This window comes from Panulirus ornatus, chromosome 3 (genome assembly GCF_036320965.1).
Source record: "Panulirus ornatus isolate Po-2019 chromosome 3, ASM3632096v1, whole genome shotgun sequence".
NCBI classification, from domain to species: Eukaryota; Metazoa; Arthropoda; class Malacostraca; order Decapoda; family Palinuridae; genus Panulirus; species Panulirus ornatus.
In genome coordinates, this window is record NC_092226.1 from 38,711,337 (window position 1) to 38,855,515 (window position 144,179).

At 41.7% G+C, this 144,179-nt stretch overlaps 2 protein-coding genes across 8 annotated transcripts in view; one reads left to right on the forward strand and one right to left on the reverse strand.

Annotated features, from left to right (window-relative positions):
• Positions 1–13,524: 13,524 nt before the first annotated feature.
• Positions 13,525–80,048, reverse strand: Kaz1-ORFB. Of its 7 annotated transcripts, XM_071687286.1 has the most exons (7): positions 75,805–76,428; positions 63,307–63,440; positions 55,999–56,132; positions 46,601–46,732; positions 26,982–27,235; positions 21,445–21,603; positions 13,525–16,160 (listed from the first exon to the last, which is right to left on the reverse strand). In XM_071687286.1, the coding sequence occupies exons 5-7, from the start codon at positions 27,025–27,027 to the stop codon at positions 16,099–16,101; spliced, it is 267 nt and encodes an 88-aa protein (XP_071543387.1). In that variant the 5' UTR covers positions 27,028–27,235; positions 46,601–46,732; positions 55,999–56,132; positions 63,307–63,440; positions 75,805–76,428; the 3' UTR covers positions 13,525–16,098. The 7 variants fall into 7 exon arrangements, with proteins under 7 accessions (XP_071543387.1, XP_071543396.1, XP_071543405.1 ...); XM_071687295.1 differs by lacking the exons at positions 46,601–46,732; positions 75,805–76,428 and adding an exon at positions 79,420–80,048; XM_071687304.1 differs by lacking the exons at positions 46,601–46,732; positions 75,805–76,428 and adding an exon at positions 77,643–77,900.
• A 19,806-nt stretch (positions 80,049–99,854) lies between these two features.
• LOC139762445 (extracellular serine/threonine protein CG31145) overlaps positions 99,855–144,179 on the forward strand; it is a 1,101,583-nt gene continuing 1,057,258 nt past the window's right edge. The window contains exon 1 of the mRNA XM_071687351.1: positions 99,855–100,178. The gene's annotated coding sequence lies outside the window, so the exon portion shown is untranslated. The remainder of the gene's footprint in view (positions 100,179–144,179) is intronic.

Consider the following 144,179-nt stretch of genomic DNA (forward strand, 5'->3'; position numbering starts at 1 on the left):
AGAGGCAAGTGTTTTGGGAGCAGCTGAATGAGTGTGTTAGTGGTTTTGATGCACGAGACCGGGTCATAGTGATGGGTGATTTGAATGCAAAGGTGAGTAATGTGGCAGTTGAGGGAATAATTGGTATACATGGGGTGTTCAGTGTTGTAAATGGAAATGGTGAAGAGCTTGTAGATTTATGTGCTGAAAAAGGACTGATGATTGGGAATACCTGGTTTAAAAAGCGAGATATACATAAGTATACTTATGTAAGTAGGAGAGATGGCCAGAGAGCGTTATTGGATTACGTGTTAATTGACAGGCGTGCGAAAGAGAGACTTTTGGATGTTAATGTGCTGAGAGGTGCAACTGGAGGGATGTCTGATCATTATCTTGTGGAGGCTAAGGTGAAGATTTGTATGGGTTTTCAGAAAAGAAGAGTGAATGTTGGGGTGAAGAGGGTGGTGAGAGTAAGTGAGCTTGAGAAGGAGACCTGTGTGAGGAAGTACCAGGAGAGACTGAGTACAGAATGGAAAAAGGTGAGAACAATGGAAGTAAGGGGAGTGGGGGAGGAATGGGATGTATTTAGGGAATCAGTGATGGATTGCGCAAAAGATGCTTGTGGCATGAGAAGAGTGGGAGGTGGGTTGATTAGAAAGGGTAGTGAGTGGTGGGATGAAGAAGTAAGAGTATTAGTGAAAGAGAAGAGAGAGGCATTTGGACGATTTTTGCAGGGAAAAAATGCAATTGAGTGGGAGATGTATAAAAGAAAGAGACAGGAGGTCAAGAGAAAGGTGCAAGAGGTGAAAAAAAGGGCAAATGAGAGTTGGGGTGAGAGAGTATCATTAAATTTTAGGGAGAATAAAAAGATGTTCTGGAAGGAGGTAAATAAAGTGCGTAAGACAAGGGAGCAAATGGGAACTTCAGTGAAGGGCGCAAATGGGGAGGTGATAACAAGTAGTGGTGATGTGAGAAGGAGATGGAGTGAGTATTTTGAAGGTTTGTTGAATGTGTTTGATGATAGAGTGGCAGATATAGGGTGTTTTGGTCGAGGTGGTGTGCAAAGTGAGAGGGTTAGGGAAAATGATTTGGTAAACAGAGAGGAGGTAGTGAAAGCTTTGCGGAAGATGAAAGCCGGCAAGGCAGCAGGTTTGGATGGTATTGCAGTGGAATTTATTAAAAAAGGGGGTGACTGTATTGTTGACTGGTTGGTAAGGTTATTTAATGTATGTTTGACTCATGGTGAGGTGCCTGAGGATTGGCGGAATGCGTGCATAGTGCCATTGTACAAAGGCAAAGGGGATAAGAGTGAGTGCTCAAATTACAGAGGTATAAGTTTGTTGAGTATTCCTGGTAAATTATATGGGAGGGTATTGATTGAGAGGGTGAAGGCATGTACAGAGCATCAGATTGGGGAAGAGCAGTGTGGTTTCAGAAGTGGTAGAGGATGTGTGGATCAGGTGTTTGCTTTGAAGAATGTATGTGAGAAATACTTAGAAAAGCAAATGGATTTGTATGTAGCATTTATGGATCTGGAGAAGGCATATGATAGAGTTGATAGAGATGCTCTGTGGAAGGTATTAAGAATATATGGTGTGGGAGGAAAGTTGTTAGAAGCAGTGAAAAGTTTTTATCGAGGATGTAAGGCATGTGTACGTGTAGGAAGAGAGGAAAGTGATTGGTTCTCAGTGAATGTAGGTTTGCGGCAGGGGTGTGTGATGTCTCCATGGTTGTTTGATTTGTTTATGGATGGGGTTGTTAGGGAGGTGAATGCAAGAGTTTTGGAAAGAGGGGCAAGTATGAAGTCTGTTGGGGATGAGAGAGCTTGGGAAGTGAGTCAGTTGTTGTTCGCTGATGATACAGCGCTGGTGGCTGATTCATGTGAGAAACTGCAGAAGCTGGTAACTGAGTTTGGAAAAGTGTGTGGAAGAAGAAAGTTAAGAGTAAATGTGAATAAGAGCAAGGTTATTAGGTACAGTAGGGTTGAGGGTCAAGTCAATTGGGAGGTGAGTTTGAATGGAGAAAAACTGGAGGAAGTGAAGTGTTTTAGATATCTGGGAGTGGATCTGGCAGCGGATGGAACCATGGAAGCGGAAGTGGATCATAGGGTGGGGGAGGGGGCGAAAATCCTGGGGGCCGTGAAAAATGTGTGGAAGTCGAGAACATTATCTCGGAAAGCAAAAATGGGTATGTTTGAAGGAATAGTGGTTCCAACAATGTTGTATGGTTGCGAGGCGTGGGCTATGGATAGAGTTGTGCGCAGGAGGATGGATGTGCTGGAAATGAGATGTTTGAGGACAATGTGTGGTGTGAGGTGGTTTGATCGAGTGAGTAACGTAAGGGTAAGAGAGATGTGTGGAAATAAAAAGAGCGTGGTTGAGAGAGCAGAAGAGGGTGTTTTGAAGTGGTTTGGGCACATGGAGAGGATGAGTGAGGAAAGATTGACCAAGAGGATATATGTGTCGGAGGTGGAGGGAACAAGGAGAAGAGGGAGACCAAATTGGAGGTAGAAAGATGGAGTGAAAAAGATTTTGTGTGATCGGGGCCTGAACATGCAGGAGGGTGAAAGGAGGGCAAGGAATAGAGTGAATTGGAGCGATGTGGTATACAGGGGTTGACGTGCTGTCAGTGGATTGAAGCAAGGCATGTGAAGCGTCTGGGGTAAACCATGGAAAGCTGTGTAAGTATGTATATTTGCGTGTGTGGACGTATGTATATACATGTGTATGGGGGGGGGGTTGGGCCATTTCTTTCGTCTGTTTCCTTCCGCTACCTCGCAAACGCGGGAGACAGCGACAAAGTATAATAAAATAAAATAAATATAAATAATATATATATATATATATATATATATATATATATATATACATTGGAAAGGATCACAATTTTGCGCGTGATCAAGTTTATTCCTATTAGTCCACGGGGAAAATGAAACACGATAAGTTCCCAAGTGCACTTTCGAGTAATAATCACATCATCATGGGAGACACAAGAGAGAAATATAGCAGTCGGTTGATATACAACGAAGAGACATAGCTAGGATGCCATCTGGTGAATATGTGATTGTCCAAGACAGCCAACGAGCGTATCATAAACTTATTATGTGGACAAGAATGTGAATTGTTTACAAATTTTATCAACAATAAAGTTATCCAATTCGTACAGACCTTCACTAATATTAAGATTATAATTCTTTGTGCATTTAGTAATAGAAGATTCAGTTATGTTTCTCATGGTACTGGAGTTAAAGTTTATAACTGAGATGGCATTATTCCAGTCAATACAATGATCATAGTTTAAAACGTGATTAAACAAGGCATATGATTATTGTCCTATTCTTATACTATATCTATGTTGCTGAAGTCTAATAGAAAGATCCTTACCAGTCTGCCCAACATAAAACTTATCACAATTTCTACATGGCAATTTATGGATGCACCCAGGAGAATTTTCTGGTGAGTTCCTGATTATGATATTCTCTATAGTATTATTGTTGCTGAAGGCAACATATACATTAAAGGGTTTAAGCAACATGGGAAGTAAAGTAGAAATATTATCAAAAGGGACAACTAAAAGATTCTTGGTGTCAATGGGAGGTTTGGGCTCAACTCTATAAAATCATTTCTTTGCTAACTCCTGAAAGTGCTGATTATTTTATTTTTTTTTTTTCGACTGGTGTTTACAACGACGCTGACGGTCTTAATGACCCTGGAAGTATGTTGGCCTAAAGCCAAAATATCCAACCAACCGCGAAAGTCGCCAGGAAAAAAATAGCTGATGATGTGAGACAATATGAAGAAAGAAGTATACGTTTAATTATGAAAAAAAAAAATGTTGAAAGAAAATCAGTTGTGTTTACTCTGCTTTCAGACACTGATGAAGTCTTGCAACTACGGTAAAGTTTTCCATATTCTGAGCACTCTACTTTTTTCATGGTTAAAGCAAACTTGGTTATTACGAGCCATGTATATATTTCCTAACTGAGTTTTACCACAGCTGTTCAGGCCCTAAAGACAGGTTTTTCGCTTCCTCCAAAATTCGTAAATACTTTCCCTTGTCTGTTTTTTTCTTCTTCATTAACCTCTCTACACTTCAATTAAGGCTCTGCCTTGATGTGGACATATATCCGTGACTGGAGTCTCCAACGTAAAAAAAGAAATAAAAGGACGATATGATCATCGTGAGTTCAGGAAATAAGACAAACGCATTTTGCAGATGAAAGATCGAGACAAAATACACTTCAGTTAAATTCAGAGCACCTCTAAATCCAGGCATAGGCTATTACACAACCTAGTTCATTTCTGTGATGTTTGTAATCTCTGGCCACCTGCACACTTAGTCCCTTTTAACCGAAATTATGAATGGAGCTTGATTACTTTGTTGAACTTTATTCTAACAGCCACAAACGTTAACTCTTGTGTCTCTTATTGATCTATTCCTTGCCATGAAGCATATACCTTTTCATCGAAATTTGGCCATTACAGTAGCACACACCTCTCTACCAGGTGACCAAGCTACCAATTCGCACGTATCTTTTAGAGGATTATTCCGAGCCGCCAGTGAGCATTTGTCTTTTTGCCTGGGAAGTACTGAATTTCATCCCATTTTTTCTGAATTTTCACCAACTTTGTTTAAGTGGAACTAATATAGCGTCATAGATAAATGTGCTGATTATCTTTATAAGATGTGTATTCAACTTTACAGTACTATATTACAGTGTGAATTGTTCGAAAGACAGGACTGGCACATCCTGTAAAGTTAACCCAACACGAAAGTTTACATTTTCTATCGTATATTTTTGTCTAATGAAAGCTGTAACTATTATGGGGATACTATGGTAATATTCAACTGCGCCTATCTATCGAACGCTGCTGTTAGATAGTAGTTTATCATGCAATATTTCTTTTGACTTTATACTCAGTTATATTTTCACTTTAAGTTACTTCATGAGCGCTTAGTTTTGTAAAATTAAGGAAGAAAGTCAAGATAATGATATCATCATGTATTCAAGCAAGAGCAGTATTAAGTCAGTACATACGCGAGTTATTGAAAAAGTAGAGAGAATTAATCGTGTTCAGTGAAAACAAACGCACATCTTTAAGTTGAATTGCAGACAAGAACGTAAGTAACGTTTGAAACCGTTATCATTCGTTCATGTTTGTTATCTTTCATGTCTGTTATTTTGTCATGGCATAATTTTCAGCAATAACGAGCAGCGAAATGAATTGAAATATAAGAACGGTAAAGATAATCTGAATGAAACTCAGTATCAAATGAACCACACTCTGGTCTAAAGCTTCCGATGCTGTTGATTACGAGTGTCACGATCCCAACCGCCTTCGGCTACAGTGGGTCTCGACCCCTTAACACTTTAGCCCAGGATTATCACTGAGATACCGTTTTGGTGATATACTAGGCTTTGTAGACACCGCTAACCCACGCAACCTCAGTTAAAAGTCGAGTGACATCTGTAAACACCAAACCCTAATTTGTACTCATTACATTTCAATGATAAATGTTAGGATCACTAATACACTTGAAACAATCAACAAAACGCTATCTTGCCAGAGATAAAGTTTGAATTATGATCTGAACACAAGATGGACGCCGTAGAGGACTAGCCACCGAAATTTATTCCAAATTAGATGTGGAATTTATATATGCTCATAAGTACTACTCTCTTTCCTTTCATAAATAAAGCCTATATCCTTATCCTTCGATATGACAATTAATCAAAGACAGATGACAAAAATAAGGGTAAATACAACCTGATTGCACAGAGAAACCAGAACTTACGATCAACACAGCAAGTACTGAGCAGTCTTTAGAGCGAGAGAGTTGCCAACTCAAAATTTCAGATATCGCTAGATTCACTTCCGAGAAGTGCTAAAAAAAGCGCTAAACTTATTGAAATGACAACGAAAAAATGCTCTTCGATTTATTTCTGCTGTTTGACGTGTCAATTTTTTGATAACAGGTATGAGTGACTGCCTTAAAACACTCACCTTTATTCCAGATCTGCTAATTCCCAATACGCAGTCTCTTCGTCCTCGGTGTCATGTGAAGGTCCTGGTTGCGGCGGTTGCGATGAATCGTATGCTTTCGATGACCAAATTTTTTAGTACTTCCTTAGGCACTTTATGATCATAACAGCAGTTTCCATTTCTTCTTAGTCTATACTTGATAGTATAGCATTCAAGCTTTTGATAGTCTATTTCGAAGCTTTGACTTCACGTAATTCATATGGCTAAAGATACGCTCTACATCAGCGTTGAAGTGAGGCAATGTCAGGACAGTCAAAGCCAACTCAGAGAAGTCACTGAAGGAATTTTCTCCTATTACATCCCTGTGCTTCCTCGTCATCAGTAAACATCTTCGCTAATTCCAGTATTTCCGGCTTTATGGGTTGCAGGCATTCAGTTGCACTGAGTGATGACATTGACTGTAACACTTTGACATTGTCTGGCAAACATTGACGAAGCTGTTTCACCAACTCCACTACAAACTGTATGCATCTTCTTCGAATATCCTTTTCATCAGGATACTTACATTATGCCATCTTTTCAAACTCGTACAAGTACGGATGTGGGTCTGAGAAGTTCTATACGGATCTCCTTCCTTTAATTTTCTGCCTGAGGTGAGGACCTTAGAACTTATGGAATCATTAAGTTGAATAAGGTTACTTAACAGTTTGATTGGATCCTGTACCTCAGCTTCAAATTTCTTTTACACGCTGAACTTCTCCAAGGATATGCTTCAGGAATATCAGGATGACACAAGTTTTTCTTGTCACAAAACATGTCACAGAGAATCTGAGCTGTGTAACACCTTTCAACATTTCTTGCCATTTCAAAGTGAGTCTTAAGTTCAACTCAATGCTGCAGTAATCTGACAGTTGCTGATTCAACTGACAGCCATCGAATTTGGTTTAGCTGTATCAATTTCAATGGAGCCTGACCATCAATGATAAGAGAAAAGATCTTGTACCTTGCTTGGCGAATGTGAGAGTGGGAGAACCAATAATAGGTCTCTCTGATCATAAAATCCAGGTTCCTAGGGAGACATTCTGCTGCAGCACGAGACACAGCTACGACACAGCTAGCTGTAGAGAATGACACACACACATTTGATCAGGATCAGGTGAGGAACTTCGAACGAGTTTAATATACACTCCACTGCTAACACCTGTCATCACAGAAGCACGGTCGGTGCCAATAGCAACAAGTTTTTGTAACTCCAACCCATTATTTTTCAAGGACTTCTTAATAGCATCACATATCCCATTAGTATTACAGTCAGTCAGTTCAACGAGGTCCAAGAAAATCACTACAATCCTCTTACTTTCAGTACAGAAACGAATAGGGATACCCATCAGTTAAAAGGCTAAACTTCTGATTGTCTAGACTTTTCAAGTCACTGTTAGAATGCGGGGCAATCACATTGCACACAACTGCACTACACTTCGACCTTTTAACTTGAAAATTTTGAATCCTTTACTGTCTGCAAATTGTACCTTGCATAATTTACTAAGATGATCAACAACAAGTGATAAACAGTGTTCTGCAATGAAGTGATAAATTTCCTTCAGTCTTCCGTGCGTCATCACTCACTTTTTCAAACGGAAGGGTGGTTTGTCTTTGAGTGCTGAATGGCCCTTCAGCTTTCTTGAGTTTAGCCGTTTTGCTGTGTCTTTCAGTGTCACTCAAGTTTGGAAGACAATGGTCAATGGCAGTACCACTTTTCATACTTGGGGTCTTTTCAACCGCACAAATATGTTGAGTACAATTCTTAACTCATTGTTGTATTCGTTCCATGTAATGGCCTGCACACACACAACCAGCGATGTTACTGTCCTTCATGGCTCACGGATACTTCTGTCACCACCAACAGTCCAACTGAACCTGAATGGAACGGGGTACTTGAGGAGGGGAGCCCGCGGAATACACCCGAACTGAATCTGTTCAAAAATTTTCGAACAAGTTCATTTCGATGAAAATGAATTACGTGCAATATTTGTATTGTTTTCCTTTTTATTTTAATAGGTTTCGATCAGACTTCCTAAATCAATCATATCTTAATAAATGTTAGAATTTATTCATATATTGAAATAACAAAATGCAAAAAAGGCGATAATTCGGTAACTACGGCTCGCCGAATCTGCGTTTCAACAATTTAGTTCCAGTTCCCAAAACTATCATTGTAGAATATTTGTATTCGGAAAAGTGATAATCATATTTTTCACAATACTTTAAAATAATTTCTATGACAAGATGAATGTCGCTGGCATAGTAAAAGAATGGAGGATTTCTAACATCTTTCAGGTCTATAAAAGAAAACTTAATGGTATTTAATATTAAGGGACACAGTGCAAAAAAAAAAAAAAGATTCTTTCGAGTATCAAAGAAGTTAATACACAACACCTCACCACAGTCCAACGGCCTTAGTTTATGTTAATATCAACATCGGTTGAAGAGGATTTTCAGTGTTGAGTGCATGAGGATTAACAGAATACCTTTGATAATGCCATTGTGTAAACGCAAGGAAAACAAAAATGGATGTTCAAATTTCATACGTATATGTTTGTTAATTGTACCTGGTAATTTGTACAGGAAAGTGGTGATTGAGAGAGTGATGGCATCCATGGAGCATCAGATAGGGGACGACAATGTGCTGTTAGGAGTGATAAAGATGAGTGACTCAGGTGTTTGCTTTGAAGAAAGTGAAATGAGGAATTCTTAATGGAACAGAAGGATTTGTATACAGCAGTTATAGATGTGGAGAAAGCATATGATAGGGCTAATAAGATGCCTTGTGGAAGACGTTATGGATATATGGTATGGGAGAAAAGCTATCAGAATCAATAAGTTTTCACGAAAATAGTGAGGCACATGTACGAGTAGAAAGACGGGATGACAAGTGGTACTACATGGTGGATTTGCGCTACGAGTGTGTCATGTATGTGAATGGAATGGTGAGGGAGTTGAATGTGAGTTTTGAAGAGAGGAAGGTCTGTAGTCTGTCGGTGATGACGAGTCAGTTGCTGTTTGCTGATGACACGTCACCGATGGTATTATAGAGAAAGAGACTGCAGAGGCTAATTTCTGAGTTTGGGAGAGAGTATATGAAGATAGGTGAGAGAAATACGACTAAAGCAATGGACGTGGAGTGTTTTAGATACTCTAGGGTGGAGATGGCATGGAAAACATTGAATGGAAAAAGAACTGCTGATGGGGAACAAATAGTAGAGTTTAAGGGATCTAAAGGTGAAGCCTTTGCGGACTATTTTGGTTTGTCGGCTTGCTATAAAATTGGTTAAAATTGCTATTTATCTTTTGTGACAGGATGTCAGGGAACAGGGTCAAGTGTTTTGTTGACATCTACGACCACTATTATGGTGAGAGAGAGGGGATGAGGTTAGTTGAAGGCAACCAGGATGCATTGTATGAGGTCCATGTGCAGTGTTGTGGTCTTAGGTCTAAACTTGTGCTGTGTGAGTGAGAGAGAGGTACATCCTACTTGATTCTGGTGTGAATCTGTTTTTCGAGGAGTCTGGATGCTAATGACAGTGGCGATATTAGGCGATAAGAGGGGAAATTATGTGGCTTGGAGGGTTTACGATGGGTGCTATGCCGGCAAGTTTCCAGATGTTTAGGATTTCTCATCTAACCACGAGTAATGGAAAGTCTTTCTTAATGGTTGGATTGCCTTTATACCCAAGTATTCTATATGTAAGTTTGATATGATGGGAAAAATGTGTTTTATTTGCACCTTCAATTGTCAGTTGGTGTGACGGGTGGGTGATCACACGCTTTGGGATGGAATTCTCGAAGTTTTTTAAGACCATTATCTGAGGGCGTGTGGCCGATTTTTGTGTAATGATTCATAAGTATGTTTGTGTGATGTGTGGGAGACGTGATGTTAGTCTGGGTGAGAACCAGTTGTCGAGTTGATAGTGAGTGTGGGTTAAGCAAGGGGTATCCCTCTCCCGTGAACACTGTAACAAGTAATATTGTAAGTGAACATTACCACATTATGGTGACGTTTGAGAGAAGATATGCAACAAAATGATCAGCTTACCACACCTTTTTCATCATTGTTATCTACATACTTTTTCTATGACAGCTGATCCATGATTCTTTACTTTAGAATATCATGATGAAATCCATTTCAATAACAATTCTGAGTTAAAGGGGTGGATGCCATCCCTTTATTCAGACAAGATGATGATATTTTGATTCTGAGTCAACATGGGAGTTGGAATGGAAAGATATGAGTGGATTCTCTTTATTGTCTTCAGAGCAAAGATGGTACGAATACAGGACACGATTACTCGAATGCGAATACACTTACTCCGTGTTTCTGTAACACGAATGTGAATACGAATTTAGGTAAAGACTAACCTATCCGAAAATACAGAGAAGCTCTCCTTATTTTTAAGGACGTACTGGTGCGCATTCAAATATACAGTTCACATCGACAAATTGGAAACTTGTGTGGGTTTGTTGCCATTCTTGGCTCAGAAATGGGCTACCACGAAACATGTAATACCACTGTCGTCTTAAAGGGAATATAATCAACACTGTTCAACTTTCAGAAATGAATTTATTGGGGTTGCATTGACACTAATTTCTTTTCATATCATGGTTTGTGACGCTCTATGACAAATAGCAACCTAAAATACACAGGTTAAAGATACACAAACACAGAGATGCAAATCCTTTCACAAAATTTTAAGAAAAAAAACATGGGTATTTATTTCACCTGTACAAATACAAATCGTGTTCACAAAATTGCCAGTGGGCAAGATGGATGATGCCCATGTTAACAACCATGATACTTCCGAGATCTTGAAACAAGTCCGTCATTCATTATAAACATCATCAGAGTCAAATGTTGTATCACTCGAGCTGGAGACGATCATTTCAGAGGACCTTTCCTCCAGTGCTGAACAAACATTCATTGAGAACAGAGGATGCTGGAACACTCAGGTAGCGCATGGCCAGGTCTTCGTCATGTGTCTCCCAGTATTCCATAGGTGTTGCATACTTCAGGAAAAAAGGAGCCCTACAAGTAAGTCTTGATTTCTGTATCTAATGATTTCTGGGATGGCAGCCTTGAAGCAAAGGAGCTTAGTCTTCTTGTATGGGGTTAAGGGGCAACTGATCTACTCCTGCTAGTTCCATAGTGAGAGATGTGGCAATTGGGGTAAGTGTTTCAGCTTCTTGCTGCAACAGCACATGACTGGCAACATAAGGGATAGGCTAAGCAAGACATCAGTGAATATGATTACTTTGTCATAGTATTCGAATACGAAACCTTTCGATTTTCCTACCCAAGTATTCGAATACGAATATAAATACTTCACACTCTACATTCGAAGCTTTCAAGTGCGAATACCCAATCCCTGCTCCAGTGTTGGTCGCTGCTGGTTTTGCGGTTCAGCGTCAAGGAAGGTTCGCCAGTTTTGCCGTTTGTTTGCCACTGAATACAGTTTGGGGTCAGCTTCATGGCATCTGCCAATGGCGGGTGGTTTTGTATGAGTGTTTCTTTGCTTTATGAGTTCTGTGATTTGTGGGGTTATGTTGATTTGTGTTTCCTTCGTTTATGTTTTTTTTTTTTTTTAAGGCTTGGTTGGTGGCGGTGATGAAGTGTGAGATGGCGTGATAAGAAGATGGGAACTGTTAAGGATAAAGTCTTGAAGCTTGGCTTCTACTCTCTGTGTGAATACTGGCCAAATCTACTTTGCACAAAATCTCTTTTTCATGGGGTAGGGTGGCTTAGTTCAGGTGCTGTAAAAACGGGCAGGCGGTGTGTTCCAAGTGGTCCTTGGAATTTAAAAGCAAATATTTGGTGAGGATGGTCGCTGGAGGTTGTGGGTTGGACGTTTGGTTGGTGGCGTAATTTGAGGATGTCTAAAGGAAACAGTTGCTTTATGAGCAGTTCACATGTACGATCTTGGATGTGAATTTTGAGCGAGGCAGGATGACGGGTGTCGAAATCTGCACACAGATAGATGCTGGGAGTGTAGATCATATTCTCTGGTTGAGGAGTGCATCTTAGGAAGGGACATGTGGTGAAGGGAGGTTTATAAGGTTACGAATGTGTTGTAGTAAGTGATTTACGTCTTTACCTTTAAGGGGCCGTATTCCAAGAGTGTTGTCATTTTTTGTGATTCTGTTTAATTTTTCAGTGGTGTCTATGAATGAGATGTTGTGGTGTATAAAGTTACATAAGTCCTCTCCTTGTCCTTGTTTACTGTCTTGGTTTAAGGCTGGGTTGTTACAGAAGTGAGAGAGGAAGAAAGTTATATGGATGAGAGTTATATGTGTTATATTCTTGGAGTTGGTTCAGTTCTGAACATTTAATCTTATACAACTGGTGTTCAAATGTATGATGTCTCATGTATTAGTTGTGTTCTGTGGTGTGGCAGAGTTTCTCTCCTCAGGATGGGGTTGTGTTCGTTTTGTGTTGGTGTTAGTCGCGTGCGTGTGCTGGTAATGCGTATGTTTTGGTGGATGCTTTGAGTATAAATGTCACTTTGGTTGTCGCATGTCAGAGCATTGAGTCGTCCTTTGTAGAGGGTCAGGGTGTGTACTGGAGGTGATACCCCTCAAAACAGATGCTGCATCATCTGGGGGACCGTTTTCTGATAAGGGAATCTGCCACTCCGGGTAAATGTTTTATAACGGACATTGACGGGTTTCATATATATATATATATATATATATATATATATATATATATATATATATATATATATATATATATATATATATAATTGGGAATACCTGGTTTAAAAAGCGAGATATACTTAAGTATACGTATGCAAGTAGGAGAGATGGCCAGAGAACGTTATTGGATTACATGTTAATTGATAGGCGCGCGAAAGAGACTTTTGGATGTTAATGTGCTGAGAGGTGCAACTGGAGGGATGTCTGATCATTATCTTGTGGAGGCGAAGGTGAAGATTTGTAGAGGTTTTCAGAAAAGAAGAGAGAATGTTGGGGTGAAGAGAGTGGTGAGAGTAAGTGAGCTTGGGAAGGAGACTTGTGTGAGGAAGTATCAGGAGAGACTGAGTACAGAATGGAAAAAGGTGAGAACAAAGGAGGTAAGGGAAGTGGGGGAAGAATGGGATGTATTTAGGGAAGCAGTGATGGCTTGCGCAAAGGATGCTTGTGGCATGAGAAGCGTGGGAGGTGGGTTGATTAGAAAGGGTAGTGAGTGGTGGGATGAAGAAGTAAGATTATTAGTAAAAGAGAAGAGAGAGGCATTTGGACGGTTTTTGCGGGTAAAAATGCAAATGAGTGGGAGATGTATAAAAGAAAGAGGCAGGCAGGTCAAGAGAAAGGTGCAAGAGGTGAAAAAGAGGGCAAATGAGAGTTGGGGTGAGCGAGTATCATTAAATTTTAGGGAGAATAAAAAGATGTTTTGGAAGGAGGTAAATAAAGTGCGTAAGACAAGGGAGCAAATGGGAACTTCAGTGAAGCGCGCTAATGGGGAAGTGATAACAAGTGGTGGTGATGTGAGGAGATGGAGTGAGTATTTTGAAGGTCTGTTGAATATGTTTGATGATAGAGCGGCAGATATAGTGTGTTTTGGTCGAGGTGGTGTGCAAAGTGAGAGGGTTAGGGAAAAGGATTTGGTGAACAGAGAAGAGGTAGTAAAAGCATTGCGGAAGATGAAAGCCGGCAAGGCAGCGAGTTTGGATGGTATTGCAGTGGAATTTATTAAAAAAGGGAGTGACTGTATTGTTGACTGGTTGGTAAGGTTATTTAATGTATGTATGACTCATGGTGAGGTGCCTGAGGATTGGTGGAATGCTTACATAGTGCAATTGTACAGAGGTAAAGGGGATAAGAGTGAGTGCTCAAATTACAGAGGTATAAGTTTGTTGAGTATTCCTGGGAAATTATATGGGAGGGTATTGATTGAGAAGGTGAGGGCATGCACAAAGCATCAGATTGGGGGAAGAGCAGTGTGGTTTCAGAAGTGGTAGAGGATGTGTGGTTCAGGTGTTTGCTTTGAAGAATGTATGTGAGAAATACTTAGAAAAGCAAATGGATTTGTATGTAGCATTTATGGATCTGGAGAAGGCACATGATAGAGTTGATAGAGATGCTCTGTGGAAGGTATTAAGAATATATGGTGTGGGAGGCAAGTTGTTAGAAGCAGTGAAAAGTTTTTATCGAGGATGTAAGGCATTTGTGCGTGTAGGAAGAGAGGAAAGTGATTGGTTCTCAGTGAATGTAGGTTTGCGGCAGGGGTTTGTGATGTCTCCATGGTAGTTTAATTTGTTTATGGATGGGGTTGTTCGGGAGGTGAATGCAAGAGTTTTGGAAAGAGGGGCAAGTTTGCAGTCTGTTGTGGATGAGAGAGCTTGGGAAGTGAGTCAGTTGTTGTTCGCTGATGATACAGCGCTGGTGGCTGATTCATGTGAGAAACTACAGAAGCTGGTGACTGAGATTGGTAAAGTGTGTGAAAGAAGAAAGTTGAGAGTAAATGTGAATGAGAGCAAGGTACAGTAGGGTTGAGGGTCAAGTCAATTGGGAGGTAAGTTTGAATGGAGAAAAACTGGAGGAAGTAAAGTGTTTTAGATATCTGGGAGTGGATTTGGCAGCGGATGGAACCATGGAAGCGGAAGTGAATCGTAGGGTGGGGGAAGGGGCGAAAGTTCTGGGAGCCTTGAAGAATGTTTGGAAGTCGAGAACAATATCTCGGAAAGCAAAAATGGGTATGTTTGAACAACAATGTTGTATGGTTGCGAGGCGTGAGCTATGGATAGAGTTGTGCGCAGGATGTTCTGGAAATGAGATGTCTGAGGACAATATGTGGTGTGAGGTGGTTTGATCGAGTAAGTAATGTAAGGGTAAGAGAGATGTGTGGATATAAAAAGAGTGTGATTGAGAGAGCAGAAGACGGTGTTTTGAAATGGTTTGGTCACATGGAGAGAATGAGTGAGGAAAGATTGACCAAGAGGATATATGTGTCAGAGGTAGAGGGAACGAGGAGAAGTGAAAGACCAAATTGGAGGTGGAAAGATGGAGTGAAAAAGATTTTGAGTGATCGGGGCTTGAACATGCAGGAGGGTGAAAGGCGTGCAAGGAATAGAGTGAATTGGAGCGATGTGGTATACCGGGGTCGACGTGCTGTCAATGGATTGAACTAGGGCATGTGAAGCGTCTTGGGTAAACCATGGAAAGTTCTCTGGGGCCTGAATGTCGAAAGGGAGCTGTGGTTTTGGTGCATTATTACATGACAGCTAGAGATTGAGTGTGAACGAATGGGGCCTTTGTTGTCTTTTCCTAGCGCTACCTCGCACACATGGGGGGAGGGGGTTGTTTTACATGTGTGGCGAGGTGGCGATGGGAATAAATAAAGGAAGACAGTATGAATTATGTACTTGTGTATATATGTCTGTGTGTGTATATATATGTATACATTGAGATGTATAGGTATGAATATTTGCGTGTGTGGACGTGTATGTATATACATGTGTATGTGGGTGGGTTGGGCCATTCTTTCGTCTGTTTTCTTGCGCTACCTCGCTAACGCGGGAGACAGCGACAATGCAAAATAATATATATATATATATATATATATATATATATATATATATATATATATATATATATATATATATATATCAGAACCATGAGGAGGGACCACTACCACCGGCACCACAACCACTGGGACGGAACACTACCACTGGTGCCATAACCTTGAGGACGGAACACTACCACTGGCACCACAACCAGTGGGACGGAACACTACCACTGGTGCCACAACCATGAGGACGGAACACTACCACTGGTGTCACAACCATGAGGACGGAACACTACCACTGGCACCACAACCATGAGTCTGGAATACTACTACTGGTGCCATAACCAATGAATGAGAATGAGGTGCATAACAAACCACTTGGGTATACCTTTCTCACTCTTTCTTGTGAACGTTTGACGTATGTCTGTAGGAGGAGACGCCAGATGCGGAGCCCCGGGTTGCAAGATCATGATATTGTGAACAAGTATCCAGTCAACGAGGAACAGCAACCAGTGTTGTGACGCGAGGATGTCGCTCATATTGACCCAGTCAACAGGCTCCCCCTCGTAAGGTCTTTCAGAGCTTGGGGTCCCCAATTATCCAATCAACGCAAGTGGAGAAGTGTGCCAGGCCGAGACCTGTGGAAGAGGATAACCAGAGTCAAGGAGGAGGTTTACATAACCTGGGATGGTGGCTGCTCTACCCTGGGGGTACGATGATTCCTCACGAATGTCTCTTGCCGAAAAAAGACGAAGAACAATATCATACTTCACAAATCTTATCGATAAAAAGTATTAAGATGTAATTTCTAGACGTTGTAGATAAAGACGGTTATAGAAATGGGAAGAAAGTTATGTCTAGATTCCATTATAGGAACATAACTTGATCAGGGAAATATATTTGAATGATATTGTGAAAATATTGTGAAAATGACAATCGTACCTTGTAATAAGAGAAAAATTTTAACAGAATTGACGATATATATATATATATAGGAGCGGGGGGCTGGAAATCCTTCCCTCTCATTATTTTTTTTTTTTTTTTAATTTTCCAAAAGAAGGAATAGAGAAGGGGGCCAGGTGAGGATATTCCCTTAAAGGCCCAGTTCTCTGTTCTTAACGCTACCTCGCTAACGCGGGAAATGGCGAATAGTTTGAAAGAAAGAAAGAATATATATATATATATATATATATATATATATATATTCATCATACTTTGTCGCTGTCTCCCGCGTTAGCGAGGTAGTGCAAGGAAACAGACGAAAGAATGGCCTAACTCACCCACATGCACATGCATATTAATAAACGTCCACACTTGCACATATACATACCTATACATTTCGGCGCATACATGCAAAGACATATACATATATACATAATATATATATATATATATATATATATATATATATATATATATATATATATATATATATATATATATATATATATATATATATATATGAACATATTCATACATGCTGCCTTCATCCATATCTGCCGCCACACCACCACTCATGAAATGGTACCCCCCCCTCCCCCCGCGTGCGTGCGAGGTAGCGCTAGGTAAAGACAACGAAGGTCCCATTCGTTCACACTCAGTCTCTAGCTGTCATGTGTAATGTACCGAAACCACAGCTCCCTTTCCACATCCAGGCCCCAGACGCTTCACATGCCCTGGTTCAATCCATTGACAGCACGTCGACCCCGGTATACCACATCGTTCCAATTCACTCTATTCCATGTACACCTTTCACCCTCCTGCATGTTCAGGCCCCGATCACTCAAAATCTTTTTCGCTCCATCTCTCCACCTCCAATTAGGTCTCCCACTTCTTTCCTCCACCTTTGACACGTATATCCGCTTCGTCAATCTTTCCTCACTCATTCTCTCCATGTGACCAAACCATTTCAATACACCCTCTTCTGCTCTCTCAACCACAATCTTTTCATTACCACACATCTCTCTTACCCTTACATTACTTACTCGATCAAACCACCTCACACCACATATTGTCCTCAAACATCTCATTTCCAACGTATCCACCCTCCTCCGCACAACCTTATCTATAGCCCAAGCATCACAACCATAAAACATTGTTGGAACCACTATCCTTTAAACATACCCATTTTTGATCTCCGAGATAACGTTCTCCCCTTCCACACATTCATCAACGCTCCCAAAACCTTCTCCCCCTCCCCAACCCTGTGACTCACTTCCCCTTCCATGGTTCCATCCGCTGCCAAATCCACTCCCAGATATCTAATACACTTCACTTCCTCCAGTTTTTCTCCATTCAAACTTACATCCCAATTTACTTGTCCCTCAACCCTACTGAACCTAATAACCTTGCTCATATTCACATTTACTCTCAGCTTTCTTCTTTCACACACTTTACCATACTCAGTCACGAACTTCTGCAGTTTCTCACCCGAATCAGCCACCAGTGTTGTATCATCAGCGAACATCAACTGACTCACTTCCCAAGCTCTCTCATCCAAAACAGACTGCATACTTGCCCCTCTCTCCAAAACTCTTGAATTCACCTTCCTAACAACCCCATCCATAAACAAATTAAACAACCATGTAGACATCGCGCACCCCTACTGCAAACCGACATTCGCCGGGTACCAATCATTTTTTCCTCTTCCTACTCGTACACATGCCTTGCATCCTCGATAAAAACTTATCATTGCTTGTAGCAACTTTTTTTCCATGCCATAAGCTCTTAATACCTTCCACAGAGCATCTCTATGAACTCTATCATATGCTTTCTCCAAATCCATAAATGCTACTTACATATTTCTTTTTCCAAGTGTTTCTCACATACATTTTTCAAAGTAAACATCTGATCCACACATCCTCTACTACTTCTGAAACCACACTGCTCCTCCCCAATCTCATGTTCTGTACATGCCTTTACCCTCTTAGTCAATACCCTCCCCCATAATTTCCCAGGAATACTCAACAAACTTATACCTCTGTAATTTGGATGCTCACCTTTATCCCCTTTGCCTCTGTGCAATGGCACTATGCATGCATTCCGCCAATTATCAGGCACTTCACCATGAACCATACATACATTCAACATCTTCACCAACCAGTCAACAACACAGTCACCCCCTTTTTAAATAAATTCCACAGCAATGCCAACCAAAACCGCCGCCTTGCCAGCTTTCATATTCCGCAAAGCTTTCACTACCTCTTCTCTGTTTACCCTCTCACTTCGCACTCCTTCGTGAGTTGTGCTACTCCTTCCTTTGCTCTTGTCCTCTCACCAACCCCTGACTTTACTCCCAAGACATCCCCTTAACCCTTGAGCTTCGTTTCACTCAGAGCCAAAACATCCAGGTTCCTTTCCTCAAACATACTACCTATCTCTCCTTTCTTCTCATCTTGGTTACATTCACACACATTCAGACACCCTAATCTGAGCCTTCGAAGAGGATGAGCACTCCCCATCTGACTCCCTCTTCTGTTTTTCCTTTTAGAAATTTAGATATATATTTAGTGGTTACCATGCTCCATCTGCATAAGGTTACAATGCGAGTGAAAAGTGACCTTTGGCGCGGCTGTATCTCTGGGATGACAGTTTAGAAAAAGAACATCTCACTCCAAAGGAGTCTATAATTCTATTTTTCAAGTAGCGCAGCCTTGGGCAGCAGGAGCCTTAGAAAGGTCCTGGGTAACACCAGGACTCTCACAGAAACTGATCCTGAGGTAAGTTGTAAATAAATACATATATGTACTTGCCTTACTAAATCCGTGATTAGGTATCTTTCTTTTTTTCAGATTTATTGTTTCTTGTGCGTTCTGAGGAAGAATATGGATGTGAACCAAACTATACGGCAAGGCTCATGCAGTGGGTCTGGTAGAGAGAAAAGCTGAGGAAAAAGAGGTGAAGAAGTAGGCAAGTTTTTGTCAGAGTCATGGAAGATTGATAGCTGTGCAAGGAGATGGAGGTAGTAATCAGAAAGATAAGTAACCACTGCAGTAACCACTGAGCTATTAGCGTGGGATGGAGAGGCTCAATATAATCATATATAATACAGCAAGATGTGATATATCTAAATGTTTCTGCCGACCTGTTGTCTTGGTCGGTTGCTTCTTGTTTGTACAGCTCCATACGTATACTCATCTAGACCAAAAACGTGTCCGCTAAAAATGCTTTTTACAAAGGAAATACTTTATCATGAGAAATGATTGTTCTTCATTGCCAGAGTAGATATAAAAATCGTAAGATGTAATTTCAACATAATAGATATATAAGCCAGCCGGCACGGTTCTGGTCACGTCTAGAGGGTGGGTCTACATATGGGGCCATAGAAACTAAAAGCTCCTCCACCCTCCTACCAAGTGGAAATGATCTACAGAAACATATAGCCTTCCAAAACGTAGTGCGAGAAATTGCTCCCTTAAACGGTACTGATGATCCTAACTGGCTCACACATTGTGTCGCTGGGAGAACCTGCAGGTCTATTACTGTTATTCTGTTGCCCCACTATCATCAGTTAGACTGCCGTGCATGCGTTGGTTCGCTCTGGGAATGAATAATACTCAGAGTAAGAAGAAGCGAGAGAGAGTTTTCCTACAGACCAGGCATTTCCATCGTGGGTAACTTAGAAGGGTTTATGGAAGGACATCCGCATGTCGGTGCATCAGTCTCACCAAAATCATGTTGGTTGAAAAGATATTGAAAAAAAGGGGAAAAGTGTCAGCAAGATCTACTGACACAAGAAATCCGCAAAACAGACGTTAATCAATTAATGTTCAGTCATTTTCATAATGTATAAACCACAGTATTTACTCTGTAAACGTCCCTGTATATCTGTCACTTCGGCTATCTAGACGTACCACACCCACTTGCTTATCCAAAGCTGTACAATATCCAGCGCACGCTAATCTCAGTCTCTTGTATGATCAGTTAACTAGTGACTATACTGACCTCCATGTTCGGCAATATCTGTGACACCTCAACTGTATGTTTTCAGCTGAACGGCTGTCCAAACCGAATTAACCGTTATTCATTCATTTATCTATTCATTTAACGATTTAACAGCCAGGGAAGCGCGTCATCAGAAACAGCTAAAGGCTTTAGGTATAGTTGAGTATATCAGAGGAAGCGGTGTACCAAGTGACAGCAGACTGACTTCCTTAGATCATAAGCTGTGGGAGGACAAGTAAAGGTAGCATCCAGCTTGTTGGAGAAGCTTTGAACATTCATTTGCAGCGACATGATCAGTCTAAGACGAAATGTGTGGGAGTTCTCTGACGTCCTCACATGTACCTAGCATTCATCTTTCTTTCAACCATTTACTCGTGTAATGCATGAAAATGATTCTGCCCTGATTCTGCTTCTTCATTTTTTTTCCAAAATCATTCTTAACCCCATTTTCTGAGTCGTTATATGTCGTAAACACAATTATTGCAATAATTCTAGTTGTATTCCACACGAATCTTGTACGAATCACTTCGAGCTTATTCAACTGCAGTCAATCACATTTTCATATAACTCGTTTTATCAAGAATTCCTCGCCTTCCATTGTATTAGATTGATATTTATTAAGTGCTCCAGGCCTTCCATTACGTTACTTCCAACAAGTTCAATTTCACACCCTTCACTCCACACCATAAAATGCTCCAGCACTCTTCACCTCGACCACACGTTACATTCAAGTCAATCCTTATGAAATTTTCCCGCTACACTCACTCACTCACGGTTCTGCACATGGTGAACGTGATCATAGGGAACCCGCCAAACTTCCCAGCCCATATGCAACTGTAGTGGAGATAAACATATATAACGCGAGGACCTCCAGCAACAATCCCATGGCAGGCTTTCTGCCTTCCTCTTCTCTGTAGTGTTAACAGTCTTATGAAAATCAGTAGCAACGTGAAGAACAGGAGGGCGGGCAACTCTGACCTGGGTCTCTGCACTTCTTCCAGCACAGCAGCATCGTGGGGTTAGTGTAGGTGATGTAGTCTGTGCCACACACTGGGTTGTAGCTGGTAGTGATCACACACTTGGACAGACACCCGTCACCATCGTACACCTGTAGGCCGCCTCCTATCGTCAACACACCTGCATATAACACAACTTTGAGCTACTCTGAACCTTAGATATTCCAAAACGCCAGGAAACCAGATAACATAATCCTTCATGATAAGTAGATAGGAACTAAGATATGCACATTGATACACCCATGTACATATTAGCACAAGTGCACATCAAAAGAGAAGAGGTAAGACAAGAAATGAAGAGGAGATATAATCGTGGAAGCTACACAAAATTCAGTCATTGCTGTAGCAACGTAGATTGGAAAATGGAGTTCAGAAGCCAGGAACCGAGACTCTATGGTGAGAGGTCATGTGAAAATTATAATCAAGGTGAAGAGACATGGGTACATAAAGCTCCAAATACAGAGGGAAAGGCAAGAGAGAGGAAAAAATTATTTGAAATATGTCAAAAAGCAAAGGAACTTCGAGATGTGCAGTGGCAAAGGTGTAACTGGCAATCCGGCTACCGAGCATTTGCAAGGTATAAGTCAACACAGGACTAAGTATGGCAGGATAAGAGAGAGGAACAGAGAAACTTTGAACAGAATGTTAAAGGCAAGGCAGCTTAGAAATCCAGAACTTTTCTGTAAATTCACCAGGGAACAGTTGTCAGTTAAGGAGCGGCTGATCAGACTAGGGGATTCAAGAGGGAGAAGTTGTAGAGGATGATGTAAGGATACGTGATGAATGGAAGAACAAGTTCAAAAGTGTTTTCACTATCGAAGACACTATGGTCCCAGCTGGAAAGAAAAGATTTTAACTGAATACTTAAAGGACTTGACCCATACAAGGTTCATGGTTCCGAAGAAATTTCACCATATGTGCTGAGGATGTCTGCAGATGCGTTGGATAAACCACATGAATTGCTGTTCAATATATCACTGGAGAGGGGCCATGCACCAAGAAAAAGACCGGGAAAGGGCGATGATCAACAGAGCGATCTCACTAACGAGTAGGGTGTGTAAACTTCTAGAAAAGAGTCTTATAAGAGCAAGTGGATGACTTTCTGTGGAGGATAACTACCCAAGTGAGAATAACTATGGTTTTATGGAAAGCAGGTCATGTATAACAAACCTCTAAGAATTCTAAGAGAGAATGAGCTCAGTCTTGGATTAAAGGGAAGGCTGGGAGGACTGTCTTTATCTGGAGTGCCAGAAAACATTTGACTTAGTACCGTAAGGGAGTCTGATCATGATCCTTCACAATCAGACAGGAATAAGGAAGACTCTCCATCGATGGATTAAAGATCATATCGGTGGGTAGGAACAAAGGAGGCATGTTAGAAGGGTCCTTTCCAAATGGGTTGAGGTAACCAGCGGCGGGCCTTGGTTCGTTTCTGGGACCATTACCTTTTATTGATTTATGTTATGAATGTGCTTGTTGATGATGCAAAGGTCACGGGGAGGAGAAAAGAGAGTAAATGTATGGGACAGTGAAAAATATAATTACTCCTTGGCAAAAAATAGAATTCAAAATTATGTTTATGGGAAGGACTTGTAAGTCGACATCGTCCTTAACCTGTCGCCAGAGTCCCACGTTAGGATAGCAGTTAAGGAAACAAACTGCGTGCTAGCAAATATCAAAACAGCCTTCAAGTATATGGGTAAAGAAATATATAACAAGCTGGTCGAGAATGGGCCGTGTTGATTTCCTTACACCTCGAAGCTTTGGAACTCTCTACCATCTCATTTCTTTCTCAATAACTATAACCTGGCACATTTTGAAAAACGGGGTTTTTCACTTACTTTCCTGTCTTTTCTTTTTCCCTTTCATAATTCTCTATAATTTAATTAAGGCCCGGCCTTGATGGTGACTTTTGACCGTGACTGGGGCCTACAACATCGAGAAAAAAGCCAAAACAAGAATAGCTTCTCAAGTTTGGTCACCGCACCTAAAGAAGCACAAAGAGCTCACAGAGAAAGTCTAGAGGAAGGCGACGTTGATGGTACCAGAATCAAGAGAGCTACGTTACAGGAAAAAGCTGGAGACTTTTAATTCGCCCACCTTGGAAGAGAAAAGAGTGAGGAGTGACCTGATAACAACCATTAGATTTCTAAAAGATGTCGACGATGTAAATAGCGAATGGTTCTTCGAGAGAGACTTAGCGACAGAGCAACCAGAGGACGTAACATGACGTTAAGCAAGAAACTTGTTTAAAAGCATGTAATGAAATGCATTTATAGTATAGAATTAACAGGTAAATGCAAAACAACGACTGAACACATGGTTTATGCACACACCATACATAGATGTAAGAGGCTGTTTGATGGTATAGAATGTTCAAGAGATGAAGCTCGAGAAATGTAAAACTCCCTCTCGGCAAAGTACAAACAGGTAATTACGAGTGGATAATTACATTTGCATACGTATGTACACACACACACACACACACACACACACACACACACACACACACACACACCACCATCCACCAAATAGTGGATAACAGGAATTTTTGATACAGGATCAAAAAGTTGGTAGACAATGAGGTCACAATGGTGCGCGTGATCTAGTATATGCATAAAACCACAGGAAAACGAAACACGATAAGTCCCCAAGTGCATTTTCATGTAATGATCACATCGTCAGGGGAGATACAAGAATGAGATAGAAGACGTAGAACAATCAGGTGATATACATTGAAGAGACGTAGCTAAGACGCCATTGGTAGAGAAGTTTTGCCGGATGGTGGTGCTCGAGCTGGTAGTGTTCGGGTTTGGCATCATGCCTGTCATAAAATTTTCATTATGTCGACAAGAAAAGGAACTATTTTTGCCTACGACAAAGCTATCCAGTTTTTATAGACTTTCGCTAATACTAATGTCACAATTCTTTGTGTATTTTATAGAAGATTCAATGATATTTCTCGTGGTAAAGGAGTTACAGTTAAAGACTGAATTAGCGTTATTCCAATCAATACAATGCTCATAATCTTCAGCTCGAATAAACAAAGCTTAAGTCTAACATAAACGAAAATTTACAAACATTTCTCCCTTTACGTGACCATTTAGTACCTTCTATCAAGTTTACTATGGAAGGGAAAATAATCGTATATTACCATTTTTAGATTGCATTATCCATACGGATAAAGACATGTTTAAGTTTAGCATATGGAGAAAATCCACCAATGTTTGTTCTTCTATTCATTATTACTCAGCTCAACATGACAGAGATAATCTATCATCATCCCAGTCGATGTTCCTTAGGTCATTAAGTATATGCAGTACGGAATTTACTGATGATGAGTTTGAGAAGATATATTCTATTGGATCCAAGTTAAAGCATACCAGATCTTTCATTGATAAATCTCTTAAGTTGGCAAAGAAATTACTTTATTGAGTTATTAAATCCAAACATCCCCTTGATACTTAGAAACTTTTAGTTCACCCTTTCAGTGATAATTCTACATTACTTCCCAGGTTGCTTAAATCATCTAATGTAAATGTAGCCTTCAGCAATAATAGTACTTTGAAGGATATCTTAATCAAAAACTCACCAGAAAATTCTGCGGGCTGTGTTTACAGAATTCCATGTAAAAGCTGTTATATCTTTTATGTTGGGCAGACCTGTAAGGATCTTCTGTTGTTGTGGAAGTGTAGATAGCACAAAAATAAGTCATTCCATTGAAAGGTGCTTGTTTATTGTTGGTATATGCAATGAGCGCCAGTGCATAGCGTTCACTGCTTACACCAACAGATGTGGTGATCCCAAGCTGTTACCTGTTCAAATACAAATCAGACCTAAACTTATTAATTCCTCTGATCGTGAGAGAAGCTGTGTTCCCGACGTGATATGGCAATGAGAGGGAAGATAAGGCTATAATGGAATTAGAAAGCAAGGTCAGAGGAATTTTGAAATACGTTCCTGATTTGGGGAATGAAAAACCTAAACTATTCCATAATCTTGTATGGTTAAAAAAATTAAATGAATAATTAGACTGAAGTTCTGAGAAGGCTATATAGTGAAAGAACCGGGTGTAAAGATCTAAATATGCTCATATCTAGAGAAATATAGCTTCAAAAGCTTTCTACGTTGGATGGGTGGAGACTGCAACCTTTGATCGAGATTGAAATTGACCATCAAAGAATACTAATGCATTCTAGGTGCTTAGCCCTAAAACTATTTCGTTTTTCGTACTTTGAGAAGATCGCAGAAATGCTCGACAAGTCACTTAAGGTGTTAAGTAACTTCTTAGAACAGGAAGCAGCACCAATGAAACGAGTAGATATGCCTATTTTCAGGAAAGCGGCAAGAGAAATACACCAAATTTCAGTCTAGTATGAGTGACTATTTCGGTATACAAAATGAAACTTTAAAACGCAGAGAGATGAGTGACCGTCTTGAGGAAATTACAAAAATGAGAGGCAGCATGAGCCTTGAAAAAGAAATGGGAGTGGGCAGCGTATGTTATAGTACTTGCAGAAGAAATCTGGCTGCATCCCCTGCAAGAGACTGATGAAAAAACTAATTTCCAGACGTGCATGAAATGACAGTTCCTTCGGTGGATAGAAAATGATCTAAACAGCTGAAAACAGAGAACCTACGTTACGGATGCATTTTCAAAGTTGGTGAAAGAAACCAGCGATGCCTTATTCTGGCCACTGCTCGAAGGATCTCGGTCACAACTGAATGTGCGGGCAGACGATACAAGAAAATGTCCAGGATCACGAAGGCATACAAAGAGTGGCTCACTGTTGATATGATACATTGCTGATTAAACTCGTGGCAACACACTGCAAAACAATGAAGACAGTAAAATAAGACCAAGCTCTACCTATAATTTGGTTAGGGGTACATCACAAAAATATCACTTGTAAGGAGTACTTCAGGGTAGTCATCAGACTATCACCAGAAAACAGTAAAGAAGGGTTGTAAAAGAGGAAAATTGTAAACTAGTTGCCGTCAAAATTGCCCTCAAATACACTAACAAAAAAAGAGGTTCCGAAAAAGAATATCAACAAGCATCAGGACGAAATCAGTGAGTGCATTGTCAGTTTGGTCATCCCTCTGAAAAGACTAATGTTCGAGTCGATCCAAATTTGTACATGATGCAAGTAAGCTGAGCTACAGGGATGGGGGAGAACGTTAGACGAGAGTAAGACATGGTGGGGAGACGTGACTACAACTTTGAAGTTGCTCGTTGAATACGACATTGCTAACTGGATGGAACCACTGTATCAAAGAACAAATCAATAAACTAAGTTATTGAGAAACAAACAAAAACAAAAACATAGTAATTGGCGGATGAGTGGAACGACAGTAATACAGAATTAATGAAGAAGGCATCAGAAGATCAATGAACAAAATGTACGGTATAGAAAAGAAGTTAAGAGAAGAAGCGTCAAGAGTATAAATTGTCTCCCATTATACACTGTACAGGAAGGGAACAAAAACTCAAGTTACCAATCATGATGAGCAGGTAGGTGTGCAGTGAACAGGCCGGGCACATTGTCGTGTCTGGCAATCCCAGTGGGCGCTGGCTGTCGTAACCGGCTGGGGCAGAGACCTGTCTCGCCACGGAAGGTTGAGTCACGAAAAAGAATACGTAAAAGTCTGCCCGAGGATGAGATTGGCTAGCTACACTTTCCCGGGGAAGATCCCGACTCGCCTCGCCCTACTCGGGTCGTGTCCTTTCACCTCCAGGATCGCTGCTGCACCTGTAAGTCATCAATGAGTCAGTGTTTTCCTTACCTGCAGCGATATTTAGAGACAACGTTCGTGAGGCAACGTCACATGACCTATGAAATTCCACAGTAAGCCAACTGGAGCCGTCATAAGGAATGGAACGAGTGTTGGTGTACAAATGTAAACTACGATGTAGGTAGGTAACGTGAGAACCATGGTCGCTCACCTTGAGGCTGGTGGCCACAGAGCTCAGTCATCTAGGATGTGCTGCATATATCGACTTCTTGATGATTTTAAGTGAATGCAGACGACTTAATCTGAAAACTTATTTGAAAATGACAAAATCGTGACAGCTATGATAATGACGATTTCCTGTAAGAACATATATTTTGTGTACTCATATAGATACACACACATTTACGAGCCTCCGTAATGCAGTGGTCAGCGCTGTAAGCTACCATTCCAACGGATTTGGGTTCGAACCCTGACAGGGAAGTCACCTTACAGCCAACCCACCTGTTCATTTGCCCGTTTAGGGATCGTAGAGAAATGGGTACCATGGTTTGTATTCGGGTGTAGACACTGTGTAAGTTTGGAAAAAGGGGTAACAAGAGTGTAGAACTCTCCCACTAACATTGAAAAATAATTGCATACACAGGTTCATGCCGCCCAAAAAGCCATATCCACCACAGGTACTTATAAACCGTTGACCTCCTGCTGGAGACTGTCTGAACTATCTATTGAAGATTCGCTTTCAGAGTAAATCAGCGTCGGTAGCTACGCTCTATATATTGGAGATGGCCAAATATGAAGGCAAAAATTTATGAAAAAAATTGAACTACAACACTATTTGATATACTCAGCTGTTTCTCGAAACTAAAGATTCCAAAAATATCACTAGAAACTTTAACTAAGATACCAAAACAGCAATTGCGGAAAGTACCAAAATCATCTTCCTTCCTCCCATCTTCTTCAGCCATATCTCAACAACACTGCGCTCCATGAAGCTGGTTCAGCCATAAATCAGTTTATATCAAGATGTGTCTTTTGCCGTCACTGCCACGACTCGACCCTTGTGGGTGACGTCTGAGATGGAAAATACCAGTGAGCTGCCCTCAGGCAGGGAGGCCAGCCTGTACATCGTAGGTAGTGTGATCATACAAGGTAGAATCCAGCCTTCGTGTATTACCTTAATAACTCAATTCTTTTTTTCTCTCTCTCTGTGGTGATGTATGATCTATACATGAGCAAAAACGAGAAATAGGCAATGACAAACATTCATTAACGTCTGAAACGATAGAGGGATGTGGAGAAGAGCAGGTGCCTGACCTGAGGTGTCGGAGGTCCCGGTACCCTGGAGGCTGGAGCCGTTAAATGCCCTTCAGGAACCACACACACACACACACACACACACACACACACACACACACACACACACACACGTGAACACATACCGTTGTCTGTGCTGGAAGTCGACGTCAGCTAACTGCAATGTAATGTTCTGCCAGTTTACATGCAAGGAGCAAAATAGTCTAAAGTTGCTAACCAGCTGGTAAATATAATCTCTTTCCTGGTTTACGACCGACGTAGGAGACATGTCACCTGTACACTTGTGTAGTATGGTTATTCTCATTCGTTCCCACTATCTGCAGCTTCTGGTTCATGACACACAGCTCTCCCGTGTGGTCAATCCACAGCTACACTGGCCCCTGTCGTTTGGTCTGTGGTCGCAAGTCACCTCGCTATATTATCAGACTGTAAACTACAGTTCCTAGAACCACCCCCACCCCAGAACCTGGCAGGGTGTGTAGCTACAATAGCTAACCACAGAAGACAACTCTGGCAGATTGTAATGCTCCTCGCTTCTTCGGACACACGTGGGAAGACATGTATGAAGAGATTTCACTTTCTCACGGGTCGTAATTGATGTTGGTTGGGCATTTCTTGTTGCCTCACTTCTTATATATGTAATTATCTATATATACAATTAGAGAAGTGAGTTCTATACTCACACAACCCAGGCTTTTGAACTTATCATACTTATGCTGATATCATCCTCCAGCAGGCCCAGCAATTAGCGCTTGCCAAAGGAGATTTTAGTGAAGTCATGAGACATACATGACGAGTGTTACGGAGAAGATGAGAAGACTGGATATCTGTCGGCTGAATGTCAGTAACCTACGTACGTGTACGTGAGAAAATAGAAAATATAACAACCTGAGCCAGGTAGGGAATGTTATCTGCTACTGAAGTGCTGGTTCAGTGCATCTGTGTGTGTGTGTGTGTGTGTGTGTGTGTGTGTGTGTGTGTGTGTGTGTGTTTTCCTATTCACACGGTAAGGGGAGAGAGTCCTATTAATCATGGGGCCCCACCTCTTGAATTTTCTGTCATACTTCTTAAACTTGTGTATATTGTTCTTATCACTCAGATTATTCCATCTATTCACTACTATTGTATCATAAAAGTACTATTCTTATACATATTCGCCATTTCCTGTGTCATCGAGGTAGCGTTCTAGTACAGGTGACCGAGCCTCAGAGGGAGAACTCCTCACTTGGCCCCCTTTTCTGTTCCTTCTCCCGCTTTTATCAGAAGGACTGCAAGATGGAAAAGAAAACTGATGCAGGTCCTGAGGCCGTCAGGAGTCACTCACAGTCCAGAGTCTCCAAGAGACGACGTGGGCTCTAGGAAGGGGTTGACATGCCTTCCCCAGGGAGGCATGTCAGAAAAGACAGCAACAGATGATAATCGCTACTGAAGTGATATCCATTCCGCACATTTTCTGTTATTTGTTCATCTACCGTATGAGTATTATCAAATTTCATTTCTCTTCTTCCTTCTGCCCCAAAAGGCCCAGGCTCAGGGGACTTTGTCTTGTTATCCGTCTCAGGGGACCTGCACTGCCCTCCTCCGTCACCTACTGGCACAAAGCGAGGCATCGTTTCCTCTCAAGTGGGAAGTGACACAGAAATCTCCTGAACCTTTACCTTTCAAAGCAGCGAGAGGTGGCGCAACGTGCAGTAAAACACATCACCTTATGTCCGACATACAACTAATTGTAAGGAGTTCATCAGCAAAGTTTTGATACAGTTTATGAGTTGTATATTTAATGGATGAAGCAGATATCGGACGTCGCGGCCCATTAACGGCATGACTGAAGCCTTTGCACGTATGTCTGATGCCGTTACCTGTCGTGTGTGTGCCGCGTCGCACCAACACCCTCACGCACCTCGCATTCATCTCATTTCCTCCCAACACTGTTGACAGACGTCTCAATGTTGCAATTAACAGTCATTTCATCATGCGAGTGTACAACCCCTTCCCCCTACTGTTCATAGTGACTATCTCCCTCCCATATTATACGCAGTGACTATCTTCCTTCCCATATTGTACATAGAAAGCATCTCCCTCCCCATACAGTATACAGAGAAGATTTCCCTCCCCATAATATGCATAGTATAAAACTCCCTCCCCATACAGTATACAATGAACATCTTCGCCATATATTACATAAAAAAACTCCTTCCAAATACTATATATAGTGAACACCTCCCTCGCCATATTGTACATAAGATTATAACTCCCTTCCCATACTATATTCAGTGAACATCATCTCCATCCCGTAGAACTCCTTCTCAAAACTGTACATACGGCAAAACTCCCTCCGCGTACTGTACATCGTGAACATCTCTCTTCCCATAATGTACATATTGTAAAGCTTCCTCCCAATTCTATTCACAGTGTAACATTCCCTCTTTATACTACATATAGTGTAAAGCTCCCCGCCCAAACTGTACAAATTTCATATGTGTTGTGTATGTAGGTAATTGTCCATATTTGGTGTAATTTCTCTGCATATTTTCAGACTAAGACTGCGTGTGCTTCTATGAGGTGCTGACAGTTATCATACACACACACTATATTATCAATAGTTTCACTTTCCTATCATAGCAACGCGTGTTTACTTAATTTCACACACCACAGTGTTCAGCTGTCACGGATCCACCAGGTTCACACACCCTCTACCACTCCCTAGTCTCATGCTCTGTACATGCACCATCCTCCCACTCATCGCCCTGCTATACACCTTGCCAGGTATTCACGCAATCCTCCAGTCTTCAGGGACATGACCCTGGGCCATGCAAACATCGAGCAGCCCGGCTAACCATCTACTGTCGCCAGCTTTCTTAAGACATCCAACTGTGACCCCATCCATCCTTAACTGAATATGGCATTTACCACTGACCTTGCCTCGTAACCACGCTTGTTAACGTCTTATCGCACCACACTTCATATACACTGCTCCACCTCCACGGTTGTTAACACCTATTGTCACACCTCCACACCACAGTTAACAGCTGTTACCTTACATCCATAGCACATTTAAAACTTATCTCACCTTTACACCACAGTTAACTCCTGTTATCTAGGCTCTACACTACAGTTAACACCTGTTATCTTACCTTCGCACCAGAATCAACACCTGTTATCACACCTTCACACCACACTTACCGCCTGTTATCTCACCTTCACATCACATGTTATCACCTATTATCTCACTTCCACACCATAAATAACACTTGTTAAAACATCATATCATAGTGAACTCCTGTTGTCTCGCCTCTCCGGCACAGTTAACACCCGTGATATCATTCCACACCACATTTAACACTATCAAATCAAAGCATCACAGATAACAAGTTAGTCCATCATAAGGTACGTAACATCTGTTATCTATTCCCAGTCAGCACTACAGTTATCATCTAGAGTCGTCATGTCATCTCACTACCACAACGCTGCCAGTTATGATCACGTGCTATCTTTGCTTCATACGTAATCACCCACGTTACCGCCTGTACACTCGGTCACCTCTTGTTATCTTTCCCTGTGCACTGTAGTTAACATTGGACACCGCTGGCTCTGTGCCTCCCTACTGCCCCATTCACTCGCCACCTCCTCCGTCCGCCACGCCGTCGTCAAGCGCTTGTAACTCAGAGGACACAGCAGAGGCAGCAACACCAACAGGAGCAACAGCAGCGGGGACTGCGGGACTGCTGGTGACGTTCCTGGCCTCGAGCAGCGAGGCAAGACTCGGTCGCCGCGCCGCTGCCAAGCTGTGGTCGCGGGTTGTAGGGAACAGGTGGGTAACGGTGAGGCGGGCCACACACACACACACACACACACACACACACACACACACAATGTCGGCCACTCCCTCCTCCCACCACACTAACCACTGACTCCCTTCTCCATTACTCCCTTCTGTTAGGCTAGACACTGCAAGATTTCAGGGTCACACAACTATACATCGTCAGTTCAGACACCTATACATCGTCAGTTCACACACCTATGCATCGTCAGTTCAGACACCTATACATCGTCAGTTCACACACCTATACATCGTCAGTTCAGACACCTATACATCGTCAGTTCAGACACCTATACACAGTCAGTTAAGACACCCATACACCGTCAGTTTAGTGTTCTTCAGTGAGGTCTATACATTATGGATATTGCATACGAGGCAAGATATGCAACAGTGGTGCTCAGGTTGCAATGACTGGCGCGACCTGATTGTCACCGAGTGGTACCACGTGTCATGAGAGAGAGAGAGAGAGAGAGAGAGAGAGAGAGAGAGAGAGAGAGAGAGAGAGAGAGAGAGAGAGAGAGAGTGGAGAACTCTCCTTCAGTCTTTTCTGACAGTAAGGTCTATAATGGTCATGTACAATTAAAGTATAACGATATCTTTTACAGTTAAGCACTTCCAATACTAATACTGTACGATTTCCTTGTCTCTCAATTTACAAATAAGTTTACAGAGGCAATCAATTTTCAGTAACTTTCACAGAAATTCACACACGTTTCACTAGCTGCAGGACCACATGAGTCTTACGACAACCACACTTCCTTGGTTTACTGAGCACGACCTCTACGACCCTTGAGCACGACGGGACGACCCTAAGGCATGTTGGCGTGAGTTTTCACTTGACCTTTCAGTTAAGGTTCAGGTCAAAGGTCATATTGTCATATGCTTTGCTTAACGTGTCAATATGACAGGTTTGAATGAATTGTTCTTTTTCAAATCTAACTTAAATGTAGGCCATTTTCACAGTCCCTAAATTTAGGTTGATAATGTTTCAAAACTGTGCAGAGTAGACAAAAAATGTCACAGGAAATAGACAAAAATCATGTCACTACTAACAGGTAAAGAAATAACACACACACACACACACACACACACACACACACACACACACACACACACACACACACACACACACACACACATTCATTATTTATCTATTTATTATACTTTGTCACTGTCTCCCGCGTTAGCGAAGGAGCGCAAGGAAACAGACGAAAGAATGGTCCAACCCTCCCACATACACATGTATATACATACACGTCCACACACGCACATACAAACCTATACATTTCAACGTATACATATATATATATATACATACACAGACATATACATATATACACATGTACGAAATTCATACTTGCTGCCTTTAATCATTTTCGTCGCCACCCCGCCACACATGAAATGACCCCCTCCCTCGCACGCGCGCGAGATAGCGCTAGGAAAAGATAACAAAGGCCACATTTGTTCACACTCACTCTGTGTCCGTCATGTTTAATGCACCGAAACCACTGCTCCCTTTCCACATCCAGGCCCCACAAAACTTTCCATGGTTTACCCCCGACGCTTCACATGCCTGGTTCAATCCATTGACAGCACGTCGACCCCGGTACACCACATCGTTCCAATTCTCTCTTTTCCTTGCACACCTTTCACCCTCCTGTATGTTCAGGCCCATCTCGCTCAAAATCTTTTTCACTCCATCCTCTCACCTCCAATTTGGTCTCCCACTTCTAGTTCCCTCCACCTCTGACACATGTACCCTCTTTGTCAATTTTTCCTCACTCATTCTGTCTATGTGACCAAACCATTTCAATAACCCTCTTCTGCTCTCTCAACCACACTCTTTTTATTACCACACATCTCTCGTACCCTTTCACTGATTACTCGATCAAACCATATCACACCACATATTGTCCTCAAACATTTCATTTCCAACACATCCACCCTCCTCCACAGAATCCTATCTATAGTCCACTCCTTGTAACCATATAACATTGTTGGAACCACTATTCTTTCAAACATACCGATTTCTGCTTTCCGAGATAATGTTCTCGACTTCCACACAATCTTCAGCGCTACCAGAACCTTCACCCCCTCCCCCACCCTGTGACTCACTTCCGCTTCCATGGTTCCATCCGCTGCCAGATCCACTCCCAGATATCTAAAACACCACTTCCTCCAGTTTTTCTCATTCAAACTTACCTCCCAATTGACTTGTCCCTCAACCCTACTATACCTAAAAACCTTGTTCTTATTCACATTTACTCTCAGCTTTCTTCTTTTACACACTTTACCAAACTCAGTCACCAGCTTCTGCAGTTTCTCACCCGAGTCAACCACCAGCGCTGTATCATCAGCGAACAACAACTGACTCACTTCCCAAGCTCTCTCATACACAACAGACTGCATATTTGTCCTCTCTCCAAAACTCTTGCATTCGCCTCCCTAACAACCCCATCTATTAACAAATTAAACAACCATGAAGACATCACGCACCCCTGCCGCAAACCGACATTCACTGAGAACCAATCACTTTCCTCTCTTCCTACTCGCACACATGCATTACATCCTCGATAAAAACTTTTCACTGCTTCTAACAACTTGCCTCCCAAACCATATACTCTTGATACCTTCCTCAGAGCATCTCTATCATATGCCTTCTCCAGATCCATAAATGCTACATACAAATCTGTATGCTTTTCTAAGTATTTCTCACATACATTCATCAAAGCAAACACCTGATCCACACACATTGTACTACTTCTGAAACCACACTGCTCTTCTCCAATCTAATGCTCTGTACATGCCTTCACCCTCTTAATCAATACCCTCCCATATAATTTCCCAGGAATACTCAACAAACTTATACCTCTGTAATTTGAGCACTCACCTTTATCCGCTTTACCTTTGTACAATGGCACTATGCATGAATTCCGCCAATCCTCAGGCACCTCGCCATGAGTCATACATACATTAAATATCCTTACCAACCAGTCAACAGCACAGTCACCCCCTTTTTTGATAAATTCCACTGCAATACCATCTAAACCGGCTGCCTTGCCGGCTTTCATCTTCCGCAAAGCTTTTACTACCTCTTCTCTGTTTACCAAATCATTTTCCCTAACCCTCTCACTTTGCACACCACCTCGACCAAAACACCCTATATCTGCTACTCTATCATCAAACACATTCAACAAGCCTTCAAAATACTCACTCCATCTCCTTCTCACGTCACCACTCCTTGTTATCACCTCCCCATTAGCCCCCTTCACTGATGTTCCCATTTGTTCCCTTGTCTTACGCACTTTATTTACCTCCTTCCAAAACATCTTTTTATTCTCCCTAAAATTTAAAGATACTCTCTCACCCCAACTCTCAACTCTTTTCTGAAAACCTCTACAAATCTTCACCTTTGCCTCCACAAGATAGTGATCAGACAACCCTCCAGCTGCCCCTCTCAGCACATTAATATCCGAAAGTCTCTTTCTAATACGCCTATCAATTAACACTTAATCCAGTGATGCCCTCTGGCCATCTCTCCTACTTACATACGTATACTAATGTATATCTCTCTTTTTCAACCAGGTATTCCCAATCACCAGTCTTTTTTCAGTACACAAATCTACAACCTCTTCACCATTTCCATTTACAACACTGACCACCCCATGTACACCAATTATATCCTCAGCTGCCACGTTACTTACCTTCGCATTCAAATCACCCATCACTATAACCCGGTCTCGTGCATCAAAGCTGCTAACAAACTCACTCAGTTACTCCCAGAACACTTGCCTGTCATGATCTTTCTTCTCATGCCCAGGTGCATATGCCCCCAAAATCATCCATCTCTCGCCATCAACTTTCAGTCTTGCCCAAATCAATCTAGAATATATTTTCTTACACTGTTTCACATACCCCCACAACTGCTTCGGGAGTAGTGCCACTTCTTCCTTAGGTCTTGTCCTCTTACTAACCCCTGACTGTATTCCTAAGACATTTCCAAACCACTCTTCCCAATTACCCTTGAGCTTCGTTTCAATCAGAGCCAAAACATACAGGTTTCTTTCCTCAAACATATTACCTATCTCTCCTTTCTACTCATCTTGGTTACATCCACACACATTCAGACATCCCAATCTAAGCCTTCGAGAGGGATGAGCATTCCCCGCTCGTTTCCTGTTTCTCTTTTTATAGTGATGGGTGATTTGAATGCAAAGGTGAGCAATGTGGCAGTTGAGGGAATAATTGGTGTCCATAGGGTGTTCAGTGTTGTAAATGGAAATGGTGAAGAGCTTGTAGATTTATGTGCTGAATAAGGACTGGTGATTAGGAATACCTGTTTTGAAAAGAGAGATATACATAAGTATACGTATGTAAGTAGGAGAGATGGCCAGAGAGCGTTATTGGATTACGTGTTAATTGATGGGCGTGAGAAAGAGAGACTTTTGGATGTTAATGTGCTGAGAGGTGCAACTGGAGGGATGTCTGATCATTATCTTGTGGAGGCGAAGGTGAAGATTTGTAGAGGTTTTCAGAAAAGAGTTGAGAATGTTATGGTGAAGAGAGTGGTGAGAGTAAGTGAGCTTGGAAAGGAAACTTGTGTGAGAAAGTACCATGAGAGATTGAGTGAAGAATGGCAAAAGGTGAGAGCAAATGACGTAAGGGGAGTGGGGGAGGAATAGGATGCGTTTAGGGAAGCAGTGATGGCTTGTGCAAAAGATGCTTGTGGCATGAGAAACGTGGGAGGTGGACAGATTAGAAAGGGTAGTGAGTGGTGGTATGAAGAAGTAAGATTGTTAGTGAAAGAGAAGAGAGAGGCATTTGGACGATTTTTGCAGGGAAGTAGTGCAAATGATTTGGAGATGTAAAAAGAAAGCGGCAGGTCAAGAGAAAGGTGCAAGAGGTGAAAAAGAGGGCAAATGAGAGTTGGGGTGATTGTTAGTGAGCTTGGAAAGGAGACTTGTGTCAAGAAGTACCAGGAGAGATTGAGTGAAGAATGGCAAAAGAGAGCAAATGATGTAAGAGGAGTGGGGGAGGAATGAGATGTATTTAAGGAAACAGTGATGGGTTGCACAAAAGATACATGTCGCATGAGAAAGGTGGGAGGTGGACAGATTACAAAGGGTAGTGAGTGGTGGTATGAAAATGTAAGATTGTTAGTCAAGGAGGAGAGAGATTGCAGGGAAGTGGTGCAAATGACTGGGAGATGTATAAAAGAAAGCGGCAGAAGATCAAGAGAAAGGTGCAATAGGTGAAAAAGAGGGCAAATGAGAGTTGGGGTGAGAGTAAGTGAGCATTGAAATGAGACTCGTGTGAGGAAGTACCAGGAGAGATTGAGTGAAGAATGGCAAAAGGTGAGAGCAAATGACGTAAGGGGAGTGGAGGAGGAATGGAATGTATTTTGGGAAGCAGTGATGGCTTGCGCAAAACATCCATGTGGCATGAGAAAGGTGGGAGGTGGACAAATCAGAATGGGTAGTAAGTGGTGATATGAAGAAGTAAGATTGTTGGTGAAAGAGAAGAGAGAGGCATTTGGACGATTGTTGCAGGAAAGTAGTGCAAATGACTGGGAAATGTATAAAAGAAAGCGGCAGAAGGTCAAGAGAAAGGTGCAAGAGGTGAAAAAGAGGGTAAATGAGAGTTGGGGTGAGAGAGTATCATCAAATTTTAGGGAGAATAAAAAAAAGTTTTGGAAAGAGATAAATAAAGTGCGTAAGACAAGAGAGGAAATGGGAACATCGGTGAAGGAGGCTAATGCGGAGGTAATAGCAAGTAGTGGTGAAGTGAGGAGATGGAGTATTTTGAAGGTTTGGTGAATGTGTTTGATGATAAGGTGGCAGATATAGGGTGCTTCAGTCGAGGTGGTTTGCGAAGAGAGAGGGTTAGGGAGAATGTTTTGGTAAACAGAGAAGACGTAGTGAAAACCTTGTAGAAGATGAAAGCCGGCAAAGGGGCGGGTTTGGATGCTATCGCTGTGGAATTTATCAAAAAAGGGGGTGACTGTGTTGTTGACTGGTTGGCAAGGATATTCAATGTATGTATGGTTCATGGTGAAGTGCCTGAGCATTGGAGGAATGCATACATAGTGTCAGTGTACAAAGGTAAAGGGGATAAAGGTGAATGTTCAAAATACAAAGGTATAAGTTTGTTGAGTATTCCTGGCAAATCAAATGGGAGGGTATTGATTGAGAGGGCGATGGCATGTACAGAGCATCAGATTAGGGAAGAGCAGTGTGGTTTCAGAAGCGGTAGAGGATGTGTGGATCAGGTGTTTGCTTTGAAGAATGTATGTGAGGAATACTTAGAAAAGCAAATGGATTTGTATGTAGCATTTATTGATCTGGAAAAGGCATATGATAGGGTGGATAGAGATGCTTTGTGGAAGGTTTTGAGACTATATGGTGTCGGAGCTAAGTTGCTAGAAGCAGTATTTTTTTTTTTTTTTACCAAGGATGTAAGGCATGTGTACAAGTAGGAAGAGAGGAAAGTGATTAGTACCCAGTGAATGTTGGTTTGCGGCAGGGTTGCGTGATGTCTCCATGGTTGTTTAATATGTTTATGGATGGGGTGGTTAGGGAGATGAATGCAAGAGTTTTGGAGAAAGGGGCAAGTATGCAGTCTTTTCTGGATGAGAGGGCTTGGAAAGTGAGTCAGTTGTTCGCCGATGATACAGCGCTTGTGGCTGATTCGGGTGAGATACTGCTTAACTTGGTAACTGAGTTTGGTAAAGTGTGTGAAAGAAGAAAGCTGAGAGTGAATGTGAATAAGGGCAAGGTTATTAGGCTGTAGGGTTGAGGGACAAGTTAATTGGGAGGTAAGTCTAAGAGGAGAAAAACTGGAGGAAGTGAAGTGTTTTAGATATCTGGGAGTGGACTTAGCAGCGGATGGAACCATCGAAGCGGGGAGTGCTCATCCTCCTCGAAGGCTCAGATTGGGGTGTCTAAATGTGTGTGGATGTAACCAAGATGAAAAAAAAGGAGAGACAGGTTGTATGTTTGAGGAAACGAACCTGGATGTTTTGGCTTTGAGTGAAACGAAGCTCATGAGTAAAGGGGAAGAGTGGTTTGGGAAGGTCTTGGGAGTAAAGTCAGGGGTTAGTGAGAGGATAAGAGCAAGGGAAGGAGTAGTACTACTCCTGAAACAGGAGTGGTGGGAGTATGTGATAGAGTGTAAGAAAGTAAACTCTAGATTGATATGGGTAAAACTGAAAGCGGATGGAGAGAGATGGGTGATTATTGGTGCATAAGCACCTGGGCATGAGAAGAAAGATCATGAGAGGCAAGTCTTTTGATAGCAGCTGAGTGAGTGTGTTAGTAGTTTTGATGCACGAGACCGGGTTATAGAGATGGGTGATTTGAATGCAAAGGTGAGCAATGTGGCAGTTGAGGGAATAATTGGTGTACATAGGGTGTTCAGTGTTGTAAATGGAAATGGTGAAGAGCTTGTAGATTCATGTGCTAAATAAGGACTGGTGATTGGGAATACCTGGTTTAAAAAGAGAGATATACATAAGTGTACGTATGTATGTAAGAGAGATGGCCAGATAGCGTTATTGGATTACGTGTTAATTGATGGGCGCGCGAAAGAGAGACTTTTGGATGTTAATGTGCTGAGAGGTGCAACTGGAGGGATGTCTGATCATTATCTTGTGGAGGAGAAGGTGAAGATTTGTAGAGGTTTTCAGAAAAGAAGAGAGAATGTTGTGGTGAAGAGAGTGGTGAGAATAAGTGAGCTTGGAAAGGAGACTTGTGTAAGGAAGTACCAGGAGAGACTGAGTACAGAATGGAAAGAGGTGAGAACAAAGGACGTAAGGGGAGTGGGGGAGGAATAGGATGTATTTCGGGAAGCAGTGATGGCTTGCGCAAATGATGCTTGTGGCATGAGAAGCGTGGGAGGTAGGGAGATTAGAACGGGAAGTGAATGGTGAAATGAAGAAGTAAGATTGCTAGTGAAAGAGAAGAGAGAGGCATTTGGACGATTTTCGCAAGAAAATAGTGCAAATGACTGGGAGATGTATAAAAGAAAGAGGCAGGAGGTCAAGAGAAAGGTGCAAGAGGTGAAAAAGAGGGCAAATGAGAGTTGGGGTGAGAGGGTATCATTAAATTTTAGGGAGAATAAAAAGATGTTTTGGAAGGAGGTAAATAAAGTGCGTAAGACAATGGAACAAATAGGAACATCATTGAAGGGTGCTAATGGGGAGATGATGATAAATAGTGGTGATGTGAGGAGGAGATGGAGTGAGTATTTTGAAGGTCTGTTGAATGTGTTTGATGATAGAGTGGCAGATATAGGGTGTTCTGGTCGAGGTGGTGTGCAAAGTGAGAGGGTTAGGAAGAATGATTTGGTAAACAGAGAAGAAGTAGTAAAAGCTTTGCGGAAGATGAAAGCCGGCAAGGCACCGGGTTTGGATGGTATTGCAGTGGAATTTATTAAAAAAGGGGGTGACTGTACTGTTGACTGGTTGGTAAGGTTATTTAATGTATGTATGACTCATGGTGAGGTGCCTGAGGATTGGCGGAATGCTTGCATAGTGCCATTGTACAAAGGCAAAGGGGATAAAAGTGAGTGCTCAAATTACAGAAGTATAAGTTTGTTGAGTATTCCTGGAAAATCATGTGGGAGGGTACTGATTGAGAGGGTGAAGGCATGTACAGAGCATCAGATAGGTGAAGAGCAGTGTGGTTTCAGAAGTGGTGGAGGATGTGTGGATCAGGTGCTTTGAAAAATGTTTGTGAGAAATACTTAGAAAAGTGAATGGATTTGTATGTAGCATTTATGGATCTGGAGAAGGCATATGATAGAGCTGATAGAGATGCTCTGTGGAAGGTATTAAAAATATATGGTGTGGGAGGCAAGTTGCTAGAAGCAGTGAAAAGTTTTTATCGAGGATGTAAGGCATGTGTACTTGTAGGAAGAGAGGAAAGTAACTGGTTTTCAGTGAATGTTGGTTTGCGGCAGGAGTGCGTGATGTCTCCATGGTTGTTTAATTTGTTTATGGATGGGGTTGTTAGGGAGGTGAATGCAAGAGTTTTGGAAAGAGGGGCAAGTATGCAGTCTGTTGTGGATGAGAGAACTTGGGAAGTGAGTCGGTTGTTGTTCGCTGATGATACTGCGCTGGTGGCTGTTTCGGGTGAGAAACTGCAGAAGCTGGTGACTGAGTTTGGTAAAGTGTGTGAAAGAAGAAAGCTGAGAGCTAATGTGAATAAGAGCAAGGTTATTAGGTACAGTAGGGTTGAGGGTCAAGTCTATTGGGAGGTAAGTTTGAATGGAGAAAAACTGGAGAAAGTGAAGTGTTTTAGATATCTGGGATTGGATCTGGCAGCGGATGGAACCATGGAAGCGGAAGTGAATCATAGGGTGGGGGAGGGGGCGAAACTTCTGGGACTGTTGAAGAATGCTTGGAAGTCGAGAACGTTATCTTAGAAAGCAAAAATGGGTATGTTTGAAGGAATAGTGGTTCCAACAATGTTGTATGGTTGCGAGGCGTGGGCTATAGATAGAGTTGTGCGGAGGAGGGTGGATGTGCTGGAAATGAGATGTTTGAGGACAATATGTGGTGTGAGGTGGTTTGATCGAGTAAGTAATGAAAGGGTAAGAGACATCTGTGGTACTAAAACGAGTTTGGTTGAGAGAGCAGAAGAGGGTGTTTTGAAATGGTTTGGTCACATCGAGAGAATGAGTGAGGAAAGATTGACAAAGAGGATATATGTGTCAGAGGTGGAGGGAACGAGGAGAAGTGGGAGACCAAATTGGAGGTGGAAAGATGGAGTGAAAAAGATTTTGAGTGATCGGGGCCTGAACATGCAGAAGAGTGAAAGGCGTGCAAGGAATAGAGTGAATTGGAACGACGTGGTATACCGGGGTCGACGTCCTGTCAATGGATTGAACCAGGACATATGAAGCGTCTGGGGTAAACAATGGATGTAGAAAAGCTGTAGTTTCGGTGCATTATACATGACGGGTAGAGACTGAGTGTGAACGAATGTGGCCTTTGTTGTCTTTTCTTAGCGCTACCTCGCGCACATGCGGGGGAGGGGGTTGTTATTTCATATGTGGCGTGGTGGCGACGGGAATGAATAAGGCCAGACAGCATGAATCATGTACCTCTGTATATATGTATATGTATGTGTGTGTAAATATATATATATGTAAACGTTGAGATGTATAGGTATGTATATGTACGTGTGTGGACGTGTATGCATATAAATGTGTATGTGGGTGGGTTGGGCCATTCTTTCGTCTGTTTCCTTGCGCTACCTCGCTAACGCGGGACAGCGACAAAGTATAATGAAATATAGATATATGTATATACTTGGACGACCTATATGCCCCCACAAAAGCTATATAGAATTTTCTAGCTTTAACCTGAATATAAGTGTCAATGTGACTCTACTTTGACGACTCGTAGGTTATGCAAGTTCAATATAATCGTCTGGTATTAGCTAGAATAAATGTCCAAAAGGGACGCTTTAGTTTGGCGTCGTTGGTTAGTTCCTCGACAGCCTACTTCGACTAATTTGTTGACACATTTTGGCCTCCTGCTTTACACACTGCTAAGTGAAGAAATACACGTAACTCACTATCGACAGCCGTCGGTGGTTCAGTCTCTGATACACGTTGGAAGCCTGCTTCACCATACATTACTTTGACGAACCCAAAAAGAAAACTCTGCTTACTCTCCAACTTCTTCGATGGCATCTGGTCTTACACACGTTGGAGCTTAAACCACGACGCACTACTTCGTCTGATTCCTTTACACCGACGTGTGTCATGGAGCGAACAACCTTTTCTGGCCAACAGGCTGGAAACCTTCATTGCATGTCATCCTATGTCTCGGAGAAACATAAAAGAATGCCGTTTCGATTAGGCTAGGCATTATCCATATCACGTATTAACATTAGGTTCAATACAACTCTGGATAAGGTACCTCTGATAGATTTTCTTTGGAACAAATTCATAGAAATAATATTCCTGTATATAATCGCGTCATAGAGAAAGTATATCTTTTAACACTCATACGTAAAACCATGCATAACTTCTACATAAACTATAGAAAATAAAACTAGTTAGATTGTCTATAAAGCATCACGAAAATTAAAGTACAATAAAGATATGGTGATAGATAATGTGGAAACAATCACTTGGGTACTGGGTCACCAGGTTTTCGTTCAGTGATTCAACACGAGCGTCAAAACATGTATGTCTGTAATTTCAACGAAAAATCCGTCACGATTCATCCGCCAACCTCAGTGTGGCGTCTGTGAATTTTCGCTTCCACTAGCTGCCTTTTGTGACGAACGACTCATCTCCACGGCACCAAGAAATGAATGTTTACAGTTGTCTGCTGTCTGCCCAATGGAGATGATTTAGAGATGTCAGCTAATGTTTTCATACCGTTATGTAAACAAATTTCACAACATTACACTCAGGTAAAGCTGGGTAGCAATGCTTTTGTAAAACTAATCTTAACTTCTTAAGTTTGAAGATAATGTATTTGGGAAGCGTAACACTACCAGATTATCAGTGATGACATATAGTTATCAAAAACGGCCACTAGCGACGTCTTTTACCGATAAGCTAGTAACTTGGAAACGAAAACCTGTATGGAGACGGTTAGGGTAAACTTAATTACTTGCATGTCATACATCATACAAAATGTGCTTGATGAATGTTTAGAGTAAACCTAAATAACTTGCAGGTGATAATTCGTAGAAAACGTGCTTCATGAAATTGTTACAAGTAGAATCCGTGTCCAAATGCGGAGACCAGTGGACTCCGTCTCCGGACGCGGAGGCCAGTGGACCCCGTACCGGACGCAGAGACCGCTAGACTCCGTTTCATGAAGGTGGAGGCTAGCGGACCCCGTCTTCAGATGTGGAGGCCAGTAGACTCCGTCTTTAGACATGGAGGCCAGTAGGCGACTTCTCAAGACATGGATGCCAGTAGACCCTGTCTCAAGACTTGGAAGTCAGTGGACCTCGTCTCTACACATGGAGGCCAGTGAACCAAGTCTCCAGACGTGGAGGCCACCGTATCCCCATCTCTAGACGTGGAGGCCGGTACCCCACCTCCAGATATTGAGGCCAGAGGACCCAAACTTCCGACGTGGAGGCCATTGAACCCCAACTCCAGACGTAAAGGCCAGTCGACCCCAACTCCGGACGTGGAAGCTAATTCACTTCATCTCCAGGCGTGCAGGCCAGTTTTAGAGGACAGTGGAGTCCATCTCCAGACATCGTGTCTAGTTGACTCCGTCTACAAATGGAAGAGGCAGTGGACTCTGTTTCCAGACGTGAAGGCCAGTGGAATCCTTCTCCAGACGTGGAGGCTAGTGCATTCCGTCTAAAGACATGAAGGCCAGTGGATTCCGTTTCAAGACATGGAGGCCAGTAGATCCTATCTCAAGACATGGAGGCCAATGAACTACGTTTCAAGAGATGGAGGCCATTAAACTCAATCTCAAGACATGGATGCCAGTGCACTCCGTCTCAAGACATGGAGGCCAGTTGATCCCGTCTTCAGACATAGAAGCCAGTGGACCCCATCTCCGAACATGGAAGCCGGTGGACCCCGTCTTCAGGCAAAGAGGCTATTGGATCCCGTCTCCAGACATGGAGACCAGTGGATCCCGTCTCCACCAATGAAGGCTAGTGCGCTCTGTTTCCAGACGTGGAGGTTAGTGCACTATGTCTCCATCCATGTAGGCGAATGCACTCTGTCGCCAGACGTGGAGGCGAGTGCACTACTTCACCAGACGTCTCTAGACGTGGAGGCCAGTGCACTCCGTCTCCAGATGTGGAGGTCAGCCATAAGATAAGTGCCAAAGTGAAGCTTCACCTTGAAGCCCCTTTGGCAGCGCCAAACGCCATTACGATCGCCTGGCGCAAGTCATAATAAAAGTACCATACGGAAGCTTTACTGTGAAACCCTTTTGGCCACGCCAAACGCCATTAGAATCATCTGGAGCAAGCTAGAAAGAAAGTCCTCAAGTGCAACTTTACTCTGAAACCTTTCTGGACGCGCTAGACTCCATTAAAATCGTCTGGCACCAGCCAGAATAAAAGTCCAAAGTGAACCATATTTTCAAACGCCTTTGGCAACGCCAAACGCCAATGAATCGGCTAGCACCAGCCAGAATAAAAGTCCCAGAGTGAAAGATTTCTTTGAAGCCCCTTTGGCCGCGCCAAACGCCATTACAACGGTCTGGCGTCAGCTGGAATTAAAGTCCCAAAGTGAAACTTTACTTTGAAGCCTTTTTGGCAACGCCAAACATCTTCAGAGTGGTGTGGCGCCAGCCAAAAGAAAAGTCCCAGAGTGAAGCTTTACTTTGAATTCCCTTTGGCCACGCTAAAACACCATTGGAATGGTCTGCCGGCAGCAAGAAGAAAAATCACAAAGTAAAGCTTTAGTTTGAAGCCCCTTTGGCTGCAATAAACGCCATTTGCATGGTCTGGCCCTAGCAAGAAAAAAGTGACAAGTAATTCTTTAATTTAAATCTTCTTTGGCAACAACAAACGCCATTAGAATGGTCTGGCGCCATCCAGAAGAAAAGTCCTAAAGTGAAGCTTTACCTTGAAGCCCCTTTATCCGCACCAATCTCCATTAGAATGGTCTGGCCCTAGGAAGAAGAAAAGTCCCAAGGTGAGACTTTAACTTGAAGCCCCTTCCCCCCTACCAAAAGCCATTAGCATGGTCTAGAGCTAGGTGAAGATTTACTTTGAAGCACCTTTGGCCGCGCCAATCGCCATTACAATCGTAATCGGCATGCATAATCAAAGCTCCAAACTGAAGCTCTGTTATGTAGCTTTTTTTCGTCGCGCCAAAGGCCATTTGAATTGTCTGGTGGCATCCAGAATTAATGTCCCAAATTTGAGCTTTACTTTGAGGCTCCTCGCCCGTGCCAAAGGCCATCAAAATGGTCTGGCGGTATCCAGAATGAGTCCCAAATTGAAGCCAACTTATCAGACCAGTTCAGTGACGGTTCTCTCTTCCTCCGGCAGCAGGAAGGAGTAAGCCAGTACAAAAGTGTCAGAGAGGAGCTTTAAGTTTGACGACCACTGGGTTCCGTAAAATCTGATTAAAATTGTGTGTCGTTAGCAATAAGAAAAATCCAAGACTGACGCATTAAGTTTGATGAATCGTGGCTCCAATTCAAAGGCATCTACCCCATGTTTACCTCTACCTACTCCATTAGGGTACTCCTACCCAGGACCCCATATAGAAAACACAGAATGGAGATATCACTTACGTTAACGAAATGATTATAGAGCTCCAGTGGAAGTATTAGTCAACGATGGGCAACTTCCTAATGAAGAACTGGAGATGACTATGGCTGTTCGATGAATCGAGTTTTGCTAATTTCTTCAGTTGTCGGGTCAGGCTGGGAAGGATAATAATTTTATTACTTTCCCTCCGTCACTAGATAAGTATGATATAATCTCTTGCCAAATTTATTTTAATTAATTTCATGGTACGGAATCTCCTTGTGAGTTCACCCCGCAATGAGATATGATTACCTCGCAAACGAGTGAGGACATAATGGTTTAAGTGTCGTCAACCTTAAACCACTCGAACAAGGGCACACACAAAATTGTTGCGACATTTGCAGATATCACCTAGAAAAAAAAAATGATAATAGAATTCAAGATCATGAAGCAACGAGAATTTGCCTCTACTGAAGCAATTTCTATCTTTTATAATTTTTTCCTAACGAAATCTATTATTTATCCATTGACACCTGAAGTTCAAGTATTGCACTACACCATTACGAGGAGAGATATTCCCGACACCAATCTTGAAAGATATTGACCATTAGATTATGAAAACTGGAAGAGAGACCTTTACACTCACTAAGCTATTTGGCGCCACTAATACTAAGCAAATCAAAGTCAACAGAAATGTGCGCATGCGTCACTTCAGGCCGAGCATGCGCAAGCGGTAAAAGTTTCTCTGAGCATGTGCAAGAGGTAAATTTTACTCTGAGCATGTGCATGGGGTGAATCTCAATCTGAGCGTGCGCAAGAGGTGAACCTTACTCTGAGCATGCGTTAAAGAAAAATTTTCGGCAACTTTAAGCTAAAGAGGCTTTCTTCAAGTATAAGGCTTACAATTAAGATCTAAAAAAGAAAAAAAAAAACATAAATCATAAGACTCCCCCAAGACATCACAAAAGACTGTGAAATACAGTAACTGGTGAAGTACTACAGGAAGAAATCCTCTTTTGCGCAAGCTTGGCCTCTAGTACAAGCTTGACCAAAGTTTTCCTTTACCGCATACTAAGAGGAAGTTTTACCTCTTGTGCATACTTACAGTAACTTTTACAAGGAATGGAAAGAACTGTGTTTGTTCAGCTTTTTGTTTCAAATGGTATGTAGAGGACTGGTACATATGTACTATACGTAATGATATGCGAGTATGCCGGAATGACAAAACTATGGGTGAAAAATTCTGAAAACACATTTAGCTTCTGCGCGCAAAAATGCATAAGAAACAGAATTTTTTTTCCATGTCATTGGAGTGGCTGACGCTTATGTCCAGGCCGCTGCTTTCAAATTGGCATCTCTTCACGATTATATTGACTAAAGCCTCTTAACAATGGCATTTTGTTCCAAAACTTGTTTAGACTACACTGGAAGGTTAGACAGAAGGGGGGGCACTAGCAACATTTTTTGGCAGTGAATTACACGTATCAGTGATTCCTTCAGTGAATGTATTGAATTACATCCCCATTTGTTGTTGTTGTTGATGATGATGATGTCACTGAGTTATCTCCCGTATCTTAACAGTCGCATGATTTTACTACATGTCATAAATTCAGTCAACACGACCGTGACATTTAGTGGAAGATCTCACGCAAGTGCCCTTTGTATAAGACGAAAGAAAAATCAACCAGAAATTGTTTTTAAGGTTTTTCCTAAGATTAAGGGGGGGGGGGGGCGATATTCATTTCATACAGTGATACGGCTTTAGATAAAGCATCATGGTAGAAAATTATTCAGATATGAGGATTATATAGGTTTGAAAGTGCTGATGGGTGATGATTCATTGATCATTAGAAAAAGTAATTAATAATCATTTATAGGAGACCAGTGGCAACTCGGCAAGACGTAGTAAATTAACTTTATAACATCCACAAAGGTTTTGGCAACTGTCTACTTTAACTTGGCAGTTGTGTGATCTGTAGAACTATTCATCAAACATATTCTTACATTCATAAAACCAGAGTCCCTCTTTGTTTCTTGCCAAGAATTTACAGATAACAGCTTGAAGGTTGAGGTAAGATTAAAATGTAAAAAGTAACTGACTTCTACAAAAGTATCTAGGCTAGGAACGTTAATTTATCTAAACAAGTACATAAGTTTCAGAGAGCGTAGTTCTCTTATGTAGAAGAAAAGTCCCAGTTGAAGCTTTAAGTTTAACGACCCGTGGGTCCAGCAAAATCCGATTAAAGTCGTCGTGCGTTAGCCAGAACAAAATTTAGGCAGAAGAAAGTTCCAGGGTGAAGCTTTAAGTGTGATGACCCGTGGCCCATTCAAAACCCGATTATAATGGTCTGGTGTGAGGCAGAAAAAAGAAAAGAAAAATTGTAAAGGAAAGTTTTAAGTCTGACGACCCGTGGACACTGTGAAATTCGATTAAAATCGTCCGGCATTGGCCAGAAGAAAATTTCCAAAGAGATGCTTTACTTTGACGACCTATGGGCCCCTCAAAAGCTTAACAAAATCGTCTTGCGTTCACTGAAATAAAAGTCCGAAAGTGAAGCTTTACACAGATAACCCTTGGAAGCAGCATATGCTGAATGAAATAGTATTGTGTGATCCAGAATGAAATCCAAAAAGTGAAGCTTACTCTGATGACATGTGAAGCCTGCTAAAGCTAAAAGATAAGTTTGACGTCGGCAAAAATTAAGATCACAAATTGAAGTTCTACTTCGATGATCCATGGAGTCCAAACTAGACACAAAAGAATTATCTGGCGTCGGCCAAAATAATACTTCTAAGGTGAAGCTTTTCTTTGATAAACATTGAAACCCACAAAAACAATGAAATCGTCTGGCATCAGGCGGAATAAATTTCCGAAAGTGAAGCTTTTCCTTGGTTTTCCGTGGAACCCTCAAAAGCTGAATGAAATCGTCTGGCTTCTGCCAGGATAAAGTTCTCAAAGTGAAGCTTTACTTTCATGACCCATGTAGCCCACACTAGTATTAACCAGAGGAAAATTCTCAAAGTTAAACTTTACTCGGACGACCTATTTGACCCACAAAACCTATATAAAATCGTCTTGCGTTAACCCAAATATAAGTCTCAATGTGAACCTTTACTTTGACGACCCATAGGCCATGCATTTTGAATATAATCGTCTGGCACAAGCTGGAAATGTCCTAAACTGACGCTTTAGTTTGGTGTCGTTGGCTCATTCCTCGAAAATCTTCTTTCACTAATTTGTTTATTCATTGCGGCTTCCTGCCTTACACGTCGGTAGCTTACACCACAACACACTACTTTGTCTAATTCATTTACGCCGACGTACGTCAGGAGCGAACAACCTGTTTGGGCCATTAGGCAGGAAGCCTTCATTGTATGTCACCCTAATATCTCGGAGAAGCCTAAACGTCTGCCGTTCGATTACGCTGGGCAATATATCTCGCAATAACATTACGGTCAACACAACAATGGATAAGGGACCTCTGATATATTTTTTTTTAAACAAATTTATAGAAATAGTATTTCTGTATATAACCACGATATAGAGAAAATATATCTTTTAACACTCATACATAGCTTCTACATAAACTATTGAAAATATAACCATTTAGTTAAATTTCCTATAAGCATCATGAAACTTAAAGTATGATTAAAGATATTGGGATAGATAATGCTGAAACAACTCACTTGGGTACTGGGTCACCAGGTTTCGTTCAGTGATTCAGAACGAGCGTCAAAACATGTCTCTATAATTTTAACGGAAAATTCGTCACGGTTCACCCAACATCCTCAGTGTGGCGTGTGTGAATTATGGCTTCCACTCACTGCCTCTTGTGACGAACGACGGTTATTCCCACGGCATCAAGAACTGAATGTTCACAGCTTTCAGCTATCCGCCAAATAGAGATGACTTAGGAATGTCAGCCAATGTTCTCATACTCACTAGTATGTTAACAGTTTTCACAACATTACATTTAGGTAACACTGGGTAAAAACGTGCTAAAACGGTATCAACAGATACATGGAAACGTGCGAAAGGCACCAGTGCTTTGCTAAAACTAATCTTAACTTCTTAAGTTTGAAGGGAATGTATTTGGAAGCGTAACCACCCTAGATTACCCGTGATGAAATATAGTTGTCAAATACTACCACTAATGCCATCTTACCGATGAGCTAGTAAACTGTAAATAAAAACATGTATGGAGATGGTTAGGGTAAACTTATCTAAACTGCTTGTCATACATCATGCAAAATGTACTTGATGAAGGGTTACAGTGAACCTAACTAACTTGCAGGTGATGATTATAGAAAATGTGCTTCATGAAATTGTTACAAGGAGACTCCGTGTCGAGACGCGGACGCTAGTGGACTCCGTCTCTAGACGCGGAAACCAGTGGACACAGTCTCTGAACGCGGAGGCCAGTGGACCCCGTCTCCAGACGTGGAGGAGAGGACATTAGACTCAGTCTTCAGACGTGGAGGCGAGTGGACTCCGTGTCCAGACGTGGAGGCCATTAGACTCCGTCTTCAGTCGTGGAGGCGAGTGGACAACTTCTCAAGACATAGAGGCCAGTGGACACCGTCTCTAGCGTCATCTAACATCTTCCAGAATAAAATCACCAAAAAAGAAATTTTACTTTGATACCTCAAAGAGCCCACAAAAGCCAAATAAAATCGTCAGGAGTCGGCAAGAATAAAGAATTACCAACTTGAAGCTCTACTTTAATGACCCGTGGAGCTCGTAAAAGCTGAATGAAATCGTTTAACGTCAATCAAGTAAAGTTCCCAAAGTGAAGCTTTACTTTGATACTTCTAGAAGCCAGGAAAATCTTAATAGAATCGTCAGGCTTCGGTCAAGAAAAATTCCCAAAGTGAAGCTTTGCTTTAATGATCAGTAGAGCTCACAAAAGTTGAATTGCATCGTTTGGCGGCGGTCAAGATAGAATTCCCAAGTTAGAACTTTACTTTCATGATCCTTAGAGTCCCAAAAAGAATCGTGTGGCCTCGGTCAAAGTAAAATTCCCCCCCTCCCCCCTTTTTTGTGACCTGTGAAACCTACAGAAGCTGAATAAATTCGTCTGCCATCAGCCAAAATAAAATTCCCAGTGAAACATTCCTTGGATGACGTGTGAAGCCCGAAAAATTCGAATAAAATTGTTTGACTTTCGTTCATGATAGAATTCCGAAAGTGATTCTTGGAGCCAATAAAAGCTAAATGAAATCGTCTGGCATCGGCCAAAATAAAGCTCCCAAAATGAAGCTTTAATTTGATGACCAGTGGACCCAGCAGAAGCTGAATGAAATAGCTTGTCGTCGACCAAAATATGATTCCCAAAGCGAAGCTTATTCTGATAACCCGTGAAGCCCGAGAGAAATGCAAAATATCGTTTGGCATTGGACAGAATGAAAATCGCAGTTTAAAGCTTTACTTTGATTACCTGTAGTGCCCTCAAAAACTGAATAAAATCGTCTGGCTTCGGCCAGAATAAAGTTCCCAAAGTGAAGGTTTACTTTGATGACCAATATTGCCCGCACAATTGTTAGCCAGGGGAAGACTCACAAAGTAAAACGTTACTTGGGCGACCTCTGTGCCCCACAAAAATTACATAAAATAGTCTAGCGTTAACTTGAATAAAAGTCTCAATAAAAAGCTTTATTTTGAAGAACCACAGGCCATGAGAGTTGAATATAATCGTCTGGCATTAGCTAGAACAAGTGTCCTACAGGGACGCTTTAGTTTGTCATCGTTGTTTCATTCCTCTATAATCCACTTTCGAGTGATTCATTTACACACATTGCGGCTTCCTGCCTTACACACTACAAAGTGGAAAAAAAAGCGTAACTCACTCTCGAATGCCGCCGGTGGCTCAGTCTCTGATACACGTCTGTAGCTTACTTCACCACACATTACTTCGACTAACTCAAAAAGAAAACTCTGCACACTCTCCAACAGTCTTCGATGGCATCGTCAATAACACACGTCGGTAGCTCACAACACGACACACTACTTCGTCTAATTCCTTTACACCGACGTGTGTCAGGGAACGAGCAACCTTTTTTGGTCATCGGGCAGGAAACCTTCATTGTATGTCACCGTAATATCTCGGAGAATCCTAAACGCCTGCCATTTCGATTATGCTGAGCAGGATTTATATCCCGTAATAACATTAGGGTCAATCTAACGCTGGATAAGGCACCCCTGATTGAATTTCTTTGAAACAAATTTATAGAAATGATATTTCTATATACAATCACGATATAGAGAAGACTTATCTTTTAACACTCATGCGTAAAAACTCGCATAGCTTCTACAGAAACTATAGGAAATATATCTATTCAGTCAATTTGTTTAAAAGCATCAGGAAGATCAAAGTTCAAATAAAGATATGGTGATAGATAATGCGGAAACAACTCATGTGGGTATTGGGTAACTAGGTTTCGTTCAATCATTCAGCTCGAGCGTCAAAACATGTCTGTCTATATTCTCAACAGAAAATCCGTCATGGTTCATCCGACATCCTCTGTGAGGCGTCTGTGAATTTTTGATTCCACTCGCTGCTTCTTCGGACGAACGACTGTTATCCCCACGGAACCAAGAACTGAATGTTTACAGTTTTCTGCTGTCCGCCAAATGGAGGTGATTTAGAAATGTCATTCAATGTTCTCATACTCACTAGTATGTAATCAGTTTTCACATTATACTTAAGAAAGACTGGGTAAAAGTGGGTTAAAACGGTATAAAGAGAGACACATGGACACCTGCGAAAGGCGCCAGTGCTTTAGTAAAAGTAATCTTAACATCTTAAGTTTGAAGGGAATGTATTTGGGAAGAGTAACTACCCCAGATTACTAGTGATGACATATAGCTGTTAAAGTCCGCCACAAGATCCATCTTACCGATAATCTAGCAACTTGTAAACGAATACCTGTGTGTCATACATCAATACAAAATGTGCTTGAAGAATGGTTAGAGTAAACCTAAATTGCAGGTGATGATTCATGAAATTGTTACAAGTAGACTCCGTGTCCAGACGCTGAGGCCGGCAGACTCTCCGTCTCCAGACGCGAAGGCCAGTAGACTCCGTCTTCAAACGTGGAGGACAGTGGACTACTTCTCAAGACATGGAGGCCAGAGGACCCTGCCTCAAGACCTGGAAGCCAGTGGTAACAGGTCTCCATACATGGAGGCCAGTGAACCCCGTCTCCAGACGTAGAGGCCAGTAGACCCAAACACCCGACGTGGAGGCTAGTGGACCCCAACTCCTGACGTGGAGGCCAGTAGACTCCATCTCCAGACGTAGAGGCTAATTCACTCCTTCTTCAGGCTTGGAGGATAGTGGATTCTGTGTCCTGACGTAGAGGTCAGGGGACTCGGTTTCCAGACGAGGAGGCCAGTCGACTCCGTCTATAAGCGAAGATGCCAGTGGACTCTTTTTAAGACGTGAAGGCTAGTGTATTCCGTCTCCAGACGTGGAGATCACTGCACTCTGCCTGAAGACTTGAATGGGAGTGGACTCCGTCTCAAGACATAAAGTCGGTTGGCTCCGTCTCAAGACATAACAACCAGTAGAATACGTCTCAAGACATAGATGCCAGTGGACTCCGTTTCAAGACATGGATCCTAGTGTATTCCGTCTCAAGGCATAGAGGCCAATAGGCTGCGTCTGAAGACATGGAGGCGATTGGACTCTATCTCAAGACATGGAAGCCAGTGGACTCCGTCTCCAAACATGGAGGCCAGTTGACCAATTCTCAAGACATGGAGGCCAATGGACCCCGTCTCCATACATGGAGGCTAGGTGAAAACTTCTTAAGACATGAAGGGAAGTGGACCCCATCTCCAGACATAGAAGCCAGTGAACCCCATCGCAAAACATGGAATCCAGAGAGCCCCGTGTCCACAAATGAATGCCAGTGCACTCTGTCTCCAGACGTGGAGGATAGTGCACAACGGTCTCTAGCCATAGAGGCGAATGCACTGTCTGCAGACTTGGAGGCGAGCGCACTATTTCACCAGACGTAGAGACAAGTGCACTGCGTGTCCAGACGTGGAGGTCAGTGCACTACGTCTCAAAACGTCGAGGTCAGCCATAAGAGAAGTCCCATGGTGAAGCCCCTTTGGCAGCGCCAAACGCCATTACAATCGTTTGGCACAAGCTAGAAGAGAAGTCACATAGGGAACCTTTTCTATGAAGCCCCTTCGGCGCGCCAAACGGCATTAGAATCATCTGGCTTACGCCAGAAGGAAAGTCCCAAAGTGCAGCTTTACTCTGAAGCCCCCCAGGACGCGCTAAACATCATTAGAATCGTCTGGCGCCAGTTAGAAGAAAAGTCCCAAAGTGGACCATATTTTCAATCCCCCTTGGCCGCGCTAAACGCCATTACAAGAAAAGTCCCAAAGTGGACCATATTTTCAATCCCCTTTGGCCGCGCTAAACGCCATTACAAGGAAAGCCCTAAAGTGAAGATTTACTTTGAACCGCCTCTGGAGGCGCCAAACCTCTTTAGAATGGTTTGACGCCAACCAAAACAGAAGTAAGGCTTTACTTTGAAGCCCCTTTGGCCGCACCAAACTCCATTTGAATGGTCTGGCGGTAGCTACAGGAACAATTCCAAAGTGAAGCTTCACTTTGAAGCCCCTTTAGCCGCATCAAACGCAATTAGAATGTCTGGTGCCAGCCAGAAGTCCCATAGAGAAACTTTACTTTGAAGCCCTTTTGGCAGCGCTAAACGACATTAGAATGGTCTGGCGCCAGCCAAAAGAAAAGTACAAAAGTGATGTTTTACTTTGAAGCACCTTTAGTAGAACCAAACGCCATTAAAATGTTCTGGTGCCAGGCAGAAGGAAAGTCCCAAAGTGAAACTTTACTTTGAAGCTCCTTTGCCTGTGCCAGACGCCATTAGAATGGTCTGGCACCAGGTAATAGAAAAATCCCAAAGTAAAGCATCATTTTGAAGCTCCTTTGGCCGCGCCAAACTCCATTAGAATGGTCTGACGGCATTCATAATCAATGTTCCAAATTGAAATTTTAACTTGTAGCCTTTTATGCCGCGCCAAAGGCCATTTGAATGGTCTATCGGCATCCAGAATCAATGTTTTAAATTCAAGCTGTATTTTGAAGCTCCTTTCCCCGTGGCAAGGACCATTAAGATGGTCTGGCGGTATCCAGAATCAAAGTTCTATATCGAAGCTTTACTACTGGCGTAAGTCAGAGCAAAATTCTCAAAGAGGAGCTTGAAGTTTTACGACCCTTGGGCCCCGGAAAACCCAATTAGAATTGTGTGGCGTTAGCCAAAAGATAAATCCCAGATTGACGCTTTAAGTTTGATGACTCGTTGCCCGAATCAAGGGCTCCTATCCGAAGTTTACCTCCTCCTACTCCAGTAGAGCACTTCTACCCCGGACCCAATACAGGAAACACAAAATGGAGATATCACTTACTTTAAGGAGGTGATTACAGAGCTCCAGTGGAAGTGTTGGTCAACGATGGGCAATTTCCTATTAAAGAGTTGGAGATGACTATGGCTGCTGGATGAATATAGTTTTGCTAAATTTGTCAGTTTCCTGGGTTCAGTCTGCAAAGGAAAATATTCTTCTTACTGTCCCTCCATCAACAGGTAAGTGTGATATATTCTCTTGCCAAATATGCTTTCATTAATTTCATGGTACAGAATTTCCAACCTTTTCAGAGTTCACCTCGCAATGATGTATCAGTACCTCACAAACGAATGAGAACACAGTGGTTTAAGAAGTGTCATCAACCTTGAACCACTCGAACAAGTGCACACACAACAAAGTTGCTACATTTGGGGATACCATCCATTAAAAAGAAAAAAAAAATCAGAGGAGTGAAGATCATGAAGCAACGAGAGATTGCCTCCATAGAACCAAATATGTCTTTATAATTTTCTCATAAACGAATTTTATGATTTATTAATTGACACCTGAAGTACAAGTATTGCATAACACTATTTCGAGGAGGGATATTCCCGACACCGATCTTCAAGGATATTGTCCGTCAGATTATAAAAACTGGAGGAGCGACCTTCACACTCACTGAACTATTTCTCACCAATATTTCTAAGCAAATCAAAGTCAACAAAAATGAGCGCATGCGACACTTCAAGCCGAACATGGACAAGAGGTAAAACTTACCCTGAGCCTGCGCATGGGGTGAATCTCAATCTGAGAATGCGCAAGGAGGGGATCTTACTCTGAGCATGCGCTAAAGAAAAATTTTCGTCGAGTTTAAGCCAAAGAGGATTTCTTCCAGTATAAGTCTATGTAGATTTTAAGTGTACTAAAATCTTCAAAAAGACAACAAAAACGATATACACAAGACTCAGCCAATACATAATAAAAAATAGTGTAGAATACAATTACTGGTGAAGTACTACAGGAAGAAATCCTCTTTTGCGCAGGCTCGGCCAAAATTTCACTTTCGCTCATGCTCAGAGTAAGCTTTGCCGCTGTTGGAAGCTGGGCCAAAGTTTTCCTTTAGCGCATGCTCTGAGTAAGTTTTACCTCTTGTGCATACTCAAAGTAACTTTTACAAACAATGGAAATAACTGTGTTTGTTGAGCTTTTTGTTTCAAATGCTCTGTAGAGCACTGGTACATATATACTGTACGTAATGATATGCGAGTATGCTGGAACAACAAAACTATGGGTGATAGAAAAATTATATTACACGTTTGGCTTTAGCTTGCAAAGTTACGTGAGAAACATATTTTGTTTCCTTGTTACTGGACTGACCGACGCTTATGTGCATATCGCTTCCTTCATGTTGGCATCATTTCACGATTATATTGACTAATGCCTCGTAAAACTGGCTTTTGTTCCAAAGCTTGTTTAGACTACGCTGAAAGGCTTAAACGGAAGGGGGTACTGCAATATTTTCTGGTAGTGAATTACATGTTTACACGATTCCTTCAGGGAATGTATTGAATTACATTGTCTCCATCCCCGTTTGTTGTTGTTGTTGTTGTTGTTGTTGTTGTTGTTGTTATTGTTGTTGTTGTTGTTGTTGTTGTTTTCATTGAGTAATCTCCAATATATTCACAGTCACCTGATTTTACTACATGACATAAATTCAGTCAACATGACCGTGACAATTAGTGGGAGATCTCACGCAAGTGCTCTTTGTATAAGACGAAAGAAAAATCAACCAGAACATGTGTTTCTTGCTTTTCTTCAAGAAAAGGTAATGTTCCTTTCATACAATAATACGGTTTAGATAAAGCACCATGGTAGAATCTTATTCAAGTATGAGGATTATATAGGTTTGAAAGTGCTGATGGGTGATGATTCATTGATCATTGGAAGAAATAATGGATAACTACTTAGACCAGTGGGAATCCGGCAAGATGGAGTTAATGATTTAACTTTATAACATCCACAGAGGTTTTGGTAACTCTCTAGTCTGACTTGACACTTTTGTGATCTGTCGAATTGCTCATTAAACATATTCTTATATTCAAAGCCAAGGAGTCCCTCTTCGTTTCTTACGAAGAATTTATAGATAACAGCTTGAAGCTTGGGTTAAGATGATAATGCCAATAGTATCTGACTACTAAGAGAGTATGTAGGCAATGAACGTTAATCATGGAAACAAGTACATAAGTTTCAGATGGCGTAGTCCTCTTATGCAGAAGAAATGTCCCAGTGTGAAGCTTAATGTTGGACGACCCGTGGGCCCAGCAAAATCCGATCAAAATCGTCGAACGTTAGCCAGAAGAAAAGTTACAGATTGAAGCATTAAGTGTGAAGACCCTTGGGCTTCGTAGAACCCGAGTGGAATATTTGGGCATTAGGAAGAAAAAAATTCCAGAGTGAAGCCTAATCTTGTTGACCAGTGTGCCCTTCAAAAACCGATTATAATGGTCTGGCGTGAGCCAAAAAAAAAAAAAGAAAAAAGAAAAAATGTAAAGGAAAGCTTTAAGTCTGACGCCCCGTGAAAGCTGCAAAATTTGATTTAAATCGTCCGGCATTAGCCAGAAGAAAAGTAAAAAAGATGACCCATGGGCCCCACAAAAGCTACACAAAGTAGTCTTGTTTCAAATGCTCTGTAGAGCACTGGTACATATGTACTATACGTAATGATATACAAGTATGCTGGAACAACAAAACTCTGGGTGATAGAAAAATTCTATAACACCTTTGGCTTTAGCTTGCAAAGTTACGAGAGAAACATATTTTGTTTCCTTGTTACTGGACTGACCGACGCTTATGTGCATATCGCTTCCTTCAGGTTGGCATCATTTCACGATTATATTGACTAATGTCTCGTAAAACTGGCTTTTTGTTCCAAAACTTGTTTAGACGACGCTGGAAGGCGTAAAATAAAAGTCCGAAAGTGAAGCTTTACTTTAATGACGCTTGTAACCAGCATATACTAAATAAAACCGTAGGATGTCCTATTAAATAAAGTTCAGAAAGTGAAGCTTGCTCTGATGACCCGTGCAGCCCGCTAAAGCAAAAAAAAAAGAAAAAGATTTGACGTAAGCCAGAATTAAATTCCCAAACTGAAGTTCTACTTTGATGATCCATAGAGCCCAGACAAAACGCAAAAAATTGTCTGGCGTCGGCCAAAATAATACTTCCAAGGTGAAGCTTTACTTTAATAAGAATTGGAACCCACAAAAACAATGAAATCATCTTGCATCAGGGGGAATAGATATCCTGAAGTGAAGGTTTACATTAACTATCCGTGGAGTTCGCAAAATTTAAAAGAAAAGAAAATCATCTGGCATCTGCCAGAGTATAATTACCAAAAAGAAGTATTATTTTCATATCTGAAAAAGCTGATAGAATCGTTAGGTATCGGCCAGAATATACAATTATCATTGTGAAGCTTTACTTTGATGATCCATGGAGCTCGTAAAAGCTGAATGAAATCGTCTAACGTCAGTCAAATAAGTTACCAAATAAGTTACTGACCCGTGGAGGCAGAAAAAGCTGCAAAATATCGTTCTGTATTGGTCAGGATAGAAATTGCTAAGTGAAGTGTTACTGTGATTACCTGTAGAGCCCCCCAAAGCTAAATAGAATCGTCAGGCTTCAGCCAAGTAAAATTTAAAAAAAGTGAAGCTTTGCTTTAGTGATCCGTACAGCTCACAAAAGTTGAAGTACATCGTCTAGCGTCGGTCAAAATAAAATTCCCGAAAAAAAATAGTGTGGCCTCGATCAAAGAAAAATTCCCATATTTTTTCTTGCACTTCATGACCTGCGGAGCTTAGAGAAGCTGAATAGATTCGTCTGCCATCAGCCAAAAGAAATTTCCAAAGAGAAGGACTTGGTGATCCGTGGAACCTACAAAAGCTTAATCAAATCAAATAACATCAGCCAAAATAGAATTCCGAAAGTGATGCATTCCTTGCATTACGTGTGGAACCCAAAAATTTCGAATAAAATTGTTTGACTTCGGCGATGATAAGATTCCGAAAGAGAACTTTCATTCTCATGGTTCTTAGAGCTCATAAAAGGTAAATAAAATCGTCTGGCATTGGCCAAAACAAGACTTCCTAAGTGAAGCTTTAATATGATGACCAGTGGACCTCGCAAAAACTGAATGAAATAGTTTGTCGTCGACCAAGATATAATTCCCAAATCTAAGCTATATTTTGATGACCCGTGGAGGCAGAAAAAGCTGCAAAATATCGTTTTGTATTGGTCAGGATAAAAATTGCTAAGTGAAGTGTTACTGTGATTACCTGTAGAGCCCCCCAAAGCTAAATAGAATCGTCTGGCTTCAGCCAGAATTAAGTTCCCAAAGTGAAGCTTTACTTTGATGACCAATGTAGCCCGCAAAAGTGTTAGCAAGTGGAAAATTCTCAGAGCAAAACTTTACTTGGACGACCTATGTGCCCCACAACACCTGTATAAAATCGTATAGCGTTACCTGAATAAAGTAATATGTAAAGCTTTACTTTAACAACCCAAAAGCCATGCAAGTTGAGTATAATCGTCTAGCATTAGCTATTACAAAAGTCCTAAAGGGACGCTTTAGTTTGGAGTTGTTGGTTCATTCCTCGATATACTTCAGCTAATTAGTTTACACACATTGCGTCTTCCTGCCTTACACACCAAGAAAGTGAAAAAAAAAGCGTAACTCACTCTAGATAGCCGCCTGTGGCTCAGTCCCTGATACACGTCGGTAGATTACTTCACTACATAATACTTCGATGAACTAAGAAAAAAAAAAAAAAAAAACCACGTCGGTAACTCACTCCAAGGCACACTATTTCGTCTATTTCCTTTCCACCGACATGTGTCAGGCAGCGAACAACCTTTTTGGTCATGAGGCAGGAAGCCTTCACTGTGTGTCGCCCTATTGTCTCGGAGAAGCCTAAAAATCTGCCGTTTCGATTACGCTTGGTATTATGAATATCTCGTAATAAATTTAGAGTCAATACAACGCTGGGTAAGGCACTGGTAGATTTTCTTTGCAACAAAGTGATAGAAATAATATTTCTGATTACAATCACGATATAGAGAAAATGTATCTTTTATCACTCATACATAAAGCATGAATAACTTCTACATAAACTATAGAAAATATAACTATTCGGTTAAATTGTCTATAAGCATCATGATGATTAGAGTTTGAATAAAGATTTGGGGAAAGACAATGCGGAGACAACTCACTTGGGTACTAGGGATCATGTTACGTTTAGTGATTCGCCACAAGCGTCAAAATATGTCTGTCTATAATTTCAACGCCAAATCCGTCACGGATTCATCCAACATCCTCAGTGTGGCGTCTTTGAAATTTGGCTTCCACTTGGTGCCTCTTGTGATGAACGACTTTTATCCCCACGGAACCAAGAACTGAATGGCTATAGTTTTCTGCTGTCTGCCAAATGGAGATGATTGAGGAATGTCAACCATTGTTCTCAAACTCACTAGTATGTAAACAGTCTTCACAACATTACGCTCAGATAACAGTGTAAAAACGGACTAAAGCGGTATAAACAGACACATGGCCACATGCGAAAGGCGCCAGTGCTTTGATAAAACTAATCTTGACTTCTTAGATTTGAAGGGAATGCATTTTGGGAAGCGTAACTACCCCAGATTACCAGTAATGATAAATCGTTGTCAAAACCGCCACTAGCGCCATCTTACCGATAAGCTAATAACTTGTAAACTAAAATTTGTGTGGAGACGGTTAGGGTAAACTTAAGTAACATCAATTTCATACATCATACAAAATGTTCTTGATGAATGGTTAGAGCAAACCGAACTAACTTGCAGGTGATAATTCACAGAAGACATCCAGACGCGGAGGCCAATGGAATCCCGTATCCAGACGTGGATGCCAGTGGGCCCCGTATCCGGACGTGGAGGCCAGTGGACCCCGTCTCCAGACGTTGAGGCAACTGTACCCAATCTCTGGACGTGGAGGTCAGTGGACCTTGTCTTACGACGTGGAGGACAGTGGACCCTGTCTTAAGACGTGGAGGCCAGTGGACAAAAACTCCGATATGGAGGCCAGTGGACCCATACTCCGATATGGAGGCCAGTGGACCAAAACTCTGATATGGAGGCCAGTGGACCCAAACTCTGATATGGCTGCCACTAGACCCCGTCTCCAGACGTAGATGCCAGTGTACCCCGTCTCCTGACATGGAGGCTAGTGGACCCTGTCTCCACAAACGAAGGCCAGTGCACTCTGTCTCCAGACGTGGAGGTGGAGGATAGTGCACTACGTCTCCAGCCGTGGAGATGAATGCACTGTCTCCAGACGTAGAGACGATAACACTACTTCACCAGAAGTAGAGACCAGTGCACTTCTACAGACGTGGAGGCAAATGCACTCCGTCTCCAGACGTGGTCAGCCATAAGAGAAGTGCCATTGTGAAGCTTCATCTTGAAGCGCCAAACGCCATTAAAGTCGTCTGGCGCCGGCCAAAATAAAAGTCCCATAAGGATGCTCTACTTTGAAGCCCCTTTAGCCGCGCCAATCTCCATTACAATCACTGGGTGAAAGCCAGAAATAAAGTCGCAAAGTGTAACTCTACTTTGAAGCCCCTCTGGATAAGCCAAACGCCATTAGAATGGTCTTGAACCAAAGTCTCAAAATGAAGCTTTACTTTGAAGCAATTTTGGCAGCGACAAAGACAATTAGAATGGTATGGCGACATCCAGAATCAAAGTCCCAAATTGAAGCTTTACTGCAAAGACCCTTTGGCCGCGCCAAAGACCATTTGAATGGTCTGGCGGCATCGAGAATCAAGTCCCAAGTTGAAGGACTACTTTGAAGTCCTTTGGCCGCGCCAAACGCCATTAGAATGGTCTAACGGCATCCATGATCAAAGTCCCAGGTTAAAACTTTACTTTGTAACCTTTTTGGCGGCGATAAAGGCCATTAGATTGGTCTGGCGGTATCCAGAAACAATGTCCCATATTTACGCTTTACTTTGAAGCCCCTTTGCCCGCTCCGAAAGCCATTAAAATGATCTGGCGATATCCAGAATCAAAGTCCCAAATCAAAGCTTTACTTCTGGAGTAAGCCAGAACAAAAGTCTCAAGGAGGAGCTTTAAGTTTGACAACTCTTGGTTCCGCAAAACCCGATTAGAATTGCGTGGCGTTAGTCAAAAGAAAAATTTCAGATTGAACCCTTTAAGTCTGATGTCTCGTGGCCCCATTTAGTGAGCTCCTACCACCATGTTTACCTCTAACTACTCCAACAAGGCACTCCCACCCCGGACCTCAAACAGAAAACACAGAATGGAGATATCACTTACCTTAACGAGGTGATTATAGAGCTGTGGTGGAAGTGTTAGAGAACGATGGATAATTTCCTACTGAAGAGCAGAAGATAACTATGGCTGCTCGGTGAATCCAGTTTTGGTAATCTTGTCAGTTTCCTCGGTTCAGTCTGGAAAGGAAAAGAATTTTCTTGCAATTTTCTTACATCACTAGGTAAATATGATATAATCTCTTACGAAATTTACTTTCGTTGATTTCATGGTAATGAATCTCTAACCTTTTTAGAGTTTACCTCGCAAACGAATGAGAACATAATGGCGTAAGAAGTGTCGTCAGCCATAAACCACTCGAACAAGTGCACACACAAAAAAGTTGCGACATTTGCAGATATCACCCAATAAAAGGGCGAAAAAATCATGGAAGTCGAGATCATCAAGCAACGAGAGTTTGTCTCCATAGAAGTAAATGTTTCTTCATAGTTTTGTCATAACGAATTCTATGATTCGTTAATTGACACCTGCACCATTACGAGGAGAGATATTTCCGACATCGATGTTGAAGGATATTGACCCTTCACATTACGAAAGCAGCAGGAGCGACCTTCAAACACACTGATCTATTTCGCGCCACTAATTCTAAGCAAATGAAAGTCAACAGAAATGTGCGCATGCGTTACTTCAGGTCGAGCATGCGCAAGAGGTGAAAGTTACACTGAGCATGCGCAAGAGGTAGAACTTACGCTGAGCACCCGCAAGGGGTGAATCTTACTCTGAGCATGCGCTAAAGAAAAATTTTCGGCGAGTTTACGCATAAGTGGATTTCTTCAAGTATAAGTCTCTGTAGATTCAGGCTTACATTTAGAATCTAAAAAGAAAAAAACATTAAATTATAAGACTCCCCCAAGACACCGCAAAAAATTGTATAAAATACAATAACTGATGAAGTAATACAGGAAGAAATCCTCTTTTGCGCAGGCTCGGCTACAATTTCACTTTCGCTTAAGTTCAGAGTAAGCAAGGTTGGCTGAAATTTTCCTTTAGCGCATACTTAGAGTAAGTTTTACCTCTTGCGCATGCTCAGAGTAACTTTTACACACAATGAAAATAGCTGTGTTTGTTAAGCATTTTGTTTCAAATGATCTATAGAGCACTGGTACATATATACTGTACGTAAAGATATGCGAGTATCATGGAACAACAAAACTATGAGGGATAGAAAAATTCTGAACGTACATTTGGCTTCTGCGTGCATAAATGCATGAGAAACAGATATCTATTTTTCCATGTTACTGAATTAAAGCGAAGGTTTAATTTGATGACCTGTGGAGCCCGAAACAGCTACAAAATATAGTTTGGCAGTGGTCAGAATAAAATTTGCTGAGTGAAGCTTTACTTTGATTACCTGTAGAGCCAACAAAAGCTGAAAAAAATCGTCTGGCTTCTGCCAGAATAGTTTTCCCGAACTGAAGCTTTATTTTCATGACCTATGTAGCCCGCACCAGTGTGAGCTAGAGGAAAATTCTCAAAGTAAAACTTAACTTGGACGACATATGTGTCTCACAAAGCCTATATAGAATCGTCTAGTGTTAACCTGAATAAGAGTCTCAATGTGAAGCTTTACTCTGACGACCTATTGGCCATGCAAGTTGAATATAATCGTCTGGCATTAGCTAGAACAAATGTCCTAAAGGGACGCGTTAGTTTGGCGTCGTTAGTTCATTGGTCGACAATCTAACTTCGATTAATTTGTTTACCCATTTCGGCTTCCTGCCTTACACGTCGGTAGCTTACGTCACGACACACTACTTCGTCTAATTCCTTTACACCGACATGTGTCAGGGAGCGAACAACCTTTTTTGGCCATCAGGTAGGAAGCCTTCACTGTATGTCACTCTCATGTCTCGGAAAAGCCTAAACGTAAGCCAATCTTCACCTCAATTGAACCTTCGTATTCATGGGCATCTTTAACCTGAACTTCACCCACATCGTATTGCAAAATTGTTTCACTGGTTATATTACATCATTCTCACCCTGAACCTTACTTTTAACCTCAAACATATACTACAAAGGGGTATTAGAAAAAATAAGTTCAGAGCACTACTCACCTGATGTAATATCTAAACTTATTCATAACTTCACTGACAATCCTATAAAAGATCTCACCCCTATATTATAAAGAATCTCACCCCTATATTATAAAGAATCTCACCCATATATTATAAAGAATTTTACGCCTATATTATAAAGAATCTCACCCCTATATTATAAAGAATCTCACCCCTATATTATAAAGAATCTCACCCCTATATTATAAAGAATCTCACCCCTATATTATAAAGAATCTCACCCCTATATTATAAAGAATCTCACCCCTATATTATAAAGAATCTCACCCCTATATCATAAAGAATCTCACCCCTATTTTCAACAGCAACCACAAGAATTCCCATTGGCACCCTAAAAGACAGGATAAGGGTGCTAACATAATAGTGATGGACAAGAGCATCTCAGGGCAACATTTAAGCTAACAAAACCTTCAACAAACCTTCAAACGAATGCACAGCTTTAACCTGAACCTGGCACACAAAATGTTACGTCACCATCATCCTGAAGCTAACTCTTAATCTCGGCATTTTATCACAAGAAAGAAGATGTAGAAAAAAGAGGCACTACCTCTCACCTTTGCTTAATCTGTAGTATTAACCTATTCTCACCCATAACTTTCTCATCAACGACATTTTTTACTTCATCCTGAAGCATAAGAATCTTTACAGAATCCCATAAGACAGGTCAGCATCGGTTCACAGGATAATGATCAGGAGAACGATAAAGAAAACTGATTCAAGCCATTCTTCACTAAATGGTATCTTATATCTATGCAAAACCATTAAGTAAACCTAAACAATATTAAATCAAATTATACTACCTGTGAATTTCATTCTTATCTTCACTAAGATACTAAGATATCACATAGGAGAAGGAATAGTGAGGAAAGTTCAGACCACTTCTCACCCTCACATAACATGTAAACTTACCCATAGTTTCATCTAAAACTTTTCAAACCTCATTCTTAATTTCACCCACAACTACAACACATCTTACCAGCATTCGGGGAAGACAGGATGGCAGCACCCCTCAGTATAATGATAGGAAAAAAAGCAAGGAAGGTCAATTCTCACTCTTACCAAACCTACAAACTCTTGCCCAAGCTTAACATAAATCTCATCCTTATTCCATTACTTCAACCTCACATATCATCTTACATAGACCCTACCTTGAACCTTGCTCTCAACTTCGTTTGAACAAAGGAAAATATGTAGAGAATCGAATTCAGACGACGTCTGAACCTCACATATCTAAATTCACACAAAAGCTCAACCATAACCTTATCATGAACTTTACTCTTATTTTTACCCGCAACCAAAACAATTCCTACCGGTACCCCAGAGGATAGGACGGTGGTACACTAGATCACAATGATATATAAAAGCAAATCAAGCTAAACTTCACCTTAACGGAAACTTCATATTTATGCACAACTTCAAATTGAAACATCCACATTATAATACATCAAGCCCGCCCTTAACCTTCCTCTGAACCTAACCAATTAGGTAGAGAGGTGTATAGAGAAAAGTGCAGACTCCTCACCCTTACATAAAATCTAAACTCACGTGTAACCTCAACGATAACTTATAGATCAATCTCATGTTTACTTTCACCTTAAATAACAACGATTTGTATTGGAACCACAAAGGACAGGATACGACCACCTCACTGGAAAATTAGAGGAAAAAAAGCAATCAGGTCGATCTTCACCTTAACTGAAACTTCTCACTTGCCCACAATATAAACCTAAGCCCTAACTATATTAACTCAATTTCAATCACATTATATTACATCAACTATATCTAAATCATGTTACATCCTCATCCTGAACTTCACTTTCAACCTCAAAGAGGTACCAAAATGGAGAAAAAGTAGAGAGGTATGTAAGTTCAGAGTTCTTCTCACCCTCAAACAACATATAAGATCACCCATAACTTCACCCACAGAATTATCAATAGTCTCACACTTAATTTTACCCTCAAGCAAAAGGCTTCCACCTGCATCCGACAGGACAATGATCAAAAGTTAAAAAAAGAAGAGGTAACCAAGTATCTAAAGACCTGTCAGTTTGAGTAGCGTTACAAGTATGATTATGGTAGTCACAAACGACAGGGCTGTCTACTTGGTCCCATCATATTTGTACAATATGTCTACGATTTACTGAGGACTGATGCCACAGAGGTTTCTTTGATGCTCATCCAAAGATTTTCTGTAAGGTACCATCCTTAGATAAATCGTTAGAGTTACAGAACGAAACAAATGTTTTACAGTAATAGAGCGACTATAAGCAACTTACGTTTAATCCAGATCAAAGCAAAGTATTACCAACAGGATAATAGCAAAATTAGTTTATGGATCCTCTTCGCAGGACTCATATGACTTTAGAATTCGAGGCATGCACGAAGAATACTGAGTCTGAGAAGGATATTAGAGTCTGTATGAATTCCTGCTGTTGTTTGATACGCGTAACTATGCCCAAGTCAATTAAAGACCGCACATTGAGTTTACTTTATCCATCTACTACCCCTACATGTTATAACATTTATAGAAGGATATCATGATTAGAGAAAATGAACAGAGAAGGGGGTAACTAACAAACTGGCACTTTAAACGATCTGTCGTACAAGGAAAGGCTACAGACGCAAGCTATTAATCCTAGTATACAGATGATGTAAAGGTGATATGTTAGGTGTTTTGTAGACTTTCTCTTCGTTTGTGTGCGTTTGCACGCGTATAATTCTACTTGCATGTATTCTCATGTGTGTATGGGTCCACATGTGTATTTCTCTGCCCTAGTCTGTTTACATGAACATCCGTCCGCATCAGTTTCCACGCGACCAATTATTTGTGCTTGTGCGTGTATGGTTGTATGTCTCATTGACTCTTTCAGGATATGGGAAAGTGCTTTTCGCTGTAGGATGCCGCTGAGGAAAGACAAAACAAATACATATAGAATGTATTAGTCAAACTGTGCAAACAAAGAGTTAAACAGTAAACTCAGTAAGAAGGGAGCGAGGAACATGACGTAGGACAGAAAGGTGAATTCAACACCTCTTCAGGTGACAGAAGATGAACTAAAAAGTAACCTGAATACAGAGAATGAGGAACGGCAGAAAAGGGGAGTGTATAAGAAAAAATAATCTAAAATGTTAATACAAGAACGGTAGATGATGTCAAGGAAAGAATACAGGAAGACATGAATAACTGTGGAGAAGTACATGCAGTGAATTAAAAAAAAAAAAAAAAACTAATATGAATAACAATTTTGACAGAATCATAAGATTAGGAAGGAAATCTTACGTATGAAGACCGATGTTTCTTGCTTGATTAACTGTCATGATTATGGTAATACCAAGCCATAGGGCATTGTACCTGGCCCCACCCTAATTGTACTATTATTCCATAATTAAGTCACATAAGCTTCTTTTATGACGATCCAAATATATTCTGCAGTGTATCATCATACGATATCTCGTTAGAATTACTGAACGACATAAAATACTGTACAATATCAGAATGACTATTGGAAACTATGATATAATCCAGATGAATGCAAAGTATTACCAATTTCTTGGTAGGAAAAACAATTTATCCAGACTATATACAGATCTCACATGACAAGAATACGAGGCATGCACGAAAGAATGTTGAATCAGAGTAGGATATTTGTGTCTATGTGGACTCCACCTGTCTTTTGGTGTGTATTGATATATGCTAAAGTCAACACAGTTAACAAGATAATGAAAATCATGAAAAGATCTTAACAGTTATATGAAGATATTATCATGCTACATTTCAAAGCTCTTGGAAGCACCAAAACTGAGTTTACTTAGTCAATTTAGTACTCCCACAAGTTATGACATGTACATAATGATGTAATAACACTGTAACAAAATTTCCTTTTCCTGGGTAGTAAGTGTTATTTCCTAATTGCGTATGCGTAGAAATGAGACAAAAAGGCTATCATTATTTCATTCAACCCTCACTTTTGTGACTGGGACATTATCTTGAAATTTACCTTTTTCCAATTGGACAACGGCCGAGTTTGCACATTTCTATACACATAAAGTCAGAAAAACAACAAACATGAATCAAAGTAACCAAAATGAGAAAAAGGGAGAGATAGGTGGTATGTTTGAGGAAAGGATCCTGGATGTTTTGGCTCTGAGTGAAACGAAGCTCAAGGGTAAACGGGAAGAGTGGTTTGGGAATGTCTTGGGAGTAAAGTCAGGGGTTAGTGAGAGGACAAGAGCAAGGGAAGGAGTAGCACTACTACTGAAATAGGAGTGGTGGGAGTATGTGATAGAGTGTAAGAAAGTAAACTCTAGATTCATATGGGTAAAACTGAAAGTGGATGGAGAGAGATGGGTGATTATTGGTGCATCATCTGGGCATGAGAAGAAAGATCATGAGAGGCAAGTGTTTTGGGAGCAATTGAATGAGTGTGTTAGTAGTTTTGATGCACGAGACCGGGCAATAGTGATGGGTGATTTTAATGCAAAGGTGAGTAATGTGGCAGTTGAGGGAATAATTGGTGTACATGGGGTGTACAGTGTTGTAAATGAAAATGGTGAAGAGCTTGTAGATTTATGTGCTGAAAAAGGACTGGTGATTGGGAATACTTAGTTTAAAAAGAGAGATATACATAAGCATACGTATGTAAGTAGGAGAGATGGCCAGAGAGCGTTATTGGATTAAGTGTTAATTGACAGGCGCGCGAAAGAGAGACTTTTGGATGTTAATGTGCTGAGAGGTGCAACTGGAGGGATGTCTGATCATTATCTTGTAGAGGCGAAGGTGAAGATTTGTAGAGGTTTTCAGAAAAGAAGAGAGAATGTTGTGGTGAAGAGAGTGGTGAGAGTAAGTGAGCTTGGGAGGGAGACTTGTGTCAGGAAGTACCAGGAGAGACTGAGTACAAAATGGAAAAAGGTGAAATCATAGGCCGTAAGGGGAGAGGGGAAGGAATGAGATGTATTTAGGAAATCAGTGATAGCTTGTGCAAAAGATACTTGTGGCATGAGAAGCGTGGGAGGTGGGTTGATTAGAAAGAGTGGTGAGTGGTGGGATGAAGAAGTAAGATTATTAGTGAAAGAGAAAAGACAGGCATTTGGACGATTTTTGCAGGGAAAAAATGCAGCTGAGTGGGAGATGTATAAAAGAAAGAGACAGGAGTTCAAGAAAAAGGTGCAAGAGGTGAAAAAGAGGGCAAATGAGAGTTGGGGTGAGAGAGTATCATTAAATTTTAGGGAGAATAAAAAGATGTTTTGGAAGGAGGTAAATAAAGTGCGTAAGACAAGGGAACAAATGGGAACATCAGTGAAGGGGGCAAATGGGGAGGTGATAACAAGTAGTGGTGATGTGAGAAGGTGATGGAGTGAGTATTTTGAAGGTTTGTTGAATGTGTTTGATGATAGAGTGGCAGATATAGGGTGTTTTGGTCGAGATGGTGCACAAAGTGAGAGGGTTAGGGAGAATGATTTGGTAAACAGAGAAGAGGTGGTAAAAGCTTTACGGAAGATGAAAGCCGGCAAGGCAGCGGGTTTGGATGGTATTGCAGTGGAATTTATCAGGGAAAGGGGGTGACTGTATCGTTGACCGGTTGGTAAGATTATTTAATGTAAGTATGACTCATGGTGAGGTGCCTGAGGACAGGCGGAATGCTTGCATAGTGCCATTGTATAAACGCAAAGGGGATAAAAGTGAGTGCTCAAATTACAGAGGTATAAGTTTGTTGAGTATTCCTGGGAAATTATATGGGAGGGTATTGATTGAGAGGGTGAACGCATGTACAGAGCATCAGATTGGGGAAGAGCAGTGTGGTTTCAGAAGTGGTAGAGGATGCGAGGATCAGATGTTTGCTTTGAAGAATGTATGTGAGAAATACTTAGAAAAGCAAATGGATTTGTATGTAGCATTTATGGATCTGGAGAAGGTATATGATAAAGTTGATAGAGATGCTCTGTGGAAGGTTTTAAGAATATATGGTGTGGGAGGAAAGTTGTTAGATGCAGTGAGAAGTTTTTATAGAGGATATAAGGCACGTGTACGTGTAGGGAGACAGGAAAGTAAATTGGTTCTCAGTGAATGTAGGTTTGCGGCAGGGGTGCGTGATGTCTCCATGGTTGTTTAATTTGTTTATGGGTGGGGTTGTTAAGGAGATGAATGCAAGAGTTTTGGAGAGAGAGGCAAGTATGCAGTATGTTGTGGATGAGAGAGCTTGGGAGGTGAGTCAGTTGTTGTTCGCTGATGATACAGCGCTGGTGGCTGATTCGGATGAGAAACTGCAGAAGCTGGTGACTGAGTTTGGTAAAGTGTGTGAAAGAAGAAAGCTTAGAGTAAGTATGAATAAGAGCAAGGTTATTAGGTACAGTAGGGTTGAGGGTCAAGTCAATTGGGAGGTAAGTTTGAATGGAGAAAAACTGGAGGAAGTGAAGTGTTTTAGATATCTGGGAGTGGATTTGGCAGAGGATGGAACCATGAAAGCAGAAGTGAATCATAGGGTGGGGAAGGGGGCGAAAGTTCTGGGAGCCATCAGACAGGAAACCCTTCATTGTATGTCGCCCCCAAAGTCCCGGAGAAGCCTAAAAGTCTGCGATTTCGACTATGCTGGGCATTACGAATATCTCGCAATAACATTAGGGTCAATACAACGCTGGATAACGCACCTCTGATAGATTTTCTTTGATACAGAAGTTATAGAAATGATATTTCTATATACAATCACGATATAGAGAAAGTTTGTCTTTTAACACTCATACGTAAAAGCATGCATAGCTTCTACAAAAGTATAGAAAATTTAACCATTCGTTAAATTGTCTATAATCATCATGAAAACTAAGGCATAAATAAAGATATGGGGATAGGTAATGCGGAAACAACTCACTTGGGTACTGGGTCACGAGGTTTCGTTCAGTGATTCACCACGAGCGTCAAAACATGTCTCTATAATCTAACGAAAAATCCGTCACGGTTCATCCGACATCTTTGGTGTGGCGTCTGTGAATTTTGCCTTCTACTCGCTGCCTCTTGTAACGAGCGACCGTTATCCCCACGACATCAAGAACTGAATGTTTACAGTTTTCTGCTGTCCGCCAATTGGAGATGATTTAGGAATGTCAGACAATGTTCTCATACTCACTAGTATGAAAACAGTTTACACACCGTTGCACTCAAGTAACACTGGGTAAAAACAGGTTAAAACGTATAAACAGAGACAAATGGCCACGTGCGAAAAAAGTGCTTTGGTAAAGCTAATCATAAGTATGAAGGGAATGTATTTGGGAAGCGTAATTACCCCATATTACCATTGATGACATACAGTTATCAAAAACCGCCATTACGCCATCTTACCGATAAGCTAGTAACTTGTAAACAAAAACTTGTATGGAGGCGGTTAGGGTAAGATTAACTAACTTGCAGGTGATAATTCATATAAAATGTGCTTCATGAAGTTGTTACAAGTAGACTCCACGTCCAGACGCGAAGGCCAGTTGATCCCGTCTCCGAACGCGGAAGCCAGTGGACCCTCTATCCGGACGCGGAGGCCAGTGGTTCCCTTCTCCGGACAAGGCCAGTGGACGTCTTCTCAAGACATGGAGGCCAGTGACCCTTATCTCAAGACTTGAAAGCCAGTGGACCCCGTCTCCACACATGGAGGCCAGGGAATCACTTCTTAAGACATGGAGGCCAGTGGACACCATCTCCAAACATAGAAACCAGTGGACCCCATCGCCTAACATGGAAGCCAGTGGACCCCGTCTCCAGACATAGAGGCTAGTGGACCCCATTTACAAACATGGAGGCCTTTAGACCCCATCTCTAATCGTGGAGACCAGATGACTCCATCTTCAGACGTAGAGGCCATCGGATGACTTGTCGAGACATGGAGGACAGAAGACCCTATCTCAGAACGTGGAAGGCAGTGAACCCCATCTCTACACATGGAGGCCAGTGAACTCCGTCTCCAGACGTGGAGGAAGGTGGGCCCCGTTTCCAGACGTGGAGGCCACTGGACCACGTCTTTAGATGTGGAGACCGTTGGACCCCGTCTCCAGACGTGGAGGCCAGTAGACCGAAACTCCCAACGTGGAGGCCAATGGACCACGTCTCCAGATGTGGAGACAGTTGGACCCCGTCTCCAGACGTGGAGGCCAGTAGACCCTAACTCCCGACGTGGAGGCCAGTGGACCCCGTTTCCAGACGTGGAGGCCACTGGACCCCGTTTCCAGACGTGGAGGTTACTGGACCACGTCTCCAGATGTGGAGACCGTTGGACTCCGTCTCCAGACGTGGAGGCCAGTAGACCCTAACTCCCGACGTGGAGGCCAGTGGACCCCATATCAAGACTTGGAAGCCAGCGGACCCCGTACCCACACATGGAGTCCAGTGAACCACGTCTCCAGACGTGGAGGACAGTGGACCCAGTCAACAGAAGTGGAAGCCAGTGGACCCCGTCTCCGGACGTGGAGGCCAATTCACTCCGTCTCGAGGCGTGGAGGCTAGTAGACTCTTTTTCTCCAGACGTGATGCCAATCGACTCCGTCTACAAAGGAAGAGGCCGGTGGACTCTGTCTCAAGACGTGGAGGCCAGTGCACTCCATCTCAGGACATGAAGGCGAGTGGATTCCATCTGAAGACATGGATGCAAGTAGACTCCGTCTCAAAACATGGAAGCCGGTGTACTTCGTCTCAAAACATGGAGGTGAGTGCACTCCGTCTCAAGACACGGAAGCCAGCGGACCCCGTCTCCAAACATGGAGGCCAGGGGGCCACTTCCTAAGATAAGGAGGCCAGTGGACCCCGTCTCCAGATATGGAGGCTAAGGGAAAACTTCTTAGGACATGAAGGGATGTGAACCCTGTCTCCAAACATAGAAACCAGTGGACCCCAACGCCAAACATGGAAGTCAGTGTTCCCCAGCGTGAAGGCGAATGCACTCTGTCTCTAGACGTGGAGGCTAGAGACCAGTGCATTGCATCCCCAGACGTGTAGGCCAGTGCACTCTGTCTACAGACATAGTCAGCCATAAAAGAATTCTCAAAGTGAAGCTTCACCTTGAAGCCCCTTTGGCAGCGACAAACGCCATTACGAGAGTTTGCCTCCACAGAAGTAAATGTTTCTTTATGATTTTGTCATAACGAATTCTATGATTTATTCATTGACACTGAAGTTCAAGTATTGCACTGCACCATTACGAGGAGAGATATTCACGTCACCGATCTTCAAGGATATTGACCGTTAAATTATGAACCCTGAAGGAGCGACCTTCACACTCACTGAACTATTTCGCGCCACTCAGTAAACCAAAGTCAACAGAAATGTGCGCATGCGTCACTTCGGGCCGAGCATGCGTAATAGGTAAAAGTTACACTGAGCATGCGCAAGGGTCTAAATGAATCTGAGCATGCGCAAAGGGTGAGTTTTACTCTGCGCATGCGCAGAGTAAAAGGGTTTCTTCCAGGATTAGTCTATGCAGAATTAAGCTTACATTAAAGTAAAGAAAAAATGATAATCATAAGATCCCCCCAATACGTGACAAAAAATAGTGTAAAATACATTAACTGGCGAAGTACTACAGGCAGATATCCTCTTTTGCGCAGGCTCGGCCAAAATTTCACTTTCGCTCATGCTCAGAGTAAGCTTCACCTCAAGTGCAAGATTGGCCAGAATTTCTCTTTCGCGCATGCTCAGAGTGAGATATATCTCTTGCGCATGCTGAAAGTAACTTTTACAGACAATGGGAATAGCTATGTTTGTTAAGCTTTTCGTTTCAAATGCTCTGTAGAGCACTGGTACATATGTACTATACGTAATGATAGGCAAGTATGCTGGAACAACAAAACTATGGGTGATACAAAAATACTGAAAACACATTTGGCTTCAACGTGCAAAAATACATATGAAACAGATATTTCTTTCCATGATATTGGACTGGCTGACACTTATGTCCAGACCACTGCCTTCAGGTTGGCATCTCTTCACGATTATTTTGACTACAGCCTCTTAACACTGGCTTTTTTGTTCCAAAACTTTAGACTACAGTGGAAGGCTTGGATAGAAGGGGGCACTTTGTAGCCTTATTGGCCAAGCCGAAAGCCATTAGAATGGTCTGGTGGCATCCAGAATCAATGTCCTAAATTTAAGATTTACTTTGAAGCCCCTTTGCCCGCGCCAAAGGCCATGAAACTGGTCTGGAGGTATCTAGAATCAACGTCCCAAATCGAAGCTATAAGTTTGACGACCCTTGGGCTCCCCAAAACCCTAGTAAAATTGTATGGTTTTAGCCAAATGAATAATCCCAGATTGACGCTTTAAGTTTGTTGACTCGTGGCTCCGATTAGAGGGCACCTACCTCAAGTTTACCTACTCCAACAATGCACTCCCACCCCGGACTCGATATAGAAAACACAAAATGGAGATATCACTTACCCAAACGAGGTGATTATAGAGCTCCAGTGGAAGTGGAATTGTTAGTCAGCGATGATGGGCCATTTTCTATTGAAGAGCTGAAGATGACTATGGCTGGTCCATGACCCCAGTTTTACTCATTTTGTCAGTTTCCTTGGTTTAGTCTGGGAAGGAAAATAATTTTCTTTCCGTTCTTCCATCACTAGCTAAGAATGATATAATCTCTTGCCAAATTTACTTTAATTAATTTCATGGTACGGAATCTCCAACCTTTCCAGAGTTCACCTCACAATGATGTATAATTAACTCGCAAAACAATAAGAACACATTGGTTTAATATGTGGCGTCAACCTTGAACCACTCGAACAAGTGCACACAATAAAGTTGCAACATTTGCAGATATCTCCAAGTGGAATAAAAAGAAAATCATAGAATTCAAATCACCAAGCAACGAGAGTTTGCCTCCATAGAAGTAAATGTTTCTTTATGATTTTGTCATAACGAATTCTATGATTTATTCATTGACACTGAAGTTCAAGTATTGCACTGCACCATTACGAGGAGAGATATTCACGACACCGATCTTCAAGAATATTGACCGTTAGATTATGAACACTGAAGGAGCGACCTTTACACTCACTGAGCTATTTCGCGTCACTAACTAAGCAAAGCAAAGTCAACTGAAATGTGCGCATGCGTCACTTCGGGCTGAGCATGCGCAATAGGTAAAAGTTACACTGAGCATGCGCAAGGGGTAATCAATCTGAGCATGCGCAAGGGGTAAATCAATCTGAGCATGCGCAAGGGGTAAATCAATCTGAGCATTCGCAAGGGGTTAATTTCACTCTGCGCATGCGCTAAAGAAAATTTTTCTGCGAGTTTCCATAAAGGAGGATTTCTTCCAGTATAAGACTACGTAGAATCAGGCTTACATTAAAGAAAATATGATAATCATAAGACTCCCCCAAGACCCCACAAAAAATAATGTAAAATACATTAACTGGTGAAATACTACAGAAAGAAATCCTCTTTTGCGCATGCTCAGCCAAAACTTCATTTTCGCTCATGCTCAAAGTTTCACTTGTAGTGCATGCTTGGCCACAATTTTTCTTTCGCGCATGCTCAGAATATGTTTTACCTCTTCCGCATGCTGAAATTAACTTTTGCAAACAATGAAAATAACTGTTTGTTAAGTTTTTTGTTTCAAAAGCTCTGTAGAGCACTGGTATATATAAGCTGTACACAATGATATGTGAGCATGCTGGAACAATAAAACTTTGGGTGATACAAAAATACTGAAAACACATTTGGCTTCAACGTGCAAAAATACATATGAAACATATTTCTTTCCATGATATTGGACTGGCTGACACTTATGTCCAGACCACTGCCTTCAGGTTGGCATCTCTTCACGATTATTTTGCCTACAGCCTCTTAACACTGGCTTTTTGTTCCAAAACTTTAAACTACAGTGGAAGGCTTGGATAGAAGGGGGCACTTTGTAGCCTCATTGGCCACGCCGAAAGCCATTAGAATGGTCTGGTGGCATCCAGAATCAATGTCCTAAATTTAAGTTTTACTTTGAAGCCCCTTTGACCGCGCCAAAGGCCATGAAAATGGTCTGGCGGTATCTAGAATCAAGGTCCCAAATCGAAGCTTTAAGTTTGACGACCCTTGGGCTTCCCAAAACCCGAGTAAAATTGTATGGTTTTAGTCAAATGAATAATCCCAGATTGACGCTTTAAGTTTGTTAACTCGTGTCTCCGATTAGAGGGCACCTACCTCAAGTTTACCTACTCCAACAATGCACTCCCACCCCGGACTCGATATAGAAAACACAAAATGGAGATATCACTTACCCAAACGAGGTGATTATAGAGCTCCAGTGGAAGTGGAAGTGTTAGTCCGCGATGATGGGCCATTTCCCATTGAAGAGCTGAAGATGACTATGGCTGGTCCATGACCCCAGTTTTACTAATTTTGTCAGTTTCTTTGGCTCAGTCTAGGAAGGAAAATAATTTTCTTTCCGTTCTTCCATCACTAGGTAAGAATGATATAATCTCTTGCCAAATTTACTTTAATCAATTTCATGGTACGGAATCTCCAACCTTTCCAGAGTTCACCTCACAATGATGTATAATTAACTCGCAAAGCTATGAGAACACAGTGATTTAATATGTGGCGTCAACCTTGAACCACTCGAACAAGTGCACACAAAATGAAGTTGCGACATTTGCAGATATCTCTAAGTAAAATAAAAAGAAAATCATAGAATTCAAATCACCAAGCAACGAGAGTTTGCCTCCATAGAGGTAAATGTTTCTTATGATTTTGTCATAACGAATTCTATGATATATTCCATGACACTGAAGTTCAAGTATTGCACTGCACCATTATGAAGATAGATATTCACGACACCGATCTTCAAGAATATTGACTGTTGAATTATGAACACTGAAGGAGCGACCATCACACTCATTGAGCTATTTTGCGCCACTACCTCTCAGCAAACCAGAGTCAACAGAAATGTGCGCATGCGTCACTTCTGGCCGAGCATGCGCAATAGGTAAAAGTTACACTGAGCATGCGCAAGGGTCTAAATGAATCTGAGCATGCGCAAAGGGTGAGTTTTACTCTGCGCATGCGCAGAGTAAAAGGGTTTCTCCCAGTATTAGTCTATGTAGAATTAAGCTTACATTAAAGTAAAGAAAAAATGATAATCATAAGATCCCCCCAATACGTGACAAAAAATAGTGTACAATACATTAACTGGTGAAGTACTACAGGCAGATATCCTCTTTTGCGCAGGCTCGGCCAAAATTTCACTTTCGCTCATGCTCAGAGTAAGTTTCACCTCAAGTGCAAGCTTGGCCAAAATTTTTCTTTCGCGCATGCTCAGAGTGAGATATATCTCTTGCGCATGCTGAAAGTAACTTTTACAAACAATGGGAATAGCTGTGTTTGTTAAGCTTTTCGTTTCAAATGCTCTGTAGAGTACTGGTACATATGTACTATACGTGATGATAGGCAAGTATGCCGGAACAACAAAACTATGGGTGATACAAAAATACTGAAAACACATTTGGCTTCAACGTGCAAAAATACATATGAAACAGATATTTCTTTCCATGATATTGGACTGGCTGACACTTTTGTCCAGACCACTGCCTTCAAGTTGGCATCTCTTCACGATTATATTGACTACAGCCTCTTAACACTGGCTTTTTGTTCCAAAACTTTAGACTACAGTGGAAGGCTTGGATAGAAGGGGGCACTTTGTAGCCTTATTGGCCAAGCCGAAAGCCATTAGAATGGTCTGGTGGCATCCAGAATCAATGTCCTAAATTTAAGTTTTACTTTGAAGCCCCTTTGCCCGCGCCAAAGGCCATGAAAATGGTCTGGCGGTATCTAGAATCAAAGTCCCAAATCGAAGCTTTAAGTTTGACGACCCTTGGGCTCCCCAAAACCCGAGTAAAATTGTATGGTTTTAGTCAAATGAATAATCCCAGATTGACGCTTTAAGTTTGTTGACTCGTGGCTCCGATTAGAGGGCACCTACCTCAAGTTTACCTACTCCAACAATGCACTCCCACCCCGGACTCGATATAGAAAACACAAAATGGAGATATCACTTACCCAAACGAGGTGATTATAGAGCTCCAGTGGAAGTGGAAGTGTTAGTCAGCGATGATGGGCCATTTCCTATTGAAGAGCTGAAGATGACTATGGCTGGTCCATGGCCCCAGTTTTACTAATTTTGTCAGTTTCCTTGGTTCAGTCTGGGAAGGAAAATAATTTTCTTTCCTTTCTCCCATCACTAGGTAAGAATGATATAATCTCTTGCCAAATTTACTTTAATTAATTTCATGGTACGGAATCTCCAACCTTTCCAGAGTTCACCTCGCAATGATGTATAATTAACTCGCAAAACAATGAGAACACATTGGTTTAATATGTGGCGTCAACCTTGAACCACTCGAACAAGTGCACACACAATAAAGTTGCGACATTTGCAGATATCTCCAAGTAGAATAAAAAGAAAATCATAGAATTCAAATCACCAAGCAACGAGAGTTTGCCTCCATAGAAGTAAATGTTTCTTTATGATTTTGTCATAACGACTTCTATTATTTATTCATTGACACTGAAGTTCAAGTATTGCACTGCACCATTACGAGGAGAGATATTCACGACACCGATCTTCAAGAATATTGACCGTTAGATTATGAACACTGAAGGAGCGACCTTTACACTCACTGAGCTATTTCGCGTCACTAACTAAGCAAAGCAAAGTCAACTGAAATGTGCGCATGCGTCACTTCGGGCTGAGCATGCGCAATAGGTAAAAGTTACACTGAGCATGCGCAATAGGTAAAAGTTACACTGAGCATGCGCAAGGGGTAATCAATCTGAGCATGCGCAAGGGGTAAATCAATCTGAGCATGCGCAAGGGGTTAATTTCACTCTGCGCATGCGCTAAAGAAAATTTTTCTGCGAGTTTCCATAAAGGAGGATTTTTTCCAGTATAAGACTACGTAGAATCAGGCTTACATTAAAGAAAATATGATAATCATAAGACTCCCCCAAGACCCCACAAAAAATAATGTAAAATACATTAACTGGTGAAATACTACAGAAAGAAATCCTCTTTTGCGCATGCTCAGCCAAAACTTCATTTTCGCTCATGCTCAAAGTTTCACTTGTAGTGCATGCTTGGCCACAATTTTTCTTTCGCGCATGCTCAGAATATGTTTTACCTCTTCCGCATGCTGAAATTAACTTTTGCAAACAATGATAATAACTGTTTGTTAAGTTTTTTGTTTCAAAAGCTCCGTAGAGCACTGGTATATATAAGCTGTACATAATGATATGTGAGCATGCTGGAACAATAAAACTTTGGGTTATACAAAAATTCTGAAAACACTTTTGGCTTCAGCGTGCAAAAATACATATGAAACAGATATTTCTTTCCATGATATTGGACTGGCTGACACTTATGTCCAGACCACTGCCTTCAGGTTGGCATCTCTTCACGATTATTTTGACTACAGCCTCTTAACACTGGCTTTTTGTTCCAAAACTTTAGACTACAGTGGAAGGCTTGGATAGAAGGGGGCACTTTGTAGCCTCATTGGCCACGCCGAAAGCCATTAGAATGGTCTGGTGGCATCCAGAATCAATGTCCTAAATTTAAGTTTTACTTTGAAGCCCCTTTGACCGCGCCAAAGGCCATGAAAATGGTCTGGCGGTATCTAGAATCAAGGTCCCAAATCGAAGCTTTAAGTTTGACGACCCTTGGGCTTCCCAAAACCCTAGTAAAATTGTATGGTTTTAGTCAAATGAATAATCCCAGATTGACGCTTTAAGTTTGTTGACTCGTGGCTCCGATTAGAGGGCACCTACCTCAAGTTTACCTACTCCAACAATGCACTCCCACCCCGGACTCGATATAGAAAACACAAAATGGAGATATCACTTACCCAAACGAGGTGATTATAGAGCTCCAGTGGAAGTGGAAGTGTTAGTCCGCGATGATGGGCCATTTCCCATTGAAGAGCTGAAGATGACTATGGCTGGTCCATGACCCCAGTTTTACTAATTTTGTCAGTTTCTTTGGCTCAGTCTAGGAAGGAAAATAATTTTCTTTCCGTTCTTCCATCACTAGGTAAGAATGATATAATCTCTTGCCAAATTTACTTTAATCAATTTCATGGTACGGAATCTCCAACCTTTCCAGAGTTCACCTCACAATGATGTATAATTAACTCGCAAAGCTATGAGAACACAGTGATTTAATATGTGGCGTCAACCTTGAACCACTCGAACAAGTGCACACAAAATAAAGTTGCGACATTTGCAGATATCTCTAAGTAAAATAAAAAGAAAATCATAGAATTCAAATCACCAAGCAACGAGAGTTTGCCTCCATAGAGGTAAATGTTTCTTATGATTTTGTCATAACGAATTCTATGATATATTCCATGACACTGAAGTTCAAGTATTGCACTGCACCATTATGAAGATAGATATTCACGACACCGATCTTCAAGAATATTGACTGTTGAATTATGAACACTGAAGGAGCGACCATCACACTCATTGAGCTATTTTGCGCCACTACCTCTCAGCAAACCAGAGTCAACAGAAATGTGCGCATGCGTCACTTCTGGCCGAGCATGCGCAATAGGTAAAAGTTACACTGAGCATGCGCAAGGGTCTAAATGAATCTGAGCATGCGCAAAGGGTGAGTTTTACTCTGCGCATGCGCAGAGTAAAAGGGTTTCTCCCAGTATTAGTCTATGTAGAATTAAGCTTACATTAAAGTAAAGAAAAAATGATAATCATAAGATCCCCCCAAGACGTGACAAAAAATAGTGTACAATACATTAACTGGTGAAGTACTACAGGCAGATATCCTCTTTTGCGCAGGCTCGGCCAAAATTTCACTTTCGCTCATGCTCAGAGTAAGTTTCACCTCAAGTGCAAGCTTGGCCAAAATTTTTCTTTCGCGCATGCTCAGAGTGAGATATATCTCTTGCGCATGCTGAAAGTAACTTTTACAAACAATGGGAATAGCTGTGTTTGTTAAGCTTTTCGTTTCAAATGCTCTGTAGAGCACTGGTACATATGTACTATACGTAATGATATGCAAGTATGCTGGAACAACAAAACTATGGGTGATACAAAAATACTGAAAACACATTTGGCTTCAACGTGCAAAAATACATATGAAACAGATATTTCTTTCCATGATATTGGACTGGCTGACACTTTTGTCCAGACCACTGCCTTCAAGTTGGCATCTCTTCACGATTATATTGACTACAGCCTCTTAACACTGGCTTTTTGTTCCAAAACTTTAGACTACAGTGGAAGGCTTGGATAGAAGGGGGCACTTTGTAGCCTTATTGGCCAAGCCGAAAGCCATTAGAATGGTCTGGTGGCATCTAGAATCAATGTCCTAAATTTAAGTTTTACTTTGAAGCCCCTTTGCCCGCCCCAAAGGCCATGAAACTGGTCTGGCTGTATCTAGAATCATAGTCCAAAATCGAAGCTTTAAGTTTGACGACCCTTGGGCTCCCCAAAACCCTAGTAAAATTGTATGGTTTTAGCCAAATGAATAATCCCAGATTGACGCTTTAAGTTTCTTCACTCGTGGCTCCGATTAGAGGGCACCTACCTCAAGTTTACCTACTCCAACAATGCACTCCCACCCCGGACTCGATATAGAAAACACAAAATGGAGATATCACTTACCCAAACGAGGTGATTATAGAGCTCCAGTGGAAGTGGATGTGTTAGTCAGCGATGATGGGCCATTTCCCATTGAAGAGCTGAAGATGACTATGGCTGGTCCTTGACCCCAGTTTTACTAATTTTGTCAGTTTCCTTGGTTCAGTCTGGGAAGGAAAATAATTTTCTTTCCGTTTTTCCATCACTAGGTAAGAATGATATAATCTCTTGCCAAATTTACTTTAACTAATTTCATGGTACGGAATCTCCAACCTTTCCAGAGTTCACCTCACAATGATGTATAATTAACTCGCAAAACAATGAGAACACATTAGTTTGATATGTGGCGTCAACCTTGAACCACTCGAACAAGTGCACACAGTAAAGTTGCGACATTTGCAGATATCTCCAAGTAAAATAAAAAGAAAATCATAGAATTCAAATCACCAAGCAACGAGAGTTTGCCTCCATAGAGGTAGATGTTTCTTTATGATTTTGTCATAACGACTTCTATGATTTATTCATTGACACTGAAGTTCAAGTATTGCACTGCACCATTACGAGGAGAGATATTCACGACACCGATCTTCAAGAATATTGATCGTTAGATTATGAACAGTGAAGGAGCGACCTTCACACTCACTGAACTACTTCGCGCCACTAACTCTAAGCAAACCAGAGTCAACAGAAATGTGCGCATGCGTCACTTCTGGCCGAGCATGCGCAATAGGTAAAAGTTACACTGAGCATGCGCAAGGGGTAAATCAATCTGAGCATGCGCAAGGGGTAAATCAATCTGAGCATGCGCAAGGGGTAAATCAATCTGAGCATTCGCAAGGGGTGAATTTTACTCTGCGCATGCGTTAAAGAAAATTTTTCTGCGAGTTTCTATAAAAGAAGATTTCTTCCAGTATAAGTCTACGTAGAATCAGGCTTACATTAAAGAAAATATGATAATCATAAGATTCCCCCAAGACACCACAAAAAATAGTGTAAAAACATTAGCTGGTGAAGTACTACAGGAAGAAGTCCTCTTTTGCGCATGCTCGGCCAAAATTTCACTTTCGCTCATGCTCAGACTAAGTTTCACTTCTAGTGCATACTTGGCCAAAATTTTTCTTTCGCGCATGCTCAGAATAAGTTTTACCTCTTCCGCATGCTGAAATTAACTTTTGCAAACAATGAAAATAACTGTTTGTTAAGTTTTTTGTTTCAAAAGCTCTGAAGAGCACTGGTATATATAAGCTGTACATAATGATATGTGAGCATGCTGGAAAAACAAAACTATGGGTGATACAAAAATTCTAAAAACACATTTGGCTTCAACGTACAAAGATATATGAGAAACAGATATTCATTTTTCCATGTTACTGTACTGGCTGACGCTTATGTCTAGAGCATTGCGTACAGGTTGGCATCTCTTCACGATTATTTTGACTACAGCCTCTTAACACTGGCTTTTTGTTCCAAAACTTTAGACTACAGTGGAAGGCTTGGATAGAAGGGGGCACTTTGTAGCCTTATTGGCCTAGCCGAAAGCCATTAGAATGGTCTGGTGGCATTCAGAATCAATGTCCTAGATTTAAGTTTTACTTTGAAGCCCCTTTGCCCGCGCCAAAGGCCATGAAAATGGTCTGGCGGTATCTAGAATCAAAGTCCCAAATCGAAGCTTTAAGTTTGACGACCCTTGGGCTTCCCAAAACCCGAGTAAAATTGTATGGTTTTAGCCAAATGAATAATCCCAGATTGACGCTTTAAGTTTGTTGACTCGTGGCTCTGATTAGAGGGCACCTACCTCAAGTTTACCTACTACAACAATGCACTCCCACCCGGACTCGATATAGAAAACACAAAATGGAGATATCACTTACTCAAACGAGGTGATTATAGAGCTCCAGTGGAAGTGAAAGTGTTAGTCAGCGATGATGGGCCATTTCCCATTGAAGAGCTGAAGATGACTATGGCTGGTCGATGACCCCAGTTTTACTAATTTTGTCAGTTTCCTTGGTTTAGTCTAGGAAGGAAAATAATTTTCTTTCCGTTCTTCCATCACTAGGTAAGAATGATTTAATCTCTTACCAAAATTACTTTAATTAATTTCATGGTACGGAATCTCCAACCTTTCCAGAGTTCACCTCGCAATGATGTATATTTAACTCGCAAAACAATGAGAACACATTAGTTTGATATGTGGCGTCAACCTTGAACCACTTGAACAAGTGCACATAGTAAAGTTGCGACATTTGCAGATATCTCCGAGTAAAATAAAAAGAAAATCATAGAATTCAAATCACCAAGCAACGAGAGTTTGCCTCCATAGAAGTAAATGTTTCTTTATGATTTTGTCATAACGAATTCTATGATTTATTCATTGACACTGAAGTTCAAGTATTGCACTGCACCATTATGATTAGAGATATTCCCGGCACCGATCTTCAAGAATATTGACCGTTAGATTATGAACACTGAAGGAGCGACCTTCACACTCACTGAGCTATTTCGCGTCACTAACTAAGCAAAGCAAAGTCAACTGAAATGTGCGCATGCGTCACTTCGGGCTGAGCATGCGCAATAGGTAAAAGTTACACTGAGCATGCGCAAGGGTTTAAATCAATCTGAGCATGCGGAAAGGGTGAATTTTACTCTGCTCATGCGCAGAGTAAAAGGATTTCTTCCAGTATTAGTCTATGTAGAATTAAGCTTACATTAAAGAAAAAAATGATAATCATAAGATCCCCCCCTCCCAATACGTGACAAAAATAGTGTACAATGCATTAACAGGTGAAGTACTACAGGAAGATATCCTCTTTTGCGCAGGCTCGGCCAAAATTTCACTTTCGCGCATGCTCAGAGTAAGCTTCACCTCAAGTGCAAGCTTGGCCAAAATTTTTCTTTCGCGCATGCTCAGAGTGAGATATATCTCTTGCGTATGCTGAAAGTAACTTTTACAAACAAAGGGAATAGCTGTGTTTGTTAAGCTTTTCGTTTCAAATGCTCTGTAGAGCACTGGTACATATGTACTATACGTAATGATATGCAAGTATGCTGGAACAACATAACTTTGGGTGATACAAAAATACTGAAAACACATTTGGCTTCAACGTGCAAAAATACATATGAAACAGATATTTCTTTCCATGATATTGGACTGGCTGACACTTATGTCCAGACCGCTGCCTTCAGGTTGACATCTCTTCACGATTATTTTCACTACAGCTTCTTAACACTGACTTTTTGTTCCAAAACTTTAGACTACATAGGAAGGCTTGGATAGAAGGGGGCACTAGCAACATTTTCTGGTTGTGAAATACACGTATCAATGATTCCTTAAGAGAATGTATTAAATTACATCAACTCAATCATCATTTTGTTGTTGTTGTTGTTGTTGTTGTTGTTGTTGTTTTCATTGATTTATCTCCCGTATCTTCACGTTCACTTGATTTTACTATATTACATGAATTCAGTCAACGCGACCGTGACAATTAGTGGAAGATCTCACGCAAGTCCCCTTTGTATAAGACGAAAAAAAAATCACCCAGAAATTGTTTTCCTTGTTTTTCCTAAGATTACGAAAAGACAGTATTTCTTTAATACAGTAATACGGCTTTAGATAAAGCATCATGCCAGAGCCTTATTCAAATATGAGGATTATATAGGTTTGAAAGTGCTGATGGGCAATGTCTCATTTGATCATTCGAAAAAGTAATTGATAACTACTTATACGAGACCAGTGGCAACCCGGCAAGACGGAGTCAGTGGCTTAACTTTATAATATCCACAAGGGTTTTGGTAACTGTCTATTATAACATGACACTTTTGTGAACCGTTAGATTAATCATTCAACATTTTCTCATATTCATAGAGCTACATAGTCCCTCTTAGTTTCTTACGATTAATTTACAGATAACAGTTCGAAGCTTTGGGGTAAGGAAATTATGATGCAAAAAGTAAAAGACTTTTATAAAAGTATGTAGGCAAGGAACGTTAATTTATGTAAACAAGTATATATGTTTCTGAAGGCGTATTCTTCTTGATGACCAGTGAAGCCCGAAAAGCCTGCAAAATACCGTTTGGCATTGGCGATAATAAAATCTGCAGAGTGAAGCTTTACTTTGATTACGTGTAGAACCCACAAAAGATGAATAAAATCGTCTAGATTCGGCCAGAATATTGTTCCCAAAGTGAATCTTTACATTAATGACCCATGTAGAGAGCAAAGTGTTAGCCAGTGGAAAATTCTTGAAGTGAAATTTTACTTGAAAGACCTATATGAAATCGTCTAGCGTTAACGTGAATAAAAGTCTCAATGTGAAGCTTTACTTTGACGACCAATAGTTCATGCAAGTTGAATACAATCGTCTAGCATTAGCTACAACAAATGTCCTAAAGGGACGCTTTAGTTTTACATCGTTGTTTCATTCCTCGACAATGTACTTCCACTAATTCGTTTACACACATTATGGCTTCCTGCTTACCCACTACAAAGTGAAAATTATGCGTTACTCACTCTCAATAGCCGTCGGTGGCTCAGTCTCTGATTCACGTCGGTAGCTCACTTCACCACACATTACTTCGACTAACTCAAAAAGAAAACTGCTCACTCTCCAGCAGTCTTCGATGGCATCGTCTCTAACATATGTCAGTAGCTCACTCCATTACACACTATTTCGTCTAATTTCTTTACACCGACGTTGGTCAGGGAGCGAACAACCCTTTTTGGCCATCAGGCAGGAAGCCTTCATTGTATATCACCCTAATGTCTAGGAGAAGCCTAAAAGTGTGCCATTTCGATTACGCTGGGCATTATGAATATCTCGTAATAACATTAGGGTCAATACAACACTGGATAAGGCACCTCTGATAGATTTTCTGTAGGGATAATATTTCTGTATACATTCACGATATAGAGAAAATATATCTTTTAACTCTCATACGTAAAAGCATTCTTACCTTCTACATAAACTATAGAAAATACAACGATTCAGTTGAATTGTCTATAAGCATCATGAAAATTGAAAGTATAAATAAAGATATTGGGATAGATAATGCGGAAACAACTCACTTGGGTACTGAGTCACCAGGTTTCGTTCGGGGATTCACCACGAGCGTCAAAACATGTCTCTCTAATTTCAACGAAAGATCCGTCACGGTTAATCCAACATCTTCAATGTGGCATTTTGTGAATTATGGCTTCCAGTCGCTTCCTCTTGTGACGAACGACTGTTATCCCCACAACAACAAGAACTGAATGTTTACAGTTTTCTGCTGTCCGTCATATGATTAGGAAAGGCAGCCATTGTTCTCAAACTCACAAACATTACACTCAGGTAAAAACGGGTTAAAAACGGTATAAACAGAGACACATGGCCACGCGTGAAAGGCGCCAGCGCTTTGGTAAAACTAGTCTTAACTTCTTAAGTTTGAAGGGATTGTATTTAGGAAGCGAAAAAAAAGAAAAAAAGATTGGCAACTTGTAAAAGAAAACTTGTATGGAGACGGTTAGGGTAAACTTAACTAATTTGCATGTCATACATCATACAAAATGTGCCTGATGAATGGTTAGAGTAAACCTAAGCAACTTGCAGGTGATAATTCATAGAAAATGTGCTTCATGAAATTGTTACAAGTAGACTTTGTGTCCAGACGCAGAGGTCAGTGGACCCGGTTTCCGAACGCGGAGGACAGTAGACTCCGTCTTCAGACGTGGAGGCCAGTGGACGACTTCTCAAGACATGGAGGCCAGTGGACCCCGTCTCAAGACTTGTAAGCCACTAAACCCCGTCTCTACACATGGAGGTTAGTGAACCCCGTCTCCAGGCGTGGAGGCCAGTGAACACCATCTCCAGACAGTGAGGACACTAAACCCAAGCTCCCGACGTGGAAGCCATTGGACCCCAACGCCAGACGTAGAGGCCAGTGGACTCCGTCTCCAAACATGGAGGGCAGGGAACCAATTCTCAGGACATGGGGGCCAGTGGACCCAATCCCCTGATATGGAGGCTAGGGGAAACCTTTCAAGACATGAGGGGCAGTGGACCCCGTCACCAGACACAGAAGCCAGTGGACCCCATCGCCAAACATAGAAACCAGTGAACTTCGTCTCCAGACATAGAGTCCAGTGCATCTCGTTTCCAGCTATGAATTCCAGCGGACCCCATCTCCACCAATGAAGGTCGGTGCACTCTGTCTCCAGACGTGGAGGACAGTGCACTACGTCTCCAGCCGCGTAGATGAGTACACTCTGTCTCTAGGCGTGGAGGCGAGTGCACTACTTTACCAGACGTAGAGACCAGTGTCTCCAGACGTGGAGGCCAGTGCCCTCCGTCTACAGACGTGGGGGTCAGCCATAAGAGAATTTCCAAAGTGAAACTTCAACTTGAAGCCCCTTTAGCATCGCCAAACGCCATTAGAATTTTCTGGCTCCAGTTGGAAGAAAAGTCCCATAGGGACGCTTTATTTTGAAGCCCCTTTGGCTGCGCCAAACGCCATCAAGAATGGTTCGTACTTAATTGTTTATTGTGCTTTACACTATTCATTGGATTTGTCTTTTGAGAGTTTTATGATTAATACTTTTTGTTTTCCGATGTTGAATATAAGCTTGATTTTATAGAGATCTATACTAGAAGAAATCCTCTTCTGCTCTTGTTTGGCCAAAATTTCTCTGCGCGTGCTCAGTTTAAGATTCCTCTCGTGCATGATTAGACTGAAGTGACGTAGGCGCACATTTCAGTGGATTTGCTTCGATGTTTGAATTAGTGACACAAAATAGCTTAGTGAGTGTGGCGGTCGCTCCTTCAGTGCTCATGATTTAACGGTCAGTATCCTTGAAGATCGGTGTAGGGAATATCTCTTCCCGTAATGATGCAGTGCAATATCTTTTCTTCAGATGGAAGCGAACAAATCATAATATTCGTTATGAAAAGATGCTTAAGAAACACTTGATGATACTGAGGCAGAGTCTCGTTGCTCGCGGAGCTTGAATTCTTTTATCTTTTTCTTTTCCTTTTCATAGGAGATTTCTGAAAATGTTGCAACTTTTTTTTCACTTGTTCGAGTCGCTGGAGTTGGTTGCCAGTTCTTGACATTTTTGCGAGGTAATTATGCGTCATTGCGAAATGAAATCTGAATAGCTTGGTGGTTCCGTACCTTGAAATTAATGAAAGATCAAGGGTGAAGGTGAAGAGTGATTTGGGAATGTCTTGTGAGTAAAGTCAGGGGTTGGTGAGAGGAAAAGAGCAAAGGAAGGAGTAGCTCGACTCGGGAAGCAGGAGTTGTGGGAGTATGTGATAGAGTGTAAGAAAGTAAACTCTAGGTTGATATGGGTAAAACTAAAAGTGGATGGAGAGAGATGGGTGATTATTGATGCCTATACACCTGGTCATGAGAAGAAAGATCATGAGAGGCAAGTGTTTTGGGAGCAGCTGAGTGAAACTGTTAGCAGCATTGATGCACGAGACCGGGTTATAGTGATGGGTGATTTGAATGCAATGGTGAGTAATGCGGCAGTTGAGGGTATAATTGGTGAACATGAGGTGTTTAGTGTTGTAAAAGGAAATGGTGAAGAGCTTGTAGATTTATGTGCTGAAGAAGGACTGGTGATTGGGAATACCTGGTTTAAAAGGAGAGCTATACATATGTATATGTATGTAATTAGGAGAGATGGCCAGAGAGCATTATTGGGTCACGAGTAATTTGATAGGCGCGTGAGAGAGACTTTATGCTGAGAGGGGCACCTGGAGGGATGTCTGATCATTATCTTGTGGAAGCAAAAGTGAAGATTTGTAGAGATTTTCAGAAAAGAAGAGAGAATGTTGGGGTGAAGAGAGTGGTGAAAGTGGTGAGAGTAAGTGAGCTTGGAAAGGAGACATGTGTGAAGAAGTACCAGGAGAAATTGAGTGCAGAGTGGAAAAAAGTGAGATCAAATGACGTAAGGGTAGTGGGAGAGGAATGAGAGGTATATAGGGAAGCAGTTAAGGCTTGCGCAAAAGATGTTTGTGACATAAGAAAGGTGGAAGATGGGCCAATTAGAAAAGGTAGTGAGTGGTGGGATAAAGACGTAAGATTGTTAGTGAAAGCGAAGAGAGAGGCGTTTGGACGATTTTTGCAGGGAAGTAGCGCGAATGACTGGGAGATGTATAAAAGAAAAAGGCAGGAGGTCAAGAGAAAGGCGAAGAAGAGGGCAAATGAGAGTTGAGGTGAGAGAATATCATCAAATTTATGGAAAATAAAATAAAGTGCGTAAAGTGCGTAAGGCGAGAGAACTAATGGGAAACATCGGTAATAAGAAGTAGTAGTAGTGAAGTGAGAAGGAGACGGAGTGAGTATTTTGAAGGTTTGTTGAATGTTTGTGACGATAGAGCGGCAGATATAGGGTGTTTTGGTCGAGGTGGTGTGCGAAGCGAGAGGGTCATGGTAAACATGGTAAACAGAGAAGAGGCAGTGAAAGCTTTGTGGAAGATGAAAGCTGGCAAGGCGGCGGGTTTGGATGGTATTGCAGTGGAATTAATTAAAAAAGGGGGTGACTGTGTTGACTGGTTGGTGAGGATATTCAATGTATGTATGGTTCAAGGTGAAGTGCCTGAGGATTAGCGGAATGCATGCATATTGTCATTGTATAAAGGTAAAGGGGATAAAGGTGAGTGTTCAAATTACAGAGGTATAAGTTTGTTGAGTATTCCTGGGAAATTAGATGGGAGGGTATTGACTGAGAGGGTAAAGGCATGTGTAGAGCATCAGACTGGGGAAGAGTAGTGTGGTTTCAGAAGTGGTAGAGGATGTGTGGATTAGGTGTTTGCTTTGAAGAATGTATGAGGGGAAATACTTAGAAAAACTGATGGATCTGGAGAAGACATATGATAGAATTGAAATAGAGGCTTTGTGGAAGGTATTAAGAGTATATGGTGTGGGAGGTAAGTTGCTAAAAACAGGGAAAAGTTTTCATCAATCACGTAAGGCATGTGCAAGAGAGGGAAGAGAGGAAAGTGATTGGTTCCCACTGAATGAAGAGGACACCATTAGAGGCCCAAAGTTCGAAGAGAATGTGAGTATCTGTGAGTAGACTGGGTTACGTGGCCCAGGTTGGGAAAACGTCACCATATCAAGTCTTGGTGCATGATCGAAGTCTGGTAATTTGATATTTTCCATGTATAATCTAAGAAAAGTTGTTGATCAAGATACTTGCTAATCTATACTTTGATCTGCGAAAAGCAGCAATCTAACTTTCACTTGAAAATTAGACGGTCCAGCTGTAGTTCTTATCCAAGACTTTGTCAATACTGTTTTGAGATAATTTTGAGTTGATTTTCGTATTTCTATCGTTCGTACTGTACTGTTTATTGTAATTTACACTATTTTCTTTGGTTGTCTTTTGGTAATCTTATGATTAATACTTTTTGTTTTAGGTTTTATTGTAAGCCTGATTTTATGCTGATCTATATTAGAAGAAATCCTCTTTTTCTCATGCTCGGACAAAATTTCTCTTTCGCGCATGCTCAGAATGAGATTCACCTCCTGCGCATGCTCGGCCTGAAGTGACGCATGCGCACATTTCTGTGAATTTGCTTCGACGTTTGAATTAGTGGCGCCAAATGGCTAAGTAAGTGTGGAGGTCGCTCCTTCAGTGTTCAAGATTTAACGGTCAGTAACCTTGAAGATTGGTGTAAGGAATATCTCTTCCCGTATTGATGCAGTGCAATGTCTATTCTTCAGACGTCAGTGAATAAATCATAATATTCATTATAAAAATGTGCCTTCGAAACATTTGATTATATGGAGTCAGACTCTCGGTGCTCCCTGAACTTGAACTCTGTGATTTTTTTGTTCTTTTTTCTTTTCATAAGATGACAAGAAAATATTGCAACTTCCTTTTTCTTGGTAATTATGCATCATTGCGAAATGAACTCTGAAAAACTTGGTGGTTCTGTACCTTGAAATTAATGAAAGTGAATTTGGCAAGAGATAATATCATACTTCCTAGTGCTGGAGGGACAGTAAGAAAATTGTTCCTTCCCAGACTGAACAGAGGAATCTGACACTATTAGCAAAACTGGAATCATCCGGCAGTCATAGTCATCTCCAGCTCTTCAATAGGAAATTGCTCATCGCTGACCAACACTTCCGTTGGAGCTCTATACTCACCTCGTTAAGGTAAGGGATATCTTAATTTTGTATTTTCCTGTATAGGATCCTGCGTAGGAGCTCCCTGCTGGCGTACGTACTGGTAAACTAGGGGTAGGAGCCCTTGATTCGGGGGTTAGGTCTATTTCTTGGCTTTACTTGATCAAGTAGATTGTTGGACTCGGGCAGACGCTCATGTCCAGGCCGCTGCCATCAGTGTGGCATCTCTTGAAACTTTGCGTTTGTGATCAGGACAGAAATATTTTGAAATTTACATATTTTTCAGAATATTACAATAGGTTTCAGTGCTGAGCAGCTGATATAGAAATTTCTAGAAGTTTCCAGTAATATAAATACTAGTCAGAAGAGGAAAAAACTAGTTACTTCTAAATCTTTCGTAATCCCTTCTGTTTAACAGTAGTGTAAACACGTTAATTTTGATTCATATTTTTGTTTTTCTGACTTTACGTGAATAGAAATATACAAATCGGCCGTTGTCCAATTGAAAAAAGGTAAATTTCAGAATATCACTGTCCCAGTCACAAAAGTAAAGTTTGAAGGAAATAATAGCCTTTTTGTCTACTTTCTACGCATAAGCAGTTAGGAAATAACACTTACTACCCAGGAAAAAGAAATTTTATCAGCGTTATTACATCATGACGTAAATGTCATAACTTGTAGGAGTACTAAATTGATTAAGTAAACTCAGTTTTGGGTACTCGCAAGAGCTTTGAAATGTAGCATGATAATATCTTCATATAACTGTTATGATCTTTTCATGATTCTCATTATCATGTTAACTGTGTTGACTTTGGCATATATTAATACACAGCAAAAGACAGGTGGAGTCCACATAGACACAAATATCTTTCTCTGACTCAACATTCTTTAGTGCATGCCTCGTATTCTTGTCATGTGAGTTCTGCATATAGTCTAGATGAATTGTTTTTCCTACCAATATATTGGTAATACTTTGCATTCATCTGGATTAAATCATAGTTTCCAATAGTCATTCTGATATTGTACAGTATTTATGTCGTTCAGTAATTCTAACGAGATATCGTATGACGATACACTGCAGAATATATTTGGATCATCATAAAAGAAGCTTATGTGACTTAACGGTCTTAAGTCAATTATGGAATAATAGTACAGTTAGGGTGGAGCCAGGTACATTGCCCTATGGCTTGGTATTACCATAATCATGACAGTTATTCAAGCAAGAAACAATGGTCTTCATACGTAAGATTTCCTTCCTGATCTTATGATTCAGTCGAAATTGTTATTCATGTTAGTTTTCTTTCTTTCACTGCATGCACATCTCCACAGTTATCCATGTCTTCCTGTTTTCTTTCCTTGACATCGTCTAACGTTCTTTCATTAATTCTATTTTTCTCATACGCTCCCCTTTCTTGCCGTTCCTCCTGCTCTGTATTCAGGTTAGATTTTAGCTCATCTCTTGTCATCTGAAGAGGTGTTGAATTCACCTGCTTGTCCTCTGTCATGTTCTCTGCTCCCTCCTTACTGAGTTTACTGTTTAACTCTTTAATTGTTTGCGCTAATTTGTCCTCTACATACTAAATGTAATTGTTTTGTCTTTCCTTAGTGGAACCCTAAGAGTAAAAAGCACTTTCCCATATCCTGAAAGAGTCAGTGTGACATACACCCATACACACACAAGCACAAATAGTTGGTCGCCTGGAAACTGACGCGGACACATGCTTCATGTAAATAGACTTGGGCAGAGAAATACACATGTATGGGCGAATGCGCACATGAGAGTACATGCAAGTAGAATCATACACGTGCACACGCACACACACGAACCTAACCTAACCTAACCTAACCTAACCTAACCTAACCTAACCTAACCTAACCTAACCTGAACTGATATTTCCATCATTGCCCTTTGGTATGTTGTTGTCCTGTCCTTTAGGGTACCACAACAAATTGTGGCTGTTGAGGGTGAGTGTAAATGTTATGTGAATGGGAGAATCGTGGCTGATGTAATGGATCAGTTTATATGTTATATGAGGGTTAGATGGAGTCTGAATTTTTCTCTCTGCACCTTTTGGTGATAGATTGCTGAAGGTCAGAGAAGGTTCGTGATAAGATTGTTGTAATATAATGTGGGAGATGTTCAAGTTGAGGTTATGCATACGTCTGAAACTCTAGTCAAGGTGAAAATTGGCCTGAATTGCTTTTTTCTGTTATTTGTCCTGTGGGGTATCATTATACTGTAATCTGGATTGCTCGTTTTCTTTTTTTGTTGTTGCTGAGGGTGACAATAAGGTTGTGCTTCATAATAAAGGTATGGGTGAGGTAATAAATGTTTTTAGATATCATGTGATGGGTGAGAAGTCTTCACCTTCCTCACTGTAGTATTTTTGTGGGGTTGAGAGTGAGGATCAGCGTGGTGTTGGTAAGTATGTGGTTGAGGAAGATGAAAGATGATGTGGTTTAGGTTCAAGTTCAGTTTGTGTATATGTTTGAAGTTTGGATTAAGGTAACTATTGAGTTAGATAGCTTTCATCTATCATTTTCCTTTGAGGTGCAGTCATCTTGTACTCTGGAGGGTCGGAAGAAATTGTTGTTGTTCAGGTTGAAACTAAAGTTGAGGTTTATGATTACGTTGAGTGATGGTATGGGATAGATTGGATGTTATGTGGTAGTGAAAAGAAGTCTGAATTTCTCTCTGTATACCTCCTTTGAGGCATAGTGAAGTCGAGAGGGAAGTTGATGGGAGGTTTATGGGTGAGTTTAGGTGTTTTTGTGAGGGTGAGAAGTAGTCTGAACCTTTTCCGTAACCTCCTCTCATTGGTGGTAACTTAGAGAGACTGAGAGTGAAGTTGAGTGAGGCTGATGTGCTATAATGTGGGTGAAGATCAGGTTGAAGATGTGCATGAATCAGAGGATAGAGTAGGGTGGAAATATGCCTAAATTGTTTTTTTCTATCATCGTCCTGTAGGGCTCCGCCATCTTGTCCTCTGTGGTACTGTAAAGAATTGTCGCCCTTAAGGGTGAAACTGATGGTTCATGAGTTTTCTTGGGTGAGGTCATGGGCGAGTGAAGGTGTTAGCTGTGGGTGAGGAGAAGTCTGAACTTCTCTCTCTTCTCCTCCTTTATGATTCGTTGATGAGGTTGATAGTGACAGAGTAAAATTGATCTGATATACTGCATGTAAGGTCCATGAAATATTATGTAGGCAAGGTTGATGTAAGATAATGTAGGAGAGGTTGGTGATATAAGATAAGATAAGATGACTTTAGTGTCAAATTGTATACATGATACAAAATGAAATTCTTTTTGGCTAGAAATTTAATTCAAGGTTTTAAAGTATAGGAATCTTAGAATGTAAGTGATAAAATATCTCATAAATGTACCACATAAATAATCATCTATCTCACAAAGAAGCTATATCACACAGGAGATACAGCTTCTTTAGATGGTTAAACAGTAGAATGCTTTATGGTACAAATGATTTCCTGAGTCTTTTGGTGGGCTGTGTAGGCAGAGACAGTCTTCTTCCTGAGCTTAGAAATACATAGTATTGGTGTAGAGGATGGGTTGCATCTTGCATGATCTCCACCTGATTTATTGCACATTCATGATACAGTGTATCTAATTTTTGGTGTTTGCACCCAGTATCCTAGCTTTCTTAAAAATGTTCTCAAGTTTATTTAGAATTTTACTGTTTAGCTTGCCATACTAGGTGGTAATTGGAAAACATTGATTCTATAGTTGACCCATAGAAATGATTAATTATTGCGTTGTCTATATGTAGACTGTTCTAGATACGATAAAGTGCAATCTTTGATTACATTTCTTATACACCATATCAGTATTTGCGACACCTATGAACTGGTCTTCTATGATAGAGCGTAGATACTTGTACTGACTCACTCGTTCTACATTTTCATCTTAAATTGTAATTCAGTCTGGTACATGGATTTTTCTTTGTCCTAAAATTTATCATCATCTCTTTAGTTTTCTTTAAATTCAAGTGCAAATGATTTGTTTTACACGACTCAACAAAGTAACTAGCCTGTGCAATATAATCATTACAGTTATCATCTAAAATCCTTCCTAAGATTACTGTATGAGCAGCATATTTTGAAACAGTGCAGGTTCCTAAAAACACTTCTACTGTTATCAGTAAACAGACTGAACACAGTGGGGGACATAACGCATCCCTGGGTACACCTGTATTGGTAAAAATTATGTTGGGCATAGCGTTCTCTATCTTGGTATACTGTGGCCTCTGTGTTAAAAGCTAAAGATCCATTTCGGTAAGTTACAGTTTACAACCATACCACCAGCACATCAGCTCTACCATACCACCAGCATAAGCACTGCTCCCACACCACCAGCAATAAACCCTCCACCATACCATCCGCACTAACACTGCCACCATATCACCAGCACAGATATCTCCACCATACCCCCAGGAGAAATAGCCCCACCATACCACCAACACAAGCAAATACTGCTTCTATAGCACTAAAGCAAATACCTTCACAATACCACCAGCACGTATAACTCCACCATACCTCTAGCATAACTATCACCGGAACAACTATCTCCTCCATACTTACAACATAAGGAGTATCATCTTGCCAGCTGCACATCTAGATCCACCATACCGCCAGCATGAACACCGCCACCAAACCACAAGCAGAAATACTTCTACCAGCACAGACACCCTCAACCTACCTCCAGCATGAATACTAACATCATACTATCAGTACAAATACATCTATCATACCGCCATCGCAAACACCATCTACCAAGGGGCCCTCATCTTGAACCTGTCCACCCTCTCCTACCTACACCAGCAGCTCACACGGCAGTTTGGCAATAAACTGCTAACACACCCCCCCGTCACCGAGACTTTCCACTCCACGACTCCTCTTCAAACGACTTGTTCTCTCTCAGAGCTCGTACAGACAGACATAAGAACGGTCCTATACTTGCCATTGTGAACTTCATAAGCAGTCTATGAACGAGTTCATGGCTATGTAAGTGAACAGCTCAGTTTTCTTACTTAGGCGATTTGTTCATCTACTACATTACTGTAACTGTTCATTACTGTTTCTTTCTCTACACTTCGAAGCTTTGGAATTTCTCTTTACCTTCTCATGTCTTTTCCAATAACTATGAACTGGCACATATCATGACTGGTTTTTCACTTCCTCCAAAATTCGTAAATTCTCTTCCTTGTCTCTTCTTTTTCCCTTTCATAATCTTCTCTGTGTGGATTTTGTCTGTGACTGGAGCCTCCAATGTTAAAAAAGAAAAAGGAATAATGTTCAGTCAAGCTCATAAGGTATAAACCATCCTTTTACTCTCTGTACATCTCTGAATATCTGCCACACTGTCTGTCTAGATGTACCTCAACCATTCGCCTGTTCTAAGTGGGGAAATATCCAGCTCACCCTAATCCTAAGCTCTAAAATGATTAGTTAACTAGAAACAATCATGTTTATCATACCACCAGCACAAACACTTTCATCATACCTCCAGCACAAATACTACCATCATAACACCAACACAAATACTTCGAACACCCCACCAGAACAATGCCTCTATCAAGACGCCAGCACAAACACCTCCAACATGCCACCAGCACAATGCCTGTATCAAGACGCCAGCACAAACACCCAACATACCACCAGCACAAACACGGATTATCAATGGCTTGGGCATCCATTCAAAATCTTTCGTAAATAAACTGTTGTGATATTCTGATCCTCTCAGCAAGTTCCATTCCTTGTTTAACTCTCCTACTGTGAAAACGATGATTTTGTGATAAGAGTGACGGATATTTCTTGTTTGTATTCCCTGACACCGTATATACATCTGAATTTAATGGAATCGCTAGAAATTCACGGGACATCTAAGAAAACCAAGCACACAAAGGTGGGCATAACTGTTTTGATTAAGGAAATAGTGGGAATTCAAAATGCCTTGTTTGGTGCAAGGCATCAATATGTACTGAAAAGTCTTTTATATCAAAACTTATAGCCATCACAAAACTACAGGTAATCTCCGATTGCCAAGATCACCTCTGAGGTGTCATTAAAGTTAGAGCAACTGACTTTTACTGGCATACTGAAGCGCTTACCACTAAATGTCTGTATGGAAAATTACATGAACGTATATCAAATTGCTGTAAAGGAAAATTAACATTAATTACACGCAGAACCGTGCGTAAAAGATGATTTTTATAAAGATTATCAGCTTCTATTCGTAGCTTAAAAATAATTGATTGCACATTGATTTTTCGTTCACACGCGAGATATCAAAAGGTTAGATGAAAGATAATTTTCAGTCAATGGTAAGTGGAACACAATAAAAAGAAGACCGAGGATAAGGTGTATATATTATCCAGAGTATACATATATATATATATGTATATATATATATATATATATATATATATATATATATATATATATATATATATATATATATATATATATATATATATATATATATATATATATAGAGTTGTTTAACATTTCGCGTATCATGCAGTTATCCCTAAGCAGGTGGCTTTTTTTCTTCGGTAGAGGAAATTTACCGTTTTCTGTGATCTGCCTTGTAGATGGGTTCGTCGTTCGGCATACTAGGAATAGTACCTCTGTTACGCTTCTTTGGTATATATTCCTCGACCGTAACGACCACAGGTCACATTAGCCGTAACTCTTGCATGAGTGAGTGATGTGTTATCAGTGCGTCCCAAGTTTGTATATTCAAACCTCATACAAGAATTTGGACATCTGGAGTGGAGTGCCGAACACTTATTTGTGCTAAGACGATTCATTGTTTATGTTTATATTTAGTGTCAGACTTAGAATATTCTTATAAGACTAAAATACCCTGTGAAAGTTCGTTGTGAACAGTGCAGGTGGCTGTTAAAGGCAGTCATTATCAACAGATGTAAAATTGACTGCAATGTCGTTCCCTCGGAGTAAGAATATACATCAAGGGCCTCACGCCTCAAGCCATAATCGGCTTGTTAAGGTTGTTTACGCTCTAATTAGGTAAGAATATCTTTACATATAGTTTTGATAGGGATGACCATTAATATGGACCATGTGTTTAGCCTTAGAATTATATGTAATGTCTGTCGGAAATGTTTGATGACTAGTTTAAAAGTAATTAGATGTTGACGAACTTAATGATCATTCAGTGGCTAGGCTTAAAGTCCAACTAACTAGCCCAACCCTGAAGCCCTCCTGTAACAATCTATGACGATTTGGGTTAGGATTTGATGGATCTAATCCGTTGTAAGATAAACAAGATGGGTTACAATAACAATATGAACGTTTACCCACATTCTTGTTCCTCCCATTAGCATCCCAATTATTTATGATACTGGAACATCAGAGGATGTGTGTTACAGTGAGGAATTTCTCCCGTATTTGAATGCTAGGTTAGATGTGAAGATTATAAGTTCATATTCATTATCGTAATATGTAATTTAGATGAGAATCGTATGTTCATGAGCAATAACTCGTGTCAATATCCGTAATAGCCTAGGTGAGAATCATGAGTTCATATGCATTATTGTAAGAGGTAAGCGTCAGCCCCCAGGCTAGGTTAGGTAAGAATAATAGGTTTTTATGCATTATCTTAAGTGTCAATCCCCCAGTTGGTTTCGGTGAGCATCATAGATTCGTCAGAGGTTAATTTCAGGTGTGGTTTCTGAGGCACCACACATTTGAATGCGCCTGTATTATGTACCTATGATCATATATCATGTTTCTATTAACTCGTCAAACTATTTAATTGCTTTTGAATCGAGCATTATGTGCGGAAACGTTCCCTAGGAAGTGTAATTTTTTGTGAGAATATAGAACCTTCTTATGGTAACCATTTTTCCTGTAGAAGTAAATTTAGTTATTTCACCGCAGTACTCATTTGCTTTCGTAGCTTATCGTTATTTTTCTTAAGAACCTGCTTTAGTAACGCATTTCACTATGGTAAAGATAAACAGTTCATTTAAACCTATGAAGAAAATGATTGTGTTGATGGTACTTCATCAAAGTAATTCAAAAGTAATATTTAAACGCTCGATTGTGACTTTTTTCCTGGAATTTCATTATGATACACATGCGTAGCCTTCTTTTAATATCACAGAGCGAACTCGGCAAACTAACCACTTGATCAGGTTCCACTCCCTGACGTAGGGCAAGGACTATTTTGCCGACAATTAGATGTATTACAACGACACCAAAGAGAACAGAGCTTTTAGATTTGGTTAGCTTGATTCACATCCAATCCTGACGTCCTGTGATACGGCATTACAAGTTGTTTCCATCCTAGAGTCTCATATTTTCTTTAGCAATATACATTTTTATTATAAATCTATTTTCCTTTGAAAGGTAAATAAAGAAATATGCGCCTCTGACGTGTGGTGCAGCACAGTTTGCTTAGTTTGAAAATGAAACGGAAAAGTTTGTCATACCGTAGGAAACGCTAAGACGTATATATATATATATTTTTCGTCCAACGTTATCCAGCCAAGGTAAGCTTAACCAACATTAGCCACAAGGTTGTTGATATTGCAACGTTTACCAGTGAACTTGCTTTAACAACCTATACTAACCCCATCTAACCTAAAGAAGACCAACCACATTAAACGTTAGCAATTTCATTAAATCAAATTATCTCTGCTAGATTAGGTTTGTGTAAGACATGGACTTGGCACCCATGTACAACTGTAGCCTAGACTTCACTTTATATATAATACTGTTGGTGTATAATTACTCTCTTGTTATACAACGGTAAGAACGGGAAAGTTTTACATAATGTTATATCGACATGGTAATAGGTAACTAGTAATTCGTGACGTGATAGTTTATATTTGAATCTAACTCCTGAAGATTTTGATCTCAAGTAAAGAATAGTCATATCATGTTAGTGTGGTGTCTAATGCTATTTTGTGTACTTTATTTTCGTGTGATGTTCCTCGAACTATGTATACACTACAATCAGCTTTTCACAGCCGCTGTGGATTAAACGTGCCAATATGCTTCAGAAACTTGTACTTAATGTAAAGCATTGAATTATTATTATTATTATTATTATTATTATCATTATTATTATTATTATTATTATTATTATTATTATTATTATTATCATTATTATTATCATTATTATTATAATTATTGTTATCATCATTATTTTCATTATTATTATGATTATTATTATTATTATTATTATTATTATTATCAGTATTGGAAAAAAAAACATGGGAAGGAGGACTGATGGAAAGCAAATGCTCTAGGTCAATACTTGGTATGGGGAGCGTTGACCATTGTAAAGAATGATAGCATCAGAGAGAGGTGTGGTAGGAAGGTGAGCATGAATGAGGATTGAACGGGGTGTGCTACAGTGGTTGAACTTATGGATAGGATGAGTGGGTAATACCGTAAGTGGATTGGTGTAATAATATGCCCCTATCCATGAGAAGAAAGACCATGAGAGACAAGCGTTTTGGGAGCAGTTGAGTGAGTTTGTCAGCAGTCTTGATGTAAGAGACCGAGTATTAGTGATGGGTGATTTAAATGCTAAGGTGATTAATGTGGCAGTTGAGGGTATATCTGTGAGACATGGGGTATTCAGTGTTATGAATGGAAAGGACTGGTGATTGCGAATACCTGGTAAGAGGGATAAACACAAGTACACGTATATGAGTAAGGAATCTGGTCAACGGGCATTATTAGATTACATTTTGATTGATAGGCGTGTAAAAGGGAGATGTTTGGATGTAAATGCGCTCAGAAGAACAGTTGGTGGGATGCCTGAGCACTGTCTTGTGGAGGCGAGGATGAAGATTTGTAAAGATTTGCGAAAAAGGGGAAACATGGTTAGTGAGAAGAGTGGTGAAAGTAAATGAGATTGGAAAAGCGACTTGTGTAAAGAGATATTACGGGGGACCGAGTTCAGAACTGCAAAAGGTGATCGTAAATAAGCAAGAGGAATGGGTGAGAAATGGGAGGTATTTAGGGAAGCATTGCTGGCATGTGCAAGAAATGGATGTGGCATGCGCATGGTGGGAGGTGGGCAGTTTGATTAGGTTAGTGAGTGGTGGGATAAAGGAGTAAAGCTGCTAGTGAAATAGAAAAGTGAGGCGTTTGGTTGTTACTTACAGGGAAGTAGTGCAAATAATTGGGGAATATTGAAGAGAAAGCAGCAGGAATTCGAGAGGAAGGTGCAGGGGTTGAAAAAAGGGCAAATGAGAGTTGGAGTGAGCGAGTATCGGTAAACTTTATATAGAAAAAGATGTTTTAGAAGGAGGTAAATAATGTGCGAAAGTCAAGAGTACAAATGGGAACATCGGTAAAGGTGGCAAAAGGGGAAGTGATAGCAGGTGATAATGAAGTGAGGAGGAGATGGATTGAGTATTTTGAAGGGTTGTTGAATGTGTTTGATGATAGAATGGCAGATGTAAGGTGTTTTGGTCGCGGTGACATGCGGAGTGAGTCATGGAAAGTGGTTTGGTAAAGAGGGAAGAGTTAGTGAAAGCTTTGCGTAAGTTGAGATGTAACAAAGCGGTTGGAGTAGATGGTATTGCAATTGAATTAATTGAGAAAGGAATGACTGCGTTGTTGATTGCTTGAGTAAGATTTTCATTGTGTGTATGGATCATGGTGAGGTGCTTGAGGACTGGCGGAATGCATGTATAGTGCCACTGTAGAAATTTCAGGGGTATAAGTTTGTCGAGTATACCTGGTAAGTTGTACAGCAGGGTATTGATTAAGAGGGTGAAGGAATGTGCAGAAGATCAGAGTGGGGAGGAACATTGTGGTTTCAGAAGAGGTAGAGGATGTGTGGATCAGATGTTGCTGTAAAGAATGCTTGTGAAAGATACTTAGAAAAACAGATGGATTCATGCATTCATGCATGCATGCATTTGGAAAAAACATACGGTAGGGTTGATATAGATGCTTTGCAGAAGAATGAGAATATGCGATATGGTACAAAAGTTCCTAGTAGTGAGATTTTATCAAGGGTGTAAGGCATGTGTACGAGTAGGAAGAGATGGGAGTGAATGGTTTGTCTGCGGCAGGGTTGTTTGATGCCACCATGAGTATTCAATTTGTTTATGGATGGGATGGTAAGGGAGATAAATGCAAGGGTCTTGGAGAAAGAGGCGAGTATGCCGTCAGTGGAAAGGATGAGAGAACCGGGAAGTGAGTCAGTTGTTCGCCTGGTGGCAGACTCGAGTGAGAAACTGCAAAAGTTGTTGACTGAGTTTGGCAAAGTGTTTCAGGGGAGAAAGTTTGGAGTGAATGTGAAAGAAAAACAAAGTTATTAGGGTTAGCAGACTTGAGGGACAGGTTAGTAGGAGTGTGAGTTTAGCTGGAGAAGAATTGGAGGAAGTGAAGCGCTTTAGATACCTGAGAGTGGACTTGACAGGGAATGGAACCATGGAAGTCGTAATTTGTCATAGGGTGGGGAAGAGGGCAAAGGTTCTGGGAGCGCTGAAGAATGTGTGGAAAGAGAGAACGTTATCTGGGAGAACAAAAATGGGTATGTTTGAAGGAATAGTAGTCACGCCAATATCATATGGATGCGAGGCAGGAGCTATGAACAAGTCTTTTGTGGAGGAAGGTGGATGTGTTTGAAATGAAATGTGTGAGGACAATATGCGGTGTGAGGTGGTTTGATCTAGTAAGTAATGAAAGGGTAAAAGATGTGTGGTAATACAAAGAATGTGGTTGAGAGAGCAGATGACAATATGCAAATTATTATCTTTGAATTAATATTATTTTTGAATTATCTGTATGCCATTGAATTATCTGTATGCCATCTAAATCTTATCACACTAATCTTTGAGTTTCTGATCTCTTCCACTATTATATACAGCCTCGGAAGGACCCAGTGGTCTATTGCTATTTGAATTGCGTTGTATTCATAAACCACTGAGTATGGAGGAATGTTATGGTGGATGATAGGTAGAACATCTTAACTGTAATGCAGTTGAAAGAGAATTGCTAGTGGGTAGCAGGAACAATTGTAGATCTGAAACTGGAAAAGCCCCTCGGGTCCCTGGGTAGAAATCCTAAGACTGGGAGATCTGGTCTTGCATCACGTAGGTCAGTGTAAACTTGCAGGGACCTGAGACTGTCGCACTTTTCTTTCATCAGGTCTCATCATATTACTGCCATGTCCTTTCGACCAGGACTGTCTGGAAGACGCGTCCTTAACTCTCTTGGATATCTTAACCACTATGAAGGAAGTAAGAGGTTAAATTTTTTCCATTATTTGCTGGAAGTTTGTTGTAGGCATTCATTTTTCCTTTTGATTCTTTCTGGAGTTCCTGTGCTACTTCTCATTGCCCAGTTTTGCATTGTCTCGGAAGCTTGTACTTTGTACTTTGATAACGTCACTAATACCGAGGTGGAGGCAGTGGTACAGACATCGCCCAGAGTGACTCTCCACACGAGTTGTAACCTCATGCCGCACTCAGGGCCTCATCCACGACGTGCCGGGCAGGATCAAAGGTCATAAAATGTAGGCATCTGATATTAAGAGTTTGGTGTCTTCTTCGTACTTGTTGCATCGTGGACCTGAAGGGTTGCCTTGAATCGGTTCTTTTCGTATAGTAGGGATGGGTGACGTCCGGAAAGAAGATGGGAAATTGTAAATCATGTTAGTGTGGGGCTATGGTTTCTGATGGATGGATGTCTAGTAAGGTGGTGTCGAAGATTAAGTTGGGAGGGTGGTTGTTTAGTGCTTGGCGGGTAATTTCAGTGTATGTGTTTGGTCAGTGTTACGTTTGCTGCGGGTAAGGGGATCTGTAAGCAGGGGTTGCTGAAGTATAAGGCAGGGATGAACTTTTTATTTTCTACTTGGTAGTTGGTGGTTAGTTATGGAGTTGTTTCGGTGGGCGTTTTTTTTTTTTCTTTTTTTTTTTTTTCAAAGAATTGAGTGCCTCGCATAATAAGGTGGAATTGTATTGAGACGATCATTGTGTCATTGTGTAAGTGTTTGTTATGAGTGCCCTGTTTCGTATGAGTTACAGATTTGTTTTATTGTCTTTTGAGAGGATGGAAGACCGGGCAGATGAGGTGTAGTCTAGAGGGAAGTTGATGAATTATTATTTGTTGAGGATGTTGAGGGATTCTTTCTCTTGTCCAGATATTATGCCAGTTAGTGTTCTGAGGGCATTCAGTGTGTGTGTTGCTTTTGTGTCGATGTTATTAGTTTGGGGAGTGAATGACGTGTGTGTCGTATGTAATGCCTAGAATTGGCGGTGTTTTGTTCAGTGTGTGAGCTGAATTCTTGCCTGTCTGGTGTGAAAGGAGTGACTGAAGACGTGTGGAAATGCAGATATTCTCCTCTGGGTGAGTCATTGTTCCAGTTCTGCACTATAATGCTGCATGTTTGTTGTTGTTCCTGTGGTGTTAGGGTGTTGTGGTGTGATTGTGAGGTCGTCTGCATTTCGGACAACCATCATTTTTATGGTTTTCTGGAAGTAATGGGAGGTCGCGCAGGAGATGCGAGAGGTTTAGACAAAGAACGGCTGGTTGGGGAGCTCTAATTTAAAGGTGAAAGGTTTTTAGATGTGAAGCCACAGCGATTAACTCTGAAATGGAGGCTGATTATGAAATTGGCCGACCACTTTTTCTCATTGTTGCGGTGGGCAGTGTCAAGTGTCGTTTGTGTGGGGATGTGCTTGGGCACAATGCCAAATGCTTTGTTCATGTCTGTGTATTGCTGGACGTGTGTTTTGGTTGGTTGAAGCCATCTAGAATGCGCTGCATGAGGTCAGTGTGTAGAGTGGAGGTGGAGTGGTTGGGTCTGAAGCCGTGGTGTGTAGATGAGTGTGTGATATTTGCTTCATTCTGTTGTGGATCAGTTATCCACAGAGTTTGGATACTGAAGACTAAAGTGATAGAGGGCGGTAGGGGAAGGGGGAGTTGGGTGGTTTGGAGGGTTTTAGGATTGGTATTATATCAGAAATTTTTCAGGTGTCAGGGATTTTGTTGTGTACCCAAGAATCGTGAAGATTTCAGTAAGTGCTTGGATTGTAAGTTGGCGAAAATATTTTACGCGAAAGTTTGATATGTTGTCAGACCTGGTGCAAGAGAGCTTGTGTTGTCAGAGCCTGTTGCAGGAGAGCTTAATGTAGTAAAGGCCTGGTGCAAGAGAGCTAAATGTTGTCAGGGCCTGGTGCAGGAGAGCTAAATGTTGTCAGGGCTTGGTGCAGGAAAGTTTATTGTTGTCAGGGCCTGGTGCAGGAGAGTTTAAGGTTTTACTTGCATTGCTTATATTGGTGGATGTGAGGGTCGGTGGGTAGTAGTCTGGGCAGATGTTATGTAGGTTTTCATGACTTTCATGCATCAGGGTGTGGTTGGTTTGTGGCTGATTTTCGAGTAGTCTTTCATGAGTATGCTCGTGTTCTCTATGAAAGGGAATGGGTCAGAAGTGCTTCATGAGAGGGAGGGGGTGCGCCAAAGTCGGTTGCTTTGGGGCTTGTCGTTCATCGTGGTGAGGAAGGAGCGCTAGTTGGCAGCTTGCCTTTCAGAGATGAGATTGGTGATGGTGTTGTATAGAGTGTGAATATGCTGTTTGATTTTAGTCGGGGCTGGTTTTTTGTTGTATCAGGAGTGTAATTCATCAGAAGTTTGGGGTTTATTACTTTCTATGTCGTTGTGGAATGTCTTTTTTTACTGGCTGGGTTGGAGATGATGATGATGAAGTTTGAGAGTACATGATTTATAGATGAAAAATCATTTATACTGACGCTGGATCTTTGTTTCTGAATACTGTACCAAGGCTGACCAGTGGACGGGATAGTCCGGATGGAGTGTTATCAGGATGGGTAAGTCGTTAAAGGTCAGTTGGTGCAGCGTGCTCCAGGCGGTCCGTGTCTTTAAGTGCTCGTGAGCAGGTGTTGTATGGCGCGGTTGGCCGCTGGAGACGGTGGGTTGAGGATATTGAGAAGTCACAGATAATAATCTATGAGAAGTTCACGTTTGGGATCTTGTGTGTCAGTGCTGAGCCAAGTGGGATGATGGGCACTGAAATCTCGACAGAGTTAGTGCTGAGGATGCTGGTTAGGTGTTTCTAGTGAGACATGTGGAAGAGGATGGTATGAGAACTGATCATGTTGTTATTTCTGTGAAGTTTTGTTCTTATTGATTATATTTCTAGGGTGCTGTGAGCTGCCTTGTAGTGTCAGTGGTGTTGGAGAATGACATGGTTTGGTGGCCAAGTCTTATGAGTCCTTCTCTTTGTTCCTGTTGTCTGTCTTCTCTTACGTCAGCATAATGGTAGAAAGGTGGATACGAGTCTCGGATCTGTGGTCTCGGATTTGGTCGAGTATTTCTGTATTTGTTTCTGTTGGCGTTAAGTTTTAGGATGTTTAGTTTGTCGCTGGGGTTCTGTCGAGCATTAGGGTTTATTTGTGAACAAGAGAGACTGAGTGTTGTGTGTTTTTGTTGAGTGTTTGTGCAGGGGGTGTGGGGGTTTGTAAGGGGGTTATGGGAGTTACTGTCAGAGTGGTTGCTACGTGCCCTGTGCTGTGAGTAGACATTCATGGATGACAGTGATGTGCGGTAGAAGTGGTGCCCTTGTATACAGTTGGAGGATCTGATGCAGTCGTTCATTTTGGTGGTGGGAGTTTGGCATTGTGGTCAGAAGTATACTGGTGTACCAGGGTCTGCGTTAATGTCACCACTTGGCAGTTGTGGTTAGGAGTTGATGACTGGGCCATTATCCTGCAGTAGTGGAAAAAAGTGTGCGACTTTGTGAATGGGTCTGGCACAGCGGCCGTGGACACCTCGAGGCTGCGTTGCGCGCGGGAGCAGGGGTAGGCGTCTACTTTGGAGCAAGAAGACATTATCTGGGTGCACTCCCCCGGTGGGTAAAAGGCGTCCACATAGGTTGATTGCAGACCATCCTCGGTCCATTGCGGTTAAACATGTTCAATCACAGGTCCTCCTACAGTGGACGCAGACTGTAAGGATATTTAATGATTGAGCTGACTGGTGTAATGAGGGTAGTATTCTTAATGTACAAAGTCTTGGGAATAGGGAAAGGAAGACTTACATAATGTGCAGCAAAAGTTATGGTCTTTTAGGGGCAAATGGACTGTGAAATGTAGGATCACGATTTTCCTTCCCACAATGCACAGGCACATCCCCTCCTCCCCAGTGTACAAGTATTCCCCCTCTCTTTGTCCCTCTCTCCCACAAAAGCAATTTCACCCTGAATCCCCATAAGTCTCGACACACTCTACCGTACGATGGAAAAGTTAAAAACCACATGGTCACTGCCGATCGTAGGCTATGTGTCATTTACCGGAGGCAGGATAAATAGTGAGTCTATATAACTGACAGTTGTTTCATGTTCGTGAAGTTGACAACAAGCCCACTTGAGGTCGGTGAATATCATACACTTGGTGAATGTTACACTGTCATTCTTCAAGACACCTTAGGTACGCATGTTTAGGAGCCTCGGGCGTGATGTAGGTAGGGGGAGAATGGTGGGAGTGTATGAGAATAAAAGCAAATCTTTTATCAAGGGATATGAGAGATCACACGATGTCAGGTTAATTTGCATGGTGTAGAATTTGACGTTGTGAATGAGTTTCAACATTTTGGAGTGACCTTCAGTAAGGTTGGTAGTGTGAGGGATAAAGTTGAATGAGTCTTACATAGGAGAAGATGTGTGTGTGTGTGTGTGTGTGTGTGTGTGTGTGTGTGTGTGTGTGTAGTGGAGCTTCTGATGAATGGGAATGATAATTGAAACTGGAAGAGTACATAAAGCTTGTATGGAAGAACTCATGTTCCATCGCTGATGCACGTATGCATGTGAAACCCAAGGGCCTGTAAGACTGAATAGGTACATTTGTAAGATCAGGAGAGGCTGATACATTTTGCATGGTATATTTAGAACTGACAGGAGAGATAAAGATTTGAGAATGGTATGTGAGAGGGGTATAATGTGGTGTGAGGGTTTGATGTGGGGTGGGGTATGATGCAGTGTGACGTACAGTGTGATGTGAGTGTATGATAAAATGTGGGGGTTATGCTGTGTTGTGAGGTATGATAGGGGGGTGAAGTACAATGTGGTGTGAGGGTATGATAAGATGTAATAGGTATGTTGTGGAGTGAGGTATGATGTGGTGTGAGATATGATAGGATGTGAGGTACAATGTGGTGTGAGGGTATAAGATGTGAGGGTATGCTTGTGGAGTGAGGTATGATGTGGTGTGAGATATGTTGTGGTCTGAGGTATGATGTGGTGTGAGGCTATGATAAGATGTGGGGATATGATGTGTGATATATGGTAAGGTGTGAGGTGCGATGTGGTGTGAGAGAATGGTTTGGTGTGAGGGTATGCTGTGGAGTGAGGTATGATGTGGTGCGAGATATGATGTGGTGTGAGCCATAATGTGGTATGAAGAAATTATCATAAAGGCTTTGGGAGATGACAGGCTGGTCGAGCTATACGGAAGAGGGTATGTACAAGCAGACCTCGGGGAAGATGGCCATGTGTAGTGACAAAATTGATCAGGGTTTGTCTCAGAAGGTACTTGAGTAAAGACAGGGGATCGGGTACTTCAAAAGCATTCGAAGTAAGGATTCATGAAACATGAAAAGAGACGTTGGTCTCGCTTGAGGTTTCAACATAGTGCAAAGTTAAAAGGAAACAGGACGTTTATAATGTGGTGGTCCGTATTTCGACTTACTGGGCATGAGTTGAGGAAGTGTGCTACTTCAGACCAGCACCTTCTCCGTCCCAGAGGCTGGTGATACATATTTAGCCTGATAGACAGGTAGATACACAGATAGATACGGAGATAGACAGATTTGGTTGTCGTCTGGTGAGCGAACGGTTGGTTATTCGATTAATAACTGGCTCTTTAGGCCTTTTGACCTCCAGTGTTGTTAACACCGTCAACGTCAAATTATTCCCGAAGATATAAAAAAATCCTTCAGTTGTTATCGATAATTCTAAGATCATATAGGGGAGATTGATTTATTTTTTGGCAAAATGCATAAATTGTGAACACATTCCAGTATTTTTAACTCGGATAACACACAGATTATAATTACTATTTCCAATGGTTCTAAGTTATCAAAAGCATGACTTCCCTTCGTCAATTTTGAATGTGATAGAATTACGTTGACCTCCTTTTATTATAGCTGTGATAGATTCCCATGAAAAGTTGCTATTAAGCCTTTTGATTTCTTATTGGTTGATTTTATTCAAAACATATTGTGTTCCATTTCTAGTTTGAGAAACACTTATTATAGATAGTCCTCTAAAATATCGTTTTCTTTTATAGATCAAAGTACTCATTTTCTATTTCATATAGGCAATACCTATAGAAATTTTTCTTGTGTTTCTCTAAACCTGTATACAGTGCATGAGACCAATTTCTTAAAGCATTGCTTTCTGATTCCACTTTCCAAACTCGTAATTAGTTGAAAAGTCACGGGATGTTTAAGTGGTGACGTAATGGTAGCATGTCATGGCGTGCTGAAGTAGCGTAAGAAACGAAAAGTATAGTTGTCACGAAATCACTAAAGAATAATGGAGATGAAGGGGGATAAAGAGAAAATGGGAGTGTAGTAAGGGTAAAGAAGTTACGAGTGTAACAAAGTCCCATTTTTTAACGAATTAGATATTTTTGCTATCCCTTAGGTTAGGGGAGTGAGAATAGTACCCACATATCTCATGGGTATCGTACTAGGCGATGAAGAGTGGCGGGAGGAGCAATGGAGGAGGGTGGTGTGGAAGCTGCAAATCCCTCCCTCATGAATCATTACCGTCTGAAGGTAGGAGCAGAAGAGGAAGCAAATCGAAGAATTTTCCTAGAAGGCTTCTTTCCTGACGCCACATTAGCTAAGGTCAGAAACAACAGATAGGAAAAAAGAAGGAAAGTAGGTTTCAAGGCAGATTATATCCAGGCATCGTTGATAAGGTTCTCTATGATGTAAAGTCTCCTTACTATGAATGTATGTCTTTATGGACATGTCTGTGTCAACTCCCCCTTCATGTTTAGGACGGTTGTTATTTTGTCAGCAGCTGTTAACACTGTAATGCCGTTGCTGGAGGAGAGACTGTTGACCGGTTTAATGTACAGAGGAAGTCACAGATATTTCATAAACCACAAGATTTTCAGTTCATATTACAAGTTATTTAGGGTATGAATATCAAGATACCTGCCATGTACTGATGACATGTCTGTCTGTGATAAGCAGTGGTTAAGGAACCTAAGTTTGTTCGAGACTTGTGGTGAAAGTTGGAGCTTCTGATCTCTTTAGAACCCAAGATGCCTCAGGGAAGCGAGTACTAACACACAGGTCTACGTTATAAGATACGATACATCAGTTGTACCGTAGCTGCTGGTATAACAGTTCTCTTATAGTGTCTTTACTTTTTGTAAAACATTTTATTTATTTATTTTGCTTTGTCGCTGTCTCCCGCGTTAGCGAGGTAGCGCAAGGAAACAGACGAAAGAATGGCCCAACCCACTCACATATTCTGAGGAAATATGTAACGTTCCTATTTCACATTTGTACTGTAATTGTTTTTTGTTTGTCCTATTTTCATATGGATTTATTTGTTTGCTTTCGTATCCCCCGCCACAAGGACGGTAGGGGTGTCTTGTGTTATCCTTGTTGCTCCATGCCTCCGTCTCTACTTAGGGGATATCCTAGATCTGTTATGCATTATGGATTTCATTATGATTTTCGGAGACATGTGAGGTCAGGTGTCGCGAACCCTTCCATGCTTTTGACTGGTCTGATTTATTCATTCACATCAGTAATGTGCATATGTGTGATCTCTTACAAATTCATCAGTGCAGCACAATTTTTATGTAAGTATAATCCTCTTTCTCTCTTCTCTGTTTCTCCTCAACTTTGTACTGAATTCTTTCTCTTCTACGGCGCAACAGTCAAGTTACTTTGTTCGGTGTGACGCAGTCAGAGGTCCACTGCTTCAGTACTGTAAGAACTAGATCTTCGTGGAGAGTTATCTTGGAGTATTTTGATCAGTCCCGCGGCAGTGAAGGATGTGAGGTTTGCAGTGATTATGACACCTTCTGTGGACTAGGTATGGGTCCGTCTGTTTGGCATGTAGCGAGAGAATGATTGGGCGTAGATGAATAGGAGTGAGGAATTCTGGGAACGATCACAAAACCAGATATAATCCGTAACTGTAAGTTTTGATGATCATTTGTTTATAGGAGGTTATGATTACACTTTAGAAACAATAAAGGACGACTGCGAGGAAGCACCTTAGTCACGTGCAAAACTCCCACTACGTGTTTCATGCATGTCGTAACTCGCTGGTGTTCACGTAGCATAGAGTAGCATTCACGGGCTGCCCAGGGTCGAGCGCATCCGTTCGAATCCTGGTTACGTCAGTTGGTCCACAATCAACCCTGCTGTTTATCCACACCCATAGAGATTGGTCGATAAAATGGGTACCTGGCTCAGGCTTGATATATATATATATATATATATATTTTTTTTTTTTCTAAAAGAAGGAACAGAGAAGGGGGTCAGGTGAGGATATTCCCTCAAAGGCCCAGTCCTCTGTTCTTAACGCTACCTCGCTAACGCGGGAAATGGCGAATAGTTTGAAAGAAAAAAAAAAAAAATATATATATATATATATATATATATATATATATATATATATATTTATATATATATATATATATATATATATATTTATATATATATATATATATATATATATATATATATATATATATATATATATATATATATATTTATATATATATATATATATATATATATATATATATATATATTTTTTTTTTTTATTATTTTGCTTTGTCGCTGTCTCCCGCGTTAGCGAGGTAGCGCAAGGAAACAGACGAAAGAATGGCCCAACCCACCCACATACACATGTACATACATACACGTCCACGCACGCAAGTATACATACCTATACATCTCAATGTACACATATATATACACTCACAGACATATACATATATACACATGTACATAATTCATACTGTCTGCCTTTATTCATTCCCATCGCCACCTCGCCACACATGGAATAACAACCCCCTCCCCCCTCATGTGTGCGAGGTAGCGCTGGGAAAAGACAACAAAGCCCCCATTCTTTCACACTCAATCTCTAGTTGTCATGTAATAATGCACCGAAACCACAGCTCCCTTTCCACATCCATGCCCCACAAAACTTTCCATGGTTTACCCCAGACGCTTCACATGCCCTGGTTCAATCCAATGACAGCACGTCGACCCCGGTATACCACATCGTTCCAATTCACTTTATTCCTTGCACGCCTTGCACCCTCCTGCATGTTCAGGCCCCGGTCGCTCAGAATATTTTTCATTCCATCCTTCTACCTCCAATTTGGTCTCTCACTTCTCGTTCCCTCCACCTCTGACACCTAAATTTTCTTTGTCAGTCTTTCCTCACTCATTCTCTCCATGTGACCAAACCATTTCAATACATCCTCTTCTGCCCTCTCAACCACACTCTTTTTATTACCACACATCTCTCTCAACTTTTCATTACTTACTCTATCAAACTACCTCACACCACATATTGTCCTCAAACATCTCATTTCCAACACATCCACCCTCCTCCGCATAACCTTATCTATAGCCCACGCCTCGCATCCATATAACATTGTTGGAACCACTATTCCTTCAAACACCCATTTTTACTCTCCGAGATAATCTCGCCTTCCACACATTCTTCAACGCTCCCAGAAGTTTCGCCCCCTCCCCAATCCTGTGACTCACTTCCGCTTCCATGGTTCCATCCGCTGCCAAATCCACTCCCAGATATCTAAAATATTTCACTTCCTCCAGTTTTTCTCCATTCAAACTTACCTCCCAATTGACTTGTCCCTCCACCCTATTGTACCTAATAACCTTGCTCTTGTTCACATTTACTCTCAGCTTTCTTCTTTCACACACTTTACCAAACTCAGTCACCGGCTTCAGCAGTTTCTCACCCGAATGAGCCACCAGCGCTGTATCATCAGCGAACAACAACTGACTCACTTCCCAAGCCCTCTCATCCACAAAACACTGCATACTTGTCCCTCTCTCCAAAACTCTTGCATTCACCTCCCTAACAACCCCATCCCTAAACAAATTAAACAACCATGGAGACATCACACACCCCTGCCGCAAACCGACATTCACTGAGAACCAATCACTTTCCTCTCTTCCTACTCGTACACAAGCCTTACAGGTATGAATTATTTACATGTGTATATATGTATATGTCTGTGTATGTATATATATGTATATGTTGAAATGTATAGGTATGTAAACTTGCGTGTGTGGACGTGTATGTATATACATGTGTATGTGGATGGGTTTGGCCATTCTTTCGTCTGTTTCTTTGCGCTACCTCGCTAACGCGGGAGACAGCGACAAAGTATGATAAATGAATATATATATATATATATATATATATATATATATATATATATATATATATATATATATATATAAATATATATATAATATGTGGCGGAGTGGCGACGGGAATGGATGAAGGTAGCAAGTATGATTATGTACATGAGTATATATGTATATGTCTTCTGTGTATGTATATGTATGTATACGTTGAAATGTATAGGTATGTATATGTGGGTGTGTGGGCGTTTACGTATATACATGTGTATGTGGGTGGATAGGGCCATTCTTTCGTTTGTTTCCTTGCGCTACCTCGCTAACGCGGGAGACAACGACAAAATATTTATTATTCTTTTTTATTTTGATTTGTCGCTGTCTCCCGCGTTAGCGAGGTAGCGCAAGGAAACAGACGAAAGAATGGCCCAACCCACCCACATACACATGTATATACATACACGTCCACACACGCAAGTGTATACATATATACAAAGTATATATATATATATATATATATATATATATATATATATATATATATATATATATATATATATATATATCCTTAGCTGCCAGTGCAGTCTCAGTTAAAGAATAAATGACCGGTGCTGAATAATTACTTGGATTTTGCAGACTCATCGCAGGTGTTGAAGGAAATAAGTAAAGCATTTTAGCGACCTTCCTGTAACGTAGAAATTAGAATTTTCCCGCCGGCAAGAATCTGTTAATTGTTGATTTGATGTGAGCATGAGGCAGTCAGCCCACGAGGTAGTCAGCTCACGATGCAGTCAACCCACGAGACAGGCAGCTTACGATACAGTCAGCTCACGACACAGTGAACTAACGACAAAGTCAGCTCATATATAGTTCCTTTCTCTTTGGTAGTGAAGGATTTCTCACGACAGGAAGAAGACATTCATTTCATACTTCTTTTGGATGGGAAACATTATTATCATTATTATCCCTCATTACTTCATCATCAGTCTTAACAGTGATGTAGCCCATATATTTCAAGCTTACGTGTTGATCTGTTCCTCATTGTCAAATTCTTGGTTGTTCTGCCTGGGGAGAGAAACCTATATATATATAAAACACAGTCATAAAATATCTATTTTTCTCATTCCTCCCATTACTGGACATTGTTAAAGCCGAGCGACCAGTGCCTTTCTCAGCAAAAGGTATTCTTAACTCGTATGATTAGATACAACATGCACACTCGTATGCAGTGAAGGGGAAAGTGAATGTGTTTCTCCACTGGGAAAAGTATAGAATAAAAAGTGGTCATGCGGACGCTTTAACCTGCTCTCCACTCCATGCATATTGCATGTATTTGCTCCCGGGTTCATCCTGGACACTGGAAGAAGGTGTTGAAAAAATTTGCTATTGGTACATGTAGCTTGAAGCTAACAGCTTCAATGACCTTGGCAGTTGATAGGCCTCAAGCCCAGACAACCACTCATCCAATCACCTGTATCCCACACCGGCAATGTTGAAGTTGTGTTCTACCACTGCCATCTCAGTCACCTTATGGACCGTATTTTTGATAATCGGTGGGTCGTATGTGACCAACTTCTTTGTTCTTATTCTTCGTAGTCCGTTGACCTGGGGGATGATAGTGTTACCCGTGTCTGTGAGTCTGTTCATACAGACACCCTTGCCGATCTATAGTTCTCGATCAGTGATATCGTTAGACAGCAGTTATTTCTCATCAGACTTGCCGATCTCATCAAGCGTTAACAGAAGAGCAAAGAGGGAAACATATATCAACATGCATAACCTGCCAGCCTCCCATGTATACTGTACTTCCTTGAATGTGCCGGTTTGATAGGTAGTCTTGCTGCATCGTGCTGGATGTTGATCAGGTATTGTGGCATTACTAAGATCGTTGATCCACGGCTCATTGTTGATGGTAGCTGCTCCCCCCAGCTCCTGTCTGAGTATCGCTACTCACCGTCTCCTGTCTGAGGATCGCTGCTCCTCAGTTCATGTCTAAGAAGGGATTCGAGTGTTGCTTACGTAGATACGTCAATATTCCTGCCCCCACCCTTATCCTTAGGAAGTGGGGCTTTCCATCATTTGCTGCCCCTGTTAGGGACTGAAGTGGTACCACCAACGAGAGAATACTGTCTGACATGAGCCAGTCATCTGGGCCCGTTGCCTTTACTGGTGTGAGACGGGGAGCCATTAGGTAAACATGCGATTGTCCATGGACAATCACATGTTTACCTAATGGCGTCTTAGCTTCGTCTCTTCGATGTATATCAACTGACTTATTTCTCTCTTGTGTCTCCCCTGATGATGTGATTATTACACGAAAGTGCACATGGGAACTTATCGTGTTTCATTTTCCCCGTGGACTCTTAGGAATATCTTGATCACGCGCAAAATTGTGATCCTTTCCAATATATATATATATATATATATATATGCCTCACTAACGCGGGAGACAGCGACTAAGTTTAAGGCTCATTCATTTGTTCTTGATGCTACCTCACTGATTTGAGAAATGGTGAACATAGATGAAAGAAAGAAAATAAGACTTTTTCTTTATGAAAACTCGCCATTTCCTTTGTGAGTCAGTTAGCATTAAGAACAGATGACAAAGCGTTTGAGAGAAAATTCCTCACGACTCATAGCTCTTTTTTTTCTTTTTTTTTTTTAAGTATGTGTCAGAACTGGAGGGAACAGGAACCAGGGGACCAGATTGGAGGTGGAAATGTGGAGTGGGGGGGATTTAAAGTGATTGGAGCCTGAACATGCAGGAGGGTGAAAGATTTGCATGGAATAGAGTGAACTCGAATAAAGTATGCTGGGGTCAGAGTGCTGTCATTGGAGTGTGCGAGGACATGTGGAGCATCCAGTGTAAACCATGGAAGGGTCTCTGGGGACTGGTTGTGGATGGGGAGCTGTGGACGTGATGCATTACATGTAATAGCTGGAGAGCGAATGTGGCCTTTCTTCATCTGTTTCTGGAACTACCTTGCTAACACGGGAAGGAGCAATCTAGTATGTGGGGTAAGAGAGGAGAATGTAAATGTCTGTTTTCTTTTCCTTCATGCATTTGTGCTGTTTCCTGTGGGGCGGGGTGGCTTCGGGAATGGATGAGGGTGAGCAAGAATGAATATGTACGTGTGTGTGTATATATATATATACATGTATATATGTTATATATATCCCTGGGGATAGGGGAGAAAGAATACTTCCCACGTATTCCCTGCGTGTCGTAGAAGGCGACTAAAAGGGGAGGGAGCGGGGGGCTGGAAATCCTCCCCTCTCAATTTTTTTTTAATTTTCCAAAAGAAGGAACAGAGAAGGGGGCCAGGTGAGGATATTCCCTCAGTGGCCCAGTTCTCTGTTCTTAACGCTACCTCGCTAACGCGGGAAATGGCAAATAGTCTGAAAAAAAAAAAAAAAAAAAAAAAATATATATATATATATATATATATATATATATATATATATATATATATATATATATATATATATATATATATATATATTCATTTATACGAATAAAGTGCACAGAAACGCGCACCTTCATAGAACATACAAACCTCCAACAGCCAGGATCGAACCCGGGACCCCTGTGCGCGAGGCAGGAATGCTATCCGATAGGCTATGGGTCAGGCCCATAGCCTATCGGATAGCATTCCTGCCTCGCGCACAGGGGTCCCGGGTTCGATCCTGGCTGTTGGAGGTTTGTATGATATATTTATTTATTTATTCATTTTATTTTGCTTTGTCGCTGTCTCCCGCGTTAGCGAGGTAGCGCAAGGAAACGACGAAAGAATGGCCCAACCCACCCACATACACATGTATATACATACACGTCCACACACGCTAATATACATACCTATACATCTCAACGCATAAATATATACACACACAGACATATACGTTTATACACATGTACATAATTCATACTGTCTGCCTTTATTCATTTCCATCGCCACCTCGCGACACATGAAATAACAACCCCCTCTTTCCTCATGTGTGCGAGGTAGCGCTAGGAAAAGACAACAAAGGCTCCATTCGTTCACACTCTGTCTCTAGCTGTCATGTAATAATGCACCGAAACCACAGCTCCCTTATATATATATATATATATATATATATATATATATATATATATATATATATATATATATATATATATATATTATATATATATATATATAAAGCATTGAAGCAACATGGATTTGTTGAGGTCATACCCATGCCACGTCGGTCAATAAGAAGGGAAGTATGGAAGTTTATACCATCCTTGACTTGTTTCTGGCTCAACATTGTGTACATCCCTCACTAGCCGAGCTCCCCTGGCTGCTCAGTGGTAACACCTCCACGCTCTGTGGGTGTCCCAGTTCATGCACTGCTAACTAATATTCTCACCTTCCCCCCCAACCCTCCTCGCTGCAATTTGTAGGTGCGTTCCCCCGGCTTGGAGGGGTGAAATTTCCTGATAACTGACATGTAGTTGTTTTCCGAAGTGATTCTCCAAGCTAGAATCTTTCCTGTGACTGTCATTGTAAAGACTGATTGAGGTAGTGTCTCATATATTCACGAAAAACAACAGTAAAAAGATGGTTAAAAGGTGAAGGAACTTCCTTGTGGTTTACTTTCATAAGAAACTGGACCGACTTGCTCTATAGTGATTTCTTTGAGTAGTGTGGTGCATACAGTACAACTCATGTTCATACCTGCTAATTAATCAGTCATGAAAAAGAAGGATGACAATCAACTTTCACCTATAAGATCTGCATTGCTTGAGACGGTGATGTACGAATACACGATGGGTCAGTGTCGTGAGGGGAAGATAGAACATACACGCATTGAAAATGGTAATAGTCTTATGGACGAGAAATAAATCGCTGAGTGAACATGAGCGTGTAGCGTAAATAATAAACTGGGTGTTGAAGTTATGGATACGCTTTTAAGCAAGTCCCCAGTGGTGCATGTAGTAGAGGGGCTAAAGTAAGGTAGTAGGATAGAAAGTGAAGAAACGTGCGGGTGAGAAATGTTCGGGTGAACGTTTATGTAAGTACTTAGTGTGGCCGTAGTCGGTAGGACAGTCTGAATACCGCAATTTACCGGAGTGGAGAAACAGTAAATTTGTTTCAGATGGATTAATGGTACATTCTAGCTTCGTAATTGTGGCTCGTGATGCCTTTAGTGTTGGACACTGTATGATTCTGTTGGGGGATGGTACAAGGGCAGCTATTAGTCAGGCCGGGAGATCGTGGAATTGCTGTTTGTGGAGGGCTTGTGCCTACACAGTCAGCTTCCTGGGAGGCTGGGGATGACAGGGGAATATGCACTGGCCTTCAGGATATAGTGCTGCCGCATTGCCTAGGACAAGACGTGGCTCGACTGTGAAGCCAGGAGTGTGAGACACACACAGAGAGAACTAAAATTGGTGTACTTTTATGTCTTTCACGGTCAGGACTGTCGTGCAAGGTCCGCTGTTGGCTTGTTTCTTTATTCGCTCACCAACCTCACCACCACTCTCTCACTCCATCTCACCACTCGCTCACTCTACTTCACCACCTGCTTACCCTCCCCACTCAATTCACTTTACCATTTAAGTCTCCTCATCACTAGCAGTAGATCATTTCTTACGCTACCTTAGCTCTGAGCCAATTTCCCACTATCCCAACTTCGCTCTTCGCTCCACCTCATCACTCACTCCACTGCATCAGACACTACGTCTCACCATGCACTCCATCTCGTGTTTCATTTCGTTTCAGTACTTCTCACCACTTGCCTCGTCTCACTGCTCAGTAAGTTTCACCACTCTCTCCACCGTCTAGTTCTTTCTCTCTCATCACTCGCTCCACCTTACAACTGATTCTCTCACCACTCACTCCACTTTACTACTCATTCTGTCATACCACTTGCTCTACCTCACTCCTCATTCTGTCACATCACTCGCTTATCCTTACCACTCATTCTGTCTCGCTACTTGCCCCACCTCACTCCTCGCTCTACCTCGCCGCTCACTGCACCTCACTACTCACAATAACTCGCCACATACTCACCCTCCTCGCCTTTACTCACTTGCTCCCCCTCGCCACTCGCTGGCTCACCCTGCTCCTCCCTGCTTCCCTCCATGCCAGATTGCCTGCTATCATCACTTGTCGCATTTTTTTTCTACCTTTTGCCAACTTTATTGCGCACTTTCACCAAAAACAAGTTTCATTTCGTTCATTTTCAGCCCGGAATTCCATTAGGGGTCTCAGATTGGACATGGCCGGCCTTTTGTGGAGTTTGCGACGCCGTGAAATAACAGGTGAGCGAAACTTGTCGGCAAAAACATATACACACAAACACGCAATTGTCATCACTCGTACGTTTGTGTGTTTTGGTGTTATCTCGCGATGGTGTGTGTGTGTGTGTGTGTGTGTGTGTGTGTGTGTGTGTGTGTGTGTGTGTGTGTGTGTGTATTTTCTTCAACGGAATAGTAAACGTTGTCAGCTGATCCACATCACGTCAGTGAAAAGCATTAACTCGATGTTGTGATGTTTGCCTGTGCTAACTGGGAGAGTGGGAGACGTACTGGGTACATGTACCCGTCATGGATAGTACAAGGAGTGCCTTGGACCAACAAGAGGGGAAGATATGGTGTGTACATGTTCGAACTGCCTGGACAGAGAAGTGTGTACACAAACCATCTGAGGTGGTTTGATGTGTGCAGTATTTTCATTCTTCAAGAGACTGAGAATGTTAAACGCTGAAATAGTGACTGCCAACATGTCCTGGGTATATCAGTGTGGTCATACCATTGCCTGTATTTATTTTTTTTGTTTTCGTCAATGAAGCAAAGGAAAACTCGCTGAGCCACGATTCTTGAAACGTTTCTCTCCCCCACCCGCTGCGGATCACCTCTGCCAAAGTTATGGTTATTGGCTCAGGCATCGTACAAATAGAGGCGTGTTAGAGTTAAGCTGTGAGTTTAGCCATATCTTAGCTTTGTACTGCTTTCCTTATTTATGGTCTTGAGAGGAATGATGAGGATTCACCTTCGTTCTTTCATGACTGGATAAATTTTCCTACCACCATCTGTCTCATTTTTTGATCTTTTTCCATTAATTTCTTTAAGAATTGTCTCAAGATGGGTTTTTGCAACTTGCGCCAGATCCACAGAGCTTCGTTTGGGAATCCACACATTTCCTGGTTGTGCTGAGCTTCTCGTATGTTGTGCCTTCGCTTAGCTGACGATATCAGGACGACTGCTTCGAAATTTCTCTGGAAGCTGTGATCGTAATGCCTTTGAATGTTCTTGCTTTGCGGTGGTAACTGGAATGTTGTGGTGGAAGTGGTGCGTAATGTGGCGCTGGAGGACGTATTTGATGAAGCGATGTGGCTTGAGTGTCTGGGGGAAGTATCGAAAACGTCGTAATTCAGTTTCCCTTGATTGCCATGCGTTCGAGCAGTTGTTTTGTTTCTCCATGTGAACGTTATCGTAAATAATGTTACCTTTCCTTGACGTATACCAAGGTCGGGACAGGAACTTCACTGGATCATGTCGAATAATGCGATTGACTTTGTAGGTTCAGTTGGATGTCTTCGCCAAGGGGGCTCAGGGACGCACCTGACGTGGAAGTACGTCAAGGAAACGACGAAAAATGATAACTGAACAGCAGCGAACATCATCCTACTTTAAGATCCAACCCGAAATTAGTCTTTAGATTTCTTTTGTGCTCCCAAGCCAACTAGAAAGCTGCCGTCAGTGTTATGGTTGATGATAGGGACGACTATTCTATTCTAAAGTCTTTTCTGGCTGCACCATGTCGACAGCTCTTGCAGTGTTGCGTGTTAAGCCGTTACAGCCTCTCTGGTCATGACATTAGTAGTCCGTTCGTGTTTGGGGGGCGGCGATGGGGTGTGAGGTCCCCTCTGTTTTGTAAAATCGTGCCATTTAGAATCGTGTTGGGTACCAACTTCTAGATAACAAACATAGTCATTTTGTTTAATTAATTTCAAGCGTCATTTATTTCTTGAGGCGCTCTGCTTCAGTGAATATAGGTCCGCAGGTCTCGACCTGAGTATGGGACATACATGATCCTGGTGATGGAAGGTGTTACTAGAGTCGTCCTGAATCAATCGTAGAACATTTCCGTGGTTCTTGGTCATATTTACTTTACTGTCTCTCTGATTTAGTTTAACAATTTTTTTAAAGAAAAGTGTGTTGATATTGTTTTATGTGTTTCACCTGAAAGCAGGAACTTTGGTATGAATTTAAGAGTTACACTGTATAAGTGGAACTTTAGTACGAGTCTGAGAGTCGCATTGTATACGTGGAACTCTGGTATGAGTCTGAGAGTCGCACTGTATACGTGGAACTTTAGTATGAGTCTGAGAGTCGCATTGTATACGTGGAACTCTGGTATGAGTCTGAGAGTCGAATTGTATACGTGGAACTCTGGTATGAGTCTGAGAGTTATACTGTAAAGTTGGAGCTTTGGTATGAATCTAAGAATTACTTTATGAAAAAAAAAAAAGATCATTCGGTCTCTTAAGTTACCCAGGATGGCGAGAGTTGAGGCGCTAGACGAGGGTGCAGTCTAGTGTTTCGTCTGTACATCGGGTGTGACTTCAAACCGAAAGATAAAAATCAGACCCTCTACCTAGAACTCTCGTGCATCACTTTCATGTATTACATTCATTGAGTTATCTGTTGTCTCTCAGTTTCCTGAGTGGGTATAAGACGTGAGTGAATAACCGTCAAAGAGAATGATGTAAGCACTGAGTACCTATACTCAGGTGTCCACCGAGTTGTTATAGAATTACATGTGTACTAGGCAACGACACAGCAGCGCGTCTGTATCGTAGGTGCGAGGGTCAGAGGTCATGACGACACAGCAGCGCGTCTGTATCGTAGGTGCGAGGGTCAGAGGTCATGACGACACAGCAGCGCGTCTGTATCGTAGGTGCCGAGGGTCAGAGGTCATGACGACACAGCAGAGCGTCTGTATCGTAGGTGCGAGGGTTAGAGGTCATGACGACACAGCTGAAAGTGTTTGAAGCAACTGAGCCAACACAGCTAATGACTTAACATTCCACGTTTAACAGGATGTTTGCGCCGTTCTGTACCAGACGCACGCCTAATGAGCATTTTTGTCAACTTTTCTCTTTAAAACAGTGCTTCTAAACTTGCCCTGCGGCTCCAGGTTACATTTCAGGGCACTCGCCGGCCACAGAGACCTTGTAAATGTAAATATTTTCTGCCCTAAGTTCCTCGGGAGTTTTCATTAACAGATAGACGGCCTGATATACCCAAAGTTCGTGGTTTTAGATCTGGGGGCAAAGATGGTTATCCACCATTTGTTATAAGTCTAGCGCGTAGATACCGAAGCACAGTGTTAACCTCCAAGGGTGCGATTATCGAACAAGTTTTGAACGAGTCGTGCCTTCGATATGTCAAGTGTGTGTTGTAAGGCATGATGGAGGTAGTGCCGTGACTCTGCGTTCATTTCTTGTCATTGGTTTTGGATGGAATATGTTTTCATTTGCCTCTGGCCTACCCGATCACAGAGGACTATTATTTTACTCTCCGCTTAGTATGTACCATCAAGCTCAGTGAGGTGGGATGAGTCTTCAGAATTACTGACGCTCGTAATGTAAACGTTGGCAGTGAGACGAAGTTGTGGAATACCTCAGTAATACCGGGAAAATATGTCGTCTTACTGAATATGATTTGCCGTAATGTTATTTCATCGATCTTTAATATGAAGCTGAATCTATTAGTAGCAAAGAAAGTATAGTTATCAGTGTCAATATCATGGCAAGTGCAGTTACTCACATGGCCACTTGATACATCGGTTGGCGTGTTTTGTAAGATATGTCAAAAGTGTGTATGTTTCATAGTAGATGGAGCTTAATGACCAGACGAAGACGTCTTTATGATGACGAGACTGAGCGGTTAAGCAGTTATCCTCTGTGAGTACCGATAGTTCCTGTCTGGTTAGAGTTTTCATCAAGATTATTAGATATAACGTTATTTGTCTCTTATCTGCTATATGCTGGACTGTGGTGGTGGTTGTGCAGCTGTATGACATAAAGAGACCTCGAGGTGGAGGGATGGGGGAATGAGGTGGTACCTGTGGCGGGAGCTGGGGCAGAGGGAAGAGAGTTCGCCAGTTGTGAAGGTTATCCACCCCTGAACTGTCGTGTTGGTCAGCACAGCTTTTCTCCTCTATGAATACTGATATTTTCCTTGTATGCTTAAAGTCAAAATCAAGATTATAAGATATTATTCGCTCTGACGTGCTGGACAGTGGTGGTGGTTGCAAGGTAATACGACGGGTGGTGGAGCGGAGGAGGGGTTCACATGGGTAAGGGAGGGTGAACCGACTTCTGGGACCGACGCCACCACCACCTATACTATCATGTTCAGTAAGCTGATCAGCTGTGTATGCTGATATATCCTATTTGGTGTTGTTAACATTGTTTCCTATGGTATTGTCTCCCACCTGCTGTGTTATGCGACCAGAGTTCGTATGCTTGATGTCGAGGTTGTCCCCACTCTTGCCTGGGCTTCATGAAGGTTCCACGAAGCTCACATTATGTGGTGGGGTAGGTGGCGCCATGTCTGGTAGAGGGATGTGTTAGTTATATGCCTCTACGATATAATATACTCTATTTAGGTAATCGTGTAATAATAGCTGATATATTTTGCCGTATGGAAAGTGATGCCTGCTAAAGGGGTATGATTTGTGAAAGGCCAGCAATGAGGCTACCCAGACTATGGACTTTATATGCAGATCTAAGATGCTGTTTGAGTCTGAGTTGGAGGGATAAACTTGACATAAGCAGAATTTCAGATGCGAATTCTGAGCTAAACATCAAGGTGACGTGATGCATTCCCTTTCGTTAGCAAGTAATATCTAGCTAGAAGCTTGTATTAATGTCACATGACGACTCACGACTACAGCATCTCTGTCACACCACACTCCACAATGGAGGCTGGGAGGGTTTACACCACACTCTGCGATAGAGGCAGGGAGGGATCACACCACACTCCACGATAGAGGCAGGGAGGGATCACACCACACTCCACGATAGAGGCAGGGAGGGATCACACCACACTCCACGATAGAGGCAGGGAGGGATCACACCACACTCCACGATAGAGGCAGGGAAGGTTCACACCACAGTCCACGATGGAGGCAGGAAGGGATCACACCACACTCCACGATAGAGGCAGGAAGGGATCACACCACACTCCACGATAGAGGCAGGGAAGGATCACACCACACTCCACGATAGAGGCAGGGAGGGATCACACCACACTCCACGATAGAGGCAGGGAGGGATCACACCACACTCCACGATAGAGGCAGGGAGGGATCACACCACACTCCACGATAGAGGCAGGGAAGGATCACACCACACTCCACGACAGAGGCAGGGAGGGTTCAGGATTTTCGGCAGGCGGGTTGTGGGTGCTCATGTGGTCTGGGTTACAAGTAATGCCAGGGTTTTGGACAGTATTCAGCAGTTGTTATGACTGTGTATGGACGTAACTTTTTTTTACTATCCTACTTATCATTAAAAGAAATTCTTTGCAATGAATCATGAGAAACGATTGGGTCAATAGTTATCACTAAGGTAGGTCAATACAACATCAACATAGTGAGAGTTTGCGTGGAATATCATCAGTAAACGACTGCGGCGATCGCTTTTATAGTCACAACTACTCCGCCAAGCACTGTTTGCTTATCAAGTTATAATATTAACCCCCACCACTGTACCTGACCCCCGAGCACCAGGAAGTAGCACAGAAATTCGCAAAAGGTGCGGCTTACCCTGAGAATGTGTAATGTGTAGCTGTGGACGTGAGGGTGAAGCCATGAATAGGAGAGAGAGAGAGAGAGAGAGAGAGAGAGAGAGAGAGAGAGAGAGAGAGAGAGAGAGAGAGTCCCCATCCCGCCCGAGAGAGATATTTGGAAATATGATGCTGAGACGTATAACTGGTGACCTCTGAAGCATAAATCTAAGTATCTGCAGGAACAGATTTACATTCGTATCTGACAATGATCTTATTACTCAAACTTTTTAAAAACAATAAATTCTTGCAGTGATAAATATTGAATAAGTACTTACTTGTTCAGACAATATATAGAATAAGATTTCTGCAATGACTTTGTTATTTGTGTGACATTAATATCACATTATTGTTCCGAAACACTGCAGCGATGCTACTTATGATAATCATAATCCTTATATTTCTTATTCAATTTTTTTTCAGTGCAATTCATTAGATATTTCCCTGAGCGCTAATCCCGACTTAAGCAGTTCTGCCAGGAAGTTATCGCCTAAGTGATGCATCCTCGAGCATTCCACACCACGTTACAACAGATTAGATACATTATGTAATATTTCATACCATTATGATTAGTTTCAGTATAACACATGTTCAGTGACAAAACCTTGAGAAGTAAAGAAGATTAATGCAGCCAGAATAATGATTAATACTGATTTATATACACAACACCGATTTAAATATTAAGGAAATTGAATAATCATAATGTTGTTAGATGTATAACAGTTCCTTGACTGAATCAGACTGATTCCAGTTGTCAGTATTAACTAGCTAAGTACGCTTAGTGGAATTTATAAAGGTGGCTGCAGGAACTCATGAATTCGTGCTGGACCCCCGTCCAGGAACCTCTTATCCCACTCACCCTCACCGATATCCCAGCACACCCCAGTATTACTGGTCACTCCTCCACTATAACCTATCATCCGCCAGCTGCCTTTGTCACCTATGTCAAAAACCTTCCATCCCCCATTTGTCCCAGTCACCTGTTGTATAACCCACCATCCCCCCACTGTCCTTGTCACCTGTGTCAAAAACCTATAACCCCAACCAACTATTCACCATCTGTGTATCCCTTGTCACTATCTAACAATCCTTTACTACCCTAATTTCTTTCATCATCACCTAAAAGCCTCCCTTCCCCTTGTGACCTCATCAGAACCCGCGGTGTAGCGGTTAGAGTTTCTGACCGTGACGCATTCATGGGCCGCCCAGGGTCGAGCGCATAGGTTCGTATCTTGATTACGGCAGTCGGTCCACAGTCAACCCAGCTGTTCATAAAGTAAACAACTTGAAATACACAGAAGGCTTAAAGCACACGGAACATAAAGAACATGAAAGACATAATGCTAACAGGGCATAAAGCACGGGAAACAATAAGGGTCATAAACTTACAGGAGCACATGGTTCGCGTGCCATAAAGGACAGACAGACGCAGTGTGCCTGAAGACGCACAGCCCACCAGGACATTCAGTAACACAGGGCCATAAAGCTCAAGGGAGATCAGCCCCAGGAATCTGTGTGAGAAGGACTTGCGAGGTGCCATCGTCCTTAACCTGTCGCCAGAGTCCCATATTAAGAGAATAGTACAGAAACCAAACTGTCCACTGGCAAATATCAGAGTAGCATTCAAGCATATGGTTGAGGAAATCTTCAGCGTGCTGTTCACATCCTACACTAGACCAAAGCTAAGATATGCCTCTCATGTATGTTGACCGCTCTTAATGAACAAAGAACTAATAGAACAGGTCCAGAAGAGGGCTGCAAAGATGGTGCCAGAATGATAAGAACAGAGTTACAGAGAAAAAAAGGATGATGCTTTACATTTTCCTACCATGGAAAAGAAAAGAATGAGGGACGACCTGAGCGAAACCTTTATTTTTGATTTTCTAAACAAGGCTGATGACGTAGACAGTAAACAGTTCTTCATTAGAACATGGATAGAACAACCAAAGGCCTTAACATAACATTAAATCAGAAACTTGTTAGAAAAAATACATCTAATTTTGTAAGAGTAGAGAATTGGATGAATGGAATCAACTGGATTATAGTGAATGTGGACGACACACAGATGATCGATGAATTATGTGGTTGTAGAGAAAGTTCAAGAGATTGCGTATCGCAAGTGCAAAACTCCCTCCCGACACAGAGCAAATAAACGATTACAAATATGTGATAAAACACACACACACACACACACACACACACACACACACATACACACACACACACACACACACACATACACACACACATACACAGGTCAAATAAACAAAACATGTGCACATATACATGGACACCACAACACTCACACACGTACTAGTAGACAGACACACAAGCACACACACACCCACGCCTCCCGTCTGATAATTTCCTCCATTAGCAGGAGATGATAATGTGGAAATTGCATGGTACACTTTTATGTGACCTTGTTCTTCCCAGTGTACCGTTAGGGTCATAGTCTGGGGGACATGAGGGAAACAGTCACGTAGAGCTGTGCCAGTGAGGCACTGTATTACTACAACGTCAGCTGAATCACCAGTAAATTACCCAGTTTATGCCTGACAGTGAGGCACTGTAGACAGCAACACCAGCTGTAGCACCAGTAAACCAAGCAGTGTATGTCTGGCAGTAAGGAACTGTTTACATCAACACCAGCTGTAGCACCAATGAACCAAGCAGTGTATGTCTGGCAGTAAGGAACTGTTTACATCAACACCAGCTGTAGCACCAATGAACCAAGCAGTGTATGTCTGGCAGTGAGGCAGACTGCGGCTTTGTATGTGTGGAAATATTCAAACCGAGAAACATGTTATAGAACAGTGCGCAGTGTCTACCCAGCTAAGACAGCAGTTCGGTATTACTACCATTGCAAGACTTCTTTGTAAATAGGATGGATCATAAAACTGTATGTCATGCTATTTATGAAATTTCGAACCTACATGCCTAATTGTGTTAGAATATGCCAGCTACTATGTTTCTCTTATGTATTGTATTGGGTGTCTTTTGTTTAAGTCATTATATAATAAGTATTTTTCATTTGGACCATAATTAAGGTTTTATGTTATGGTGATGATGGTTTACTTTTGGTTTCGGTATTTTTTAGAAATTTGTGACATGCGATTCTGTGGTCAATAAATAGTCTAATCTAATCTATATCATAACACCAGCTGTAGCACCACTACACCAAGCAGTTTATACTTGGCAGAGGTTCCATGGTTTCCCATGGGATATAATGGTTCTGTAGTAACGGAAAGTACCTGTATCTTGCCTACCCCCGCGCGCGAGATGGCCAATCTTAAGATCGCTGGTTCGAATAATGCTTCTTGTCACAGGAATAAAGCTTGAAGTGAGATAGAATTGGGGACGTTCTCCTGCGCAGGGTTACACTGGAAAGCTCCTGTGTTATCCCCGTGCAGGTTTATGGCCTGAGATATTGGGAACTGTGGATGGTTGCTGGCCCTTGGCAGGGAAAGTAGCCCGGAACTTCCCTCTGTTGGACCCTGCTCGTTCGCTTCTCGCTACTCCACTCACATAAGTATTATCTCTCATGAGTTGGAGGACTTAATAACCTAGTGTTTTGAGAGTTATGGGACTAGTATCCCACTTACTATCTGTGGTATTCCATACTTCAGATATCAAGACGTTAGGGCGGTGCAGAGGGCCCATCTGAGAGTGGGGGTAACAAGGTGTCAGTCCTATATTGTGAGAGTTTGTGGCAGTGTGCGGGGGTTGTGTCCAAGAATGTCACTGTAGATTGTGTGGGACCCACATACCAAAGTGTGGTTGTGGTGTGTGGCGTTCACATCCCTGAATGTGGTTGCTCTGCGTGGGTTGCACATCCCATAGTCTCGTTGTCTTGTGTAGGATCCACACTCCAAGCAGTGGCTGCGATTTGTAGGGACCCCATCCCAGAGTGGAGGCAGTGTATCCGGGTTCTATATCCCACTGTACATAGTGGCAGTATGGTAGCTGCATTCGAAAGCTCACATCCTGTAGTATGGGACAGCTTTAGGAACTCAACATCCCACAATACGATGGCAGCCTTCAGGGGCCCTACATGCCACAGTATGCTGGCAGCCTTCTGGGCCCTCACATCCAACGTGTGTCGGCGGTAAGCGGGCCCTGGGTTGTGGCCTCAGGACGTTACTTACCATAACTGTCGGCCGGTAAGACGAAGCTCAATGGCGTCTTCTCCTGGTATTCCTAGGCTCGTAAAATTGCATCTTTATGACGGCATACAGGCGCTATACAGCATTTTTCGTAATAAAAGGACAAGAAATATGGAAAATGTTTATGGAGCTCGCCGGTAACTGTGAACATTTTCGTTTTCGCCGGAGTGGCTGCTGGTGGCCAGTTTGACAGGTAGCAATCTACAACCAGGTCAGTTTGATATTTATCTCTTCAGTTATTCAACTGTTTTTTTTCTGTATTCATTTATGATTTATTTTATCCTCATGCACCTTATTTTGTCTCTCACGAGCTTGTTGCATTGTTCTGGCATTTTTGATGGTATTAAACTAGTGATGGAAATATCAGCGACAACATACCAAGTTGACACGCAACTGCTAGAGGAATGAGACATGGTGAACTGTATTGCTGATTGTCACTCACAGTGACGTTGCCTGGCACTTGTCTCCGGAGTGTGGAACAAAGTTTTAATTAGCATTACGGTCTTGAATTATGGACCAATGACATTAGAGTAACATTCCGAAATGTAAGCCGGATCCCTTGTGGACTTGGAGTGGAATACTTTTTTATTTCGGATGTTATTATGACAGAGATGTGTTGGGTCACCGTCGCATCCGTATGGGACGCAATAAAGTGGTCTAAGTCAGAGAGGATAGAAGCGTAACTTACTCCTGCGAACTAATGCTCTTTCGCAAGGGGACGCAATGCATCGTGGATCCAGAAAAAAAAAATGGTGCAGTTCACAGAGGAGGCCTTCAGCGCTCCATACTGATAACATCAACTGAGGTAAATGTAATTCTCAAATAAGATTTGTTCCATTCCGTGTTCGTTTATGAATTACGTTCACCAGGTAGGTCTTCTGGGGTTATGAACTAATGCTGCTGGCGTACTAGTCACCTCAGAAGGGTAGGAAGTATCTCACCTTCGCTGCCTGTAGTGTTATGTGCTTAATGTGCAACTTTTATCTGAAAACGAACCTGTACAGGAAGATCGTTGTCATTGAGAGAGGTCGTCTGGGTTACGTTAGAGTCATAACTTTAGTCTTGTGTGAGGTTCCTTGTCGTCTTTCATTTTTTTTTTCAAGCTTTCTAAGGTCATTTCTTCTGCAATTGAGATGCATTTATTTTGTGTTGTAAGATGTCGTCTGCGACCTTCTTATGCCGATGGTTGACTTATAGGAGTATAGATGAGCCTTTTAATGTCTCCAAAGCTGACAGTTGCAGGCAAAGGTCCTTCATAGTCCTTATAGCACATGTATGGTCCTTTTGGGTCGTTTCCCCTCGAAATTCCACCGATTGGATTATTCTGTATTCTAATTATTCCATTTCCTATGTATGAATCCTTTGTTAATCACGGGTCTTGGTGAGTGAGCCCCTCAGTGCACGAAGTTCTTGGTGAGGCAGGGGACGTGTCCCTCTCCACCATAAACCAAGGCATGTCTGTTGAGGTGGTGCGCTGACTAGACGCCAAAGCCAACGTCAACTCATCATCAGTCATTGAGGGTCATCTCACTGGAAGCCGGTCTGCCGCGCTGTTCAAAAGGATCTGTTGATCACATACAACACCATTAATGAACCAACGCGTTCAGTATGGCGGCGTGAAGTCCTGACCCAAAAGGGATTCAATAACTTTGTAATCCTAAAATGCACTTTGTTCGTATTCATATACCTCCGCGTTGTACAGTTAGGTTCAGTAAAATGCTATCTGCTGGCTATGTGAGCCTGATGGGAAAAGGACCGATGTAGACCCCGTTGCTCACCAACGTGAGACAAAGGGTACTCGAGTACATAGTATTCGAATAGTTATTTCCTGTTAGGGGCGATCATAACCTAAAGGTATCGCTCCCGCCTGTTGCACAGGGGTCTCGGGTTCAATCCTGGCTGTTGGAGGTTTGTATGTTATATATATATATATATATATATATATATATATATATATATATATATATATATATATATATATATATATATTCAAAATTGTTCGCAGTTAACCGCGTTTGCGAGGTAGCGCGAGGTAGAGATGAAGAAAGGCCCCACTTGCTCACATCCATTCTCTGGCTGTCATGTGCAGTACACAACAACCACAGCCTCCTATCCACAACCAGGCATTATACTCTCCATGGTATCCCCCTGGACTCTTCACATACCCTAGTTCAGCCCATTGACAGGGCGTGCTCTCCTGTATACCATATGGTTGCAATTCATCATATCCTGAGCACGCCATTCACCCTCCTCCGTGTCCCCCAATCACTCAAAATCTTTTTCCCACCATCCTTCTGTCTCCAATTTGGCCTTCTCTCTCTACTTGTCCCCTCCACTTCTGATACATTTATCCTCTTTGTCAACTTCTCACTCATTTTCTCCATATGTCAAAACCATTTCAGCATACTTTCTTCAGCTTTGTCAATCTCACTTTTCGTACGTTCTCGACATTTCCCGCGTGAGCGACGTAGCGTCAAGAACAGAGGAAAAATTCCTCACTTTGCTCCTTACCCTGCTCTTTTGGAGAGTAATACAGGAAGGGAGGATTTCCAGCCACACACTCCCTCTCTTCTTAGTCGCCTACGACACGCAGGGAATACGTGGGCTGTATTCTTTCTACCTTATCCCATGTATTCCCTGCGTGTCGTAGAAGGCGACTAAAAGGGGATAGAGCGGGAGGCTGGAAATCCTCCCCTCTCATTTTTAATTTTCTAAAAGAAGGAACAGAGAAGGGGGCCAAGAGAGAATATTCCCTCAAAGGCTCAGTCCTCTGTTCTTAATGCTACCTCGCAAATGCAGGAAAGGGCGAATAGTATAAAAGATATATATATATATATATATATATATATATATATATATATATATATATATATATATATATATTACAGTAAGTCGCTGTCTCTTGCTTTAGCGAGGTAGCGCAAGGAAACAGACAAAAGAATGGCTCAACCCACCCACATACACATGTATATACATAAACGCCCACACACGCATATATACATACCTATACAAATATTTCACGTATACATACATATACATACACAGACCTATACATATATACACATGCTGCCCTCATCCATTCTCGTCGCCACCCGGCCACACATGAAATAGCACCCCCTTTCCCCGTGCGCGCGCGAGATAGCGCTACGAAAAGACAACAAAGGCCACATTCGTTCACACTTTGTCTCTAGCTGTCATGTGTAATGCACTGAAACCACAGCTCCCTATACACATCCAGGCCCCACAAAACTTTCCATGGTTTACCCCAGACGCTTCACATGCCTTGGTTCAATCCATAGACAGCACGTCGACCCCGGTATACCACATCGTTCCAATTCTCTATTCCTTGCACGCCTTTCACCCTCCTGTATACTCAGGCTACGATCGCTCAAAATCTTTTTCATTTCATCCTTCCACCTCCAGTTTGGTCGCCTACCTCTCCTCGTTCCCTCCAACTCTGACACGTATGTCCCCTTTGTCAGTCTTTCCTCACTCATTCTCTTCATGTGACCAAACCATTTCAATACACCCTCTTCTGCTCAATCAACCACACTCTTTATATTACCACACATCTCTCTTACCCTTTCATTACTTACTCGATCAAGCCACCTCACACCACATATTGTCCTCAAACATCTCATTTCCAAGACATCCAACTTCCTCCGCACAATCTCATCTATAGCCCACGCCTCACAACCATATAACATTGTTGGAACCACTGTTCCTTCAAACATCCCATTTATGCTCTCCAAGATAATGTGTTCTCGCCTTCTACTTACTCTTCAACGCTCCCAGAACCTTCGCCCTCTCTCCCACCGTGTGACTCACTTCCGCTTCCATGGTTCCATCCGCTGCTAAATCCACTCCCAGATATCTAAAACACTTCAGTTCCTCCAGTTTTTCTCCATTCAAACTTACCTTCCATTTGACTTGTCCCTCAACCCTACTGAACCTAATATCCTTGCTCTTATTCGTTATATATATATTTTTTTTTTCTTTGTCGCTGTCTCCCGCGTTTGCGAGGTAGCGCAAGGAAACAGACGAAAGAAATGGCCCAACCCACCCCCATACACATGTATATACATACGTCCACACACGCAAATATACATACCTACACAGCTTTCCATGGTTTACCCCAGACGCTTCACATGCCTTGATTCAATCCACTGACAGCACGTCAACCCCGGTATACCACATCGCTCCAAAATTCACTCTATTCCTTGCCTTCCTTTCACCCTCCTGCATGCTCAGGCCCCGATCACACAAAATCTTTTTCACTCCATCTTTCCACCTCCAATTTGGTCTCCCTCTTCTCCTCGTTCCCTCCACCTCCGACACATATATTCTCTTGGTCAATCTTTCCTCACTCATTCTCTCCATGTGCCCGAACCATTTCAAAACAACCTCTTCTGCTCTCTCAACCACGCTCTTTTTATTTCCACACATCTCTCTTACCCTTGCGTTACTTACTCGATCAAACCACCTCACACCACACATTGTCCTCAAACATCTCATTTCCAGCACATCCATCCTCCTGCGCACAACTCTATCCATAGCCCACGCCTCGCAACCATACAACATTGTTGGAAACACTATTCCTTCAAACATACCCATTTTTGCTTTCCGAGATAATGTTCTCGACTTCCACACAAGGCTCCCAGAATTTTCGCCCCCTCCCCCACCCTATGATCCACTTCCGCTTCCATGGTTCCATCCGCTGCCAGATTCACTCCCAGATATCTAAAACACTTCACTTCCTCCAGTTTCTCTTCATTCAAACTCACCTCCCAATTGACTTGACCCTCAACCCTACTGTACCTAATAACCTTGCTCTTATTCACATTTACTCTTAACTTTCTTCTTTCACACACTTTACCAAACTCAGTCACCAGCTTCTGCAGTTTCCCACATGAATCAGCCACCAGCCCTGCATCATCAGCGAACAACAACTGACTCACTTCCCAAGCTCTCTCATCCCCAACAGACTTCATACTTGCCCCTCTTTCCAAAACTCTTGCATTCACCTCCCTAACAACCCCATCCATAAACAAATTAAACAACCATGGAGACATCACACACCCCTGCCGCAAACCTACATTCACTGAGAACCAATCACTTTCCTCTCTTCCTACACGTACACATGCCTCACATCCTCGATAAAAACTTTTCACTGCTTCTAACAACTTGCCTCCCACACCAAATATTCTTAATACCTTCCACAGAGCATCTCTATCAACTCTATCATATGCTTTCTCCAGAGCCATAAATGCTACATACAAATCCATTTGCTTTTCTAAGTATTTCTCACATACATTCTTCAAAGCAAACACCTGATCCACACATCCTCTACCACTTCTGAAACCTCACTGCTCTTCCCCAATCTGATGCTCTGTACATGCCTTCACCCTCTCAATCAATATCCTCCCATATAATTTACCAGGAATACTCAACAAACTTATACCTCTGTAATTTGAGCACTCACTCTTATCCCCTTTGCCTTTGTACAATGGCACTATGCACGCATTCCGCCAATCCTCAGGCACCTCACCATGAGTCATACATACATTAAATAGCCTTACCAACCAGTCAACAATACAGTCACCCCTTTTTTAATAAATTCCACTGCAATACCATCCAAACCTGCTGCCATGCCGGCTTTCATCTTCCGCAAAGCTTTTACTACCTCTTCTCTGTTTACCAAATCATTTTCCCTAACCCTCCCACTTTGCACACCACCTCGACCAAAACACCCTATATCTGCCACTCTATCATCAAACACATTCAACAAACCTTCAAAATACTCACTCCATCTCCTTCTCACATCACCACTACTTGTTATCACCTCCCCATTTGTGCCCTTCACTGAAGTTCCCATTTGCTCCCTTGTCTTACGCACTCTATTTACCTCCTTCCAGAACATCTTTTTATTCTCCCTAAAATTTAATGATACTCTCTCACCCCAACTCTCATTTGCCCTTTTTTTTTCACCTCTTGCACCTTTCTCTTGACCTCCTGTCTCTTTCTTTTATACATCTCCCACTCAATTTCATTTTTTCCCTGCAAAAATCGTCCAAATGCCTCTCTCCTCTCTTTCACTAATACTCTTACTTCTTCATCCCACCACTCACTACCCTTTCTAATCAAGCCACCTCCCACTCTTCTCATGCCACAAGCATCTTTTGCGCAATCCATCACTGATTCCCTAAATACATTCCCTTTTTGAAAATATAGATACAAAAGGGGGGGTTCCAGCCCCCAGCTCCCGCCCCCTTTAGTCACCTAAGGCACGCGGGAAGTATTCCTTCTCCGGTATCCCCAGGGATGAAAAGGTTTTGAGCTATTGGGGCCTGAACATGCAGGAGGGTGAGAGGCGTGCAAGGAATAGAGTGAATAGGAACGATGTGGTATACCGGAGTCGACGTGTTGTCAATGGACTGAACCAGGGCATGTGAAGCGTCTGGGGTAAACCATGGAAAGGTCTGTGGTTCCTGGATGTAGATAGGGAGGTGTGGTTTCGGTGCATTACACATGACAGCTAGAGACTGAGTTTGAACGAATGGGGCCTTTTTGTCTGTATTCCTGGTGCTGCCTCGCTGAAGCAGGGGACAGAGCTGCTGTTTTCCTGTGGGGCAGAGTAGCGACTGGAAACGATGAAGGCAAGCAAGTATGAATATGTACATGTGTATGCATGTAATGTCTGTGTTTGTGTATGTCTATATATGTTGATATGTATATGTATGTATATGTGTGTATGTGGGCGTTTATGTACACATACGTGTATATGAGTTGATGAGCCATTCTTCGTCTGTTTCCTGGCGCTACCTCGCTGACGCGGGAAACAGCGATTATGTATAATGATAATAATAATGGTATATCACACACACACACACACACACACACACACACACACACACACACACACACACACACACACATGCCTATTCTTCGTTTCCTACTTTAGCAGAGTTAGTGCCAGCTCTAGAGAATCAATATCGACACTTTCCTCCTCCCAACTCTTATGATTTGGTAAAGCAACAATATAGGAGGGGAGGAGTTCTATCTATATCGTAGGAAGTAAAGAATAAGATAGCCCTGGGGAAGTGACGATGGGGGACTTTTACATGTATAGCCCTGGGGAAGTGACGATGGGGGACTTTTACATGTAACCTACTAACACTACTAAGCACCTCGTCTTCTTGTTTTCCCTGGCCTGGCCTGGACAGCAAGCCAGCGTGGATGACGGACCCGTTTGTTGAGACGAAGGCCGTTGCCATCGTGCAAACGCAGTGCTTGAAGTATAACGCTAAAGTTTTCATTTTCTTTCTTTTTTTTCAATCCAGGTTATGTCCCGTCAGACCTTTGTCTTCTTTTTAACCTCATCCATGTCAGAAATCATCAGACTGTTTCTGGTTGACCTTCGTTCTTGTTGTATTACTACCACAACGTATTTGAGCAACTGCTTCCTCCTGCGGTAAATTTTTGAATCTGTATAGTGTATGAAAATCCTACAGATCATGTTGCTCAAACTGATTTATAAGGTGTGGTGCAGTTTGCTGCGACGAGACATTAAATCGGTGAGCAGACTCAAAAGACGTGTTTACATTCGGCCACCAAGAGACACCTCTACGATCCCCTTTTCACATATTCCCAAGATATGTAGTTTGTTACGAGACAGCCTTAGAGTCCAGGTATCTACATCTCAAGCAATTCAGTTTTGAAGTTTAGACAAGGTGAAGTTCTGAAGCCATCGGAAGAAAACTGAAACAACTGATGCAAGAAGTTCTTTGGTGGTGGTGGTGGTGGTGGGGGAGGGGGCCTTCTGTTGATGCAGACGCCACTGTCATCAAAAGGAAAATAGAGACATCTTATTCAAGAAGTTGCTTGGGAAAAGAAATCTGTATTCATGTGGTGCTACAGCCGCCTCTGTGATGCTCTCGCCAGCATCACATGATTCAATCTGTTTCCCCGTCCTGAATCTGCAGTGCTTCGTGAAGACGAACAACTGTTCAATTTTATATACTGGAACGAAGAACTCTCGAGGTGAAGTGAACACCAGTAACATGGTACTAGCCAGTAGCCACGTGTGCCTATAAAAAGATTTGTACATGTAGCCGCCGGTTGTATGACCTTGAGGAATAACTTGATTCTGATTCGCGACTGCCAAACTTTTTGCTGACATTCATAAAGAACTGATAGTTTCAACTACCATAAGTAACCCCATAGCTGGTCACTAATAGCCGCTTGAAATGTACATTTGTGGGTTTGGTTATATTCTGTAGTGCATAGGTGTTTACGATGCTGCTCTGACGTCTCTTTGAACCCGGAACCACATTGTTGCTGTATTTCGGACATAACGTTCTATTTTTGTCTGTCTCTGTACATACCATTTTCCTCTAAGCCTCTGTATTGCTGTGGTTTTCACCCTTTCCCATCTCTATGAAGTGCGCCAGTTATAGCAAACTGTTTTCTTTTTTCTGTCAAAGGACTTCAAACAGCAACAGTCCGTTGGATCAGTTTGAGGCTGTTTGTGATACTGAAAGAGTCGAGATTAAAGTGGTAAGAGTAGAATAGCAAATATATGAGTTATTGAGAAGTATCTTTTAACTTCATATTTAATGAAAAATGAGCTTATAATGTCACCTGTGAAGCTGAAGCAGAGAGGCACATGTTGAGAATAATAAGTTGATTATAAATGTAATTAAACAGGAGCAAATAGTATCATTTGTGGAGTTGGAACTAAGGTTTGTCAAGTCTGTTTTTGAACATATCTGTTCTCAGCTTTTCCCGACCCATCTCTTCTGCTCTTGTCTCCATTCTGTTAAGTTCCACACGGGTTGTGCAGTCATCAGAAACTCTGCCAGAATGTAAGGATGTGTTTGGCCATTCAATGTCTTTCAATTAAGGCTTGTTCAGAACATGTAAATATCCTAACTAATATCGTGTTCGATTTGATGTAAATATATATATAGTGAACAACTGAACATTGAGACTCGTTACCAAATCAAAGGCTAAAGATGTACTTAGACCAGCTTCATGAGCAAACATACATGTGCATATGAGTAAAAGTCGGGGAATTTAACTACGAGCAGCTAGCTTAAGATAACGCTCGCAAACGCTTATTGAAAAACAAAGTTTCAAGGAATGATGTTTAAAGATATTATCATTGCATATTTGTTTCACCTACACTGAAAGGTTATCCATCAACATGCAATTTCCTCTCCACAAATTATTACAGGACATGAATTCCACATTAAACGTTTATTTCCTGTTTTTATGTTGTATATTGGACTGTGGGCCGTAGGTGCTCGAGCCTAGGAAACAAGCGACTGACTCATCACCATATCGTTTGTTAATTTACTATGATATTCCCACCACACGAAATGGGAAACAGAAAATGGGTAACATCACATGCACAACCAGGGCTTGCTTTTAGAAATAGTTTTATGATTTTTTTTCCACACAGCGGAAAACATCACTTTCGGCCTAATGCATCGTAACAAGCTCTAATGTGTGATCACAGATTGCTGCAGTCCCATCCTGTGGTGAGGGAGTGAGTGTAGTAGGGTTGGCAGGCATGGTGGGGTTGCTGGCCATGGTGCATGGAAAGGATGATGGCAGTGATTAATGGAAAAGTTGGTAGCCATGGTTGATGGTGCAGTTGGCAGCCATAGTTAATGGCCAGTGGAGAGTTAGCTTCCATGGGTTGGTAGCCAGGGTTAGTGGAAGATTGACAACCATGGACAGTGGAGGGGCTTTTAGCGTCACTCTCCAGTGACACTACACACGTCCTCCGTACCTGCCAACAACGTGAAATGTTACCGGACTCCGCTTGTACCTGATTACCCCGGCGAAGTTGTATCATCGTCACTGATCGTTAAGAAGCACAATTCCGTCGAGGAACTTGTCACGCTACAGACATACATTATTTCCCTGGTACTACATGTAGCGCAGCCTTGAAGCTACAGGAGCACCGTAGTAAGAATCCTGGGCTTTTAGAAGTGACACATCAGTTTACAACGACCTGAGTGTGTGGCAATTACTGCCACAGCCAAGATTGGACTCTTAGGTCTACTGTAATTACCTCATCAAGCACACCAGGTCTACTGTAATCACCTCATCAAGCATACCAGGTTTACTGTAATCACCTCATCAAGCATACCAGGTTTACTGTAATCACCTCATCAAGCATACCAGGTTTACTGTAATCACCTCATCAAGAAAACCAGGCCTATTGTAATAATTTCATCAGGCAACTGATATGGATGTCGCATGACCCTTTGTGACCTAGGTGGGTCATAAGTCGTGGTTCGAGCAGGTAGAGGACACTGACCTTCACAACAGGAATTACGTCATGTGACCTCATGTTACCTAGTTGGGTCTTGTTTTAAGGATCCAAGCAAGTGGATGAAAGTTATTTTTACAGCAAAAGGTCACATATTCTTCCAAGGGCCCGTTGCAATAGACCTTGCAGTCACGCCCACACAACTAACGCTGCCAGCGTCGTCGAACCATTTTGCCTCATATGTGTCTGGGCATCAGTACAGTCAGACAGGACGGACATGGGAATGAGGGACTTTCCTGTTTACTGACTTATAACTTAGGCAAGCTTTCAGCTTTGCAAAACATTCCCCCTTCCTTAACCTATCCTTTTATTAGATATTGTTATTATTACATTGTGTATCTACCTTTCCTAATATTGTTTTTACAGGCGTTAAGAGCCCATCGGTTTTTCTGGCGTTGCTGGACCATTGATAGGTCTTGAGAGAACTGGTTTGACAGAATTGGGCGCCCAACTGAGAGGTGGCCGCGAGAGAACTCAACCCGGGCCTCGTGCGTCCGGCCTTACCGTGGGACACACTGTCTGATCAGCTGCCTGCTTTATTTTCTATTAAGGAAGCTAATGTGTTGAAAGTACTCTTTCTCTGGGATGGTGCACCACTCCACACAATCTGAGGCCAAGCCATCCATCATTCTCGTTGCAGGAAGTCGTGGTGATCGACTTTTCATCGAAAAATGCCGGATTTATGCTGTTTTTTTGCAACCTGTTCAACGACTCTGGCTTCAGTCAGTCCCTTTTTTGATCACGAAGGCTGTTGGCGGCCAGGCTAGAGCCACTGACATGGTGAGGACACTGGCAAGTGATGACCTTTTTCTTTTTTTAAAGTTAAGTCTTAGAATGAAGTTGCAATAAGATGAAAGAGTTTCAGTCATGTTATGTTGTCCCTTTTATACCTGGGACCATGAGTTCATGCAGGGGAATAATGTGTCCTGATGTCATGGATGTGAGGACAACACTGTTAAGCAACTAACATGCTAATAAGTGGTCGTAGGTAGACTCCTTGCTGAATTTAGCAACGTCGAGTGACGTAGAACCTCCTTATTGACTTTTAACTTGTTGGAAAATTACGATTACCCAGCGAAATAACCATCTGGTTACATAAAGGTATCTGTAAGACCCTGTGTGCTACATACCTTGCGATGTTTCACGTAGCAGAGGTATGGCCACGGTGAATAAGGCTTGTGTTCTTTCATTTTGTTGTGGAAAACGTGTTGCGAGGACCACGTTGGTGACAACTGCACCTCCACGGTACAACTTTGCGGGGGCAACCACCCAAGCTCGTACCTACAGTGCCCCGCGCAGTTAAAGGCAAAGAGAACATTTGATATGGTGAGGCAGGGAAGAGGGTGAAGGAGACTCACCAGATTCACAAACCCGAGAAATCCTATACTTGGACGCCACGAGTTGCTGAACCACTTTCCGCGACTCAAGACGAATCCCCGGACACCGACTCACATGGTAATCATGACAGGGACCCGCGCTCCTCTGCTGGACCCAGGAAAGTGAAAGAGGAGAAGATTAGATTAAAGAAACTAACGAAAGAAACTAGGTCGCTGGTCGCCGCTCCTGTGGCTCCGGTGAGGAAGAATATATTTACCAAATCTTCCTGAGTGGAGTCGTTAAGGACAGTGGAGGCTAATAACGCCTTCACTTAATGACAACAAACTTCTGATCCTACATCACAGACGAGCAAACTCTTGAGAAAATAAGGAAGAAAAATAGAAATCATAACTTGATGAAACTCCTTGATACAAATACAGTTGAAGACGTGTGGAATATTTTTAAGATAAGATTACTGATTATCGAGAGTAAAGACGCACCAAGGTTTGTGAAGAATGACAGTACAAACGTAGAACCATCATGAATGACGAACAAAACAAGAGAATTCTATCACCAAAAGAGAAAAGATATATGAAGAATTAAGGCTAATCGGAAGCGATCAAAATAGGAACTTTTAATAATACAAAGGGAGTATTGAAAGGTCATAAGAAATTCTTCAAATATGTAGAACAAAGAAAAAATGTAAAAATTTACGATGAGAAGGTTAATAACAGAGCATGGTAAGGTCACTGATGATGACATGCAAATGGCATTCACAGAAAATATATCCTCCGTCTCCATCGAGGAAAAATCATGTAAGCACTAATAATTTCCTCAGGGACTGATAAAGATAAAGGCAAGGCGAATTCATCGTTATACAGTACTCGATTACTTGGAACAACTACCCCCAGCCAACTCCATCGACCCGGATAACCTGAACCCCAAGGTTACTGAAGGAGGTTTCATGACAGGTAATATTTCCCATA

Coding starts and splice junctions, on each gene's coding strand:
- Kaz1-ORFB (XM_071687295.1), bottom strand. CDS start 27,027: ATGTGCCCGGCCTGTTCACTGCACACCTACCTGCTCATCATGATTG. Junction 21,604..26,981: donor CTACCTGCTCATCATGATTG/GTAACTTGAGTT, acceptor TGTTATATGCAG/GTGTGTTGACGATAGGAGGC. Junction 16,161..21,444: donor GAAGAAGTGCAGAGACCCAG/GTCAGAGTTGCC, acceptor CCTCTTCCACAG/GTCTCGGCCTGGCACACTTC.